At 45.9% G+C, this 107,128-nt stretch overlaps 1 protein-coding gene and 4 long non-coding RNA genes across 5 annotated transcripts; 2 read left to right on the top strand and 3 right to left on the bottom strand.

Annotated features, from left to right (window-relative positions):
* Positions 1-10,986: 10,986 nt before the first annotated feature.
* On the top strand, positions 10,987-18,050 carry LOC143745565 (uncharacterized). Its single transcript, XR_013206021.1, has 4 exons — positions 10,987-11,010; positions 17,290-17,325; positions 17,620-17,743; positions 17,981-18,050. It is a non-coding gene; the product is annotated as an uncharacterized LOC143745565 (long non-coding RNA).
* A 25,620-nt stretch (positions 18,051-43,670) lies between these two features.
* LOC143745564 (uncharacterized) lies at positions 43,671-44,372 on the bottom strand. The gene is made up of 3 exons (XR_013206020.1): positions 44,287-44,372; positions 44,088-44,170; positions 43,671-43,966 (listed from the first exon to the last, which is right to left on the bottom strand). It is a non-coding gene; the product is annotated as an uncharacterized LOC143745564 (long non-coding RNA).
* Positions 44,373-44,806: 434 nt separating this feature from the next.
* Positions 44,807-60,247, bottom strand: LOC143745582 (uncharacterized). The gene is made up of 8 exons (XM_077237701.1): positions 60,234-60,247; positions 60,065-60,142; positions 59,815-59,904; positions 46,176-46,278; positions 45,935-46,051; positions 45,686-45,777; positions 45,445-45,603; positions 44,807-44,891 (listed from the first exon to the last, which is right to left on the bottom strand). The coding sequence occupies exons 1-8, from the start codon at positions 60,245-60,247 to the stop codon at positions 44,807-44,809; spliced, it is 738 nt and encodes a 245-aa protein (XP_077093816.1).
* Positions 60,248-60,284: 37 nt separating this feature from the next.
* On the bottom strand, positions 60,285-60,858 carry LOC143745563 (uncharacterized). Its single transcript, XR_013206019.1, has 3 exons — positions 60,731-60,858; positions 60,514-60,558; positions 60,285-60,333 (listed from the first exon to the last, which is right to left on the bottom strand). It is a non-coding gene; the product is annotated as an uncharacterized LOC143745563 (long non-coding RNA).
* A 5,202-nt stretch (positions 60,859-66,060) lies between these two features.
* Positions 66,061-66,602, top strand: LOC143745562 (uncharacterized). The gene is made up of 3 exons (XR_013206018.1): positions 66,061-66,292; positions 66,365-66,419; positions 66,535-66,602. It is a non-coding gene; the product is annotated as an uncharacterized LOC143745562 (long non-coding RNA).
* Positions 66,603-107,128: the final 40,526 nt, after the last annotated feature.

Raw genomic sequence — 107,128 nt, 5'->3', positions numbered from 1 at the left:
AAAACATTGCATAGGCATTTGGTACTCACCCACTCCAATATAACCGCAGTGCCTCGCACACGCCACTGGACATTGAAAGGAGGACGGCCGTCACACTCCACTCCTGTGCTGTGGTTAATGTAGTTGCATTTGGTTATAGGCAGCTGAAGAAAAGTGGCCATTTGCATCAGGTTTTTGGTGTATGTAATACAGGCCTGCTGGTTAATTAGGTCACTCTCAGCAACCACACGCAGAAGGCTTGGAAAGTTGGAGATGCCTGATGCTGAATCCCCTGCATCTTCCTCAAGGTCTACTTCAGGTGTCTCATCCGCTGGCTCATCCCGGTCACAAATATCCATGACAGCTTCTTCAAGGCCAATGATGGGTAGGTCATCAGTCGGTTGCAGCATAGGAACACCAGTGCTGTGCAACTAAAAAATATGCACTTTATTCATGCCTTTACCAGTTAAAGACTGTAGGACTTTACTAGGCATTATGACATAACATACAGCAAAGATATAGGTGGGACATAATCAGAGTCATATGGGTCTGTGTCCAGTTCTTCCTCAAACTCTATCCTGTAGAAAAGATAAAATACAGTCTCTTAGACAACAATATTTGAGAAGAAAAAAAACATAAACTGATGACCCCAAACAAAATAAATATTAGAATAGATAATTTGCAACTTACACACTATTTTCCAAATTGTAGAATTCCTGGTCATTTATGGAGATATCCTGCAGCTCGATAGACTTGAAACTACAGAAAAACACATTAAAAAACTAATGCAAAAGCACTACACGTTACATTTCAAAATAAATGTGCTTACCTTTCTTCCAATAGCCCCAAACCTTCATCTTCTCTCAAAGGTTGTACTCCAGCAACCAGGAAGTCATCCCTGTCTACATAATATTATTACCCAGTATTCATAATGGTTTGTCACATATTATAACTAAATGTACTGAGTTGAACACTACCCATTATACAAGTTTAATTCAACATCAGAAGGAGCAAGGGACATGTTTTATTTCTAAAATAGTCCCTGGAAGCAAACATACCTATCAGACTCTCCTGCTGTGACTGAACTTGGTGGATGTGGTATTCCCAATATATTTGCAGTACTAGTAAATGCCTGATGATAAGGTGTGGATGTAGATGGTGCTACTACGGTCTCCTCATAGCTGAAAACAAGAAAGCCATTGTTACCATACAGAATACAATGAGTACATGTACAGGTAATAATGATTATTACATCAGAGTAATATCTAAAATAGGATTAAATCAGAGCTAAACCAGGTCCAGACCCAGTAAAGTTAGCCTCTGACCCACATGGAAAGAAACTATATGGGGATATATGTGCATATATGAAACCTATATGCAGTTTATATGCACATATATGCTACATATATACAGTATATATGCACATATATGCTAATATATATGCTGCATATATGCGTATATATGGCACATATAGGCAAAACTGAGGTGCATATATGTGCATATACAGGCCATATAGGTATCCTGTATTGCTTCTTTATATCCACATAAGCCCTATATGTGCATACATGTCTCCTAGCTCATAGCAGGATCTGGTCATTTTTTAGCTCATACCTCACTTTGGCAACTGTCATACATGATGCCTAGCTCATATTTTCTATTATCAAGGCAATAAGAACTAACTAAAAAAAGAAATTATGCAAGAACTGTATGTGCAAACATGTGAAATTGGTATCACATGTAATTGGCATGTTATGGAATTTAATTATGGCAATTAAGTGAGAGGAGATGGAAAGCTATGGGAAAGCCATTTACAAGGTCAATTCTTTCTTGTATGAAGAAAGTGGAAAAGAAGGAAATAACAAAATGGTTTGTCGTTTTTTTATTTTGTCAATCAAGCCCTTTTTCCAATTTCAGGTCACTTCCAGATTCACATTACAGCTCATAGGCCTACACATCCACACATTCACCGTTACATCCACCAAATGCAATGCAAAATGCAATGTTTTCTGTATTGTCTTAATGCAGTTTCTAGATGAATATGGCTGAAAGGTCATTACAGTCTAAATGTAGCAACAACAAAAAAAAAAGAACATAGAACATACATTCAAGTAATCATCATCATCATCATCATCATCATCATCATCATCATCATCATCATCATCATCATCCCATCTATCTGAGCATTTCACTGTGGTTAATGAATTTGAAGACACGCATGTATTTTAGTCTGTAAAGTTTTAAAAAAATCGAAAAGCCCAAAGATCTGTATCTCTGCTAAATGAATTTAATATGTTTGCGATGCCATTTATCTTTTCTTTTCTTTTCTTTTCTTTTTGTCCAAATTATTGTTGTTTCAAGTTATACTTATCAAATGTGAAAATGTGTAAAAGAAATGTGTCAAGAACTTGATATCAAACTCTGTAATTTTGAAAATTAAAAAAAAAAAAACTCCACTCTGCTGCTACCATAGCTGCTACAGCGCCGCGTAGTTGATGAGTCATGACGTCACCCGCCTGACGTTTGACGATTCGCGCCGAAAGATATCGGCTGATACCAAGATCAATATGGATGATATGGATAACATTACATGAAGAAAAAAAAATTCTACTTTAGATTTTAATTCAGCTAGGATACTGGTAGCCTAGTTAGCTATCTAGCGATGCAAACTTGGGCTAAACAAGGCTAACGTAACGTTACTTGACACACGAAACACAACTGTTCCTGATCCACAAATAGCCTATATGATGGTGTGCCAGCTGTAAGACACCATAAATCAAAGCCTGGATACTGTATTAACTAGTAGTACGAGTACTAGTAGTAGGCCTAACGTTACAAGTTCCCTTTCGAGGGAACTCGCACTGCGTCGTTGAAAACGACTCTTTGGGGACGCTCCCTAAGCGTGCGCCTCTGAAGTATGAATGAAACTAATCCAATCCTGATTGGTGTTGCGTCGTGACGTAACATGTGACGGCATAAACGGATGTATAAAAACGGCGCTGATGCAAACACATACCAGCTTTCGCTCTTCAGCAAGCGCTATCTGTTGAAAACTGTCTGTCTTATTTGGTGTTGTATTGTCTGTTTGAAAGTGAAAGTATGGCGAGTGAGCAATTCACTAGATGTGTGCACCCCTGTCCTAGATTTATCACGGGTGGGGACACGCATCCACTATGTGTGAATTGTTTGGGAGTGCAGCACGCACAGGCAGCTCTCGAGGGAGCTGCCTGTGATCCCTGTACACATTGTGAAGCACTCCCATTGAGAGTGCTGCGCTCCCGCTTGGCTGTTTTTGATAAAGATGGCCAAGCTCGCGATCCTTGCGGTTCAGGTCCCGCGTCCGTTGAGGCGGCGCGGAGGCTTAGATCGTGGGGATCGCAAAAGGATCTCGCAGATGAGAACGAGACTGCTGAGGCACTTTCTCGTGCATCATCTGTGGATTCTATAACACTCGCTCATGATGCAGAAGCCCGCGCTGCGGCTTCTTCTGCCCGTGACGAGTGCCCGGTGCTTGAACTATCCGCTTCCGAGGAAGTGGATGTGATCAGCATCGGGAGCGGGGAACATGAGTCACACTCGCCGACTCATGTTCCCGCGTATGAGGAGTTAGTGGAGGTTGTGACGCGTGCTGTGGCCAGACTCAATATTAGTTGGCCACAAGATAAGCAGGATGATTCTCGTCAGAGCAAGTTAGACGAGAGATTCCTGCAGCATCGCTCACAGCCTCAGCGCCGGGGCTTGCCTTTTTTCCCGGATCTTCATAAAGAGATCTCGAGATCCTGGGAAAAGCCCCACTCATCTCGTATTTCATCACCTACGTTATGTGATTATAGTAATGTGGTGGGTGCGAGAGAGTCGGGGTATGGCAAGATGCCGCGGGTGGAGGAAGCTTTAGCGAGCTATCTTTCTCCCGAAGCGGCATCTTCGCTTAAAGCCCCGGCGCTGCCCAGCAAACCATGCAGGGACACTTCTGCGATGGTGGGCAGGGCTTATATGGCGGCTGGTCGGGCTGGTGCGTCCCTGCACTCTATGGCAATCTTGCAGGAGTACCAGGCCGATATCCTAAAAGACCTAGATGAGGGTGAGGGCCCAACACCCGAAGATATTGCGGAACTTAGAAGAGCAACTGATTTATCTCTCCGAGCCACTAGGGAGACGGCCCGTGCTATTGGCCGCTCCATGGCAGCTTTGGTGGCCACAGAGAGGCATCTATGGCTTAATCTGTCCGGTATTAAGGATAAGGACAGATCATTTTTGTTGGATGCCCCGTTATCGCCTTCTGGCCTGTTCGGCGACGCAGTAAACACCGTTGTCGACAGGTTTCAGGAGGCGAAAAAACAGTCAGCAGCTTTTCAGCAGTATCTTCCTCGCCGATCTAGATCTAGGTCTAGGAGGGCTGGTCCAAGTGGCCAGCCTCAGCCGTCAGCCAGCTCCTCCCATCGCCTGGAGCAAAAGGAGAGCGTTTCCTCTCGAGCCCCTCCCTCGGGAGCTTGGCAACAGAGGAAACGTTCTCACTCTAAATCCTCTGGCCAGAAGGGCGACTTGAGGGCCGTCATTCAGGCAAAGAGGGCTTCAGGAAAGAGGTCCTAGCCAATCTGGTAGGACCTCTGAGGACTGTCCCCCCCGTGAGGGAGCAACCGAGGTTGTTTTCACAACGGAGCCCTCTGGAAAGAGATGTTGTCCCGCCGTCCTGGACGCTTCGGGTCGTATCGATTTCCAGCGAACGCACACCGTGGCGTTCGCCCCAAAAGCTTGCAAGAGAGCACCGACTATGGTCACAAAATCGTTCTTGTCCGCTTCCTGCCAGTTCGCTGTGTCAGAGGGTCGAGAACAGTGCTTGAGAAACACCCGAGGCCAGTCTCGAGAGGCTGGTTCCCTTAGTAAATTTTGTAGAGGGGTGGCGCCTTCTTCCAAATATTTCTCTATGGGTCCTGAATATAATAGAAAAAGGATACAGACTGCAGTTTGGTCACCGACCTCCCAGGTTTGCAGGGGTGGTGCCGACTACAGTGGTTCCAGAACAGGCTCGGGTCATGGAACAAGAAGTACAGGCTCTCCTGGTCAAAGGGGCTATAGAAATTGTTCCCCCACCAGACAGAGAGTCCGGGTTTTACAGCCGATACTTTATAGTTCCAAAGAAGGATGGCGGGCTAAGGCCGATTTTGGATCTAAGGCAGTTGAATCGGTCTCTGAGGAGATTCAGGTTCAAAATGCTTACGATTCCCATCATTGTGAATCAAATCAGGTCCGAGGACTGGTTTGTCACGATAGACCTAAAAGACGCCTATTTTCATGTCTCCATCCTTCCGTGTCACAGGAGGTTCCTAAGGTTTGCTTTCGGGGGCGAAGCATATCAGTGTCGGGTTCTTCCGTTCGGCCTAGCACTCTCTCCCCGCACGTTCACGAAGTGTATGGATGCAGCTCTGGCTCCATTAAGACTTCAGGGCATCCGTATACTGAATTATATCGACGACTGGCTCATATTGGCCCAGTCTCGGGAAATGGCGGTTCGGCATCGAGATGTCGTCCTTGGCCACATTCAGGAATTGGGGTTGAGACTCAACACGAAAAAAAGCGTGTTGGAACCAGCTCAGAAAACAACGTTTTTGGGCGTGGTATGGAATTCGGTTACGATGCGGGCACACATGTCTCCCGCACGAATCGAGTCCATCCTGACAATGGTTTCTGGGATAAAGCTAGGCCAGCTCATCACTGTGAGGAGGTTTCAAAGGATGCTGGGCCTCATGGCAGCGGCATCCAACATTATACCTTTGGGCCTTCTACATATGAGGCCCCTCCAGTGGTGGCTGAAAGCCAAGGGGTTTTCCCCCAAGGGGAATCCATTTCGTATAATCAGAGTAACGCGCAGATGCCTTCGTTCTCTATTAATATGGAAGAAACCTAGGTTCCTGTCCCAAGGGCCAGTGTTAGGAGCGTCGTGTCGCCGGAAAACCGTTTCGACAGACGCCTCCCTCACTGGCTGGGGCGCGGTCATGGACGGCCGCTTTGCCAGGGGTCTGTGGCAGGACCATCATCATTCTTGGCATATAAATTGCCTGGAGATGTTGGCTGTGTTCAGGGCTCTGAGGAGCTTCCTTCCAGACATCAAGGGTTACCATGTCCTAGTACGATCGGACAATACATCAGTGGTAGCTTATCTGAACCGACAAGGGGGACTCAGATCGCGCCCTCTATCCAGATTGGCGCATCAGATTATTCTTTGGTCCCAGGGGAAAATATTGTAGAAAATAAATATCAGAGCAATATATGTCCCGGGGGTTCAGAATCGGGGAGCAGACATCCTGTCGAGGCAGGGGCTGAGGCCCGGGGAGTGGAGACTTCACCCAGAGGTGGTGAAGCTAATATGGCAGAGGTTCGGACCTATGGAAGTGGATCTATTCGCGTCTCAAGAGACGTCCCACTGTCCCCTTTGGTTTTCCCTCACCCATCCAGCCCCGCTGGGGTTGGATGCCATGGTACAGGCTTGGCCGAGGCTTCGCCTGTATGCTTTTCCCCCCGTTGCTCTGCTTCCGGGAGTCCTAGAGAGGGTCCGTCAGGAGGGCATCAGTCTTCTTCTGGTAGCCCCGTTGTGGCCGGCCCGAGTATGGTTTTCAGACATCGTATCACTCCTGATAGACTCGCCGTGGCAGATTCCTCTGAGGAGGGATCTGTTGTCTCAGGCGGAGGGCACAGTTTTCCACCCTCGCCCAGAGTTGTGGAAGCTGTGGGTCTGGCCCCTGAGGGGGTCCAGTACTTAAATGCTGGGTTATCAGAGGGGGTGGTTGATACCATACTTAACTCTAGGGCTCCGTCTACTAGGAGATTGTATGGCCTCAAGTGGAATGTTTTTGCCACTTGGTGTAGAGAACATGAGCTAGATCCAGTTAACTGCCCGGTGGCTTCAGTTCTGGAGTTTCTCCAAAATCGCTTCTCTGCGGGTCTCTCCCCATCCACGCTTAAAGTGTACGTAGCTGCCATTGCGGCTTTCCATGCACCACTGGGCGATGGGCCTTTGGGGAGGCACCAACTGGTTGTACGTTTTCTCCGTGGTACATGGAGGATGAGACCGACAACCAGGTCCAGGGTTCCCTCCTGGGACCTGGCAGTGGTTCTCGAGGGGTTATCCCTTGCCCCCTTCGAACCTCTTCAGTCGGCGCCACCCAAGGATCTGACTTTCAAGATGGCATTCCTCTTAGCCATTACTTCCCTTAAGAGGGTGGGAGATCTCCAAGCCCTGGCAGTAACGCCAGCTTGCTTGGAGTTTGCCCCTGGCGGAGTTAAGGTCATTTTGAACCCAAGACCGGGCTATGTGCCTAAGGTGCCTTCTAATGTGGCACGGTCTACAGTCCTTCAGGCTTTTCATCCTCCACCTCATGTGTCGGCAGAGGAAGAGAGGCTCCATTTGCTCTGTCCTGTCAGAGCGTTGAGCATTTACCTTGAGAGGTCCTCTTCCTGGAGGAGGTCGGACCAGCTATTGGTGTGTTTTGGGTCACCTAAAAAGGGGCTCCCTGCGTCCAAACTAACTATTAGTAATTGGATTGTTCAGGCTATTACCGAGGCCTACAAGGTGCGCAATATGCCTTCACCTTTGGCCGTTAGGGCTCACTCGACTAGAGGCATGGCTTCCTCTAGGGCTCTCCAACTGGGCGTGCCTCTTCAGCAGATCTGTGAGGCAGCCGGTTGGGCTACCCCGCACACCTTTATCAGGTTTTATGGTCTGCATCTCCCTAGTACGCCTGGTGCGCGAGTGCTCTCGTCCTAGTTTTGTGCCTGTTTCAGTTTCACTTTAGGGCGGGCCTTGTTCCGGTGCGTGGCATAGTGGGCATTCGTTCCCCAAAGAGTCGTTTTCAACGACGCAGTGCGAGTTCCCTCGAAAGGGAACGTCTCGGGTTATGGCTATAACCCTTGTTCCCTGAGAAGGGAACGAGACACTGCGTCGTCCTGCCACGCCCCTAGAGGCCGTAGAGCGTCTTGCTTCATCGCGAGGCTGGTATGTGTTTGCATCAGCGCCGTTTTTATACATCCGGTTATGCCGTCACATGTTACGTCACGACGCAACACCAATCAGGATTGGATTAGTTTCATTCATACTTCAGAGGCGCATGCTTAGGGAGCGTCCCCAAAGAGTCGTTTTCAACGACGCAGTGTCTCGTTCCCTTCTCAGGGAACAAGGGTTATAGCCATAACCCGAGACGTTTTCTCGTGCCATACAAGCTTGCTAGCTGCCTGCCAATCTGACACTCACTGACAGAAAACAACGCGAGTGGGTTGGGGACGCCTCACGATCAGTGTTGGGGGTAACTTATTACAAGTAACTTGAGTTACGTAATCAGATTACTTTTTCAAGTAACTAGTAAAGTAACGCATTACTTTTTCAATTTACAACAAAATATCTGAGTTACTTTTTCAAATAAGTAACGCTAGTTACTTTTTCACATTTATTGACTGACAGCTCTCCTGTCCCCATGTTGAGAGAAATAAAGTGAGGTGTTGTGTGCATTTGCATTGAGCATGCATTTACTCATCTCACTTGCACAAAAACATTCAGTATTCCTCAAAATGAATAAAAACAGTCAAATGCAATCTCAGAATTTTGTGCAAAAGTTTTATAATTAACTATGTTAAATTACACAAATATACTTTATGTATTTAATCTCACTTTATTAACCAATGTCTTTGCTGCTGACCTACAATGATCTAATTCAACCATACTAATAAGCAAAAATGACTTTAGATTAGGTTTAGAAATAAGAGTGTTGAACTTCCTTCTCCTGTATCCTATTGTTATTTAATCAAGAACAGCAGCAGCTGAAAGGTTTGTTTGAGCGGCGCCCTCTACTGTACAGTAGTAAATATGCATTTCCTTCAGCCTTAGGCTTATTCATTTAACTTTTGATGTGGAAGGGCCTTAACAATTGGCAAAAATAGATTGTTTTAGTTGTTATTAAAAAACAAACAAACAAGCCCATGCAGGTGAGAAAAAGTAACGCAAAAGTAATGTAACGCATTACGTTCCATAAAAAGTAACTAAGTAACGTACTTAGTTACTTTTTTGGGGAGTAACGCAATATTGTAATGCATTACTTTTAAAAGTAACTTTCCCCAACACTGCTCACGATACGCTCACGACACACCTCCCCTGGCGAGGAGAAAACATAACCGCGCACACAAACCAACCCAGCAAATATAACTTAGATCGCAGCTTACCTTTTTATTTTAAACATGGTCATAATCAATGGAAAACAACATCCATTGAGAAGACAAATCCATTGTTTAAATCCATCATGTGCCGGCTGGTTAGCCTAAAGTGCAAAGTTGTCCGGAGGTTGACATTCAATTTGAAGTGTCGCACCACGTCCGGTTTACACCAACCACTATGAAATTGTCCCGGTTAAACAGATTACTTTCCTACCTCTTAAAATGTTATTTTACTTAAATTAAGTACAACGATAAAGTTTTAAAATCATCCAGTACAGATAATAGCCTTCATTTTATTTTTTATTTTTTAATATTCTATTGATGAAATATTAAGCCTAAGACTACTAGACAGAACTCACTAAATGTTGTTTTAAGGCTATCATTTTTATCATAGAAATGTTTGTATAGAGTGATAAAAGTCAAACCGTACAAAATGGTCAAAAAATTAGAAGTTAAGGTATTTTACCTTTGTATGACCCATGATTGTTTGCAGATAATGCAAAGGCAGAATACAGTAACTTCCGAATAAAGGTCAAATGTAAAGTTTGAGCTATTTTTTTTTATGTAGATAAATATATTCATTATGACAACTACTTAGCAAATTTTCAGTGTCCTACCTATCATACAATTGGCTGGACAACAAAAAAAACTTTAAACTCATTTTTCTCAGTTTCACACTCTGGTGAGTTAAGGTCTTTTGCCTTTGTAGGGCAGATCTGCTATGTCCTACTTAAGTAAGTATTCCTAATTTTAATATTTATTAGCAGGGTTTTTTCTGGAGATGGATATTGCGGTGGCAGAAAAGTATAAACTTAGAAATTGTATGGGCTGAAAGTTTAACACGTGTTTGGCAAAATAAATGCTATGTTGTTAGCTGGTAGTGTGGGTGCTCATATAGCCGTTGATAAGATTCAAATTAGAATTATATTTATTTGTCTCTTTCTGGAGGAATTCGTAGAGGGTTCACAAAAGTCATGGCCTAGAGAATACAGTTCATGAGTACAAACACTTCTCTGCCTTCAACGGCGCAAGAAGGCAATCGGCTCTAGAAAAAACCCCTGGGGAATTTGAATTTGGGAGAAATATATATATGTTTTAATTGCGTTCACAAAAAGGTTTCCTCTGCAGAGCCTTATGAATGGGCTTTGGAGGGTTGTAGCTTGCGTTCACAGCTGCAGGAAATGTCTTTCGAAGAGTAACGTTAGAGTTGCTGGGTGCTATTTTGATTTAGTGATTGTAATTGTTTTTTTTTTTTTATATATAACCTCTTTCTAGAAATCCCTCAAATGAAAAGTGACCTCGCCATTATTGTTCAAAAGGTAAGTTCCTCTGATTTCCATTGCTTTTTAAAATTGTTTCTCAAGCAGATCTGTAGAGACTTGTGATGTCGGGCTGATTGATAGTGTTAATTATTTGATGTATTTGCACTTTAATTTATTGAAGAGAATAACTATATTTTTCTTCTATGAACAAGACTGGAAGGAGTCCTGTGGAGGATCTAGATTCCCCCTTCTCGACTTTTGGAGAAGTGCAACCGGTGAGTAACCCCCTTTAATTTGTATTTATTTAGTTTACTTGTTACTCAAACAGAGCTATATGGATTTTTATGATGTTTGGCTGATTACTTTTGCATGTAACTTTAATTTATTGACATGTTTGATGTTTTCTAAGCCCCCCCTGTAAATAAGAATCTATAGTGGCTTGCTTGGATGAATAAAAATTTTGGTGGGAGTTTTACTAAGTTTCTTTCTTCTCTAAGACTCCAGAGAGGAGACCGAGCCATTTAAAGAGAGTCCCATGGTGACTGATCTCGAGTGCTTTCGAGAGACACCACAGGTGTGTGTAACCCTTTTATACCTCAGATTTTTCTGTACTTATTTTACTTAAGGCTCCAACTGAGCTATAGGGATTTTTATGTTGGGATAGTTAGTGGTAATATGTAATTTACTTGCCCCATATGCATAAAATTGTTGAAGTTTCACAATTGTTGAGTTTAACAATGTTCCCTTTTGTTGTCACTCCGAGTTACGTCGGATGGGGTTTCGCTTAGAACACCTATCGACTTCGAGTATTACAAAACGAGCCAATGGCAAAGAAATGCCATGGGTCTGCGGAATTTGCATAGCGTAAATCCGCCTTACCTCGTGGGTATAAAAGGAGGACGCCGGCAACAGGCAGATATGTTTTCTCTTCGGAGCCAAGAGTATTTCTTCACTCCACAGTCATCTCTGACTTCGCTCTACGAGACGAGCTTCTCTCTCCGGTGTTGGTGTGACGGCGATCTGCAGCGAGCTCACAGTGCCTGCTGATCTGTGCAGTAATCTGCCAGTGTGTGTGTGTCTCCCTGTGCGCTTCAACATCGCAGAGTTTTTTTCTCTCCTCTCATAAAAGAGCTCGCACGCGGCACGTCTTTTTAAAGACGGCTCGCCCGTGTATTTCTGGTTGCAGCGGACTGGTATCGGACTCTGATGGGCACGAGCGCTGTCTAGTGTGTTTGATCATGCTTGAACAGCGCTCGTGGGTGACTCATGTTCTCGCAAGGGAACGTGATCATCGCGTCATATATAGGTCGAGACTCGGTGAACTCGCAAGAGTGAGAGTCCCCTCATCCACCCCCCGATCTTCGGCTGGTGGCCAGGGTGACCTGAGGGTTACGGTCTGGAACAAGGCGCCGACTACGTGTCCGTGACCCCAGCCCCCCTCTTCAATGACGGTGCCCGCTAGTGAACTGCTGATTTCCGCGAGTCTACCCTCTGGTGGCCCGCGTGTTTCAGTTGAAGCTACAGAGGAAGATGCCATGTCTGTTGCAGCATCACTAGGTGGGCTTGAGTCTTCTGGAAGTGAGGGCTCGTCACAGCTGCCACCTTCCGGTGTGCATACGGCTGTGCCTGAGTCTGATCCGGAGATGACGGCCATGCTTTCCTGGGACGATTGGTTTTGGGTAAGGCCGCCGACCCTCGTCCGTGGCAAACCCCAATACCTCTCTTCCCGGACGTGCATGATGAGATCTCGAAGTCCTAGAAGACCCCCTTGTCTTCTCAGGACCGCTCGCTGATCTCATCCGCCTTTCCTCCCCTCGATGGGGCCGCTGCCCTTGGGTACACTGGGGTTCCCCCGGCTGAACGCTCTGTTGCGATGCTATGTGTCCTCAGAGTGCTTCTTCTCGGCGCAATCCTAAGCACCCGCCCGTGGCCTGTAGTTTTTCGTCTACGCTTGTGGCGAGATCCTGTAGTGCCACGGGACTGGCAGCCGCCTCTCTGCATGCCATGGCTGACCCAGATGCTCATGGACCTGCACGAGGGCGGGACTGACCCAGGGCTCTTCACTGAGCTGCGCGCCGTCGCTGACCTTGCTCTCCGAGCGACGAAAGTGGCCGTACGCTCCCTGGGTCAGGTGATGCTCACCATTCTGTGGCTGAACCTGTCTGATGTGCTGGATGTCACACGGACCCGTCTGTCCGACATTCCCATATCCCAGGTCGGCCTCTCCGGCGGTGCGGTTGAGGGCTTGACCAACAGCTCTCAGCCGCTCATGAGCAGACTGACGTTGATTCTGTCCCGACGGCCCCGCCGTCCGCCCAGGTCCCTCGGTCTGCCCACCGCCGAAGGCGCCCCCCCGCGGCTCCCACCCCGCCCGTTCACCGGGCTGGCTCTGGGGGCCGCGGGCGGACGCCACAGCCCCTCTCCAGCCCCGCCCCCCGCTACACGCCGGGTTAAGCGGCGCTCCTGAGACGGGCTCCTCGGGGATGGAGCAGACTGAGGTTGACTCTGTCCCGACGGCCCTGCCGTCCGCTCAGGTCCCTCGGTCTGCCCACCGCCGTGGGCGCTCCCCCGCGGCTCCCACCCCGCCCGCTCAGCCGGGCCGGCTCTGGAGGCCGCGGTCGGACGCCAAAACAGTCCTCTCCAGCCCCGCCCCCCGCTACACGCCGGGTTAAGCGGCGCTCTTGGGATGGGCTCCTCAGAGATGGGACTCAGTTCTTTCCAGGAGCTGGTAGCAGGACCACTCCTTTCCCCGGGTGAGGGCCGGGGAAGAATCCTTATTCTCCAAAGAACTGACTCTCCTGTCTCTGAGCACAGAGAGTTCGGACGACACAGAGCGCCGCCCACATGCCGTGCTCTCCTCGTCCCCCTCTGTCCCGGAGGTGGTTGACACGGCGTGCCGTCCACGACCGCTTCGCCCCTGTCCCCCTCTGTCGCCAGACCCTTGACAGAGCAGGCCCCTGTGGAACGCTGGTCCTTCCCTGGCCTCCTCTGTCAGGGTGCGGTTTTGACCTTACCCCCACACCGGGCCGCTATGCCGTCCACGTCTGGGCCGGTCATTCCGCTTCGCTGCACCACCGGAGGGACGTCTGTGGTTCTCGACGCCGCTGGCACAGTTGGGAGCCTGCCTAGAGCTTACCTTCTGTTCCGCGCGAACCATCGGCTCGGCTATGCGATTCAGTTCGCACGGTCTCCTCCCCACTTCAGGGGAGTCCGCTCCACTTTGGTCGATGGCTATGCCCTATCATGAGAGCGGAGGTTGCTACCCTACTGGCGAAGGGTGCGATTGAGACTGTCCCTCCAGCCGAAAGGAGGTCCAGGGGTACAGCCCCTACCTCCTTGTCCCGAAGAAGTCTGGTGGGTTACGGCCAATCCTGGTCCGAACCGCTCCCTTCACAGGCTGCCGTTCAAGATGCTCCTGGCCAAACGCATTTCTGGATGTGTGCGGCCACAGGATTGGTTTGCAGCGATCGACCTGAAGGACGCCTACTTTTATGTCTCCGTTCTCCCTCGACTCAGGCCATACCTACAGTTTGCTGTCAGGGCGCGCGCATATCAGTACGCTGTTTTCCCATTCGGGCTAGCCCTGTCTCTTCGCGCCTTCACAAGGTTGTTGAGGCTGCCTTTGTTCCTCCAAGGGAACACGGGGTTCGCATCCTGAACTATCTCGGTGACTGGCTGTCTTAAGCTCACTCCTGAGACCAGGTTTGCGAATACAGGGACCCAGTGCTTCGGCACCTAGCTCGTCTGGGCCTTCGGGTCAACCGGGGAAGGAGTAAACTTTGCCCCGTGCAGAGGAGCTCTTTTCTCGGTATGGACTTGGTCGCCTTCTCCACTCAGCCATTGCTGACTTGCCTGAGACTATCAAGCGCAAGAGTGCGGTTCCACTGAAGTTTCTTCAGAGGCTCCTGGGGCATATGGCATCTGCAGCCGTGGTTCGCCGCTCAGATTGCTTCATATGAGACCGCTTCAGCTTTGGCTCCGCGACCGAGTCCCGAGGTGGGCATGGCAACACGGCACCCTCCGAGTACCAGTTACTCCGACCTGCCGTCAGACCTTCACCCCGTGGTCTAACCTCAGTTTTCTACGGGCCGAGTACCCCTGGAACAAGCTTCGCGGCATGTTGTTGTAACGACAGATGCCTCCTCCACGGGCTGGGGTGCCATGTGCAATGGACGTGCTGCCGCGGGCTCCTGGACAGGACCCCGACGCCTCTGGCACGTCAATTGTCTCGAGTTGCTGGCCGTACGTCTTGCTTTGCGCCGCTTCCGGGCCGTGCTCAAGAACCAACACGTACTAGTCCGTTCAGACTATACCGCCTCTGTAGCGTACATCAACCATCAAGGTGGTCTACGCTCCCGCCGTATGTCGCAACTCGCCCGCCACCTCCTCATATGGAGTCAGAAGCATCTGAGGTCGCTTCATGCCATTTATATCCCCGGAGCCCTGAACTGTGCAGCCGACGAGCTCTCACGGCTTCAGCCCCTCCCGGGAGATTGGCGACTCCATCCCCAGTCGGTTCAGCTGATTTGGGACCAGTTCGGGGACGCACAGATAGATCTGTTTGCCTCCCACGACTCGACCCATTGCGCCCAGCTTTATTCCCTGACCGAGGGCACGCTCGGCACGGATGCTCTGGCGCACAGTTGGCCGCAGGGCCGCAAGTATGCGTTTCCCCCAGTGAGCCTTCTTGCGCAGACCTTGCGCAAGGTCAGGGAGGACGCGGAGCAGGTCATTCTGGTCGCGCCATACTGGCCTGCCCAGACCTGGTTCTCCGAACTAGTACTCCTCGCGACAGCACCTCCCTGGCCGATCCCTCTGAGGAAGAACCTTCTTCCTCAGGGACGGGGCCACCTATGGCACCCTCGTCCCGATCTCTGGAACCTCCACGTGTGGCTCCTCGATGGGACGAGGCAGGTTTGAGTACCCTACCACCAGCGGTGGTGGCTACCATCACTTCCGCTAGGGCGTCGTCCACGTGACACGTCTATGCGTTGAAGTGGAACCTCTTCGTCAGCTGGTGCTCTTCTCACCGAGAAGACCCCCGGAGATGCTCGATCAGCGTTGTGCCTTCCTTCCTTCAACAGGGGCTGGAGCGAAGGCTGTCTCCCTCCACCCTGAAGGTCTACGTTGCCGCTATTGCCGCACACCATGACCTCATTGAAGGTAAGTCGGTGGGGAAGCACGACCTGGTTATCAGGTTCCTGAGAGGAGCGAGGAGACTAAATCCGCCCCCCTCCTCTCGTTCCCTCTTCGGACCTCTCAGTGGTTCTAACTGCCCTATAGAGTGCTCCATCTGAGCCCCTGCAATCAGTCGAGCTTAAATTCCTGTCTATGAAGAAAGCGCTCCTGGTTGCACTGGCCTCCATCAAGATGGTAGGGGACCTGCACGCATTCTCCGTTGACGAAGCGTGCCTGGAGTCCGGGCCGGCTTACTCTCACGTGATCCTGAGACCCCGGCCTGGATACGTGCCCAAGGTTCCTACCACTCCCTTCCGGGACCAGGTGGTGAACCTGCAAGCGCTGCCCCTGGAGGAGGCAGACCCAGCCTTGCACTGCTCTGTCCAGTACGCGCTCTCCGCGCCTATGTAGACAGGACGCAGTGTTTCAGGACCTCAGACCAGCTCTTTGTCTGTTATGGTGGGAAGCTGAAGGGAAAGGCTCTCTCAAAGCAAAGGTTGTCTCACTGGATAGTGGACGCCATTGCTTTGGCATACCAGCAGCAAGGTCGACCGTGCCCCCTTGGTGTGACTGCCCACTCCACCCGGAGTGTGGCATCCTCTTGGGCTCTAGTGCATGGCGCCTCGCTAACAGACATCGGCAGAGCTGCAGGCTGGGCGACACCTAACACATTCGCCAGATTCTTTAATCTCCGAGTGGAGCCAGTGTCCTCTCGTGTACTCGCTTCAACCAGCTAGTACCGGACCCGCTCAGGTGTCTTCGCTTGCTCGCCATTCCACTCCACGGACTGGATACGTTCGATATTCTCCTCAGGTGAGCTTCCCCGGAAGCCCTGAGCTCCTCCAGCACTCCTGACGTCGGCGCCAGTGTCTATTGCCTGCGTGTCGGCTAGGTGCCTCCCGTGTGCATGGTCCCTCCTCTGAGCGACCCCCACATGTGTATTTCCACTGTAAGCCTCTTTGAGCATGTGTCTTTCCCTTGGCAAGCCACCTTGCCACCCCTGGGGTTGAAATATTCCACCTGCGGCTGGACACCCCAGTGTTCTCCATATGTCTCCTTCGGGTCATATGTGTATTCTCTAAATCCCCCCCCTCTGGGTTGGCAGTAATTGCATATTTCCCCTAAACTTTGGGATATGCTCCCCAGTGTACCTTGGTATTCCTGTGCTAAATAGGAGTCCTTCGTCCGTGCCAGTCTCACGACAGGGATCTCAGATTTACGCAGGGCACTGGAAGACAGCTGAGAAGGTGGCGTGATTAGACTGGTAACCCCATTCGTCGTCATCCGACGTAACTCGGAGTGACAACGAAAGGGAACGTCTCGGTTACGTATGTAACCCTCGTTCCCTGAGTAGGGAACGGAGACGTTACGTCTTCCTGCCACTTTCCGCTGTACCGCGGGGATCGCCTGAGCTCAGTCTTGGCTCCTCAGCGAAGAAACATATCTGCCTGTTGCCGGCGTCCTCCTTTTATACCCATGAGGTAAGGCGGAGATACGCTATGCAAATTCCGCAGACCCATGGCATTTCTTTGCCATTGGCTCGTTTTGTAATACTCGAAGTCGATAGGTGTTCTAAGCGAAACCCCATTCGTCGTCATCCGACGTAACGTCTCCGTTCCCTACTCAGGGAACGAGGGTTACATACGTAACCGAGGCGTTTTTCTTCTCTAACAAGACTGCAGCAACAGCTGAGACATCAGCGAAAACACAGGTGAGTAACATTATTTAGTAAGGATGGGTATAAACTGTGTGTTTGTAGGAGCCAATTAGTGTTATACGAGACAATCATCCTTTCCTCCTGCACCCATTCGCTCCTCTCCACCCACTGTCTTCTCCTTCCCTACTCTCCATCCAACCTCCTCCTCCTCCAACCTCCTCCTCTCTATTATTATATTATTATTATTATTAACTATTGGGAAGCTAAAAATAAGAATCAATATGAAACATAAAAACCTTTCTAAAAGTTGCCAATAAATTAATATTGTGATGTGAAATTATTTTTCAGATTGAAGTTATAAAGGGCTCTGGGGTGTTTTGCCAGGCCTTGCCACCTCTGCTACTGCCATGGTATGGAATCTGCTGCTGGGCACCTTTTGATTTGGAGACTTTGCTAAAAAGCAACCTGAATGGTACAAAACAACATGTTCCTAATCTCTTCTGTCCTTGAAAAAAAAAAAAAAACAAGTCAGTCATATTCTGTGGAATAAATTATGTTTGTGTGCGGGCATACCATTGCTTTTTTACTTGCCATTTTTGTATTTCCTTGCACCTCAAATAACAGTGATGTGTATATAAAAAATAATCTCTTGTTTTCACCACATTCATTTTACCCTCCTTTCATAATAATTTTGAAATATTACTTTAAGGTGGGAAGCCAACCAGAGGGGATGGGGAGCAGCTGGTCGCCCTTGACCAAATTAAAAAGGCAGCCATTATTGTTGAGTAAATGCATAATGCGTTGAGAAGGGAAAACAAAACTTTTAAGACTTTATAAGTTCACTACTTTAACCATAGCCTACTTGTATCAATGTTTATTAGGTATCAATGGAGACTGTATTAGATAGGGCACCCATTATTGTTACTGTATCTGCTTGTAACCTATAATACTAATTCATTGCTTGCTCTTTTCTTGATCCTTCCTTTCCTTTTCTAAAGCCACATTTCTGAATTTTTCCTATCCATGAATTTTCTCTGCTTTGGAAGCACATGATTGACCGTGTGACTGTTAACAATGCAGTCCCCATGACGGACGTGCATATGAAAGAACACAGTGTTTTCACACATACTCCGTGTGCAGTGTGTATGCGGTGCGTGTTGCGGTGTGTATACGGTACAGGAGCAGCACGCGCTACAGTGTTTTCACACATACTCCGTGTGCAGTGTGTATGCGGTGCGTGTTGCGTTGCGTATACGGTACAGGAGCAGCGCCCGCTACAGTGTTTTCACACATACTCCGTGTGCAGTGTGTATGCGGTGTGTGTTGCGGTGCGTATACGGTACAGGAACAGCACGCGCTACAGTGTTTTCACACATACTCCGTGTGCAGTGTGTATGCGGTGCGTATACGGTACAGGAGCAGCGCCCGCTACAGTGTTTTCACACATACTCCGTGTGCAGTGTGTATGCGGTGTGTGTTGCGGTGTGTATACGGTACAGGAGCAGCACGCGCTACAGTGTTTTCACACATACTCCGTGTGCAGTGTGTATGCGGTGTGTGTTGCGTTGCGTATACGGTACAGGAGCAGCGCCCGCTACAGTGTTTTCACACATACTCCGTGTGCAGTGTGTATGCGGTGTGTGTTGCGGTGCGTATACGGTACAGGAACAGCACGCGCTAAAGTGTTTTCACACATACTCCGTTTGCAGTGTGTATGCGGTGCGTGTTGCGGTGTGTATACGGTACAGGAGCAGCACGCGCTACAGTGTTTTCACACATACTCCGTGTGCAGTGTGTATGCGGTGTGTGTTGCGGTGTGTATACGGTACAGGAGCAGCACGCGCTACAGTCTTTTCACACATACTCCGTGTGCAGTGTGTATGCGGTGTGTTGCAGTGTGTATACGGTACAGGAGCAGCGCGCGCTACAGTGTTTTCACACATACTCCGTGTGCAGTGTGTATGCGGTGCGTATACGGTACAGGAGCAGCACACACTACAGTGTTTTCACACATACTCCGTGTGCAGTGTGTATACGGTGCGTATACGGTACAGGAGCAGCACACACTACAGTGTTTTCACACATACTCCGTGTGCAGTGTGTATGCGGTGCGTGTTGCGGTGCGTATACGGTACAGGAGCAGCACGCGCAACAGTGTTTTCACACATACTCCGTGTGCAGTGTGTATGCGGTGCGTATACGGTACAGGAGCAGCACGCGCTACAGTGTTTTCACACATACTCCGTGTGCAGAGTGTATACGGTGCGTATACGGTACAGGAGCAGCACACACTACAGTGTTTTCACACATACTCCGTGTGCAGTGTGTATACGGTGCGTATACGGTACAGGAGCAGCACACACTACAGTGTTTTCACACATACTCCGTGTGCAGTGTGTATGCGGTGCGTGTTGCGGTGTGTATACGGTACAGGAGCAGCACGCGCAACAGTGTTTTCACACATACTCCGTGTGCAGTGTGTATGCGGTGCGTATACGGTACAGGAGCAGCACACACTACAGTGTTTTCACACATACTCCGTGTGCAGTGTGTATACGGTGCGTATACGGTACAGGAGCAGCACACACTACAGTGTTTTCACACATACTCCGTGTGCAGTGTGTATGCGGTGCGTGTTGCGGTGTGTATACGGTACAGGAGCAGCACGCGCAACAGTGTTTTCACACATACTCCGTGTGCAGTGTGTATGCGGTGCGTATACGGTACAGGAGCAGCACACACTACAGTGTTTTCACACATACTCCGTGTGCAGTGTGTATACGGTGCGTATACGGTACAGGAGCAGCACACACTACAGTGTTTTCACACATACTCCGTGTGCAGTGTGTATGCGGTGCGTGTTGCGGTGCGTATACGGTACAGGAGCAGCACGCGCTACAGTGTTTTCACACATACTCCATGTGCAGTGTGTATGCGGTGTGTGTTGCGGTGTGTATACGGTACAGGAGCAGCACGCGCTACAGTCTTTTCACACATACTCCGTGTGCAGTGTGTATGCGGTGTGTTGCAGTGTGTATACGGTACAGGAGCAGCGCGCGCTACAGTGTTTTCACACATACTCCGTGTGCAGTGTGTATGCGGTGCGTATACGGTACAGGAGCAGCACACACTACAGTGTTTTCACACATACTCCGTGTGCAGTGTGTATACGGTGCGTATACGGTACAGGAGCAGCACACACTACAGTGTTTTCACACATACTCCGTGTGCAGTGTGTATGCGGTGCGTGTTGCGGTTCGTATACGGTACAGGAGCAGCACGCGCAACAGTGTTTTCACACATACTCCGTGTGCAGTGTGTATGCGGTGCGTATACGGTACAGGAGCAGCACGCGCTACAGTGTTTTCACACATACTCCGTGTGCAGAGTGTATACGGTGCGTATACGGTACAGGAGCAGCACACACTACAGTGTTTTCACACATACTCCGTGTGCAGTGTGTATACGGTGCGTATACGGTACAGGAGCAGCACACACTACAGTGTTTTCACACATACTCCGTGTGCAGTGTGTATGCGGTGCGTGTTGCGGTGTGTATACGGTACAGGAGCAGCACGCGCAACAGTGTTTTCACACATACTCCGTGTGCAGTGTGTATGCGGTGCGTATACGGTACAGGAGCAGCACACACTACAGTGTTTTCACACATACTCCGTGTGCAGTGTGTATACGGTGCGTATACGGTACAGGAGCAGCACACACTACAGTGTTTTCACACTACTCCGTGTGCAGTGTGTATACGGTGCGTATACGGTACAGGAGCAGCACACACTACAGTGTTTTCACACATACTCCGTGTGCAGTGTGTATGCGGTGCGTGTTGCGGTGCGTATACGGTACAGGAGCAGCACGCGCTACAGTGTTTTCACACATACTCCGCATACACACTGCACACTGAGTATGTGTGAAAACACTGTAGCGCGTGCTGCTCCTGTACCGCATACACACTGCACACGGAGAATGTGTGAAAACACTGTAGCGCTTGCTGCTCCTGTACCGTATACACAACGCAACACACACCGCATACACACTGCACACTGAGTATGTGTGAAAACACTGTAGTGCGTGCTGCTCCTGTACCGTATACACACTGCAACACACACCGTATACACACTGCACACGGAGTATGTGTGTAAACACTGTAGCGCGTGCTGCTCCTGTACCGTATACGCACTGCAACACGGACCGCATACACACTGCACACGGAGTATGTGTGAAAACACTGTACCCCGTGCTGCTCCTGTACCGTATACGCACTGCATACACACTGCACACGGAGTATGTTTGAAAACACTGTACCCCGTGCTGCTCCTGTACCGTATACACACCGCAACACGCACTGCATACACACTGCACACGGAGTATGTGTGAAAACACTGTACCGCGTGCTGCTCCTGTACCGTATACACACTGCACACGGAGTATGTGTGAAAACACTGTACCGCGTGCTGCTCCTGTACCGTATACACACCGCAACACGCACTGCATACACACTGCACACGGAGTATGTGTGAAAACACTGTACCGCGTGCTGCTCCTGTACCGTATACACACTGCACACGGAGTATGTGTGAAAACACTGTAGCGCGTGCTGCTCCTGTACTGTATACGCACCGCAACACACACCGCATACACACTGCACACGGAGTATGTGTGAAAACACTGTAGCGCGTGCTGCTCCTGTACCGTATACACACTGCACACGGAGTATGTGTGAAAACACTGTAGCGCGTGCTGCTCCTGTACCGTATACGCACCGCAACACGGACCGCATACACACTGCACAGGGAGTATGTGTGAAAACACTGTGGCGCGTGCTGCTCCTGTACCGTATACACACTGCACACGGAGTATGTGTGAAAACACTCTAGCACGCGCTGCTCCTCTCCCGTATACGCACCGCATACACACTGCACACGGAGTATGTGTGAAAACACTGTGGCGCGTGCTAGTCCTGTACCGTATACACACCGCAACACGCACCGCATACACACTGCACACGGAGTATGTGTGAAAACACTGTAGCGCGTGCTGCTCCTGTACCGTCGACACACCGCAACACACACCGCATACACACTGCACACGGAGTATGTGTGAAAACACTGTAGCGCGTGCTGCTCCTGTACCGTATACGCACCGCAACACACACCGCATACGCACTGCACACGGAGTATGTGTGAAAACACTGTAGCACGTGCTGCTCCTGTACCGTATACACACTGCACACGGAGTATGTGTGAAAGCACTGTAGCGCGTGCTGCTCCTGTACCGTGTACACACCGCAAAACACACCGCATACACACTGCACACGGAGTATGTGTGAAAACACTGTAGCGCGTGCTGCTCCTGTACCGTATACGCACCCCATACACACACCGCATACTCACTGCACACGGAGTATGTGTGAAAACACTGTAGCGCGTGCTGCTCCTGTACCGTATACGCACCGCATACACACACCGCATACACACTGCACAAGGAGTATGTGTGAAAACACTGTAGCGCGTGCTGCTCCTGTACCGTACACACACCGCAACACGCACCGTATACACACTGCACGCGGAGTATGTGTGAAAACACTGTAATGCGTGCTGCTACTGTACCGTGTACACACCGCAACACACACCGCATACACACTGCACACGGAGTATGTGTGAAAACACCGTAGCGCGTGCTGCTCCTGTACTGTATACGCACCGCAACACACACCGCATACACACTGCACACGGAGTATGTGTGAAAACACTGTAGCGCGTGCTGCTCCTGTACCGTATACGCACCGCAACACACACCGCATAAGCACTGCACACGGAGTATGTGTGAAAACACTGTAGCACGTGCTGCTCCTGTACCGTATACACACTGCACACGGAGTATGTGTAAAAGCACTGTAGCGCGTGCTGCTCCTGTACCGTGTACACACCGCAAAACACACCGCATACACACTGCACACGGAGTATGTGTGAAAACACTGTAGCGCGTGCTGCTCCTGTACCGTATACGCACCCCATACACACACCGCATACTCACTGCACACGGAGTATGTGTGAAAACACTGTAGCGCGTGCTGCTCCTGTACCGTATACGCACCGCATAAACATACCGCATACACACTGCACAAGGAGTATGTGTGAAAACACTGTAGCGCGTGCTGCTCCTGTACCGTACACACACCGCAACACGCACCGTATACACACTGCACACGGAGTATGTGTGAAAACACTGTAATGCGTGCTGCTCCTGTACCGTGTACACACCGCAACACACACCGCATACACACTGCACACGGAGTATGTGTGAAAACACCGTAGCGCGTGCTGCTCCTCTACTGTATACGCACCGCAACACACACCGCATACACACTGCACACGGAGTATGTGTGAAAACACTGTAGTGCGTGCTGCTCCTGTACCGTATACACACTGCACACGGAGTATGTGTGAAAACACTGTAGCGCGTGCTGCTCCTGTACCGTATACACACCGCAACACGCACCGCATACACACTGCACACGGAGTATGTGTTAAAACATTGTAGCGCGTGCTGCTCCTGTACCGTATACACACCGCAACACACATCGCATACACACTGCACACGGAGTATGTGTGAAAACACTGTAGCGCGCGCTGCTCCTGTACCGTATACGCACCGCAACACACACCGCATACACACTGCACACAGAGTATGTGTGAAAACACCGTAGCGCGTGCTGCTCCTGTACCGTATACGCACCGCAACACACACCGCATACACACTGCACACGGAGTATGTGTGAAAACACCGTCGCGCGTGCAGCTCCTGTACCGTAAACGCACCGCAACACACACCGCATACACACTGCACACGGAGTATGTGTGAAAACACCGTCGCGCGTGCAGCTCCTGTACCGTATACGCACCGCAACACACACCGCATACACACTGCACACGGAGTATGTGTGAAAACACTGTAGTGCGTGCTGCTCCTGTACCGTATACGCACCGCAACACACACCGCATACACACTGCACACGGAGTATGTGTGAAAACACTGTAGCGCGTGCTGCTCCTGTACCGTATACACACCGCAACACGCACTGCATACACACTGCACACGGAGTATGTGTGAAAACACTGTGGCGCGTGCTGCTCCTGTACCGTATACACACTGCACATGGAGTATGTGTGAAAACACTCTAGCGCGCGCTGCTCCTGTACCGCATACACACTGCACACTGAGTATGTGTGAAAACACTGTAGCGCGTGCTGCTCTTGTACCGCATACACACTGCACACGGAGAATGTGTGAAAACACTGTAGCGCGTGCTGCTCCTGTACCGTATACACACCGCAACACACACCGCATACACACTGCACACGGAGTATGTGTGAAAACACTGTAGCGCGTGCTGCTCCTGTACCGTATACGCACCGCAACACACACCGCATACACACTGCACACGGAGTATGTGTGAAAACACTGTAGCGCGTGCTGCTCCTGTACCGTATACACACCGCAACACGCACTGCATACACACTGCACACGGAGTATGTGTGAAAACACTGTGGCGCGTGCTGCTCCTGTACCGTATACACACTGCACATGGAGTATGTGTGAAAACACTCTAGCGCGCGCTGCTCCTGTACCGCATACACACTGCACACTGAGTATGTGTGAAAACACTGTAGCGCGTGCTGCTCTTGTACCGCATACACACTGCACACGGAGAATGTGTGAAAACACTGTAGCGCGTGCTGCTCCTGTACCGTATACACACCGCAACACACACCGCATACACACTGCACACGGAGTATGTGTGAAAACACTGTAGTGCGTGCTGCTCCTGTACCGTATACACACCGCAACACACACCGCATACACACTGCACACGGAGTATGTGTGTAAACACTGTAGCGCGCGCTGCTACTGTACCGTATACACACCGCAACACACACCGTATACACACTGCACACGGAGTATGTGTGTAAACACTGTAGCGCGTGTTGCTCCTGTACCGTATACGCACTGCAACACGGAGTATGTGTGTAAACACTGTAGCGCGCGCTGCTCCTGTACCGTATACACACCGCAACACACACCGCATACACACTGCACACGGAGTATGTGTATAAACACTGCAGCGCGCGCTGCTCCTGTACCGTATACACACCGCAACACACACCGCATACACACTGCACACGGAGTATGTGTGAAAACACCGTAGCGCGTGCTGCTCCTCTACTGTATACGCACCGCAACACACACCGCATACACACTGCACACGGAGTATGTGTGAAAACACTGTAGTGCGTGCTGCTCCTGTACCGTATACACACTGCACACGGAGTATGTGTGAAAACACTGTAGCGCGTGCTGCTCCTGTACCGTATACACACCGCAACACGCACCGCATACACACTGCACACGGAGTATGTGTTAAAACATTGTAGCGCGTGCTGCTCCTGTACCGTATACACACCGCAACACACATCGCATACACACTGCACACGGAGTATGTGTGAAAACACTGTAGCGCGCGCTGCTCCTGTACCGTATACGCACCGCAACACACACCGCATACACACTGCACACAGAGTATGTGTGAAAACACCGTAGCGCGTGCTGCTCCTGTACCGTATACGCACCGCAACACACACCGCATACACACTGCACACGGAGTATGTGTGAAAACACCGTCGCGCGTGCAGCTCCTGTACCGTAAACGCACCGCAACACACACCGCATACACACTGCACACGGAGTATGTGTGAAAACACCGTCGCGCGTGCAGCTCCTGTACCGTATACGCACCGCAACAAACACCGCATACACACTGCACACGGAGTATGTGTGAAAACACTGTAGTGCGTGCTGCTCCTGTACCGTATACGCACCGCAACACACACCGCATACACACTGCACACGGAGTATGTGTGAAAACACTGTAGCGCGTGCTGCTCCTGTACCGTATACACACCGCAACACGCACTGCATACACACTGCACACGGAGTATGTGTGAAAACACTGTGGCGCGTGCTGCTCCTGTACCGTATACACACTGCACATGGAGTATGTGTGAAAACACTCTAGCGCGCGCTGCTCCTGTACCGCATACACACTGCACACTGAGTATGTGTGAAAACACTGTAGCGCGTGCTGCTCCTGTACCGCATACACACTGCACACGGAGAATGTGTGAAAACACTGTAGCGCGTGCTGCTCCTGTACCGTATACACACCGCAACACACACCGCATACACACTGCACACGGAGTATGTGTGAAAACACTGTAGCGCGTGCTGCTCCTGTACCGTATACACACCGCAACTACCACCGCATACACACTGCACACGGAGTATGTGTGAAAACACTGTAGTGCGTGCTGCTCCTGTACCGTATACACACCGCAACACACACCGCATACACACTGCACACGGAGTATGTGTGTAAACACTGTAGCGCGCGCTGCTACTGTACAGTATACACACCGCAACACACACCGTATACACACTGCACACGGAGTATGTGTGTAAACACTGTAGCGCGTGTTGCTCCTGTACCGTATACGCACTGCAACACGGAGTATGTGTGTAAACACTGTAGCGCGCGCTGCTCCTGTACCGTATACACACCGCAACACACACCGCATACACACTGCACACGGAGTATGTGTATAAACACTGCAGCGCGCGCTGCTCCTGTACCGTATACACACCGCAACACACACCGCATACACACTGCACACGGAGTATGTGTGTAAACACTGTAGCGCGCGCTGCTCCTGTACCGTATACACACCGCAACACACACCGCATACACACTGCACACGGAGTATGTGTGTAAACACTGTAGCGCGCGCTGCTCCTGTACCGTATACACACCGCAACACACACCGTATACACACTGCACACGGAGTATGTGTGAAAACACTGTACCCCGTGCTGCTCCTGTACCGTATACGCACTGCATACACACTGCACAGGGAGTATGTGTGAAAACACTGTGGCGCGTGCTGCTCCTGTACCGTATACACACCGCAACACACACCGCATACACACTGCACACGGAGTATGTGTGAAAACACTGTACCGCGTGCTGCTTCTGTACCGTATACGCACCGCAACACACACCGCATACACACTGCACACGTAGTATGTGTGAAAACACTGTATCGCGTGCTGCTCTTGTACCGTATACACACCGCAACACACACCGCATACACACTGCACACGGAGTATGTGTGAAAACACTGTAGCGCGTGCTGCTCCTGTACCGTATACGCACCGCAACACACACCGCATACACACTACACACGGAGTATGTGTGAAAACACTGTAGCGCGTGCTGCTCCTGTACCGTATACACACCGCAACACACACCGCATACACACTGCACACGTAGTATGTGTGAAAACACTGTATCGCGTGCTGCTCCTGTACCGTATATACACTGCACACGGAGTATGTGTGAAAACAATGTAGCGCGTGCTGCTCCTGTACCGTATACACATCGCAACACACACCGCATACACACTGCACACGGAGTGTGTGTGAAAACACTGTAGCGCGTGCTGCTCCTGTACCGTATACGCACCGCAACACACACCGCATACACACTGCACACGGAGTATGTGTGAAAACACTGTAGCGCGTGCTGCTCCTGTACCGTATACACACTGCACACGGAGTATGTGTGAAAACAATGTAGCGCGTGCTGCTCCTGTACCGTATACACACCGCAACACACACCGCATACACACTGCACACTGAGTATGTGTGAAAACACTGTAGCGCGTGCTGCTCCTGTACCGTATACACACTGCACACGGAGTATGTGTGAAAACACTGTAGCGCGTGCTGCTCCTGTACCGTATACACACTGCACACGGAGTATGTGTGAAAGCACTGTAGCGCGTGCTGCTCCTGTACCGTATACACACCGCAACACACACCGCATACACACTGCACACTGAGTATGTGTGAAAACACTGTAGCGCGTGCTGCTCCTGTACCGTATACACACTGCACACGGAGTATGTGTGAAAGCACTGTAGCGCGTGCTGCTCCTGTACCGTGTACAAACGGCAACACTCACCGCATACACACTGCACACGGAGTATGTGTGAAAACACTGTAGCGCGTGCTGCTCCTGTACCGTATACACACCGCAACACACACCGCATACACACTGCACACGGAGTATGTGTGAAAACACTGTAGTGCGTGCTGCTCCTGTACCGTATACACACCGCAACACACACCGCATACACACTGCACACGGAGTATGTGTGTAAACACTGTAGCGCGGGCTGCTCCTGTACCGTATACACACCGCAACACACACCGCATACACACTGCACACGGAGTATGTGTGAAAACACTGTGGCGCGTGCTGCTCCTGTACCGTATACACACCGCAACACACACCGCATACACACTGCACACGGAGTATGTGTGTAAACACTGTAGCGCGTGCTGCTCCTGTACCGTATACGCACTGCAACACGGACCGCATACACACTGCACACGGAGTATGTGTGAAAACACTGTACCGCGTGCTGCTCCTGTACCGTATACGCACCGCATACACACTGCACACGGAGTATGTGTGAAAACACTGTGGCGCGTGCTGCTCCTGTACCGTATACACACCGCAACACACACCGCATACACACTGCACACGGAGTATGTGTGAAAACACTGTAGCGCGTGCTGCTCCTGTACCGTATACACACCGCAACACGCACCGTATACACACTGCACACGGAGTATGTGTGAAAACACTGTAGCGCGTGCTGCTCCTGTACCGTATACACACCGCAACACGCACCGTATACACACTGCACACGGAGTATGTGTGTAAACACTGTAGCGCGTGCTGCTCCTGTACCGTATACGCACTGCAACACGGAGTATGTGTGTAAACACTGTAGCGCGCGCTGCTCCTGTACCGTATACACACCGCAACACACACCGCATACACACTGCACACGGAGTATGTGTATAAACACTGTAGCGCGCGCTGCTCCTGTACCGTATACACACCGCAACACACACCGCATACACACTGCACACGGAGTATGTGTGTAAACACTGTAGCGCGCGCTGCTCCTGTACCGTATACACACCGCAACACACACCGCATACACACTCCACACGGAGTATGTGTGTAAACACTGTAGCGCGCGCTGCTCCTGTACCGTATACACACCGCAACACACACCGTATAGACACTGCACACGGAGTATGTGTGAAAACACTGTGGCGCGTGCTGCTCCTGTACCGTATACACACTGCACACGGAGTATGTGTGAAAGCACTGTAGCGCGTGCTGCTCCTGTACCGTGTACAAACGGCAACACTCACCGCATACACACTGCACACGGAGTATGTGTGAAAACACTGTAGCGCGTGCTGCTCCTGTACCGTATACACACCGCAACACACACCGCATACACACTGCACACGGAGTATGTGTGAAAACACTGTAGTGCGTGCTGCTCCTGTACCGTATACACACCGCAACACACACCGCATACACACTGCACACGGAGTATGTGTGTAAACACTGTAGCGCGGGCTGCTCCTGTACCGTATACACACCGCAACACACACCGCATACACACTGCACACGGAGTATGTGTGAAAACACTGTGGCGCGTGCTGCTCCTGTACCGTATACACACCGCAACACACACCGCATACACACTGCACACGGAGTATGTGTGTAAACACTGTAGCGCGTGCTGCTCCTGTACCGTATACGCACTGCAACACGGACCGCATACACACTGCACACGGAGTATGTGTGAAAACACTGTACCGCGTGCTGCTCCTGTACCGTATACGCACCGCATACACACTGCACACGGAGTATGTGTGAAAACACTGTGGCGCGTGCTGCTCCTGTACCGTATACACACCGCAACACACACCGCATACACACTGCACACGGAGTATGTGTGAAAACACTGTAGCGCGTGCTGCTCCTGTACCGTATACACACCGCAACACGCACCGTATACACACTGCACACGGAGTATGTGTGAAAACACTGTAGCGCGTGCTGCTCCTGTACCGTGTACACACCGCAACACACACCGTATACACACTGCACACGGAGTATGTGTGTAAACACTGTAGCGCGTGCTGCTCCTGTACCGTATACGCACTGCAACACGGAGTATGTGTGTAAACACTGTAGCGCGCGCTGCTCCTGTACCGTATACACACCGCAACACACACCGCATACACACTGCACACGGAGTATGTGTATAAACACTGTAGCGCGCGCTGCTCCTGTACCGTATACACACCGCAACACACACCGCATACACACTGCTCACGGAGTATGTGTGTAAACACTGTAGCGCGCGCTGCTCCTGTACCGTATACACACCGCAACACACACCGCATACACACTGCACACGGAGTATGTGTGTAAACACTGTAGCGCGCGCTACTCCTGTACCGTATACACACCGCAACACACACCGTATACACACTGCACACGGAGTATGTGTGAAAACACTGTGGCGCGTGCTGCTCCTGTACCGTATACACACCGCAACACACACCGCATACACACTGCACACGGAGTATGTGTGAAAACACTGTACCGCGTGCTGCTTCTGTACCGTATACGCACCGCAACACACACCGCATACACACTGCACACGTAGTATGTGTGAAAACACTGTATCGCGTGCTGCTCTTTTACCGTATACACACCGCAACACACACCGCATACACACTGCACACGGAGTATGTGTGAAAACACTGTACCGCGTGCTGCTTCTGTACCGTATACGCACCGCAACACACACCGCATACACACTGCACACGTAGTATGTGTGAAAACACTGTACCGCGTGCTGCTTCTGTACCGTATACGCACCGCAACACACACCGCATACACACTGCACACGTAGTATGTGTGAAAACACTGTAGCGCGTGCTGCTCCTGTACCGTATACGCACCGCAACACACACCGCATACACACTACACACGGAGTATGTGTGAAAACACTGTAGCGCGTGCTGCTCCTGTACCGTATACACACCGCAACACACACCGCATACACACTGCACACGTAGTATGTGTGAAAACACTGTATCGCGTGCTGCTCCTGTACCGTATACACACCGCAACACACACTGCATACACACTGCACACGGAGTATGTGTGAAAACAATGTAGCGCGTGCTGCTCCTGTACCGTATACACATCACAACACACACCGCATACACACTGCACACGGAGTGTGTGTGAAAACACTGTAGCGCGTGCTGCTCCTGTACCGTATACGCACCGCAACACACACCGCATACACACTGCACACGGAGTATGTGTGAAAACAATGTAGCGCGTGCTGCTCCTGTACCGTATACACATCGCAACACACACCGCATACACACTGCACACGGAGTATGTGTGAAAACAATGTAGCGCGTGCTGCTCCTGTACCGTATACGCACCGCAACACACACCGCATACACACTGCACACGGAGTATGTGTGAAAACACTGTAGCGCGTGCTGCTCCTGTACCGTATACACACCGCAACACACACCGCATACACACTGCACACGGAGTATGTGTGAAAACAATGTAGCGCGTGCTGCTCCTGTACCGTATACACATCGCAACACACACCGCATACACACTGCACACGGAGTGTGTGTGAAAACACTGTAGCGCGTGCTGCTCCTGTACCGTATACGCACCGCAACACACACCGCATACACACTGCACACGGAGTATGTGTGAAAACACTGTAGCGCGTGCTGCTCCTGTACCGTATACACACTGCACACGGAGTATGTGTGAAAACAATGTAGCGCGTGCTGCTCCTGTACCGTATACACACCGCAACACACACCGCATACACACTGCACACTGAGTATGTGTGAAAACACTGTAGCGCGTGCTGCTCCTGTACCGTATACACACTGCACACGGAGTATGTGTGAAAACACTGTAGCGCGTGCTGCTCCTGTACCGTATACACACTGCACACGGAGTATGTGTGAAACCACTGTAGCGCGTGCTGCTCCTGTACCGTATACACACCGCAACACACACCGCATACACACTGCACACTGAGTATGTGTGAAAACACTGTAGCGCGTGCTGCTCCTGTACCGTATACACACTGCACACGGAGTATGTGTGAAAGCACTGTAGCGCGTGCTGCTCCTGTACCGTGTACAAACGGCAACACTCACCGCATACACACTGCACACGGAGTATGTGTGAAAACACTGTAGCGCGTGCTGCTCCTGTACCGTATACACACCGCAACACACACCGCATACACACTGCACACGGAGTATGTGTGAAAACACTGTAGTACGTGCTGCTCCTGTACCGTATACACACCGCAACACACACCGCATACACACTGCACACGGAGTATGTGTGTAAACACTGTAGCGCGGGCTGCTCCTGTACCGTATACACACCGCAACACACACCGCATACACACTGCACACGGAGTATGTGTGAAAACACTGTGGCGCGTGCTGCTCCTGTACCGTATACACACCGCAACACACACCGCATACACACTGCACACGGAGTATGTGTGTAAACACTGTAGCGCGTGCTGCTCCTGTACCGTATACGCACTGCAACACGGACCGCATACACACTGCACACGGAGTATGTGTGAAAACACTGTACCGCGTGCTGCTCCTGTACCGTATACGCACCGCATACACACTGCACACGGAGTATGTGTGAAAACACTGTGGCGCGTGCTGCTCCTGTACCGTATACACACCGCAACACACACCGCATACACACTGCACACGGAGTATGTGTGAAAACACTGTAGCGCGTGCTGCTCCTGTACCGTATACACACAGCAACACGCACCGTATACACACTGCACACGGAGTATGTGTGAAAACACTGTAGCGCGTGCTGCTCCTGTACCGTGTACACACCGCAACACACACCGCATACACACTGCACACGGAGTATGTGTGAAAACACTGTAGTGCGTGCTGCTCCTGTACCGTATACGCACCGCAACACACACCGCATACACACTGCACACGGAGTATGTGTGAAAACACTGTAGCGCGTGCTGCTCCTGTACCGTATACACACCGCAACACGGAGTATGTGTGAAAACACTGTAGCGCGTGCTGCTCCTGTACCGTATACACACCGCAACACGCTCCGCATACACACTGCACACGGAGTATGTGTGAAAACACTGTACCGCGTGCTGCTCCTGTACCGTATACACACCGCAACACGCACTGCATACACACTGCACACGGAGTATGTGTGAAAACACTTTACCGCGTGCTGCTCCTGTACCGTATACACACTGCACACGGAGTATGTGTGAAAACACTGTAGCGCGTGCTGCTCCTGTACCGTATACGCACCGCAACACACACCGCATACACACTGCACACGGAGTATGTGTGAAAACACTGTAGCGCGTGCTGCTCCTGTACCGTATACACAATGCACAAGGAGTATGTGTGAAAACAATGTAGCGCGTGCTGCTCCTGTACCGTATACACACCGCAACACACACCTTATACTCACTGCACACGGAGTATGTGTGTAAACACTGTAGCGCGCGCTGCTAATGTACCGTATACGCACCGCAACACGGACCGCATACACACTACACACGGAGTATGTGTGAAAACACTGTGGCGCGTGCTGCTCCTGTACCGTATACACACTGCACACGGAGTATGTGTGAAAACACTGTAGCGCGTGCTGCTCCTGTACCGTATACGCACCGCAACACGGACCGCATACACACTGCACAGGGAGTATGTGTGAAAACACAGTGGCGCGTGCTGCTCCTGTACCGTATACACACTGCACACGGAGTATGTGTGAAAACACTGTGGCGCGTGCTAGTCCTGTACCGTATACACACCGCAACACGCACCGCATACACACTGCACACGGAGTATGTGTGAAAACACTGTAGCGCGTGCTGCTCCTGTACCGTCGACACAACGCAACACACACCGCATACACACTGCACACGGAGTATGTGTGAAAACACTGTAGCGCGTGCTGCTCCTGTACCGTATACGCACCGCAACACACACCGCATACGCACTGCACACGGAGTATGTGTGAAAACACTGTAGCGCGTGCTGCTCCTGTACCGTATACGCACCGCAACACACACCGCATACGCACTGCACACGGAGTATGTGTGAAAACACTGTAGCGCGTGCTGCTCCTGTACCGTACACACACCGCAACACGCACCGTATACACACTGCACACGGAGTATGTGTGAAAACACTGTAATGCGTGCTGCTCCTGTACCGTGTACACACCGCAACACACACCGCATACACACTGCACACGGAGTATGTGTGAAAACACTGTAGTACGTGCTGCTCCTGTACCGTATACACACTGCACACGGAGTATGTGTGAAAACACCGTAGCGCGTGCTGCTCCTGTACCGTATACGCACCGCAACACACACCGCATACACACTGCACACGGAGTATGTGTGAAAACACTGTAGTGCGTGCTGCTCCTGTACCGTATACACACTGCACACGGAGTATGTGTGAAAACACTGTAGTGCGTGCTGCTCCTGTACCGTATACGCACCGCAACACACACCGCATACACACTGCACACGGAGTATGTGTGAAAACACTGTAGCGCGTGCTGCTCCTGTACCGTATACACACCGCAACACGCACCGCATACACACTGCACACGGAGTATGTGTTAAAACACTGTAGCGCGTGCTGCTCCTGTACCGTATACACACCGCAACACACACCGCATACACACTGCACACGGAGTATGTGTGAAAACACTGTAGCGCGCGCTGCTCCTGTACCGTATACGCACCGCAACACACACCGCATACACACTGCACACAGAGTATGTGTGAAAACACCGTAGCGCGTGCTGCTCCTGTACCGTATACGCAATGCAACACACACCGCATACACACTGCACACGGAGTATGTGTGAAAACACCGTCGCGCGTGCAGCTCCTGTACCGTATACGCACCGCAACACACACCGCATACACACTGCACACGGAGTATGTGTGAAAACACTGTAGTGCGTGCTGCTCCTGTACCGTATACGCACCGCAACACACACCGCATACACACTGTACACGGAGTATGTGTGAAAACACTGTAGCGCGTGCTGCTCCTGTACCGTATACACACCGCAACACGCACTGCATACACACTGCACACGGAGTATGTGTGAAAACACTGTACCGCGTGCTGCTCCTGTACCGTATACACACTGCACACGGAGTATGTGTGAAAACACTGTACCGCGTGGTGCTCCTGTACCGTATACACACTGCACAAGGAGTATGTGTGAAAACAATGTAGCGCGTGCTGCTCCTGTACCGTATACACACCGCAACACACACCTTATACTCACTGCACACGGAGTATGTGTGTAAACACTGTAGCGCGCGCTGCTAATGTACCGTATACGCACCGCAACACGGACCGCATACACACTGCACACGGAGTATGTGTGAAAACACTGTGGCGCGTGCTGCTCCTGTACCGTATACGCACCGCATACACACCGCATACACACTGCACACGGAGTATGTGTGAAAACACTGTACCGCGTGCTGCTCCTGTACCGTATACACACCGCAACACACACCGCATACACACTGCACAAGGAGTATGTGTAAAAACAATGTAGCGCGTGCTGCTCCTGTACCGTATACATACCGCAACACACACCTTATACTCACTGCACACGGAGTATGTGTGTAAACACTGTAGCGCGCGCTGCTAATGTACCGTATACGCACCGCAACACGGACCGCATACACACTGCACACGGAGTATGTGTGAAAACACTGTGGCGCGTGCTGCTCCTGTACCGCATACACACTGCACATGGAGTATGTGTGAAAACACTCTAGCGCGCGCTGCTCCTCTCCCGTATACGCACCGCATACACACTGCACACGGAGTATGTGTGAAAACACTGTGGCGCGTGCTAGTCCCGTACCGTATACACACCGCAACACGCACCGCATACACACTGCACACGGAGTATGTGTGAAAACACTGTAGCGCGTGCTGCTCCTGTACCGTATACGCACCGCAACACACACCGCATACACACTGCAGTTTCCACCTTTTTAAACAGTGATATACACTTTAATATATGTAGATTTAGTATTAATTTTTTTATAAATTTTTTTAAGTATTTAGTTGATTTTTAGAGCCCCCCACAGGTGTATGATTTTACTGCTTTCATGGGAGATCATCCTCTCTCTATGGGAGCTCAGCTCCCACTGGCTCCCACGTCATTCCCACCATGGCCATGAAATTGTTTTTTTTTTTTATTATTCAATATTTAAATATTATATGATTTCTAATTTGGATGTTTTAAGTAAAGGGTACTTCAGATATGAAACTAAAACTGCCAGTGCATGGCAGCAAGTCACTGTCTTAATAATTGAATTGAGGGATTCATTCATTCAACCGATTCGTTCAAACGGCTGATTCATTCGGGAAAGAAGCAAGTGATTCGTTCATTGAATCATTAAACTGATTCGTTCAAAACGCGGATTTCATTAAAAAAAAATCATCGCTGTCTAGGAGTGTAAATATAATCGATTTGTATCGATGCATCGATTATACAGCCGATGATTTGATGCGTCCGCTAGAGTATCGATTAATGTGTTTGTTTTGCCGCCTGTCTATTTTCAGCATCCGCTCATATGCGTACAAACGATTGTTGTTATGCACTGGGCTAACGTTAGTTAGTTACTGAACTAAACTGCTAGTGTGAAAGCACCCTCAGTCACTTAGTCTGGAAATTCCTAGCTAGCAGTTACTAGCGTAAACACATAGGCGCTAACGTGCACAGTAAGGTACTTCAGTTGGCTTACTTGAAACTCTAGGGTTCTTTCACACTGGCAGTTTATTTCGGAATGGGACACGGTTCACATGAAAAACCGCTAATGTGAACGCTGTCATGCGGACCCGGGTGCGCACTGGGGTCCCGAACCCGGGACTGCCTGGAGGAGGTGCGCTGAGTTCGGTTGCACTCGAACCGTGCCGCGGCTCGCGTGTGAATGTGAAAGCATCACGGACTCGGGTGCGCACTTGTTCAGGAAGTAAGTGACCTGCGCATACTTTTTAGCTGATTATGATGTATTTAGTTAAATAAAACACATGTAAGGGATGATAGTGTTGATAATTTACCTTGGATAAGAGCGAGAGTGAGTCTGCAGTGTATTCACACACACATAGCGCGTGGACTCAGGGCAACAAATTAATGGAAATCCACTGTCTCCTGCGTTTGTAATCAGCAGAAAGCCAAATGCGGCACACAGTAAACCGGTGTTGTTCACTCAGCTGTGCATAATAGCACCAAATTAATAGAAAACACAATATATTGCCCCCCATTATGTTTTCTAATTTGTCACGGTCGTTACTGTGTATTCATGTTCATCACATTATAGTGCAGTGTGCCCTTTAAGAGAGATGGTTACGTCACTCATGACGTGTACTATGTGTGATAACGTAGTTGGAGATGAGAGCATTGTAGATGCTAGATGTGCTCTACCCTATTCCTGTATACTTTATTTGTTAACTACGTTTTGTGACGCTAAGAAAGAGTAGCTCTCATGTATGAGAGGATTGCATTCCCTGTGCACTTATCATTAAATGTGCGTGATTCAGCCTTTTCAGCCTTCAAGCTCTTTCTTCCCTTGATTTCTCTCGAGTTATCCGGTCCAAGCATTACAAATTAGGAAGAACAACTCAACTCTACAGAATAACCTCTGTTTGCACATATATGTTAAACAGCGAGTAAACATACCATATACAACCTCGAACAGTTTGAGCCCCCGAAACTCTCGCTTTCCACGGTGGCCAACAAAATTGTACTTTCTTGATAGGGCGTGGTCTAAAAGGAAGGCCATCTTTCTTCTTATGGCTTCATCCACAATTCTCCCTTCAATATCTGCCACCACGCCATCCTAAGGAAAAACAAAATTATCATTATGGGGGAGACAACACAAAAAATGAACCTGAATAATCGCAAATACACTTCCTCCCAAATCGTGCGCCATAGGTTTATCGATGGCTATTTTACACCAGAAGTAGTAATCTATTGTGTGTATTGAGTCATACACTAGATACACAATACATACATACAATATACAACACATATACAGTACATACACTGACATTATGGATTCGGACGGCAATAAAATCTCGACTTACCCCTGTAAATGTTTAAAATACTGTAAATGTGCGTACAGTGTTACCAAATCCATCAAAAGGAATTACTAATTATTTGAAAAAGTATTTTAAAGTGTAACTATATTAGATATATTTTGTGCAGTTGTTTTTGAATTGGCACTAAATAAAGGAAAAAATAGCACAGGAATCCAAAGGGTTGCCGAGATGGTGTTAAAGCTTCTCAGATCTCATAATTCAGTGGAAACTAGTTGTTCTGTGACGAAATAGACATTTATTAAAGATTTATTTAAAATTAAACATCAAGAATGTAAATATTTGATTGAATGTGCACACTTTTAGAATAAAAGCTAAAATGGTCGCTGTATGGCGCTGTTCTGTGATCACAATATAAGTTAGACGGTAGCAGACACGATTAAACAGGCTTGTCTGATAATTAAACTCGAAAAAATTAATAAGTCCTGCTTTCATTTTGGGTGTTTAATGTGCACATCTTATAAAAAAATAAGAAATTGCTGCCATTGTGGGAGTTATATTGCAAAACAGTAGTACAATTTTTAAGCTGGAATCTCCAATCAACTTGTTATATAATACACACTTTGTGTATTATTTCGACTATTTTTGACTGACAAGAAGCCGGCGGCCGGAAACAACAACAGCCAAAATACGGTAAATCTTAAAACTGGCGTTTCCATCCTAATTATGCTTTTAAACAAAAGTTTGCCACGGGTAGATTCACAAAAAGGTTGCATTTTGGGAGAGTTACCCTTTAACAATTATAAGAAACTAAGAATGTTACTATAATCGTGTGCAGAGCGCCAGAATAAAACTTAGGTAAAGTTGGTTTTATCTTTGCATATTCGCACATTCACAGACTTCCGCATTCAATAACTCGTGAACTAAACGTTGTTGCTACACACAACCAGGTCCGGATTAAGAGGACTTTGGGCCCTGGGGCTATAGCAACAACAAGGGCCCCCTTTCATCTGATTGCCACGCCACAGTCTTCTACCGCAATAAATATTTTTTTATTGTTATTAAAGCTGCAGTCCGTAGCTTTACCTCTTTGTTGCCATCTCTGTTTGAAAACTGCAATTGCATCAACTTTACATGGGTTGTACATCGGCATGAAACAGCACGGATGAATCCAATGTTTTGAGGTGAGTGTGCGGCTGTTAATCACCGCTCCGGTGTGGATACGGGAATTCAGAATCACACATTATACTTTTTGGAAGTATGACCAATATTAGAATTTTCAACGGAAAATAACGCCTGAACAAGTAACATCCACTTTTGTTCTGATCAACTAAGGGGGGAAAAGGAGAGAGGGTAAAATCTTTGCGTGGCAGGGGGAGCTGTCACTCGACCTGTCACGGATATATGCGCCTGCCACTGCGTTATATGCGCCCGCCACTCGACAAGTCACAGATATATGTGACTGCCACTCTGTTATATGCGTCTGCCATTCGACCAGTCACAGATATATGCACCTGCCACTGCGTTATATGCGCCTGCCACTCGACCAGTCACAGATATATGCACCTGCTACTGCGTTATATGCGCCTGCCACTCGACCAGTCACAGATATATGCGCCTGCCACTCGACCAGTCACAGATATATGCGCCTGCCACTGCATTATATGCGCCCGCCACTCGACCAGTCACAGATATATGCGCCTGCCACTGCATTATATGCGCCTGCCACTCGACCAGTCAGATATATGCGCCTGCCACTCGACCAGTCACAGATATATGCGCCTGCCACTGCATTATATGCGACCGCCACTCGACCAGTCACAGATATATGCGCCTGCCACTGCATTTTATGCGCCTGCCACTCGACCAGTCACGGATATATGCGCCTGCCACTGCGTTATACGCGCCCGCCACTCGACCAGTCACAGATATATGCGCCTGCCACTGCATTATATGCGCCCGCCACTCGACCAGTCACAGATATATGCGCGTGCCACTGCGTTCTATGCGCCTGCCACTCGACCAGTCACAGATATATGTGCCTGCCACTGCATTATATGCGCCCGCCATTCGACCAGTCACAGATATATGCGCCTGCCACTCAATCAGACATGGATATATTTTGCCTGCCACTGCATTATATGCGCCCGCCACTCGACCAGTCACAGATATATGCGCCTGCCACTGCATTATATGCGCACGCCACTCGAACAGTCATAGATATATGCGCGTGCCACTGCGTTCTATGCGCCTGCCACTCGACCAGTCACAGATATGCGCCTGCCACTGCATTATATGCGCCCGCCATTCGACCAGTCACAGATATATGCGCCTGCCACTCGACCAGTCACGGATATATTTTGCCTGCCACTGCATTATATGCGCCCGCCACTCGACCAGTCACAGATATATGCGCCTGCCACTGCGTTATATGCGCCCGCCTCTCGACCAGTCACAGATATGCGCCTGCCACTTCATTATATGCGCCCGTCACTCGACCAGTCACAGATATATGCGCCTGCCACTGCATTATATAGGCCTGCCACTCGACCAGTCACAGATATATGCGCCTGCCACTGCATTATATGCGCCTGCCACTCGACCAGTCACAGATATATGCGCCTGCCACTGCGTTATATGCGCCCGCCTCTCGACCAGTCACAGATATGCGCCTGCCACTTCATTATATGCGCCCGCCACTCGACCAGTCACAGATATATGCGCCTGCCACTGCATTATATAGGCCTGCCACTCGACCAGTCACAGATATATGCGCCTGCCACTCGACCAGTCACAGATATATGCGCGTGCCACTGCGTTCTATGCGCCTGCCACTCGACCAGTCACAGATATGCGCCTGCCACTGCATTATATGCGCCCGCCATTCGACCAGTCACAGATATATGCGCCTGCCACTCGACCAGTCACGGATATATTTTGCCTGCCACTGCATTATATGCGCCCGCCACTCGACCAGTCACAGATATATGCGCCTGCCACTGCATTATATGCGCCCGCCACTCGACCAGCGACAGATATATGCGCCTGCCACTGCGTTATATGCGCCCGCCTCTCGACCAGTCACAGATATGCGCCTGCCACTTCATTATATGCGCCCGCCACTCGACCAGTCACAGATATATGCGCCTGCCACTGCATTATATAGGCCTGCCACTCGACCAGTCACAGATATATGCGCCTGCAACTCGACCAGTCACAGATATATGCGCCTGCCACTGCGTTATATGCGCCTGCCACTCGACCAGTCACAGATATGCGCCTGCCACTGGATTATATGCGCCCGCCACTCCACAAGTCACAGATATATGCGCCTGCCACTGCATTATATAGGCCTGCCACTCGACAAGTCACAGATATATGCGCCTGCCACTCGACCAGTCACAGATATATGCGCCTGCCACTGCATTATATGCGCCCGCCACTCGACCAGTCACAGATATATGCGCCTGCCACTGCATTATATGCGCCTGCCACTCGACCAGTCAGATATATGCGCCTGCCACTCGACCAGTCACAGATATATGCGCCTGCCACTGCGTTATATGCGCCCGCCTCTCGACCAGTCACAGATATGCGCCTGCCACTTCATTATATGCGCCCGCCACTCGACCAGTCACAGATATATAGGCCTGCCACTCGACCAGTCACAGATATATGCGCCTGCAACTCGACCAGTCACAGATATATGCGCCTGCCACTGCGTTATATGCGCCTGCCACTCGACTAGTCACAGATATGCGCCTGCCACTGGATTATATGCGCCCGCCACTCCACAAGTCACAGATATATGCGCCTGCCACTGCATTATATAGGCCTGCCACTCGACAAGTCACAGATATATGCGCCTGCCACTCGACCAGTCACAGATATATGCGCCTGCCACTGCGTTATATGCGCCTGCCACTCGACCAGTCACAGATATATGCGCCTGCCACTCGACCAGTCACAGATATATGCGCCTGCCACTGCGTTATATGCGCCTGCCACTCGACCAGTCACAGATATGCGCCTGCCACTGCATTATATGCGCCCGCCACTCGACCAGTCACAGATATGCGCCTGCCACTGCATTATATGCGCCCGCCACTCGACCAGTCACAGATATATGCGCCTGCCACTGCATTATATGCGCCCGCCACTCGACCAGTCACAAATATATGTGCCTGCCACTGCATTATATGCGCCTGCCACTCGACCAGTCACAGATATATGCGCCTGCCACTCGACCAGTCACGGATATATGGGCCTGCCACTCGACCAGTCACAGATATATGCGCCTGCCACTGCATTATATGCGCCCGCCACTCGACCAGTCACAAATATATGTGCCTGCCACTGCATTATATGCGCCTGCCACTCGACCAGTCACAGATATATGCGCCTGCCACTCGACCAGTCACGGATATATGGGCCTGCCACTGCGTTATATGCACCCGCCACTCGACCAGTCACAGATATATGCGCCTGCCACTGCATTATATGCACCTGCCACTCGACCAGTCACAGATATATGCGCCTGCCACTCGACCCGTAACGGATATATGTGCCTGCCACTGCGTTATATGCGCCTGCCACTCGACCAGTCACAGATATATGCGCCTGCCACTGCATTATATGCGCCCGCCTCTCGACCAGTCACAGATATGCGCCTGCCACTTCATTATATGCGCCCGCCACTCGACCAGTCACAGATATATGCGCCTGCCACTGCATTATATAGGCCTGCCACTCGACCAGTCACAGATATATGCGCCTGCCACTCGACCAGTCACAGATATATGCTCCAGCCACAAGATCTCTCACTGTTTATACCTGTATTTCTCATCTGATCTTATATTTCATTCGCTTTACCCGTATCGGAGCACGCTCGTGGATCTATCCGCCTGGGCTACTAGCGTCGCGCCAGCCACAATATCTCTTACTGTTTTAGCAGCTGTCATCCATTTTTTGGTGCAGGAGAACAAACTCCTTGTTACAGAACATGCCACAGTCAAGGTGAGCAAATTTAATATTTAAAAATCACATTGTTTTATGAAATATGGTTTAAAAACCTTTTTAAGTACTCGTTTGGTGAACCATTTATAAAGCTTTATAAACCATTTCTTTAAAAGTTTGTGTTATTCGAAAACATTAAAATAGCATTAGTAATTATTATTTGTATTCATTTATTGTATACAGGGCTCAGGTGCTTTTGGCAAAGAAAAAACACAGCACATCCAGCAAAAATATGACTGAAAGGTAGGTATTGAAAGTTGTAAAATAGTTATAAAATTCACCTCACATTGTGACATTGAACCAAACTCAAAAGGCTTGCTGTATTAAATAAGTAACTAATATTTAACAAACGTGACAAAGATAACAAGGAAGGGTGACAGAGAAAAGAAGTCCTGACAGTAGCACAATGTGTGTGGCACAGTCACATGAGGCATCCCGTTGTCCTCAAAACTAGTCAGGATCAAAATCTTTGGATATTCTGTAAAAATGATAAGAGTTTAATAATTTAAGGGTTTATAAAACATAGAATAGACAAAGCTATAGAGCAAATACTAAAATCAGGAAAAAGGGTACTAAAAATGCCTTTTTTACACACTTACGCCAACTGTCCCTTTGTTTGCAAAACCTTTTCTGCCTGGAACCTGTGGAAGCCCTCTGTTTTATTTAGGATTAATAGGATTACCTTTGAAAGACCAAGAAAGGAAAGAGAGGATGACCATTTACAATGCATTTCATTTGAATTACGATTAGGAATGACCCATGAAGCGAGTCATAGGTGAACAAAATTATCAAATTTACCTCAGGAGTTAATACTTCCAAAATGTTGGATGTATTGATTAACTCTTTCATGTCAATCTTTGTGACTTGTTGAGTTCTATCAATGACATTAGGCATTGCATTCAACGTTGTTACAGTATATTTGTTATATCTGAAGTGTAGCTTATTTCCAAATGCTAGTAAATAATTGTTTATACTTGCTGTTTTTCCTACAAAAATTACTTGATTGTTTATTATAAAATTGTTTTACCTGTTGTTCATCAAAAAAAGAAATCCTTTCATTAAGTTTTATCTTCAGCTTAGGGGCAAATGTTGGATGTTTATGCAAAATCATCCCGTTTGATCTTATAGTGCCACTTGTCAAGCCCCTGTGTAGTTCCTACAATGTGAAGAAATGGTTAATTCATTTCAAACAGTAATGAAATAACTGTATGGGGGTTCAGACAGTATCTCTAGTACAAGTGAAACAAATATATATTATATATTTTTCTGATTGTCTCAAAGCTTCACCTTACTAAAAAGGAAAGTCACATTTATTCAGTTATTGGTGTGATGAAGTATTCATGTTGTTTACCATTATGTCCACTATGTTTACCACCAATCCCTGCTTCAACATTGATAGAGTTCTGTAAAAAGAAATGGGATGGTTCAGACTGATCTCATGAAATGGCGTATGTATGACACGCCAATTCGTATTTCCATTTTTGGCGTGCTATCAACACGCATAATCGCTTTTCAGCGTGTTTATCAACGCCTTTGACTTAACGTTATATTACTGTATTATGTATATATAGATATATGACCTACCCCAACCCCGTCCCTAAACCTACCCGTCACTGGGGTTAATACCATTTATGAGTGTTCTCCTACCATCCTAGGAAAAAATATATCGCTCCACAGATGTAGATATAGATTTTGCTTTGTTTCGCTCGGACATTTAACGGCGTACACATACACGCGGAATCACTCGGACATTTAATGGCGTAGACATACACGCAAAAGATTTCAGCGTGGACATACACGCGGATAGCTCAAAATGCGTATAGATAACACGCCACTTGACTTGAAAGTGGCGTGTATGTTTACGCAAAGTCATGATGTCATGTTGGATGGTTAGAAAAATATTAAATGGATTTTAATGTAGTGAGTGAAGTTTGTTTGGAAATGTCAACTGCATACTTCTCATACGGATAAGACTTTTCAATGTCACCTCCACAGCTGAATGCCATGTCCTTTGTGACCGTTGCTTGATTTATGCCAGCACAGTCATAGTGCAGCCACTCATTACAAATGTCACACTGAATCCATTGCAGTGTCTTCAAATCTGGATGCATGGTTCTGCAGAAGAAACAAGATGCACATTTAAATAACTATTCACTCTATATAGTATAACATGGTAAAATGCAGTATGGTCACTTACTTGTTCCGGGTTTTTTGAAAAACGCAAACACCAATCTCCTGGGCCAAACATCTGTTTTCAGCCTCAGAAGTTGTCAGCTTTGGTGTAAAGTCCTAAGAACAGAAGAGGTGCAAACTAGTTTACGATTTTAAGCAAAATAGTAATTATAATATTTATTTTATAATTTACTAAAGGAAACTATAAAGGTCATGTATCCATTTTATAAAAAAAGAAGCATGATTCAATTTAGAAATTGAGACTCTGCTTTACCTCAGTTTGTGTATTTTCAACCAACCACGAAGCATGGTAAACTCTAAGGTGAATCAACTGTTCAGTGTGGAGCAACTCAGATGACATGTTGAGACCTTTTGCTTCCATCTCTGCAGCCTATGAAAATGTAAAGCGCTTTGTATGTAGTGTACTAGTAAACTATTTTTGATTGAAGACTCATTGTATTTATTATATAAATGTTAATGTACACATTAGTGAAAATAAATCTCCATCCACTTACTGTGCAAACAAAAACACCACTGTTGCTTCCATCATTTCTCTGCCATTGCTGCGGATTGCACACAGTCCACCCTTCCAGGGAGTCTAGATTTCTAAACGCATCTCTGGGAAATAGAATTAATGTAAAGTAGGTAACCAAGGCCCTGTCCACACGGAGACGCGTTTAGCTGTAGGCCTATACGTACACATTTTTTATCGGATCTGCGTTTCGTCCAGACGGATCCGGCGTTTAGGGAGACTGAAAACGCTATTTTTTGAAACCGGGTCCCAGGGTGGATAAATCTGAAAACGACACCCTTGCGTTTTCGTGTGTACGGCCAATCCGTATATTTTGTGAAACGATGGGTAACACTTTAGAATACGGTTCATTCGTTAATGAATAACTACACAAGAACCAATGAGCAACACAATATTAACAATCTAGTTACTATTAATAACTAACAAGAAACGTCTCAGGTTACGTATGTAACCCTGGTTCCCTGAGAGGGAACGAGACGCTGCGTTGAGACGCGGTGGGAACGCTCTGCGTGATTGCGTCGTGAAGCACGTGTATAATCAGTCCAATGGAGGAGCGAGACGTCATAGGCGGTAACGTCATAGACCAGGAAGCTATAAAGCACACCAGAAAACAGACCGCAACAGCTTCTGAAAAGGCCTGAAGCAAGTCGATCAGGGCATGCAGGAAGTATGGCAGGAGAACGCAGCGTCTCGTTCCCTCTCAGGGAACCAGGGTTACATACGTAACCTGAGACGTTCCCTTTCAAGGGAACTCGAGCTGCGTTGAGACGCGGTGGGAACCCCATATCCACTACGCCATAACGAGAAATGCCCGTTCTGTGTGGAGTCCTTGCGCACACTAAGAAACAAGCAGCCTAGCCCCGGGAGTGGAGAGTTCTAGGTCGTAGAATCTGACAAATGTATGCGGTGAGGACCAGCCTGCTGCATTACAAACGTCCTGAAGGGAAACCCCTGAAATTAAAGCCTTAGAGGCAGCCATACTCCTAGTAGAATGGGCGCGGACAGCCATAGGTGAGGGCTGTCTGGCCGCTTCATAAGCAAGTGAGATAGCCTCAACTACCCACTTGCTCATTACCTGTCTCGATGCAGGGCAACCTTTCTTGGTTGAACCGAAGCAGACAAATAACTGCTCTGATCTACGCCACAGGGCAGCTCTGTGAACGTAGGCATCCAAAGCCCTAACGGGACATAACAGATTGAGACTTTCCTGATCTGGGGTAACGAAAGGTGGAGGGCAAAAAGCCTGCAGCACAATAGGGCCCGCCACATTAGTGGGGACCTTAGGAATGTAACCCGACCTAGGGTGTAAAAATGCTTTCACCATACCAGGTGCAAATTCCAAACATGAAGGAGCCACCGACAGGGCTTGCAGATCTCCAATTCTCTTGATAGAAGAAATAGCGAGAAGAAATAGAGTTTTTAGTGTAAGGAACCTCTCTGAAACCTCTTCAATAGGCTCGAAGGGAGCCAGGGCCAGACCCTCAAGTACAATGGCCAAATCCCAAATCGGTGCTCTAGAGTGCAATGCAGGCCTCAGCCTCAATGTACCACGGAGAAAACGAGTAATAAGAGGATCTCTCCCAAGAGAAGAAGCCCCCAAAGGGGAGCGATAAGCAGATATAGCCGCTACGTACACCTTTAAGGTGGAGGGAGATAATCCAGCAGCGAAACGGTCTTGTAGGAAATCGAGAACTGTTCCAACCGGGCAGTTAGCAGGATTTAAAAAACGTTCTCCACACCATGTAGAGAACAATTTCCATTTCAAAGAATATAGTTTCCTCGTGGAAGGAGCTCTGGATTGAAGGATGGTCTCAACGACCTCAGTCGAGAGACCGGATTCTAAGAGCTGGGCCCCCTCAGAGGCCAAGCCCACAGTTTCCACAACTCCGGGCGAGGGTGAAATATCGTGCCCCCTGCTTGAGATAACAAGTCCCCTCTGACAGGAATCTCCATGGGAGAGCCGTGCAGAAGGGACACTAGGTCCGAGAACCACACTCGGGTCGGCCAGTGTGGGGCTACTAATAATAGATGAGCCCCCTCTCGGCGAACCCTCTCCAGAACTCCCGGAAGCAATGATATCGGGGGGAATGCGTACAGGTGCAGCCTCGGCCACTCCTGTACCATAGCGTCCAGTCCGAGAGGAGCTGGATATGTGAGGGAGAACCAAAGCGGACAATGGGTTGTATCGTAAGATGCGAAAAGATCTATCTGAGCTTGACCATAGTTCTCCCATAGGAGCTCCACCACCTTGGGGTGAAGTCTCCACTCCCCGGGCCTCAGCCCCTGTCTTGACAGGATATCTGCTCCCACATTCAAACACCCTGGAATATAAACTGCCCTGAGTGACAGTAATTTCCCCTGGGCCCATAGGAGGATCTGATGAGCCAGTTTGCATAATAATCGGGACCTCAGACCCCCCTGATGGTTGATGTAAGAGACCACCGATGTGTTGTCTGTGCGGACGAGCACATGATGGCCTCTCAGGTCTGGCAGGAAGTATTTGAGAGCCTGAAATACCGCCATCATCTCTAGTCGGTTTATATGCCACGAAAGCTGATGGTCCTGCCAGACACCTGTCGCCGAGCGGCCACTCATGACCGCCCCCCAGCCTGTGAGGGAAGCATCCGTCGATAGCATTACGCTTCGACAAGAAGCCCCCAATACTGGGCCTTGGGCGAGGAACCAAGGTTTCTTCCACATGACCAAGGCACGTAGGCATAGCCGCGTGACCTTGATCGTGCGAAACGGATTTCCCCTCGGAGAAAACCCCTTGGTCCTGAGCCACCACTGCAGGGGTCTCATGTGCAGAAGGCCAAAAGTAATTATGTTGGACGCAGCTGCCATGAGACCCACCAGTCTCTGGAACTGTTTCACAGTGAGTGACTGGCCTAGTTTTACCATATTTACGGCTGTGAGAATCGCAGAAATACATGCTGGAGACAATCGTGCTTGCATAGTTGTCGAATCCCACATCACCCCTAAAAAAGTGGTCCTCTGGGCTGGGAGGAGCAGACTCTTCTTGGTGTTTAGCCGCAACCCCAACCTCTTTAAGTGAGACAGAACGACATCTCGATGCCGAACTGCCAACTGCTCGGAACGAGCCAGGATCAACCAGTCGTCGATATAGTTTAATACACGAATGCCCTGGAGTCTCAGAGGAGCCAGCGCTGCATCCACGCATTTCGTAAAGGTGCGGGGTGATAAACCTAGGCCGAATGGAAGGACCCGATATTGGTATGGTTCACCCCCGAAAGCAAACCTCAGGAACTTCCTGTGATGAGGATGAATGGATACATGAAAGTAAGCGTCCTTCAAGTCTATTGTGACAAACCAGTCCTCGGACTGAATCTGTGATACAATCTGTTTGAGTGTAAGCATCTTGAACTTGAGTTTGTGAACTCTGCTGTTTAACTGACGCAGATCTAGAATAGGACGCAACCCCCCATCCTTCTTGGGAACGATGAAGTAACGGCTGTAAAACCCTGACTCTCTGCTGGGAGGAGAAACCCTTTCTATAGCCCCTTTTTGCAGAAGCGTCAGTACTTCTAGCTCCATGACCCGAGCCTGCCTTGGGTCCACCACTGTGGGAAGGACCCCTTGAAGTCTGGGCGGACGAGAACCGAACTGAATTCTGTAACCCTTTTCTATTATATGCAGGACCCACTGAGAAACATTTGGCAGTAGTTTCCACGCTGCCAGAAATTCTACTAAGGGGACCAGTCTCTCGAGACTGGCCTCGGGATTCGGTTGTACGGACATTTCGGTGCCCTGAAGCGGCGAACCGGCAGGGAACAACCGAACTGAGCGTTCTACGATCCTCTTCGGAGAATCGTATGGGGACGCTGACACCTCGGTGCCCTGAAGCGGCGAACCGGCAGGGAACAACCGATGTGGCAGCGCTGCGACTCTCCTCAGAGAATCGCCCCCCAGAGGGTGCCGAGGATGAACGATTTCTCGAAATCGTCCCTCCTCGGAGGGGACCACCCTCAGAAGCCTGACGCCTTGGGCGTCAGGACTTCTTCTTAGCCCAAGCCTTCTTAGAGATGACAGTCCTCAGATCTTGCCTACCCCTAGCTGGCCTGGACTGCGACCGCCACCCAGATTCCCCAGATTGTGGAGGAGCCAGAGTGGCGACGCTCTGTTTTTGATGCACTCTGTGCTGTGAGGAGCTTGTACTCGGACGAGACTGCTCTGATTTAATAATCATTTTTCGCCCAGCAGTCTCGGGGACATCGAAACGTCGAGGAAGAAACCTCTGGAACGCAGCCGATAGTTTTTTCGTTTCTTGAAACCTATCGAGGACACAGTTGATAGCGTCGCCGAACAAACTTGAAGGTGACAGTGGCGCGTCCAGAAGAACAGACCTATCTTTATCCTTTATATCAGACAGATTTAACCAAAGATGCCGCTCCGTGGCCACCAGGGCTGCCATAGAACGGCCCACTGATTTGGCCGTCTCCTTGGTGGCCCGGAGAGACAGGTCTGTTGCGCGACGCAATTCTCGAATTGCGTCAGCGCTGACTTCCTCACGTTCATCGATATCCTTCAGCAGATCAGCCTGGTATGCCTGCAGTATAGACATAGTTTGCAGACATGACGCAGCCTGACCTGCTGCCGAATAAGCTTTACCCACCAGCGAAGATGTAGATTTTAATGGCTTGGTGGGTAACGTCGGGGTTTTTAATGATGACGATGACTCGGGAGAGAGATAGCTCGCGAGCGTCTCTTCAGCCCGAGGCACCGTCACATAACCATAATCAGATGCACCCAAAACATTACTGTAACAGGACGTTTGTGGGTTAAATACTCTGAATGACGCCGGTTTATTCCACGATCTCGAAACCTCATTGTGGAGATCGGGAAAAAACGGGAGTCCCCGACGTGGAGGCTGTGTTTTAGATGGTAAAAATCTTTCATCTAATAAACTTTTCTTAGTAACACTCAGAGAATCATCGGCTGGCCATTCAATATTTAATCTAGCTACAGCACGAGATAAAACCTCCATAAGCTCCTCATCATTACCGGAGGCATGAGCTGGCGAAGACTCAACATCCCCCATATCAACACTGACGACATCCAGATCCTCAGAACTGGATAGCCGCAACAATGGTGCCCCAACCTGGGAAGGAGAAGCCGCAGCGCGGGCTCCTTCCTGGGCAGAGGCACCGGATCCAGCAGGTAAGGGTTGAGAAAGGGCTGGGCCCGTCTCAAGCCCCGCTACTAGATCCATATGCGAACCCCAAGATGAAAGCCTTCGCTGTGCCTCGGCAGCAGCGGGACCCGCACCTCGGGGAGCGCGAACCGAACCGTCCTCCTCAAAGAACGCCCGGCGAGAGCGGAGCGTTCTCACGGACAGCTTCTCGCAATGCTCACAGTCAGCTCCCTCGAGAACTGACTGGGCATGCTCCACTCCCAGACAAGCAACACAAAGCTGATGTGTGTCCCCACCCGTGATGAAACGAGGGCAAGGGACAACACAACGCTTGAATTCTTGTTTCGCCATAATATATATATATATATATATATATATATATATATATATAGATAGATAGATAGATAATGTGCTTGTGACAGACAACAGTAAATAGACAAGGACAGTATACAGAGAGCGCTTGCTGATGGCAACAGAAGCTGTCGCGGTCTGTTTTCTGGTGTGCTTTATAGCTTCCTGGTCTATGACGTCACCGCCTATGACGTCTCGCTCTTCCATTGGACTGATTATACACGTGCTTCACGACGCAATCACGCAGAGCGTTCCCACCGCGTCTCAACGCAGCTCGAGTTCCCTTGAAAGGGAACTCTGATTAACGAACTAGTAAGTAATAGCGCACAGATGAAAGTGGTAGTTCACTATTAACTAATCAATAACTACTATTTTTTAATGCTTCCCACAGAACTACTGAAAAAGTTTATTAACAATCTAGTAACTACTATTAACTAAAAAGAAACTCTGATTAACGAATTAGGAAGTAATAGTGCACATATGAAAGGGGTACTTCAATAACTACTATATTTTTTATGCTTCCCAGAGAACTACTGAAAAATTTCATAATTCATACAAAACTAATCAACAACCAATGCAAGATAAATGACTAGCACTACATTAACATTTGAACTGATACTGTAAACGAATACACAAGGTTGTTTACATTATCAATATGTAATAGCACAGCAGACTGTTAATAATTGGCCTATGCTGTCTATTTATCAACTGAATAATTTTAAAGAAATGGATTTTTAAATGCAGTTGTCGGGACTCGGGACCTTACTTGTCCTGTGGCCAATTTTCCAGCATTCCTTTGGAATGGCATTGAATCACTGGAGTCACGGTGACGACTGGAACATATTGAGTCATCAGCCACACAAATACCATATAGAGTGAATTTATTATTTAACTTACCTCACAAAAAAATATGTTTTTATGTATGTCTCCTAGCATATATATATGTGTGTGTGTGTGTGGGTGTGTGTGTGTGTGTGTGTGTGTATCTTGTGAGTGAGAAGATTCTACACTTTATTGGCTTTTCATTAGTAACTATTCCCATAGAAGTATGAAGTATGACTTTCATCTTTGCACTATTACTTCCTAATTTGTTAATCAGAGTTCTTTTTAGTTAATAGTAGTTATTAGATTGTTAATAAACTTTTTCAGTAGTTCTGTGGGAAGCATTAAAAAAATAGTAGTTATTGATTAGTTAATAGTGAACTACCACTTTCATCTGTGCGCTATTACTTACTAGTTTGTTAATCAGAGTTTCTTGTTAGTTAATAATAGTTACTAGATTGTTAATATTGTGTTACTCATTGGTTCTTGTGTAGTTATTCATTAACGAAGGAACCGTATTCTAAAGTGTTAACAAACGATGATGTCATCACCCCACGTGTGGACTAGTCAGACACGCTAAGTCAGTAGCCTAACAGCAACAACAACTGCGACTACTTGCTTGAGTTCATGCTTCAGAAGCTACTGAGCCTCTTTTATTTCTTTATTTATTATTTAGGCCTACTTTCATGTATTTTTATTTTATTTCTTTATTTTACTTCTTTATTTATTTACATTTCTTTCTAATGCTATGATGCTTGTATTTTGTCTGATTAAGACATTTCGTATTTTGTAGGTATGGGCATTTCAAGCAAAAATAATATTCGACGATCGCTGGGAATTATTTGATTATTCGCTCCGGCATTACATTTCTCTGTACTGTAGGCCTACATGTTGTAGCCATTAAAGAAAAGTTAGTTTCATATTTGTTTAAATATTATGTTATTTTTTTCCATTTCATATGTTGATTATATGAAAAGTGAACAGTGTGAGTAGCCTAATCATAAGATGCGCAATATCGAGACACCATTTTGACCACTTCATTAAGTTTTGTTCCCTTTCGAGGGAACTCGAACTGCGTCGGTGACGACACTAGGGGAACGCCCTTCAGCGTAGCATGTCTGAATTTATGAATGAAAACGAATCCAATCCTATTGGCGTTGCGTGATGACGTAGCGTGTGACGGCATAAGCGGATGTGTACAAAAGCACGCCGGCACACAGAAAATGTCAGCTTTTTGCTATTCAGCAAGAGCTCTGTGTTGTGAAATCAGTTTGTCCTATTTGGTGTTGTTTGTCTCAGTTCTGATTTATTGTGAGAATGAGTGAGCAGTTTAAAAATTGTGTGTTCCCGTGCCCTCGCTTTATCACGGCTGGGGACACACACGAGATGTGTGTGGCTTGTTTAGGAATGCAGCACGCCCAAGCAGCTCTCGAGGGGGCTGCTTGTGGCCACTGTGATTCTCTTTCTATGAGAGTGCTGCGTTCCCGTCTGGCTTTATTTTCTGAGGATGGCCAGATGCGCGCTCCCCGCGGTTCAGGTCCCGCATCTGCTGAGGCGATGCGGCGGCTTAGATCGTGGGGTTCGCAAAGGGAGCTTTCAGAGGGGATCGGGACTGCCGAGGCACTTTCCCAATCCTCATCTGAAAGCTCAGATTCCCCTATCCCCCGTTCGGGAGCCCGCTCCGCGGCTTCTCCCGTTCGGGATGCAGACCCAGTGCTGCAGCTGTCTAATTCTGAGGAATTAGATGTGCTCAGCGTCGTGGAGGGGGATCTGCATGAAGCACACACACACACACAAACTGCGCCCAGTTATAATGAGCTTTTGGAGGTGGTGACACGGGCTGTGACTAAACTGCATATTAGTTGGCCACAGGAGAGGCAGGAAGAGCGAGTCAGAAGTAAACTCGACGAGCGCTTCCTGCAGCACCGCGCACATCCTCCACGCCGGTCTCTACCGTTCTTCCCGGATTTACACAATGAGTTGTGTAAATCCTGGAACAGGCCCTTTTCAGCGCGCCTGTCTAACCCCCCGATGTTGATCTATAGTGACATTATGGGGGTTAGAGAGAACGGTTATGGGACGATGCCTCGGGTTGAGGAAGCTCTAGCCAGTTACCTTTCACCCGATCTTGCATCGTCCCTTAAGACACCGGCGCTGCCCTCCAAGCCATGTCGCACTAAATCTGCGTTGGTGGGCAGGGCCTATATGGCGGCAGGTCGGGCTGGTGCGAGCCTGCACACGATGGCCATTCTGCAGGCGTACCAGGCCGACCTCTTAAAAGACATGGACCAGGGCGAGGGTCCTACTATGGAGGATATTGCCGAGCTTCGTAAGGCCACAGACTTGTCTCTCCGGGTTACCAAGGAGACGGCCCGCGCCATCGGCCGCTCCATGTCAGCTCTGGTGACCACGGAAAAGCATCTGTGGGTTAATCTCTCTGGCATCAAGGAGAAGGACAGGGCTTTTCTTCTTGATGCACCCATTTGTACCTCTGGTCTGTTCGGCGAGGCGGTTAATGCTGTCGTCGACAGATTTCAGGACACTAAGAAGCAGAGTGAAGCGTTTAGGCAATATCTCCCTCGCCGGTCGAGGTCTAGGAAGTCGGCTGCTAGAGGGTCAAAACAGCCACAGCCGTCATCCAGCTCCTATCGCCAAGGCCAAAGAGGGAGTGTCGCTTCTAGAGGTCCCCCTCAAGCAGCTTGGGACCCTAGGCAGCGCTCTCACCCACAGCCTTCTGGAAGGACGGATCTGAGGACCGTCATCCAGTCCAGGAAGGCGAAGGGAAAGAGGTCCTAACTCCTGTGGGACCTCTAAGGGCCGCCCCCCCCGAGAGAGAGCGACCGAGGTCCCCTCTCTCGTCGGGCCCTCAGGAAGCTGGCGTCAGTATCCCGCCGTCTCTGACGCATCGGGACGCGCCAGCTTCCAGCGAGCACACGCTGTCTTCTCTGCCCCAAAGGCTTGCAGTCAGACAGCGTTCGCGCTCGCACACTGTGGGTCGTTGTCGGTTTTCCCCTGCCGGTCTTCCGCTTCAGGGTGCCGCCAAGGGCTTACACAAAACACTGGACACCAGCCCCGAGGGGCTGGTTCCCTTGGTGAATTTCGCAGAGGCATGGCAAAACCTCACGAATATTTCTCCATGGGTCCTGCGCACTGTGGAAATTGGGTACAGACTACAGTTCCAGGTCCGCCCACCAAAATTCAACGGGGTGGTCTGGACGTTAGTGCGGCCAGAGCAGGGTCTGGTGTTGGGACAGGAAGTCAACTCGCTGCTAGAAAAAGGGGCCATAGAGCGTGTTCCCCCACTAGTCAGAGAGTCCGGGTTCTACAGCCGGTACTTCATAGTTCCAAAGAAGGATGGAGGGTTGCGTCCAATTTTAGATCTGAGGCATCTGAATCGGTCTCTAAGGAGATTCAGGTTCAAAATGCTCACTATTCCCATTATCGTGAGTCAAATCCAATCCGAGGATTGGTTTGTCACGATAGATCTAAAAGACGCCTACTTCCACATCTCCATCCTTCCATCTCACAGGAGGTTCCTAAGGTTTGCTTTCGGGGGCGAAGCTTACCAATATCGGGTTCTTCCGTTCGGCCTAGCACTCTCCCCTCGCACCTTTACCAAGTGTATGGATGCAGCTCTAGCACCCCTGAGGCTCGAGGGCATCAGGGTGCTCAATTACATCGACGACTGGTTAATACTGGCACAGTCGAGAGAGTTGGCGATTCGGCATCGAGATGTCGTCCTCGCCCACATCCAGAGCCTGGGGTTGAGACTCAACACGGAGAAGAGCGTGTTGACACCAGCCCAGAGAACCACGTTCCTGGGAGTGGTGTGGGACTCAGTCACGATGCAGGCACAATTGTCTCCTGCTCGGATCGAGTCTATCCTGACCTCAGTGTCCAGGATAAAGCTAGGCCAGGCCGTCACTGTCAAACACTTTCAGAGAGTGTTGGGTCTAATGGCAGCAGCGTCCAGCGTGATACCTTCTGGCCTGCTGCACATGAGAGCCCTGCAGTGGTGGTTAAGAGCCAAGGGGTTTTCCCCGAGGGGAAATCCATTCCGCTTAATAAGGGTTACGCGCAGATGCCTTCGTTCCCTATCAATTTGGAAGAAGCCTTGGTTCTTGTCCCAGGGTCCCAGGCTGGGAGCGTTGTGTCACCGGATATCTATTTCGACAGACGCCTCCCTCACGGGCTGGGGCGCGGTCATGGACGGCCGTTTTACGAGAGGTCTCTGGCAGGACCAACATTCCTCTTGGCACATAAATTGCCTAGAAATGTTGGCGGTGTTCCGGGCTCTGAGGAGCTTTCTGCCAGACCTCCATGGTCGCCATGTCCTAGTAAGATCCGACAATATGTCGGTGGTATCTTACTTAAATCATCAGGGGGGTCTGAGGTCGCGCCCTCTGTGCAGACTGGCGCATCAGATCCTCCTGTGGTCCCAGCGGAGACTGTCGTCTCTCAGGGCGATGTATGTCCCGGGGGACCAGAACCAGGGAGCAGACATGCTGTCGAGGCAGGGGCTGAGGCCCGGGGATTGGAGACTCCACCCCGAGGTGGTGGAGTTAATATGCGAGAGGTTTGGCCCAGTGGAAGTGGACCTATTTGCGTCTCGAGAGACGACACACTGTCCACTGTGGTTCTCCCTCACACATCCAGCCCCGCTGGGTTTGGATGCCATTGTGCAGACGTGGCCGAGGCTGCGTCTGTACGCCTTTCCCCCAATCGCTCTGCTCCCAGCAGTTCTGGAGAGGGTCCGTCAGGACGGAGTCAGCCTACTATTAGTAGCCCCGTTTTGGCCGGCCCGAGTATGGTTCTCGGACATCATCTTGCTTCTGGCAGGCCCGCCATGGCAGATCCCTCTGAGGAGGGACCTGTTGTCTCAGGCGGGGGGCTCAGTTCTCCACCCTCGGCCCGAGCTGTGGAAACTGTGGGTCTGGCCCCTGAGGGGGCACAGTACCTAGAAGCCGGCCTGTCAGCAGAGGTGGTTGAAACTATACTCACTTCCAGAGCTCCCTCCACGAGGAAATTATACGGCCTTAAGTGGAATGTATTTTCCATTTGGTGCAGAGAGCGGGATTTGGACCCAGTTAACTGCCCAGTGGCTTCTGTACTGGAGTTTCTCCAAGACCGCTTTTCTGCCGGGCTTACCCCGTCCACACTCAAGGTTTATGTGGCTGCCATTGCGGCTTTCCACGCTCCTCTGAGTGATGGTCCTCTGGGGAGGCATCACCTGGTCGTACGTTTCCTCCGTGGAGCCTGGAGGATGAGACCTGCGACTCGCACCAGGGTTCCCTCTTGGGACCTGGCAGTGGTGCTCGAAGGGCTGGCCGAGGCCCCTTTCGAACCATTGGAGTCGGCTGAGGCCAAGAACCTTTCATTTAAGGTGGTCTTTTTGTTGGCTATTACTTCTCTGAGGAGGGTAGGAGATCTCCAGGCGCTCTCTATTTCCAATGAGTGCTTGGAGTTTGCTCCCGGCAACATTAAGGCCATCCTTCACCCCAGGCCTGGCTATTTGCCCAAGGTGCCATCTAATGTGGCACGGCCTTTGGTTCTGCAGGCATTTCATCCTCCGCCTCATGGGACGGCGGATGAGGAGAGACTTCATCTGCTCTGCCCTGTCAGAGCACTTCAGTATTACATCCAGAAGTCCTCCTCATGGCGGAAGTCGGACCAGTTGCTGGTGTGTTTTGGGTCTCCCAAGAAGGGACTTCCCGCCACTAAGCAGACCATCAGCAACTGGATCGTTCAGACTATTTCCCTGGCCTATCAGGTGCGCAATTTGCCTTCACCTATGGCCGTGAGGGCTCACTCCACCAGAGGCATGGCGTCCTCTAGAGCCCTCCTTTCAGGGGTTTCCATACATGACATATGTGAGGCGGCTGGCTGGGCCACTCCGCACACATTCATGAGGTTTTACAGTCTGGACCTTCCCTCTACACCCGGTGCACGAGTGCTTTTGTCCTAAGTTGTGCCTGAAGACAGCTTCACACTAGGATGAGCGGGGTTCGTTGTGGCATAGTGGGTATCTCGTTCCCCTAGTGTCGTCACCGACGCAGTTCGAGTTCCCTCGAAAGGGAACGTCTCGGGTTACGTATGTAACCCTTGTTCCCTGAGAAAGGGAACGAGACACTGCGTCGGTTCGCCACACCTCACCCTGCTTGGAGCACTTGCTTCATAGCAAAAGCTGACATTTTCTGTGTGCCGGCGTGCTTTTGTACACATCCGCTTATGCCGTCACACGCTACGTCATCACGCAACGCCAATAGGATTGGATTCGTTTTCATTCATAAATTCAGACATGCTACGCTGAAGGGCGTTCCCCTAGTGTCGTCACCGACGCAGTGTCTCGTTCCCTTTCTCAGGGAACAAGGGTTACATACGTAACCCGAGACGTTTTGTATAAAGCCGTTCTTTAAAGTGAATTTCGTTTTTTATAAATTGTATCTTAATTTTAATCAATGTTTCATCAACCATTTTCCTGGATATAATATATAAGAACTATATAGCAGACAATAGCCTATAATCAGGACACGGAGGCGCCGACACAATATAACTGGCATACGTGAAATTGAGCTTTTCTCATAAATGATATCATAGAAATATATCTATGCTTGAAATGTCTACTTTCAAACAAAACAATTCCTAACGAAAAGAAACAGACAACTCTCTTATAATCCGTATGAAGTGTGCATTTCCCTCTATAAGCACCTTCACAACAGTGCGAAGGTGGCGAGTCAGCATCGTCACAGAAAACACTAGTTTATTAATAAACAATTAAAATGTCTCCTTGCTATATTTGACACATTCATAATGATTAGAATATATGCTGGTTCTTTGTGGCAAGCTTTATGCGTCTGCTTTAGCTAACTAATCGAATATCGTGACTCATCCCTATTTTGTACCAGGCCATTTATGGTTTTTCATATTGTTCAATAAAGTTCTTGGTAAAAAAGAAAATAAGCTACTGTGCCTAATATTACATAGGCTACTATATTATTGTAGGCTATACAGCGCGAAAGGTTTATGCGCAAGTCTTCTTCTTTGTTTTTGTGTATCTGTGTCAGAATTACAGAGCCTCATACTGGTGTGGCATGTATACTACATCGGGTTGAGTCGGTTTCAGTGGTTTCGTGTGTACGCAGATGTTTCTTGAGATGGCGCCGCGTTTACGGAGTTTTTTTTTTAGAACGAGGAAAAAAAAGATCGGATAGGGACAGCTCTGGCTTCGTGTGGACATGGCCCAAGTCATTAAATATTTTTAAATGTATACAAATATTAAATAAATTATGTATCGTACTTCAGCATGTCCATGTCTGTTGCTGAAATGTTAATTTTGTGCTGTGTGTTGTCATAAATTCTTATTTTTTTTTGCTGTGTTGTCAAAAACCTGTAGAAGAAATTCAATAGAGATCAAATTTATAATGCTTACAAATGCTAAATTGAATTATTTACAGAATTATTTACAGAAAGTACAGAACTTCTCTGTACAGTCTCTTTATTATCTAATTTCTTCATCGTTTGATTAACACTCCTCGAGTTGAACTAACCCAAAGAATGAAGTGGCATCCTCTCTCTGGTGTCTGGCCACCAATAATTCTTGGAAACAAAATTTTCTGTGCATCATTCTGTAATAAAAGAAATAGGAAACACATACGGTGTCATTACATGTAGAAACATGCAGGAGAGCTTAATATATATTTATTTTACAAATTGTACAGTACCTCAATCATTTTCAAATGAGAATCTGAAACTGTTTTTTTGAAACAAGCCAGTCTCTATACCACAAAATGAACGTGTCAGTCGTCAAGGCTATACACTGAGGATAGAACAAAATTACATGTAAATTGTATAAAGGAATTACACTACATCAGTCACATAACGTGTATGTTGAATAAATCGCACAATAGGAATACTTGTTTACGTTTATGAAAATGACCAAAAAAACTTTTATGAAAAGTAGTGTGAAAAAAGTATATGTTCTGAAATAATTACTTACATCCTGGGTCTCTGCTGCAATTTGTGCAACCCGACAATTTACTGCCTTTAAAGCACAATATGAAAATACATTGTAGGAAAATTATGATGTGAGTTTCAATATCTACTGTACATGTCTTAATAGTTAAACATCACATTTTAGATAAGTAACAGTTCACTAAAAAGTTTATCAAGAATATTAAATTAAACTAATATTAGTCAGAATAATTGGTCCTCACATTATCAGTTAGCCATGGCATCAAAATACTGGTGTCTTTCAAGAGATGAGATGGGCAAATGCTTTTCAGGTCACGTAGTTCCAATGAGGTGTAGTGAGAGATTTTAGCAATGACAGTGGAGTCCCTCTTCTCGACAGAATAGAGATGTGAGATTTTGTCCTAAGGTTGGAAAAGTTATGTTAATATTTTTACTTTCCTGTTGAAAGTGTGTATATATATATATATATATATATATATATATATATATATATATATATATATATATATATATATATATATATATATATATATGTATATAATTACTGTTCTGCTTTGAAAACCAGCACACTTGTTACCTTATTTCTTTTATTAATCGGAAACATTGACACTAAAAACTGGTAACAATCAACGGTAGAACGGTCTCCTTTTGCTGGACCCTGAGGACTTCTGGAGTCTTGGTCAGTTTTTCTTGTGTATGTTTCTAGAATTAATTTTGAATACCGTATTTTCCGCACTATAAGGCGCACATGCAATGAATGACCTATTTTAGAACATTTTCCATGTATAGGGCGCACTAGATTATAAGGTGCATAAGATACTGAAGTCAAATGTTTGACTGGGTTTGCGTTATGCATCCACTAGATGTGCTAAAAGGAATGTCAACAAAACAGTCAGATAAAGTCAAACTTTATTTAGCATTCTGACTACTCCGTTCACTCCCATGGTAACGTTGTTCAAACGTTAATGTGCATTTTAACAATATCTCCCAGCCTTGCTCACTCTTCTCCCAAACGTGGAGGGGAACTTTTCCCTAATTCAGTAAACACGTAGTAAAAAAAACAGTCTGATACCACTAAATCAAACGTTAGTGCATAACTCAGGGGAACTTTTCCCTAATTCAGTAAACACGTACCGTAGTAAAAGAAACAGTCTGATACCACTAAATCAAACGTTAGTGCATACTTAACATTGTTCAGTTACGTATAACACGTTAAGCTCACTTTTTTCAGTTCATTCCCCGTCCACGAATCCCTCGAATTCTTCTTCCTTAGTGTACAGTTGGGCGACTACGGCATCCAACCTGCCCCGCTCCCTCTCGTCATTATCCGAGTCAGTGTCGCTGCTGTTGCCTGGCAGTTCAGAGATTATTCCTGCCTTCGTGAAAGCTCGGATCACAGATGAGACTGATATATCAGCCCAGGCATCCACGATCCATTGGCAGATAGTGGCGTAAGTCGCCCGGCGCTGTCTCCCCGTCTTGGTAAACGTGTGTTCACCTTTTGCCATCCACTGCTCCCATGCAGCTCACAGTCTAGCTTTGAACGCCCTGTTGACACCAATATCTAGCGGCTGGAGTTCTTTAGTTAATCCACCCGGAATGACGGCAAGCTCCGAATTAGTTTGCTTAACTTGTTTTTTGACCGCATCGGTGATATGGGCGCTCATGGGGTCGTAGATCAATAGGGACGGAGCTGTGTGGAAAAAGCCACCCAGTCTCTTGACGGTAAATTTCTCTCAGCCACTCACTCATCTTTTCCTCATCCATCCATCCCTTCGGGTTAGCTTTGATGACGACGCCGGCTGGAAAGTTTTCTTTTGGCAAGGTCTTCCTCTTGAAAATAACCATGGGTGGAAGTTTCTGGCCGTTAGCCTGGCAGGCGAGAACTACAGTAAAGGATGACTTCTCATTCCCTGTGGTCCGTACGGACACCGTACTGGTCCCTGTTTTCTCCACAGTGCGGTTCACGGGAATATCAAAGGTGAGTGGAACCTCGTCCATGTTGGTGATGTGCCCTGGCCGGATCTTCTTTTCAGTGATCTTCTTTTTGCAGTATGCGCGGAAAGTGACCAGCTTTTCTTGGTAATCTTTTGGGAGTTGCTGCGAGACGGTAGTTCGTGTGCGGAAGGAGAGATTACGTTGTAACACTCAGCTTAATTAAGGCAGGATACACAAAAAAAACTACGGTTTATACCCTCTATATGATTTTCTTTGAATAGAAATGTTCTATTTGTTCACAACATAAACACAACAAACAAGATGGAATAATACTTTAAAGTGTATTCAATAGAAGCACCAAAAATAAATATATACAGAATAGGCAATAAGTCCGGTGAGTGTGTGTGTATGTTCCAGTTCAGTGTAAGTGTGTGCGTTGAATCGGCCTCACCGGTAAGCCTTTCAAAGTCCGTGCACAGGAAGAGGAACAGCGCTGTCCTGTGAAGCGATCTCCAAGGTGAAATAATCCACTGGTGTATTTCCGCAAAGAGAGTCCAACAATCACAGTCAATGACGAGCAAAAAAACAAAAGGTGTGGTGCGATCGATCGCTAGTCCCAAACGAGCAAATAGTAGCGTTGCTCTCGAACGCCGACTTTCCGGCTCTTTTAAACGGAAGTGAAAGTCATAACTCCAGCTGATCAGACTGACGTCACGGGGATTCCCTGAAGCTCCGCGAACAAACTCTCGCGTGAGAGAACAGGAACACAACCACATGGCCGGGCAATCAAACGAGGAAGAATAATTATAAAAGAACAGCTGTCTGGTAAGAATTATACAAATACTTCACAGCAATATAAAATATTCTTTCCTTATGTGGCCTAGCTACATATTCCCCCCCCCCCCCCCCCCCCCAGCCAGCGGCATCGGAGGAGAGCGTCCATAATAGCGCTTCAGGTTTACCACATTCAATATATCGACTCTAGGTGGGTTGCCCCAGCACACAGTGTAATTTATTGGCCCTGTTTTACTTTTAATTTCAGCTGGACCCTCCCACTTGGGCGCTAGCTTGGCAGAGAATTTGTTTGCTGAATTAGAGAGAGGATGGGTTTTAATCCAAACCAGGTCACCCGTATGAAACTGCGCATTTTTTCTACGGTAATTATAATACCTAGCTTGTTTGGCTTGGCTCATCCTCATTCTATTCCTCACTTCTTCCATCATGATGTTTTGTCGTTCTACCAGGGAATATGCAGCTTGATCAGGTGAAGGCGGTCGGTGGATAAGACGTTCCAGTGGTCCTAGAATTTGTCTACCCAGCATGAGCACAGTTGGTGTTTTTCCGGTGGTTTCTTGCTGGGCAGTGTTAATGGCATAGCGGAATTCTGGTAGCCACTGGTCCCAGGTCTGATGATGTTGACCCACGTATGCAGCAATCATAGTTTTTACTGTCCGGTTGATTCTTTCTGTTAGGTTTGACTGTGGGTGATAACTCGTTGTGAGTTTCTGAACACAACCCCATGTTTTGCACAGATCGCTCAGAAGACTGGACGTAAATTGGGGACCCCTATCGGACACCAGGTATTTGGGTACCCCCCATCGTGTAAAGATCTCCTCTCGTAGAATTTTCACTACTTTCTGGGTCTTGCTGTCTCTCAGAGGGAACATTTCCACCCACTTCGTGAAATAATCAACAATGACAAGGAGGTATGTGTTCTGTCGTTTACTGGCGGGGAAGGGTCCCATTAGATCCACCCCCAACGTGTGTCCAGGTTCAGTGATCTGTGTACTCTGCATCAATCCAGAAGGTTTTGTATTGCTAGGTTTGTATTTCTGACAGATCTCACAGCTTTTGACGTATTGGCACACGTCCTTCCTAACGGACGGCCACCATGCCACGTCTAAGATTTTCAGCAGAGACTTTAACTGTCCGAGATGACCTCCAAGCGGATTATCATGGTAGTAGTGCATGAAGTCAGCGGTTAATGATAGTGGTACTACCAACTGATACTTCTCTCCTTTATCCTTCATAGGAACTTTGCGGTACCACACCCCTTGGAGGTTTTCAAAGGTGATGGCTTGATCCTTGACTGATCGAGGGGGAATGTTAGATTGCAGGTCAGTGATGGTATTGTCCAATTGTTGAGCTTTAGTAATCTCCTCCAGAGAGTGCGGTAATGTAGACGCATGGTGTGATATGGATAGACAAGGGGCAACATCAGCATCAGGCGTACCCTGGACCCGGGATAAAGCGTCAGGTCCCATGTTGAGGCACCCTTTTCTGTGATGGACCTGGAAGTTGAACTGTTGCAGGCGGAGTGTCCAGCGAGTTAGGCGTGAGGAGGTTTTAGGGCAGTTGAATGCCCAGGCTAGGGCCGCATGGTCAGTGAAGACGTTGAAGGCTCTTCCCTCCAAGTAATGTCTCCACTTTTCAACCGCCCAAACCACTGCTAGACATTCCTTTTCTGAAGTGCTGTAATTCTTCTCTGCTCCAGTTAAGGTCCGTGATGCATATGCCACCACCTTTTCTCCCTCCTCTGACTGTTGAGTGAGGATTGCGCCCAGTCCTACCTCACTAGCATCCGTGTGAACTTGGAAGTCTTTGGAGGTGTCGGGTTGTATTAACACCGGTGAGTTTTGTAAAGCTAGCTTCAGTGCATCCATACTTGCTTGACATTCTGTGGTCCACTCCCACTTGACTCCTTTCTTTTTCAAGTTGTTCAATGGTGCAGAAATGTCCGCGAAGTGTGCTATAAATTTATGATACCACCCCGCCAATCCTAGAAATCTTTGCAAGGCTTTGAGATCGTGCGGGATTGGGAACTCTGCAACAGCGCTGGTCTTCTCTCGGTCAATCTCCACTCCCCTCTCAGAGACTATATGGCCGAGGAATTTGAGCTGTCGCTTGAAGAAGTGGCTTTTCTTCATGTTCAACGTCAGGTTGGCTTGGGTAAGTCTATGTAGAACCATGTTGAGATGTTGAACGTGTTGATCTAGTGACTTTGAATAGATGATGATGTCGTCAATATAAACAAAACAAATCTTTCCCCTCAAATCAGACAAAACTCTCTCCATCAGACGCTGGAAGGTAGCAGCGGCATTTCTGAGCCCAAAAGGCATTGACTTGAATTGAAATAGCCCCTTGGTGGAGATAAAAGCAGTTTTTTCCTTACTCTGGTCCTCCATCTCCACCTGCCAGTATCCAGACTTCAGGTCCAAGGAACTAAACCAAGAGGCTCCTTCCAAGGATTCAAGGATGTCGTGAATTAACGGCATTGGATAAGCGTCAGCCACTGTCTTGCTGTTCAGCCTCCTATAATCCACGCAGAACCTGTGAGAGCCATCACGTTTGGGGACAAGCACCACAGGTGAAGACCACGGCGAGAAAGAAGGTTCAATGATATTGTCTCGCAACATCTGATCTACTTGTTCCTCTATAATCTGCTTCTTAAGAGGAGAAACTCTGTATGCCCGGGATTTTAGGGGTATGTCATCAGATAATGTGATTTTGTGTCGTACTATTGAGGTTTTACCCAGGTTGTTGGAGGTGGTGCGTGGCCAGGCGGAGCTCAATTTCAACAACTCCTCCTGATTGTCAGAGTCCCACGTAGTGCTCTCGGGGGAAATGGACAAGAGTTCTGGAAGTCTACCAGTGGATGGTAGGGCATAGTATAAATTCAGCTTTGCAGCCCTATGAGGAAGATCTTGACCAGCCGGGATCACAGGACCTGTTGGAATCTGCGATGGCAAGAAAGGGTAATAGTTGTTTCCTTTTTCAGATCTTAACCCATATCGGCCTCTTCCCACTTCTAGGACCGCTCCAGTGTCCCTCAGGAAATCCAGACCAGCAATAAGAGGAAATGCGAGGTGAGTGTCTTTTAGGATATAAGTATCCAAACTGCAATCTTGGTCATGCCATTGAATCTTAATCCTTTGCAGATCTCTGGACTGGTGAATCGTGCCGTCCGCCATTATGAACCTCTGTGGACTGGAGGTAACAACTGAGGGAATCTCACCTTTCAACTGTTTCCACAGGCTTTCTTGCATTAAAGTGTAAGTGCTACCTGTGTCTAATACAGCCTTCACTTCTTTGCCATTCACCCTTACAGGCACCATCAGGAGAGAGGACATGGGATGGGGTTGTGCTAGTGTTACTCCAGCCAGGTTTTTTGGAAAGGTACGTTCAGCAGATTTTTTGTTGGTCTTTTCTTTGCTGCTCTGAGTACTGACTTTTTGCCAGTAGTCTTTGGCTCCCATGTGATCCTTTTCCACCATAGATCCAACCTTCACCAGCTGCTCAACCGAGTTGACGGTTCCCCTCATACATCCCGCAACCCTGGGGTTGATGTTGTTAAGTATTCGATTTACTAAGTCCTCCTCAGATATCTCTGGCTTCCATTTCAGACATAGGGCCCGGTAGTCATATGCAAAGTCCCTCAGGCGCTGTTGTGGCTGCTGAACCATTGTCCTCAGCTTTTCCTCCACTTCTGAGAGGTAATCATCTGAAAGAAAAGCAGCCATAAATGCCTTTTTGAAGGATTTCCAATCCATTACCTTGACCTTCTCCGCTTTCCACCAGCTCAGAGCAGGTCCCTTCAGCACCGTGCCCAAGGTTCCTAGGAGTTCAGTACTGGGAAGGGGCCGGATCTCCAGGAAGTTCTCACATTGTTCGATAAAGTTGAGCACCTCCGCCGTATCACAGGAGTCACCAAAAGAGGGGAATTCGATGCGGATAGGAGGTCGGGCACAGAATGAGGATGAACCTGCCACTACTGAGGAGGTAAGCACATTAGAGTGTCTATCATACATCGGATGTTGAACGTCATAAGTATCATTGAGGGGTTTATGAGTGGTAATTTTCTCTCTAGATACTAGAGTTGGGGTAAGTGGTTGAGGGACAGTGGAAAATCGGGAGGAATCTGGAGAATAGGCCTGTAATCTGGTGAGTGTGGGGGTGCTAGTGAGCCTCATTTTTCTCATTTGACTTTCCCATTTCGCATCTCTCCTCAGAAAACAATTTGTCACAGCCTTTTCTAATTTTTCCAGCGCATCTGCAAAATAATCCTCCAACCTTGCCAAGCAAGTATCTACAGCCTGTCTGAAACTGGTTTCCCGATTCAATGTACTGTCCATTGACTGTTTGAAATCTTGTTCTAAAGTATGTACTTTGTTATCAAGGGCCAATAAATCAACTTTACATTGAGTCAGTTCTGATTGCAATGATTGTACCCTCTCAACATTTTGTGTACAACTCTCATCATCATCATCATCATCATCAGATTGTTCAGCATCAGAAATGTACAATGAACTAAGCATTGAAGTTATTTCAGCAGTAGGATTACGTCTAGTCACAAAAGACCTGGGAATCTCTTGAACATTTGTTAGTTCCATATCATTCTGGCCATCTTCAAAAGTAACTAGGTCATCAGCAGTATTAACAACTTCTGTCACTGTATCAGTATTCCTTACATCCATCTTAAAAAAAAACACACAAAGAACAATAATAAAGGGTCCCCGTACGGGCCACCAATATGTAACACTCAGCTTAATTAAGGCAGGATATACAAAAAAACAACTACGGTTTATACCATCTATATGATTTTCTTTGAATAGAAATGTTCTATTTGTTCACAACATAAACACAACAAACAAGATGGAATAATACCTTAAAGTGTATTCAATAGAAGCACCAAAAATAAATATATACAGAATAGGCAATAAGTCCGGTGAGTGTGAGTGTATGTTCCAGTTCAGTGTAAGTGTGTGCGTTGAATCGGCCTCACCGGTAAGCCTTTCAAAGTCCGTGCACAGGAAGAGGAACAGCGCTGTCCTGTGAAGCGATCTCCAAGGTGAAATAATCCACTGGTGTATTTCCGCAAAGAGAGTCCAACAATCACAGTCAATGACGAGCAAAAACAAAAGGTGTGGTGCGATCGATCGCTAGTCCCAAACGAGCAAATAGTAGCGTTGCTCTCGAACGCCGACTTTCCGGCTCTTTTAAACGGAAGTGAAAGTCATAACTCCAGCTGATCAGACTGACGTCACGGGGATTCCCTGAAGCTCCGCGAACAAACTCTCGCGTGAGAGAACAGGAACACAACCACATGGCCGGGCAATCAAACGAGGAAGAATAATTATAAAAGAACAGCTGTCTGGTAAGAATTATACAAATACTTCACAGCAATATAAAATATTCTTTCCTTATGTGGCCTAGCTACAACGTCTTTTCATAAAACGAAAGCACCAAGAAGGACCGCCTCGAAATTCATCAATGTTCATGTCCCATGCCAGCGCTGTTGCCTTCATTCGAATAGTGACTGTAGAGACGCTTCTACTTGCTGCTCTCTGTTCAACAACCCACTGTTCGAGTTCGTCCTCTAACTGTGGCCATCTCGCTTTGTTCCCTCGGAAACTCTGTTTAGTCTTTTTTACTTGGAGCAGGTCATTTTCTTGCTTCCTCCACTTCCGTACCATTGATTCATTAATATTGAATTCTCTCGCTGCTGCTCTATTCCCATATAGTACTGCGTGACCGACAGCCTTGAGCTGGAACTCTGCGTCGTAAGCGTGGCTGGGTCCGAAACCGCATACTCAATGAGTAGGTACTTAATTTCAATGAATACTTACTCAATGAGCGCTAAAAGAGTAGGTACTTTATAGACAGATCTTGTTGAGTATGAATGCGAACCGGACATCTGCCATGTTGATGTTATCATGTGACCTACGACGCGTTATCACACGCTCAACAACTTAAAAGATTTGAACGACACGTTTAATTCATCTATCTGTAAATATCTTGATATTGATTAAACTTGCTCATTTTGTGGTCTTTTTGAAGAAACTGCTGCCCATTTATTTTGTAAATATATTTAGGGTTGATTTAAGTTCTTATATTTAACCCTACTAATGTGACCCACCGTTTTATACTTAACGATATTATTTATTTTTATTACGAAATCCCAAAATTGTCATCTCTTGAATATGTTATTAATTTCTTTATTTTATATCCAAACATTTTCATCCACAAGCAAAAGTGTTTACTGCTTTGTTTTGCTCTTTTTCTTGTTGAATTTATCTCTCGTTTCATCCCTAGGCCTATAAATTACAAAAAATGCATTTTTAAATGTATTATAATTATTTAAGAAAATATATTTTAAGATATTCAACCCTGTAGGTTATTTTTTCCTGTCTATAAAATCTTATGATGTATGCAAACCCATGATATATATATATATACCTCACAAGTTATAACATCAGTAATTCGACAGCCCTACCTAGAACGGGTTTCCTCAGCGATTGTAATGTCTGCACAAAGGGCAGCTGTGTGAAGATTCACCTTTAGAGAAAACTGTGGATTTTATACTCGAAAAATTTAAGTATCAAAAATTAATATTACCCCAGAAGGAATTGCATTACTATCCCAGCCCCAAAACATACAATAATAACAACGATAAATGCTGACCAATACTTAATTATATTACTTTTTACTGAAAATATAATTCAATAAAACAAACAGAATTTAATGTCATATGACATAGCTATGGTTGAATACACTCTAGATGTGTATATAGTGAACATATGTACATTTTCATTCAAACAATTAAATAAAGCATTAATTAAATAATTATATTTTATTTACTGAAAACAATGAGAAATATTAATAAATTAGTAAAAGAATGAATGAAAGTAACCATCACACAATAAACAAATGCATTAGTCAACACATGAAACAAAGCTTTATTCAAACTACAATCATGTATGTAGGCTACAGGCACTGAACCCCATCCTTCTGCCGTCTCAACACAGCGGATCCCATTCTGCGGTTTTATTCTGATGAATCAGCTGACCGCCAGAGGTAAGCGTGCCTTCGTGCCTGAGGTTGTTGCGTGATGTGTTGTGCTTCACAATCTGAGGCAATAAGAGTAGGTGGAGTGATGGAGGGACTCGTAAGGGCCGGTGGAGTGATGGAGGGCCTTGTAAGGGCAGGTGGAGTGATGGAGGGACTCGTAAGGGCCGGTGGAGTGATGGAGGGACTCGTAAGGGCAGGTGGAGTGATGGAGGGACTCGTAAGGGCCGGTGGAGTGATGGAGGGACTCGTAAGGGCCGGTGGAGTGATGGAGGGACTCGTAAGGGCCGGTGGAGTGATGGAGGGACTCGTAAGGGCAGGTGGAGTGATGGAGGGACTCGTAAGGGCAGGTGGAGTGATGGAGGATCTCGTAAGGGCAGGTGGAGTGATGGAGGGACTCGTAAGGGCCGGTGGAGTGATGGAGGGACTCGTAAGGGCAGGTGGAGTGATGGAGGGACTCGTAAGGGCCGGTGGAGTGATGGAGGGTCTCGTAAGGGCAGGTGGAGTGATGGAGGGACTCGTAAGGGCCGGTGGAGTGATGGAGGATCTCGTAAAGGCCGGTGGAGTGATGGAGGGACTCGTAAGGGCCGGTGGAGTGATGGAGGGACTCGTAAGGGCCGATGGAGTGATGGAGGGTCTCATCCATGGCACCATCTCCAGGATTCAGCTCTGGACTCCTCATCCTCAGTGCTGCTCACACCAGCCTGCTGACATTTCAGATCCTACAAAAATGTACAAACATAACACAAAAGCAGTCATTTTAACCGCACAATGTCATTTGATTTCAGTATTATTTAGAAGACAAAAACGCTTTTTTTCACAAATGCCGCCATCATCTTTCCTTGCAGGTCCTGCTCCACCATAAAAGATCTGCAGCAAATGCACAGAAATCAAGAATCAGAAAAGTGCTGTAATAGCTCTGTTTGAAGTTACAATAATTAAAATAAACTGCAACTTAATATTGAAATAGTTGTTGTTATTCATTTAAGTAGTGTCACTCAAAGCCTTTGATGGCAGCATTCAGCTTCATGATCTCTGCACCGGATACTGTGATCAGTCCCTGTAACATCCAGACAAGATTCACATTACCTCTGTGATTTATGAGCTCAACAACACTACATTTACATGTTGAGGTTGTTTTAACTTTTTATCCAACATAAATGTTCCTCAATTTATCAACAGTAATGGACAAATAAAACAGATAACTTATGTTTAGTTACTTTACAGATTTGTTCTACATAATAGCACACATACATCACTCAGAAGTCTATTTCATGTTGTGATGTGCTCTTCTGCAATACTTACTTAAGATTTTCTTCTCAGATGTAAATAGCAGTGTTATAGTCGAGACCAGCTCACTCGAGTCCGAGTCGAGACCGAGACCATAGAGGGTCGAGTCCGAGTCGAGACCGAGACCAAAGAGAGTCGAGTCCGAGTTGAGACCGAGACCATAGAGGGTCGAGTCCGAGTCGAGTCCGAGTCGAGACCGAGACCAAAGAGAGTCGAGTTCGAGTCGAGATCGAGACCAGAGAGAGTCGAGTCCGAGTCGAGACCGAGACCAAAGAGAGTCGAGTCCGAGTTGAGACCGAGACCATAGAGGGTCGAGTCCGAGTCGAGTCTGAGTCGAGACCGAGACCAAAGAGAGTCGAGTTCGAGTCGAGACCGAGACCAGAGAGGGTTGAGTCCGAGTCGAGACCGAGACCATAGAGGGTTGAGTCCGAGTCGAGACCGAGACCAAAGAGAGTCGAGTCCGAGTAAAGACCGAGACCATAGAGGGTCGAGTCCGGGTCGAGACCGAGACCATATAGGGTCGAGTCCGAGTCGATACCAAGACCAAAGAGAGTCGAGTCCGAGTCGAGACCGAGACCAGAGAGGTTGAATAACCGAGGTTGGGTCTGAAACCAGACCTAAAGATATCTTCAAGAATATGTAAAATATTTGTTGGTAACAATAAAGTTGGCACCATACTCAAACAGTAAATCAAATATACCATGGAATCATACACTGTAATGGTAAAAAGGCCACATAGCAGTGTAAAGGTAATTCTATTAAAATTATGACTTAATTATTACAATCAGTTAGTGCTCTTACACATAAACACTGCACACGAATTCTGTGTGGCTCTTATATGCAAACTGAATTATGGATGATAAGGCAGACATTTTCAATACATAGTTGAGCTAGAGGTCACATCATCTGACCTGGGTCCTGCTGCATTTGCGCGCCGCGAACGTAGTCTCAAGTCATGCGCAGTTGCGCACAAGAAAGTCAGCAAGACGTTTCAATCAAACAACAATTTAAAGAAATATTAACATACAGTAATAATCATGACATATTTTGAATGGGTCTCGAGTGGACTCGGCAATAAGTCCGAGTCCTAATATGTTCGAGTACGAGTCAATTACGAGTCAAAATGCACACGAGTCCATGACAAGACCGAGACCATTAAAATATGGTCTCGAGACCGAGTCCGAGTCTCGAGTACACAACACTGGTAAATAGACATTTAAAATAAAAGTCTTTAAGATGTATATGGTTTATGTAAATCCGTGTTAGAGACGTAACGTACGTGTCCTTACTGAAGTTCCCCTGTTAGCTAACGTTATACATAATAAAACGTGTTTTTACAGCAAAATCACAACTATACTATGTAACGTCTTTACACCTTCAACAATTCAACAGTTTACTCTACAGTAGTTCAACACATGCAATTTTAACACAAGGAACCGTGTTTACTCACATTTGAAAGCACCCGCGTTGCCGATCTCTACGATGTTTGATAATGACGTATCCTCTCGCGTGGCCTCCTGGGATAGAAGAGTATCCATCGGTTGAGCACTCGAAAATCTGTCCGGAAGCAGTAGCCATCCGGGAACTTCTCGCCTACTCTTTTATGAATTCTGATGTTTCGAACGTACTGCTTCCTTCACTTACAGTTTTCGCCTACTATATGGTAGGAAAGTAGGCATGTTCGAACGCACTTAAGTCCGAATCTCGCGATAATTAGTACGTCACCCAGGTAATTCTCGCCTACTCTTTTGGATTCGTACATACTTTTTCGCTCGCCTACTCTTTTTCCCATACTAAATAGTAGGGAAGTATGCGGTTTCGGATGCAGCCCGTGTCTCTTGACAGGTGCCATTTTATACACACACAAGTGGTGTGGGACTGTTAGTAAGCACAGTAGGCCTACCGGTGTTTACTGACTACGGTAGCCGTAATGCTGCAAGCGGTGCGGCTTTGTAGTTTACCAGTCGTACTGAAACATTTTATTATTAAATATTTATTATTATTATTGGTTTTTCATACTGAAACATTTTGACAGAGCGCCTTGAGCGCCGTGTACAACCAGTATGGATCAACCAATTAACCAATTGATCCATATATAAGGCGCTCCGGATTATAAGGTGCACTGTCGTTTTTTGAGAAAATTAAAGGCTTTTAAGTGCGCCTTATAGTGCGGAAAATACGGTAGTTGCATTATTTTAATACATAATGGCCCAGTTTCACAGACATGGCTTAGCTTAAGTCTGGAGGACATCTTAGATAAGTATGGAACTTTTTTTTTAATCAAAATACCATAGAAGACGAAAATGTCCTAGAATACAACATAATTAGTGTGCATCTTGTGACAAAACAATGACACTGACAGATTTTAAATGTCAGTTCACGACAGCTCAAACATGCATTTAAGTCTGAGACTTGACTTAAGTCTCGTCTGTGAAACCAGGGGTAAGTGTCAAACCTGTAAATGTCAAGAAAAAGTCATTTTTAATTTTCACAATCTTACCTGTTCTGCCACATACCAGTTTGCCATTTAATCCGATGCATATGGCCTCTGATAAGTTTTTTTTTTTTTCCATTTCCTTCATGGAGGAGCTATTGAGTTTTTCATTGTGGAGGTGAAAATAGAGACGCAGTGAGAACATGTAATGGGTGTCCTTCATTTGGCACAGTGAGCGCTCTGGCGCTCAAGGCGCTTAAAGCGCTCAAGGCGCTCTGTCAAAATGTTTCAGTATGAAAAACCAATAATAATAAATATTTAATAATAATTGAGGAAAGCTCTCTGTTTATTTGTTCTGCTGCTGCAGAATTAATCAGAGCAGCCAAGTCTGGGATCACTTTAAGGCTGCGTAGTCTCTCTTCAGGGCGCTTCTGTTTTTTTGATGAAAATGTCATACAATGAATACTGGTCTGATGTCCCAGTCTCAGGGTGTGGATATGAGAACATGTCCATTTCTTTGGCTTTTCCTGCAAATCTTGGTTTCCTTCTGATGTTCTTCATCCACTCAAGATTTACAGTTAACTTTCCTTCAGCTGCAAGTGATATGTTGGCTTCTGTTGGTGCACATACCCGTCCATCATTTGGCTGGAAGAATCTCTGCTGTGTTCGATTGTTCACATGTCTGGCAACACGTTCAGCAATGTCAGAGATGTACACAGTGGGTGGATATTTAAAACTTAGGAGAGCATCTCCGTGGTCCCGTGCAGATTCCTGCCACCATAATGGTGATGCATAATATACAACAGCATGGGTGCAGCCCATATGTCATCTTGAAAAAGACGCAAACTATCTGTGTAAGCTCTTTTAGGGACTACTCTCACTGGTGCTGAAGCACGCAGGGGAACAGCCACAGCGATCACAGACGGGAATGTGCACCCGTCTGTGCGCTGGATCTCTCTCGCTGGAGGTCTTACCAGCTGTTACAACAGCTTTTGAGCGCTTGCCAGGCGCACCTTACCAGCTGTTATAACAGTTTTTGAGCGTTCTGAAGCGAACCTCACCAGCTGTTAAAACAGCTTTTTTCTTGCTCAGTTTTAAAACAAAAAAGAAAGAGAGATAAAGCAAACTGTTCGCACTGCCGTGCTGTCGCTCCCAGCACCGGAAAGGAGAGGTCCAGAAGGCTCGTAGATCAGTTTCAACTGACTAAGCAGAGGCATCGAAGTGTTTGGCTCCGAAGCAAAAAGCTAGTGTGCAATCGCACCAGCTGCTTGTTAAATACCCACGCTGCGAGGCTGCACAGCTGTTGCAAATGATTGCACGCCAATGTGTATTGGCTTGTTTTAGGTTTACTCGAAGTAGATTGGCCTCTCTAGCGAGATTCCTATTGGTCAGTCATGACATACGTTGTAATGACTGACCGATAGGGAACTCAACAGCAAAAGAGTACACTGACAGATTCGCTTAAATAGGCGAATATTTTACACAAAATATTCTATCATCATCTTTTCAGTCAGCTCTTTACTCTTGTGATTAATGAAATTTGATTAATCAAATCGACAGTGGGGGTTAAACAAAACACTAAACCGCCTTTAGGTGTCGCCAGGCAACCGTCTTCATGAGCGATTCATTGATTCATTTGTTCAAATGATTCTTTCGAACAACTAAGTCATTCATGAATCAGACGGATTGATCATTGAATCTTTGAGTCAACCGATTCATTCAATATGCTGAATCATTCAGAAATGAGAAAACACGTTGCTGTGAGATGCGCGATGGTTCTGCTGTGATCTTTAACAATTTTCACTGCTGAAACAGAACAAAAACAGTCAAAATTGCATCTAAAATGCAAGTGACTTAATTGCAATTGTTTATTGAACAGTTGTATCAAATAAATGTCACAGTTTCAATCGTGATGGTATTCAGGAAAGAGCACTCGTCATGTGAGGTTGCTGTATCTAACTAACTATCATATGTTAAAAATATAAAAACTCCATATTTTTAATTTTTATAGGCATTATATTGTTAACTAGTTTCTTTTTTGTGTGCTGTGCAAATATTAATATATTTGTTTTCCTTAAAATTTTAACTAACACTAACTTTATTCTCATCTGAATTATAAATAATTTATTTCTGTATGAAATAATTCTACCACTAAAAACACATTTGATTTTTCTTTTTTAATCAATGTAGCATGTGTAACATAAACAGATTAGTGCTCTGTTTGAGGACAAGAAATGAAAACCAATGCAATATGATGAATGTCCAAAAGATGGCACTCACAGACTGCTTTTAAATGAGGTTGCTTTTAAACAGTGTGTGTGTGTGTGTGTGTGTGTGTGTGTGTGTGTGTGTGTGTGTGTGTGTGTGTGTGTGTGTACACATACACATTTATAGATATATATATGTATGTATATATATATTAGAGGTGGGCATAGATTAATTTTTTTAATCTAGATTAAATTCACTGTAATCTTGAAATTAATCTAGATTAATCTAGATTAAAATGGCTCATTTGAATTCTGCCGAAGGCATTCAGAACATGTGTGCTACCCAAATAATGACTAAAAGTAAGTCTTTGAGAATAGTTCGCCTCGCGTAGTGAATTTCTGCCCAAAATGCCATTCGACAATAGATTAGCAAAAGTCGAATATCGTTCGGAAAAAAACAAAGCTGCACACTCACAATGACAGAAAGAGAGTCCAATTTCATCTTTAGCGAGTTGTCATTTTGTTATGTTTTTTTAACATAGTGGGCTAATTGGAAGAAGAAAAAAAACAATAAGCACGACGTAGATGTGTAGACGTACAGTCCGTTTTTGCATCGCCAAACCAGCTCGTTAGATCAAAAAATAATGTCATATGTCATAAAGATTTTATGTGAACCTGCCTTTACCGGCAATAGCCTCCTCGTTTTTAAACAAATTAGTTTTCAATCAATGTAAGCAATGTAAACTATTCCTGTGACTATGCCCCTGCGCAATACACACACATTACTGCGGTATGGCGGGTGTTCATTTCATAAACTGCACACAATGGTAGCTTATTTAACCTGTTAACCTTTGCCATTGCGCCGACGCTCTGAAGCGTTTTTTGTAGTCTATAAATTAGTGTATATGTTCAAAAAATGGATAATGTCATACTTTTTAGTAGTGCTATCGTGGCGTAATAATCTGTTTGTAAAATGTATTACCTGAATGAAATGAAATCGAATGGATCGTCCTGTGGAATCATTCATTCACAGACAGCTTACCAAGACGTTCAACTAATAAAGATCTTCATCGCTGGCAAAAATATGATGCATTTGCAGATTTGCTTTCTCTAGACTAAACTGTAGATCCACGGTCACTTGATGTTATTAAATCCTCCTGTTACGAATCCGAGTCGAGTGTGATTGAACGCGCTTCAGACGATTCAGTGCGTGAGGAACTAAACAGAACATTCAAACTGATTCGCGAACCGATTTAGACAGATCTGCCAACTTGTTTGATGAAGTCTTTGAACAGAATCGACCCAAAAGAGTGATTAATTTGTGAATTGAGCAGCGTCAGTTATGTCAAATATACTAGGCTACACATGGAATTGCGCGAAAATATAACGATATTCGAAAAAGCTATTTTATGATCCTAACCAAACTTTGAGAATAGATTAACGGCGATATTTTTTTTATCGCCCGATAAGAGTCTCAGGTTAACGCAGCACGTTAACGCCGATAACGGTCCACCACTAATATATATATATATATATACATATATATACACACACACACACACACATATATATATATATATATATATATATATATATATTAGGGGTGTCGCAATATACCGGTATTTACGATAATCGTGATATTCAAAGCATGAAATATCGACATCGTGTTAATATACCGAGTGTGACAATATATCGGTATTGGCGATAACCACAATGTTTAAAATGAATAGGACTCTTATGATAACATGACACGTAAATACTCCAGCGCAAGAACCTGGTTGACCTGTCAGGTGGCTGTATTGCACCCGCTGACACCTATCAAATAAGAAGAAGATGCAGCGTGAGCGCGCGCAGCCACTCTGAGAAGAATATCGTCTGAGCGAGAGAGTGAAACACTGTCCACACCAGAGAAAAGTAAGCTCGCCAGTATGGGAATTCTTCGGCTTCAAAGAAAACAGCACCTTAAAGGGGGTCGCACACCGGACGAGAAGCACGCGCGCCACGTCTTTAAAATTCGAACACATTGTTTTTAATGAGTTTACACACACCTACGGATGAATTTACACACACCGACGGACGAGTTTACACACACCGACGGCACCATTCAGCGTCTGTGCGCGGCGCCCAGCAACGGCTCGGATTTTCAGGTGAGATTCTCAATTCATTCAGTTAACGGATGCGCTCTGACTGAGGTAAAGTGTTCAGACTGCAGACTTAGCAATTATTGTATTTAATTGTACAGTATAATCATAACATAGTACAGACATTATCTTAATTTCATAATGCCCTTAAACATAACAATATTGCTGGCCATAAACTGAGAAAGTGCGTGTCCGGTGTGCTACACGCAGCGCGGAGCTACGCTTCTCGTCCGGTGTGCGACCCCCTTAAACCCAATCTGCAACATTTTTACCCATCTCCGTGTCCATCCCCCTGCGGATTACGCTATTTTACAGAGTAAATTGCGATTATTTTACTAGTCATGGAATGGGAAATGTGACATCAGCGGGTTTCTGTGTTCATCTATATTAAATAAAGGGTAATTATTAAATACCCCATTTTCTTTACTCGTGTTATTTTTCTATTTGCACTTTTTTTTTTTTTTTTTTTTTAATCTGCATGACTTGCACCGGCGCAATGATAGGTTTAAGAGCTTTTCAGTTCTTCAGGAAACATTCAGACAGTGTTTCGCTCCAGTTTGAAACCAGATATACTTCACATGCTTCTCTTACTTCACAAAAAATTGCATTAAAATATTGAGAAAGGAAGAAGTAAATATGCATGTGCCTTGTGTTTATCAGTATCTTTATGTTTGTTGGGTAAAAAAGAAAAAGTAAATAAAGTAAAAATAAATTTGACAAGGCTTCTATAGATATCACGATATATCAATATCGTGGATTATTTTGTTACTGCAATTAAATAGGAGTTTGCTGTAACTCAGGCATGGAATATCAAATATTCCCCAAACTTCACACGTTTGATAAGAGTCATGGCCTGAACACATCTACATGAGAATATTCAGTTATAGTAATAGTGCCACCTGCTGGCAACAGGAAGTGACATGTTTAACACTGTGATGCAGTACTAGTAACATAGTAAATATGCCATTGAATTATAAACATGTTAAAACATGCTAGCAATTCTTAGCTAAGTGCTAAAGCATGCTAATGCAATGAAGCAGGAAGTTGTTGTTACTTAAGAAGGCAATGTCCAATCTGCCCCAAACTTCACACGTTTGATAAGAGTCATGGCCTGAACACACCTACATGAGAATATTCAGTCATAGTAATAGCGCCACCTACTGGCAACAGGAAGTGACATGTTTACCAGTGTGATGCAGTACTAGCAACATATTAAATATGCCATTGAATTATAAACATGTTATAAACATGTTAAAACATGCTAGCAATGCTTAGCTAAGTGCTAAAGCATGCTAATGCAATGAAACAGGAATTTGTTGTTACTTAAGAAGGCAATGTCCAATCTGCCCCAAACGTCACACGTTTGATAAGAATTCTGCCCTGAACAAATCTACATGACAATTTTCAGTTAAAGTAATAGCGCCACCTACTGGCAACAGGAAGTGACATGTTTAACAGTGTGATGCAGTACTAGTAACATAGTAAATATGCCATTGAATTATAAACATGTTAAAACATGCTAGCAATTCTTAGCTAAGTGCTAAAGCATGCTAATGCAATGAAGCAGGAAGTTGTTGTTACTTAAGAAGGCAATGTCTAATCTGCCCCAAACTTCACACGTTTGATAAGAGTCATGGCCTGAACACACCTACATGAGAATATTCAGTCATAGTAATAGCGCCACCTACTGGCAACAGGAAGTGACATGTTTACCAGTGTGATGCAGTACTAGCAACATATTAAATATGCCATTGAGTTATAAACATGTTAAAACATGCTAGCGATTTTTAGCTAAGTGCTAAAGCATGCTAATGCAATGAAACAGGAAGTTGTTGTTACTTAAGAAGGCAATGTCCAATCTGCCCCAAACTTCACACGTTTGATAAGAGTCCTGCCCTGAACACATCTACATTACAATTTTAAGTTAAAGTAATAGCGCCATCTACTGTCGACAGGAAGTGACATGTTTTACACTGTGATGCAGTAGGCTACTAGCAACATATTAAATATGCCATTGAGTTCTAAACATGCTAGAAACATGCTAAAACATGCTAGCAACACTTATCTGAGTGATAATGCATGCTATTATCCCCATAATAAAGGACATTTTTGTAACTGACTTTGACATACTCCTCCTATATTTACCTACTTAATTGCACATTGCCCACCTTGCTCTGTCTTCTTAAAGCCACCGGGTGGCGGTGGCACGGGTGCGAGGGCCCTTTCAATGCTGCTTGCAGCTTTAACTATTATTATTAGGGCCCAAGCCTTGAAAATGCGAAGGCCCTATTGTTTTCCTTAGGATTATTTATTAGGGCCCAAGCCTTGGAAAGGCGAAGGCTCTATTGTTTTCCTTTGGATTATTAGGGCCCAAGCCTTGAAAAGGCGAAGGCCCTATTGTTTTCCTTAGGATTATTTATTAGGGCCCAAGCCCTGAAAGGGCGAAGGCCCTATTGTTTTCCTAAGGATTATTTATTCTTCTTCTTCTTTTTATTATTTAACTACCTTTTGGGCACTTTTGGGGGCCTTAACGTGCTCAAAAACTCTTGAAACTTTGCACACGCGTCAGAACCCGCGGCCATCAGGGCCGGGCTGAAGATGGTACCCGGGCGTGGCAGGGGGGCTCGACAGCGCCCCCTGGAACGGGGTTTGAACACTTGTCCACATATCAAACACGCTTGCATGTAATAATCTGAAACTCGGTACACTTATAGATCTCATCGGGCCAAACAACTTTCGTGCTCTAAGTTTTACGTCAGCCCAACAGGAAGTCGGTTATTATGGGTTGTTTGGAAACTCATTTTCTATATTTTTCTTACGACTATTCGGGCACTTTTGGGGCCCTTAACGTGCTCGAAAACTCTTGAAACTTTGCACACGGGTCAGAACCCGCGGCCATCAGGGCCGGGCTGAAGCTGGTACCCGGGCGTGGCAGGGGGGCTCCACAGCGCCCCCTGGAACGGTGTCCGAAAACTTGGTCCATAAATCAAACACGCTTGCATGTAATAATATGAAACTCGGTACACATATAGATCTCATCGGTTCATATATACTTCATGCTCTTACTTTTTACCCCAGCCCAGAAGGAAGTCGGCTATTTAGGGTTGTTTGTAAAACGCATGCAATGGAATTTAAAGTACTTCTCCTAGAGAATTCAAAGAAATGCCACAAAACTCGGTCAGCATGAAGTCAAGAAATTTAGGATGAAAAATTGCCAGGGGATTTTTGATATCTCGAACGGTTTGGCCGTGGCGAGGAAACAAATTTATGGCGAGAAACGTGAAACATGAAGTGTGTTATAACTTCAGAAAACATTAGCTGATCTTAATGAAACTTCAGCAGTGTGTTCGTTGTAAGAGGCCGATCACATGGATGTGACTATTGTGAGTCAAAGTTATAGCGCCACCAACTGGCAGCAGGAAGTGTGTCACTTTCAAAATGCTTTGAAATCACCCTCTTATTTTAACCCGATTTGCTTCAAACTTCATCTGTATAATGTAAATACACGGCAGATGTAGACCTGTGAAAGGATTATTGATATCTTTGATACTGTTGCCGTGGCAACGCATCAAACTTTAAAATTCTTTTTGGATGCTTTTGAGACTCTTAGCATGCCTGAAATTGCTTGAAATTGCATGAAACTCGACAGACAGATCACATTTATTAGCCAGTAGACATGTGCAAAGTTTCAGAAACGGGCGTGGTGCAGGGACTCAGTAGCGCCACCTTTTGACAAAAGTGGGGGGGTTAGTTTTATAGTTTTACCTACAATCATAAAACTCGGTACGCATATTGTTCAGATCAAGCCGGACAACTTTCTAATTAACTGTCATTAGCTCAGGCCAAGAGGAAGTCAGATATTTTGGTTTGAATATGGTCATTTTCTCTCTCTCTCTCTCTCTGAGCCAATATGGCAAGCCGTTTTAACATTTAATCATTTTAACCTACTAGTCTCTATTTTCATGCTTCTAGTACTTATTTTTAGATACTAGTATCTATTCCATTAAGTACTAGTACTTATTCATTAGCGACTAGTGCTTATTCTTTAGTACTAGTGCCTATTCTTTAGATACTAGTGCTTATTCTTTAGATATTCTTTTGAATACGTATTAGTAGCTAATGAATAAGTACTGGTATCTATTTAATAGGTACTAGTATCTAATGACTTAGTACTAGTATTTATTGAATAAATACTAGTATCTATTAATAGGTACTAGTATCTAAAAGGTCATTTTCTCTCTCTCTCTCTCTGAGCCAATATGGCAAGCCGTTTTAACATTTTATCATTTTAACCTACTAGTCTCTATTTTCATGCTACTAGTACTTATTTTTTAGATACTAGTATCTATTCCATTAAGTACTAGTACTTATTCATTAGCGACTAGTGCTTATTCTGTTTAGAATATTAAAAGTGCTTATTAAATTTTTATGCTTATTTATATTTTCAGAGCAGAAAATCCGAATTTTCTGCTTATTCAATATTGCATCTAAAATGGAAGTGACTTGACGTGTGTGTGTGTGTGTGTGTGTGTGTGTGTGTGTGTGTGTGTGTGTGTGTGTGTGTGTGTGTGTGTGTGTGTGTGTGAGAGAGAGAGAGATTGTGTCTGTTACAGTGACAAGAGTTTAACCCTTTAAGGCCTTGTTTTTTGGATATATATCTTTTTTTATTAAAAAATAAGTGCATACAACCCATATCTTTTAAATGTATTGTTTGCTTTAAATTAAATTAAGATTGTATGTTTGGTAATTGAACCTAAATAAATTTATATAATTAATTATATAATTTATATAAATAAATATATTTGTTTTCCTTCATTTTAATCAACACTAACTTTATTCTCATCTGAATTATAAATAACTTATTTCTGTATAAAATAAAAAATCCCGAATAATCCAGACCAACCAGAGCGCACTATTTCTACAACATCATCAGTGCTGAAGCGGAACTACCAATGCCGTTCGGCAGATAGCCAGCAGATAGTTTGTGTCACGTCGTGCACAATAACCCTAAAGGCACCAGGGTGGCGGTGCCACCGGCTTTTTATATATATATATATATATATATATATATAAATATAGCTGCAAGCAGCGATGAAGGGCCAAAGCCGGCGGTACCGCCACCCCGGTGCCTTTAGGTAACTAAAGGCACCGGGGTTGCGGTGCCACCGGCTTGGGCCCGTAATCGCTGCTCGCACCTATATTTATGATTATTATTATTATTATTATTATTATTATTATTATTATTTTACTACATTTTGGGCACTTTTGGGGGCCTTAACGTGCTCAAAAACTCTTGAAACTTTGCACACGGGTCAGAACCCGCGGCCATCAGGGCCGAACGGAAGATATTACCCGGGCGTGGCAGGGGGGCTCGACAGCGCCCCCTGGAACGGGATTCGAAAACATGTCCATATATCAAACACGCTTGCATGAATTAATATGAAAATAGATACACATATCGATCTCATTGGTTCATATATCCTTCGTACTCTTACTTTTTACGCCAGCCCAACAGGAAGTCAGCTATTATGAGTTGTTTGGAAACTCATGCTCAGGAATTTGAAACACTTCTCCTAGGGAATTCACCCGATCGTCGCCAAACTCGGTGTGCATGAAGTCAAGACATTGAGGATGAAAAATTGCCAGGGGATTTTTGATATCTCGAACGGTTTGGCCGTGGCGAGGAAACGAATTTATGGCGAATAATGGAAACAGGAAGTGTGTTATAACTTCTGCATACATTGACTGATCTTGATGAAACTTCAGCAGTGTGTTCGCTGTAAGAGGCCGATCACATGGATGTGACTATTGTGAGTCTAAGTTATAGCGCCACCAACTGGCAGCAGGAAGTGTGTCACTTTCAAAATGCTTTTAAATCACCCTCTTATTTTTACCCGATTTGCTTAAAACTTTATGTGTATAATGTAAACACACGGCAGATGTAGACCTGTGAAAGGATTATTGATATCTTAGATACTGTTGCCGTGGTAACGCATCAAACTTTAAGATTATTTTTTGATGCTTTTGAGACTCTTAGCATACTTGAAATTGCATGAAACTCGACAGACACATCACATTTATTAGCCAGTAGACATGTGCAAAGTTTCAGAAACGGGTGTGGTGCAGGGGCTCAGTAGCGCCACCTTTTGACAAAAGAGGGGGAGTTAGGTCTATACTTTTATCTACAATCTTAAAACTCAGTATGTATGTTGTTCATATCGAGTTGGACAACTTTCTAATTTACAGTTATTAGCTCAAACCAACAGGAAGTCAGATATTTTGGTTTGAATGTGGATGTTTTGGAGAATTTTCTCTTCCTCTCTCTCTGACCCTACGTCTCTCCGTGTGTTTGGGGGGAGGGGGATTTGTCTGCTGAGTGAGAATGCTTTTATTTTTGTTTTTCAAGGTTTTGGGGCCCTTAACGTGCTCGAAAACTCTTGAAACTTTGCACACAGGTCAGAACCCGCGGCCATCAGGGCCGGGCTGAAGCTGGTACCCAGGCGTGGCAGGGGGGCTCGACAGCGCCCCCTGGAATGTGATTCGAACACTTGTCCATATATCAAACATGCTTGCATGTAATAATATGAAACTCGGTACATATTTAGATCTCATCGGGCCGAACAACTTTCGTGCTCTAAGTTTAACGACAGCTCAATAGGAAGTCAGCTATTATGGGTTGTTTGGAAAATGCATGCTTTTATTTTTTATATACTTCTCCTAGAGAATTAATCCAAACACCACGAAACTCGGTCAGCATGAAGTCAAGACATTGAGGATGATAAATTGCCACCGGATTTTTGATATCTCGAACGGTTTGGCCGTGGAGAGGAAATGAATTTATGACTAAAAAAGGACACATAAAGTGTGTTATAACTCAGTTAGTTTTACCTACAGTTACAAAACTTGGCGTGTATATTGTTCTCTTCAAGCCGAACAACTTTCTAATTTACAGTTATTAGTTCCGACCAACAGAAAGTCAGATATTGGGGTTTGAATGTGGATTCTGATAATTTTCTCTCCCTCTCTCTGACAGAGAGAGTGTTCCCTGCCATTCTCTGTGTGTGTGTGTGTGTCTGTGTAGGGAGGGTGATAAGGAAGGGGGGGGGGGGGGGGGTGGTCTCTTCCAGTGATAGTTTAAACACAAAATCATAAATAGGGCTATACTGCCCTCTTGTGTCCAAAATTATATTTATACGAAATTTTATTTATTTATTACATGTATTACGCACACACACAGTTCGATCGCGCCCGCGCCTCTCTCTTTCTCTCTCACACACACACAGTTCGATTGCGCCCGCGCCTCTCTCTCTCTCACACACACACACACACACACACAGAGTTCGATCGCGCCCGCGCCTCTCTCTTTCTCTCTCACACACACACACACACACACACAGTTCGATTGCGTCCGCGCCTCTCTCTCTCTCACACACGCACACACACACACACACAGTTCGATCGCGCCCGCGTCTCTCTCTCTCTCTCTCTCTCTCTCTCTCTCTCTCTCTCTCTCACACACACACACACACACAGTTCGATCGCACCCGCGCCTCTCTCTCTGTCTCACGCACACACACAGTTCGATCGCGCCCGCTCCTCTCTTTCTCTCTCACACAAATACACACACACACACAGTACGATCGCGCCCGCGTCTCTCTCTCTCTCTCTCTCTCTCTCTCTCTCTCTCTCACACACACACACACACAGTTCGATCGCACCCGCGCATCTCTCTCTCTCTCACTCACGCACACACACACACACACACACACACACAGGGCCGGCCCGAGGCATAAGCGAACTAAGCGGCTGCCCAATCGAGTATAATTTTTGTTTTTTTTAGATGACTTAAACCACAAGTGATATAAAGAATGAATGAATATGAATGAATGAATAATTCAAGACAAGAAAATTCTGATTTCATGATCAATATACCTGCCAACAACTGCTGCTGTGACTGCCAGTGTTTAAGTGATGCGCATTAGTAGTGGGAAGTTCGGATCATTTTACTGACTCGAATCTTTGAGTCTCGTTCAGCAAAAAGAACGAATCTTTTTTCGAGTCATTTCGTTCATTTCGTTCATTTCAGCATAATATAATTAAAATGGCATGTTAAATATCCCAACACATCTAGTACTTACGAAAATATTGATTACATTTGTAAAAAGAATAAAAATAAACTATAGGGTAATGCAGCCAAAGCCAAATTATAAGAAACCGAAATGTTTTATTAATTGATTAGTTGTTGGGTCTTAAGTTCAGGCTATTGCAGTCTGATTCTGTTAGTTCACCTCACCTCCTGATCCGAGACCTTCTTTCCTTTGCAACTTCATATTTATCAGGTTAGTTTTCCTCTCGTGTCTCGAGACATTAGCTGTCGACTCGCCAGTGTCTGACTCGTATCTGTCTGGGCCGACCGTGCCGTGTGTGATACAGCAGGGCCAGAAAGAGAAATGATTAGTTCATCTTTCGAGTCTCGAGTTCGGGTTCGACCGGGTCCGAGTCTTTCGTTCTTCCTGTCAGTCCATAGAGACTATGCTGTCAGTAGCGGAAAGAGAAATGATTAGTTCATCTCTCGAGTCTCGAGTTCGGGTTCGAGTCTTTCGTTCTTTCTGTCAGTCCATAGAGACTATGCTGTCAGTAGCGGAAAGAGAAATGATTAGTTCATCTCTCGAGTCTCGAGTTCGGGTTCGAGTCTTTCGTTCTTCCTGTCAGTCCATAGAGACTATGCTGTCAGTACCGGACAGAGAAAGGATTAGTTCATTTTCTTCGAGTCTCGAGTTCGGGTTTTAAATCCTTCGTTCTTTTGTCACGTGACCGCTGTTATCTCGCATCAAATACAACATTATATTCGTATTATTGACAGCGTCTGAATGTATATTGTTTTATATTTAAGAATTAAAATACAAAATATGTGCAAAACATTATCTGTAAAATAAAAGTTCCATCTTATATTGTCCCTGTCCTTCTCTTTTCTAAATGTTTCTTGTGCATCTGTGGTATGTTTTATTATATATTATACATTAATTAAGTACTATTATATTTAATACCTCAACTATGTGCTTGTTTGTAAAAAGGTTGTAAATTAGTAGGCTATTCAATACGGTGACAAGTCACGTGACAAAAGAACGAAGGACTCAAACCCGAAGACTCGAAAAAATGAACTAATCATTTCTCTTTCCGGTACTGACAGCATAGCCTCTATTGGACTGACAGGAAGAACGAAAGACTCGGACCCGTCCGAACCCGAACTCGAGACTCGAAAGATGAACTAATCATTTCTCTTTCCGGTACTGACAGCATAGCCTCTATTGGACTGACAGGAAGAACGAAAGACTCGGACCCGGCCGAACCCGAACTCGAGACTCGAAAGATGAACTAATCAATTATCTTTCCGGTACTGACAGCATAGTCTCTATGGACTGACAGGAAGAACGAAAGACTCGGACCCGTCCCGAACCAGAAGACTCGAGAGAGATGAACTAATCATTTCTGTTTCCAGTAAAGATTCAGAACCCATATGTTGCGCAATGCGCATGCGCGGTCGACACAAAATGAACGAATCACTCTCTGAGACAACTCGGTAGTCCCGAGTCATATTAAAGATTTGTTCAAAATGAACGAATCGTTCATGAACGACACATCACTAATGCGCATAATCTAGACACCTCGCGAGTGCATAGACAATTCGTGCGTTTAAGTTGGAGAAAATAGCCGCAGGGGAACTTAACCTTCTAGGTGTAAGGGTAGCAGTTTGAATAAATAATAAACATAGCAGTTTGAACTCTTCTCCACTTTATTATACCACACATCAGATCACTAACTCCAAAAACCCGCGACACTCCGGTACCAAGTGCGCACGACCCATTCCTATCTACGGCAAGCCCCGAAGGGAAAAATAGATCGCATACACACATACAACGAGCGCCAGTACATCATTACCAGTATAATAGTAACATAGGCTACTTTGTTGGATTCTGTCTTTTACAATCCAACAAAGTATGTTACAATAATAATAATAAAAAAGATTTTGAGGACAGTTACACTGTACTGAGACAGTTGAGAAATAATAATAATATTTGTACAGTTTTCAACAATAATTGTCATTGTTGAACCCTTGCTCTTATTATGTTTCTGATTTCTCAGTTGTGTCATTATTTTTTGCAAATAATTTATTTGATATGTTTTGAGACAGTTTGTTTTAAGAAGTTTCAAAGAGTTAGTAAAAGAGTAAAGTAAAAGTTAAACTTTTTTATTTAAGTAGGCATCTATTTTTTATTAAGTATTTATTTTGTATTAATACATAACCTCACTGTATTCATTTATAATGTATCATTATTGCGTGACATTTGTGTCAATAATTGTCAAGCACAGGTGACTTCGCGTAGTGGGAGGGGGCCCCCAAATCAAATTCTGCTTAGGGCCCCCAAAAGGCTCGGGCCAGCTCTGCACACACACAGTTCGATCGCGCCCGCACCTCTCTCTCTCTCACAAGCACACACACACACACAGTTCGATCGTGCCCGCGCCTCTCTCTCTCCCACACATGTAAAAACACACACACAGTTCGATCGCGCCCACGCCTCTCTCTCTCCCACACACGCACACACACACAGTTCGATCGCGCCCGCGCCTCTCTCTCTCACACACACACACACACACACACACACACACACACACACACACACACACACACACACACACACACACACACACACACGCACACACACAGTTCGATCGCGCCCGCGCCTCTCTCTTTCTCTCTCACACACACACACACACACAAACACACACACACACACACACACACACACACACACACACACACTGCGTCAAAAGGGGTATATACGGGAGAATTCGGACAATGAATACGCCCGCTAAATGTGCTGTTTGGCAGGGATCTTTGGAACTTTGTTACGCGTACCTGTAAATGCCCGCAAAGGCCCGAAAACAGGAACTTGTCTGACCACATGCTGTTAGTTGATGGCTTGCTTTGTAAATGCTAATTTGTGTTGGGACTGGCAGCTCAAGATTGCCCCTATTCCCCTGCCCCCCTCATTAGTATTCAGGAAAGGTGGGCTGATAAGTGCTTTACATTGTGTCAATCTACAACAAAGACTGTAGACCCTGAAAAGCAGTTTGTATCTGGGTGTCCTCTGCTCTTCAAGATGGCTTGCAAAAGATCGCTGGAGTTTTACGGAGAGCAGAGTAGAGATGGTAATCCTTTACGTCGGGACAATGTGGCTATTCAAACTCCGAGTCCGAACAAAAACAGACTGGTGTATATGGTAAATGCAAGTTTGAAGAGGATATTTGAAAAGCTGGAGACAATGGACAAGAGGTTGGATAAGATGGAGGCTGACATCAATGAGCTCAAAGAGGCAAAAGAGAAGCCTGCTTCAAAGAAATTAAAGAGAGCTGAGAATAATTCTGTTGCGGTAAGTTATTTTCTGACCGTCACAAACATTTGGCGGTGTCCGCTTAACTTCGTGTGCTTTATTTATTAATGTATTTGAATTGAGCCCCCATACTATGTCGGATACAGAAAGCTGTAAGGAGATTGCACAATGGGGAAAACAACATACACAAATATGACCCACAGACAAGGTATATCTTTAAAACTATTGTTTCATAACAGTCCTTTCTTCTAAATTATATTTTTAATCAACCTTCTTTAATTACTGCTCCACAGTATATCCTCCCCCCACAACCTCGAGGTCACAACCTATCTTTATAATGGCGTCTCCATGGCTGTACTGGACGTAGATCCTGCTGTTGTTAAAGGTAAGTCACAAGAGAATGTCCCAAGGCTACAACTATTTATCTGTATAGATTAGTTAGTAAATAAACACATTCTACCCCCTCACTATCTTCCTCTCTCTAGCATCCTGAAGACGTATTTTGAAACTGTTAGAAGGGGTTTCAGGATGGCCCAAGATGAGAACAAAGACAAGATGGAGGACAGCAGGATCATTGTGTGCATGAGACAAAGAAAAAGAAGAGTAAGTGTAAATAAATATAAATCTCAGTAAAAGACTCAGCCTGGGAGAGGCTCCCATCCCAACCAATTTGATATTTTCAGTGGTTTAATTACTTTTTTCCCTCCTATTTTGCAGCTGCTGAGGAGCAGGACTGGCGTTCTCCAGACAGAGGAAGAGGCAGCTATCTGGAAGACTACAACAGTTGACCACATGTCTGAAGAGGAGGATGCTATCTTGGATGGAAAGTCGGTGTGGGTTGTTCGGCCTCCAACCCGCAGTACAGTTTTGTCTGCGCTGTGTGGGGTGCTACAAAAAAGACTGGAAGCAGACCAGAAGTACTTGGGAACTCATCATGCACGAGTTGGTGCAGATTGAGTCGCGGTGGAGACCACAGAAGCTGGCCTGTGAATTATTTTAGTATTACGCATCTAAATATTATTCTATAGTATAATTTGAACATTCTGTTGTTTTTTTATATGTAGTATTATTTATATTATAAAGTATTATTTATAGATTGTATTATATATAATTCTATATAGTTTTCTATATATATACTGCATTTATATATTCTATACAATTCCATATTGTTATCTATTTATAAATTGTATTATTTATATATTGTACTATTTATATATTCTAAAGTATTTATATTATATTGTTTTCTATATATTGTACACAGGCCTTATATATTATATGGGGTTATATATTGTATGACTAATAGTAAAGTGTATTCTGTGCTAATGTATTTTTATTTATAGAATTTTGACTGTGTGTATATATGTCATGTGCCCAGTGTCATTTACAAATAATAAAAATAACAAACTCAACTTTGTCTATCTGATTGTCTTGACATTATAACCATGAACACCAATGATAATAAATATTAATAATGAGTAATAATAAACCCAAATGAGGCCATAAACTGGACCAATAGTGTGGAGGTTTAGAGGAGGGACAAAGCATTGAGCAGCCAATCCTATGTAAGACCTCTGACCAATTGAAGGAGGCCACTGCCTTGTGTCCCAAAGGTGTGAAATGCTAATGTTCCCTTGCATTGACCCCGACCGGGGGATTATTCACCATGGTAACTAATGGCCCTAAGTGGCTCCCTGCTGTGCCCCAAACTTGGTACATATCCAGGAGTATTCGGGATTGTGTGACGGGACAGCAAACTCCCCTACACACACGTTTATTTGTGGAGTACACAGGAGTACTCAGGAGTTTTACATGCCCGATTACAGCTCTTTTCACGCAGTTACACACACATATATTGGAACGTGAGTGAAGTACAAAGCCTATAATAAAGAATAGTTTAGCATCCAAATACATCGCAAATGTTGAAACAGTTTGATTCTAATGAGAGAGTTACATGATACCAACACCACTTACTTTCACTTTTGCGTCACATTATTTCGGTTACTTCTTGTTTATAGTTTTTTAAAATTCTTGTTCTGTTCTGTATATCATTAAATTTAAAGGATTGCTTGTGTAATATTTTGAGTGTATCATCAAATCCGAATAATTCTCTTGGTTTAGTGATTCCCTAGTTATTTTTTATTTTATTTTTTCATTGTTCTAATCAGGTAAGGCAAGTAATATTCTCTGTGTCTGTATATATATATATATATAATCTGAATTATAAATAACTTATTTCTGTATAAAATAAAAATTCTAGAATAATCCAGACCAACCAGAGCGCACTATTCCTACAACATCATCAGTGCTGAAGCGGAACTACCAGAGCCGATCGGCAGATAGCGAGCAGATTCAGCATATGTGTTGTATCGAGGCAGGGTCAGGCCAGGGGAATCCATTTGCAGCTTTTTTATTAAGAATGGTCAAGACAGGCAGGGTGAACAATGGCAAACAGGGCAGAACAGAAAAGGCAGAGACAAACCAGGTTGACAGGCAAAGGACAAAGACCTCCAGATAATACTGGGCTTCTGAATTTACACATTTAAGTGCTGCAAAACATGTTGACCTAAAAATTACTGTAAATTTAAATGATCTCATATATGTGGCTATTGTGGTTCACGATCATAGGCCCTGTCCCCAAATGGCACACTTCATATGAATTTTCGGTCTTGTGTACTTATTTCATGTGTCCGTTAAATCCATGAGACCGTAGGCTGTCTCATTTTTCATTTTAGGTTTCAGAAGGTTGCTCACGCATACTTTGTGGTTGATATGTGCCCTCGATGCGCACTTTTGCAGAGCCCACACTGATGCAAGCTCTACAGCACACTTCTTTTCAACAGTCAAAGCGGGGGTTACGTATTAGCACGTCGTGCACAATAACCCTAAAGGCACCGGGGTGGCGGCTTGTTTTTAATATATATATAAATATAGCTGCAAGCAGCGATGAAGGGCCAAAGCTGGCGGCACCGCCACCCCGGTGCCTTTAGGTAAAGGCACCGGGGTGGCGGTGCCACCGGCTTGGGCCCGCAATCGCTGCTCGCAGCTATATTTTGGTTTTGATTTACTTACAATATATATTATATATATGTTATACATAAGTACAGAGTCTCTCTCACCGCTCTCTGAATCCCAAGACAATTATCATCAAAAGGCCCCTTGAATGTGAACACAACCCAAGGGCACACACTGGAATGCACCTAAAAGAAAATGAATATGTGGTCCTGAAGGTCCTATATGATCAAGTCTGCAACTTGGGTACAGTTGCTTTTTATATTTGCTTCGCATATTTGCGGAGTTCCGCGTTCAATATCTCGTGAGCTGAATATTGTTACTACACAAATAACATTGTTTTTTAATCTCCTCAAAACGAGTTTTCCTTCGGGTTTGCACTTTGCAGATGGTCCCTTCTTAGCAGCCTGCGCATAGAGATCAATGTATTTTGTCCAGTGCGAAGGAAAGATCGTTTTGAGGAAATGTATGTTGTAGCTTCTGGTGTTATATCTGTAGTTGTTATATGTGATAGGTGTTGTGTGTAGCAACAACGTTTAGTTCACGAGTTATTGAATGCGGAAGTCCGCGAATGTGCGAATATAAAACCAACTTTACCTAAGTCTATTTGGGTAAGTCAATTTGGGATGACGAATAGGGAAGAAGGATCTTCACTAATATAATATAATAAAATATTTTATTTTTACCCATGGACCAGGAGATTAATATTATAAAGATATCATTATTTTCTTAAACGCACAGTATGTAACTTTTGGCCACCAGGGGTCACTCAATCAAAATAATAACAAAAGACGTACTTTGATGACGTCGGGAAAGTGCGTGGGCTCATGGGAGTTGTTGTCATTGTCACTGTCAAGCAGCGAATCTGGCATCTCCAGCAGAAAACATGTTCACTGACGAGGTAATGTGTTATATTACATCTCTATTGTTGTTACGTTTAGTTACGGCTTTTCACTTTATATAATGTCAATCTAATGAAATAGCCGCGAGCTACAGTTAGTTAACAAACTTATCAGTAACGTTAGCTAATGTGTGAGACAGAATGTTGTGCGTGTGGTCGCTATGTCAACATACCTATAAGTTGAGTGACTTATATGCATTTTATGTGACCATAATGGTGTGTTCACACCCAAGGCGAATAGAGCGTCAAATACGCGTCTATCGCGTCTAGTTAGACGCTTGAACATTCGCTCGAGTTCAAATTTTTCAACTTGCGCTGATGACATTCGCGGCACACGCGACGCCCAGCGCGAATGATGCATCTATTCGCGTCTTTACACTGACTTTGTATGTAATCTACTCGCGCAAATAATTAAATTCACGTTCGGTGTGAACCTCCTTTTTCATAACGGTTCAAAAAGGAAATAAATTTCAATTTAGTTTATCACTACCAACACATAATACATAGTGAGTGAGAGAACCAGCAATACGCTGTTCATTGGAACGCGCTCTGTCGCTCCCCACGTTCATCAGTCATTCTAATCTAGTATTCTAATAAACATGTATTTTGGAACTCAGAGATATATGAATTACCAGACCATTATTAAAACAATATTGTATTATATTTAGCTCGTATTAACAGGTGATAAAAGTGACGGTCACCTTACATTAATTGAACAACAGACATGTTACCATGAAGCTAACGTTACTTTCTCCAGCTAGATATAAAACCAATCCATCTGCGTTTTACACATCATCGTGTCACCAAATATACGGATAGAAATATACTTTTAAATCAGTTTTTAAAAAATAGTTTCAGTCCCCCAAAACAAATGGATCCGCCTGTTTGAAACGCCCATACAATACAAAATGTATACGTATTCAGCTAAACGCGTCTCAATGTGGTCAAGATCGCTATGCAATATGCAAACATACAGCATGCTATGATTATACGATTATCATGTTAGCTGAATGGTTACTTAACTTACCTGTTTATTAAAACGCAAGCGAGATCAGCATCTCTCTGCAGTGCGAGCTTGTCACGAAGCTTTCGCCATCTTTCAAAGGATTCTCCAACGTTTACACGTCTCTTGCTTCTTCTATGGTCCCAAAATCTTCTCTGGTCATTTTTTTCACCCGTAGGTTTGCGCTTTGTTGAGCTGGCAGAACGTACAGCCAAAGAGTAGTCATGATCCATTATCATACAGACTTTTTTATACGGGTGTTCCCCTTATACTGTCAGTGTTCCTCTTTGAGTTTGGCGGTTCCGCCGAGTTCCGCAGGAAGGAAGACGCAAACGCGGATATGACGTGATAGACGGGCGACATAACGGAAATAAAGACACGGTCCGTGTCTTCGAATTAAAATATTAATTTCTCTGAATTTAGAAGTTGATTGGAACTGTCGGGATAATGTAAATACAAAACTTTAAAAAATATATAACATAGATATAGTGATTTCTTATATTTTTAAAGCAAAAAAATTACATATTGTGCCTTTAAGTTCTATGCTGATATCACATCTAACATCATCAAAACAGAGTTTAAGAGATTAATATTATAAGAAAACAATATTTTCTTATAAATTATATGCTGATATCAGATCTAACATCATCAATACAGAGTTTAGGATTAAAAAGCTGTCAGTATATATAATATATTATATGGGGTTTTGACCCTTTTGGAATTTATCCAATTCCACATACACAGAAATATATCCACAATCACATCTACATCATCATAACAGGGTTAAAAACGAGTATATATGATATATTATATAAGTTTACTGACCCTTTTGGAATTTATCCAATTCCACAGACACAGAAATATATCAGCAAAGTTGATAAAATATCACTTAACTTTACATATTTCCCATGAACGGGATAGTCACTGTTAAAACGATGTCGTCCCTGGAAAAACGATGTCGTCGATGAAATTATTTTTTACTCATAGTTCCAGTCACTTTTTCTCCAAATTCGTTTTTTAGAAGTGTTGTAGGCCTACTAAATTATTTAGTCACACAATTTCATTTTCGGAATTTTTGATCATGTTTAAGACTATTTTAAACAGTTTTGCAGTTGATTCCGGTATACTGGCGATGAAGTCATCCGAGATCGACTCGCACTCATATACAAGATTTAAATTAATTTCTCACCTTAGATGGAAACTATTGTAACTACGGGACTTCTTACCCCAGCATATGGATACATACTTACCTTAAACATCCAGTTTGAGTGCCATTCCATCCGGAAGACCTATTGATTGACCATTTTACAAATGTTTTTTTTTTCTAGAGTGTGACTATATAACGGCGCGCGCATTCAGGCTCGCCCCCATTCTATGCTGTTCACCATAGACATCATATAGATAGACGCCCATAGGCCGCTACTGCCTATTGGCGCGGACGAGCCGTGGGGCCACCATCTTAAACCGGTCACCCGCTCCGCTCAGTGTAATCTGTTTGGCAGGTGCAATGAGCTGCCAGCGCATTTAATTAATCATATCTCACTGAATACCGAACTGATTTTCACGCGGGGTTTTTTGCTGCAAAGGTCATACACGTAGATACGATACAGGATACATTTAATATTTTGTTCACAAAATCATGGGCGTCAGTTTGGTTTGAAATGTTGGGGGGACAGAGACGCATTCAGAAGTGCATTTTTAGAAGTGCTGGGTACAAACTTGTCACTGACGTGCGGTGATGTCTTAAAGAGGCTAGGCACTGAGTTGAAAGCCAGATTACCTGATTTATTGTTCAGCCTAATAATACGTAATAACAGTAAACGTTACGCACAAGCACGTCATATCAAATGTACAAATCAGGATGTATATCGCGTACTCACAGTCTCTCTCTCTCTCTCGCACGCACACACACACACACACACACACATACACGCACACGCACACACACACACACACACACACACGCACGCACGCACGCACGCACACACACACACACACACGCACACACACACACACACACACACGCACACACGCACACACGCACACACACACACACACACACAAGCGCGGCACAGGCACAGTAGTTATGTCCACTCCAGCATCAGAATGCAACTATTCTTAATCCTTAATTGTTGCACAGCGGCCAATTATGTTTGTCAGTCAGCAAAAGTAAAATCACACACTGCTCAATTGAATATGAATTGGTGCTGTCATTTTGACTTTGAATTTGGCGGGGATTAGGCATGTAGCTGTGGTGTAATGACGTTAGCTGCGCAAATGTCCATTAATATCTCGATTTTAATTGGTCCATGTCTGATTCGTAATGGAGATGATTACTGGCATAACATATGTACGTCCAAAGGCACAGCAGATTTGTGCCTTTTGCCGTACATGTTGAAGAATACAGGATCGACGTGCGCATGCGCAACATACAGTAAACAAATGCTAGTAAAAGAAAAATGCTAGTAGACAGTAAAAGCACTGCTTATTCTACCATTTGTTTTTTATTTGATTATGCGTAACTGCTACATTTGTCATCATAACGTCTAAACAATTGGAATAACACACATATTGCATATATAGAAAACAAGAATAAACAGTAAAAAACTATTTTGGCAGGATAGTGCCTAGTTTGCCTACCCAGACCGCACGTCACTGAAACTTGTCAAACTGTGCAGCCTCTCTCTGCTCAACCCGTAAATAAATCCATCAATCTGCAAACTTTGTTTGAGTTCTTTAATGGTCTAGTGGTAGCTCTTTTGCCAAGCGTGTCAGAGGTTATGAGTTCTAATCCGCATTCGTATAGGTTTTTTTTCTCTCATTAAAACTGAATATGTTCATCAGTGGTTACAGTCTATATATCAAGCAGGGACACGTTTGTGTGCATTTTATTTTGAGATTTCACCGGAATGAATAGGGAGTCTCCAGAACGGCGATAGATTGAAGAGTGCGTCGGAGTGAAGACTGCGCGAGCCTGTATCCATGACACTGATCGCCGCGGCAACGAGCGCTCAGCTTGAGTTCAAAAACAACACATTTTAGCGCTAGATCTCTTATTTAATAGCGAATTAAATGAATGCTCTGCTAGTTAACTGAATGTGTTTTATTTAGTTGTATTAGGTACATCCGTGGCGCCTCACCTTAATGTTTCAAAAAGTGAAGGGTACAAAATGACTCATGACGAAATCTGGTGGGGACGCGTAGCGACGCGAAATCGACGCCTATGCACAAAATACAACCAATAGTACGGTAATGTTAAATGTTAAATCTTACTCGTGAAAAGTAATCCCCGAGTGATGGTCCGCCGATGTGAGCACGAATATGCTGCACAGTGCTCCGCAAATAGGAGTATGACCGGTTTAAGATGGCGGACACATTTCTTGCGCCACAGCAGCCAATAGGGCATCTAGTCTCTATATGATATCTATGCTCTTCACAGCTTACAACCGGTCGCAGCCTTATCACTCTTCCATTTCAAAACAAAGAGTTAAATGTACCTTGTTTAATATTGGAGATTATTATATGCACATATATACATAGATATAAACATATATTGTATTCTATACATATTATAGTTTGTTTGTATATGTTTTGTGTATGTTATATATGGTATATGCTCTCATAAATCCTTTGATATTTTTTCATTACATTCAGTTCAAGTCAGCCTGAAGAAGGTGTTATTTTACACCGAAATGTCGCGAACGACTTGAACTATCCATTTTGGCCATTTTTGTTTGAAATATTGTTTATTTATTTTAAAAAAAATTTAAAAATGTACACCCCCATCCACTTTCACGTTCTGTGTTGCCTTAAATCACATAAAAATTACAAAAAAATCATAAAATTCATAATAAAATACAAAAAATACAAAATTGTTTATACCATCATGGAGGGTCTTCGTGGCAGATCCAGACAGAGGATTGCACCACATCGTAAAATCAGACATACCAGGGGTACACCAGATCACAGGAATTTTAATTATGTACCCATAAACAACGCTTCAGCACGTCCTCATGCAAAGGAGCGTGGTCTCCCATACAGGAGACAAAATTATTCAGCTCCAGATTTTCAACCTACATATAGTAGAAACTTCAAGACCACAAGAGGAGTGCGTGATAGGGAGTTTATTGATTCTAGACATTATGTAGATTTTACCAGAAACACACGCAAGGAGGAGTCCAGGCCTGGGCCCTCCAGACATTCCACTGCTGCACGGGATGGTGAATATGATGAGGTAGTAGACCCATACAGGTCTCCCCATCAGTTTAATCGTCCAGAAACGGTTGCAGGCCCATACAGGCCTCCTGTTCATAGCAGCAAAAAGAAACAAAGTAAGGGAAGAGTTAGGGAAGCACGCCCTTATGATACTTCTAGGACACAATACATTAATGATAGGCAGGATTTTTTCCACAAAGCCCCTGAGACACGTGAGCAGGAGGTTTCTTCTCACCAACATTTCACTTATCGCCAATACACTGGGCCAACACAGGTCTCCTACAATAGGAACAATAAATGCACTCCTCTCAAACATAGACCCAATAGAGTGGCCTTTTTTGAACAGAGTATTAAGCAAGACATTGTTACACCTTGAGACCTTACTCACCCACATGGCAGGAACCAACCTAGAAAGGTAAGGGAGCCACAATTTGCTACAAACAGGAGAAACAGGGATAAACAGAGGAAATTCAGGTTTTATTCCAGCACCACCCCAACTCAAAGCCACCATTAAGTTATTTTATGAGCTTATCAGGCTGGTACACCACCATGAAAGAGTCAATACAACTGTTCAGAATAACCAACCGGTCACTTTCAAGAGACTCACAGACATTCTGATAGAAACAGTGAGACCGGCCTTTCCGAACGAACGAGTCACGCAGCTCTTACAGGATAATGCGAAAAACTGGGCCTTGACCACCCAATCAATTTTAGAACAGCACTACGAGGAACAGATTGAGGCCACCATCCAGACTATCCGCATACAGACTAATCAAGCTGACTGGCCTGAGGCATTTGAGGTGGCCTCTCATTGGGCTGACAAAATTACAGGGGTAAAGTCAGCACGGAAGCCATCGAGCAAGAGGAGGCCCTCATTGTGGCGGAGGTTCCAGTGTCAAATAACACTACTACACGGAATGCTCCAATGGTGGTCGAAGGGATGGTTCCTTCACGCACCTATGCTGCAGTAGTGGCTTCGACCAATGCGGTGACCACACATTCCCCTACATCCAGGTCTATCGAGCCTGTTGCTGGCATTTCTGTAATAAAAGGGGTTAATAAGAAACACGTAGAAATACAAACCTCTCCAGTACTCGTTGTGCCACCCAAGGTGAGCTCACCCCCTCCATATAGAGGGGACTGGTCCTTCGAGGAGGAGCTACCCACACAGGGTCTTCCGGAGGCCCTTCAGCCTATACAGGCTGAGGCACCCCCACCCTGCGAACAAAGAAAGAAGAGCCGCCACTTAGGGAGGGTGGTGGAACACTCTAATACAGTCTCAGTGAAACCCCAGAGCCGGCATGAGACACTGTTGCCGGAACTCTCTGGTTTAGTCCCTGTGCCCCAGGAGGAGGAGCCTCAGGGTCTGCACTGCTCAGAGCAGAATGTGCTGGCCCCCTCCCCTGTAGGGGAGACTTCACCTGCACCATTTCTGGCCCCACTTAGCTCTCCTGGGGAGGTATCAGAGCCAGCTTCGGTCCCCTGTTCACAAATGTCCACAACGATTGCGCATTCAGACCATTCTCAGCACAGCGTCCTCCTTTTCTCAGAAGGCTCACTATCCCCACAAAAGCCACCTTCACCACTTTCTGAATTCCTTAAAGAACTGGACCAATTACCTGGTCCGGTTCAACAGTCCAGGGTAGATGTCGGGGTGGAGCAGGGTGAACCCAGCGTCCTGCAACAGGCATCTCCTCCGGATTCGCCTATACCTAGGGACGAGACAAACATAAGCCCTTCTATACCGATCATTAACGTGAAGGGGACCCATACACCAGAACATACAAGTCTTTCCCCTAGCCCGCTTGACTGCCCAGTACGCCACATCAACACCACAAGTAAAATGCTTGATTGGAACCTCACCTTAACCCTCTGGGGTCCAAAGTTTTTTGGGGTTCTGGAGGTGTTCTGACATGCTCTAACATTTGTGCTTTTTTCAGTTATTTATAAACATGTTAATGGCAAAGGTGTAAATTCACTCTATATAGCACAAACAGGGCTACCATAATATGTTAGCAAGATGTATGTACATGTTTGTATTTTTGAGAGAATATTGTTTATGCATGGTTATTGAAAAAACTAAAACTTAAAGTCTCTGAAATAAGGTCACAAAATACATACTAAATATGTGTCCACAAGACTTTTGACTAATGGATGTTCTCGCCTAGGATTTTTGCTTCAAAATGATCTGAAAATCATCCTTCCAAATCATTCACATAAAACAATACATTGATTTAAATTTAGTAAAACACTTTTTGTTTGGAAAGGCAATATGCGAAAAGGGCGTGACTCATGTATAATGGTCTGATTCACACCTGTGAAGACAAAAGACCTGCTTAATTAGCCTGCATAATGAGCTTTTCACAGGTGTGTCACTGAGCCACAAGAAAGAATACAAGGACACAAGAAAAGAAATGTGTATATATACTACAAAATTGGTTCACAGTTGGAAACATCTATAAAAAAATAGTATTTTTCCACTTGTATTTTTGCTTGCAAATTGTATAATATCCAATGTGAACATTTCTAGTAATTGTGTAGTTAATTCTCATACTGTATTTTCAGAAAGTTTTGGATATGTATCCTCTCCCCAAATTTGTTACTAATAAAACACAATACAAATAATTTGAAGAGAAGGCTTATATTGACCTTTTAAGATTTTGTTTACATCTACCTTGTAAATATATTATTTGCTATTTTATTAAAAAGGTTACAATTACAGCAACAATTAAAATAACAATATTTCAAGTGTAATATTTCTTTGTAAAAACTAAAGTGTACATTTTATCATACATATTTCAAATTGAAGGATTCATTAGTTTGAATAAAGCCTACATTGGAACAAACACTATAATAGCATCCTAGTTGATGACTTTATTTTTGACAAAACAAACATAGCCTAATATATTTAACATTTGAGCAGAAATTGGTGAACAAAAGCTTATTCAATGTGGCAGTAGTCTATAGTTTAGGCTACAGTAAACAGTTAATAATCTATCCAAAACTAGTCAACGAAATGTTGTCTTTCATATTTCTTCTGTAACATAGGCATATCGTTTGTTGTTTTTATGATAGCCTATATTAGGGCATATAAATATTAATTTGCAGTTTAATACGTTGCTAATACAAAGACATTTTAACGTTATTTCAACCTACTTCAGTCGATTTTCACTCATCTCAGTATAGCAATAGGGTTTGGTAAAAACTGTTCAGTTCATTCATTCACACACGCGATTCATATTTAAACAGTCTTTTTGCGGTTTACATACACTATGATATCGCGATTAGAACAATAATAAAAAAACTTACTTCTCAGATGGATATTTCATATTTCTTTGTAAAAACTAAAGTATACATTTTATCATACATATTTCAAAGTTAAGGATTCATTAGTTTGAATAAAGCCTACATTGGAACAAACACTATAATAGCATCCTAGTTGATGACTTTATTTTTGACAAAACAAACATAGCCTAATATATTTAACATTTGAGCAGAAATTGGTGAACAAAAGCTTATTCAATGTGGCAGTAGCATATTTTACATTAAACAGTTAATAATCTATCCAAAACTAGTCAACAAAATGTTGTCTTTCATATTTCGTCTGTAACATAGGCATATCGTTTGTTGTTTTTATGATAGCCTATATTAGGGCATAAATATTAATTTGCAGTTTAATACGTTGCTAATACAAAGACATTTTAACGTTATTTCAACATATTTCAGTCGATTTTCACTCATCTCAGTATAGCAATAGGGTTTGGTAAAAACTGTTCAGTTCATTCATCCACACACAGACGCGATTCATATTTAAACAGTCTTTTTGCGGTTTACATATACTATGATATCGCGATTAGAACAATAATAATAAAGAACTTACTTATCAGATGGATCCGTTGCTCCTCGGAATGAAAAAAAACAGCACATGTTCTGAGGTAAATGTCCCAGGATTATTCCTCACACAGCCTCGCAAGAAGAAATAGTAGGCTACATTAATCTGATGATTACATTTGTTGTGTTATCGCGTTTATGAGGGGCGTTGACACTTTGCATGTGTTGCTTCAGATCATTTGCGTTTGAATACCGCGCGCTCTCCGTGGGCGTGTCAGATTAGCAGAATAATGAGCTGAGAGAACGATAATGAGATCGGCTGACACCTCTCTCTTTTTTAATAGATTACATAAACAGAGAATATTTATTTTAGTTTTTAATTAGATATTTTAAAAGTACAAACTTAAATTATTATAAAGATATATTTCTCGTGCTTGTGTGAATAGTATTCGCTGAGCTTTGTTTAAGTTTAGAGACGTGCACCAGAAATTTTTTTTACGGAGACAGAGAGGCAGAAAGCACACCCTGTTTATTTTCTTCATTTTACAAAAGCACACGGTTTTGATGTTAATGTGAGTGTACACAAAAAAAAGAAGACCCTCTATAGTTTATAATCATGTATTGATTTTATTTATATGACCAAAAATGACGGAGTATTTTAAGTCTATGTTGCTGCTATGTGGAAAAAAAACAGCAAAACGCGCCGGCGCGTTTCTCGACCCCAGAGAGTTAAAAAGGAAACTCGTGATTATTGGGGATTCTAACCTCTCTAGGTTCCCCTATTATGATGAGCCCTTGCTCCAGATCGACAGTTTCCCTGGGGCTAAATTCCAGCACGCTAGCTATCTGCTGGACAAGGCCACATTAACCACAGTGCCGGATAAAGTCATTTTGGCGTTTGGGATCAACAACCGGAGTCAGAGATACAGGATGACGGCCATCACGGAAATTCAGAAAGCTTACACAGCGGCGCAAAAAGTTCTGCCACAAACAGAGATCTTGGTCCCATTAATTAATTTCTCCAGAACATTACCACAAATTGAGCAGGACATGATAGAACACATGAATGTTTTTATTAAAAAACACTGCAACTCCATAGCTCTCTTGGCTGCCACAAATTTTCACGTGGAAAAAGATTGCATCCATTGGAGACCGGCAACAGCTAAAGCACTGCTCACACACTGGGCAAAACATTTAAACTAGCTAGCCCAGACAGCCCAAAATGTGGTAGCCATAAACTTATCGTGAATCTAGCAAAGTCCCTAACGTTGACAGACGTACAAATCTCTGTCCTTAAGAAAGGTCTCTCGTATATCCCCACTCCATCAAGCTGTAAGAAAAAGAGCTATTAGCAGACATGCAGGCCTATCATCGCAGGTTGAATATGAGGTTTTCTTTGAGGGTAAGAAAAACTGCAAAACGTCTCGGTTACGTATGTAACCCTCGTTCCCTGAGTAGGGAACGGAGACGTTACGTCGGATGACGACGAATGGGGTTTCGCTTAGAACACCTATCGACTTCGAGTATTACAAAACGAGCCAATGGCAAAGAAATGCCATGGGTCTGCGGAATTTGCATAGCGTATCTCCGCCTTACCTCGTGGGTATAAAAGGAGGACGCCGGCAACAGGCAGATATGTTTCTTCGCTGAGGAGCCAAGACTGAGCTCAGGCGATCCCCGCGGTACAGCGGAAAGTGGCAGGCAGACGTAACGTCTCCGTTCCCTACTCAGGGAACGAGGGTTACATACGTAACCGAGACGTTCCCTTTCGTTGTCACTCCGAGTTACGTCGGATGACGACGAATGGGGTTACCAGTCTAATCACGCCACCTTCTCAGCTGTCTTCCAGTGCCCTGCGTAAATCTGAGATCCCTGTCGTGAGACTGGCACGGACGAAGGACTCCTATTTAGCACAGGAATACCAAGGTACACTGGGGGCATATCCCAAAGTTTAGGGGAAATATGCAATTACTGCCAACCCAGAGGGGGGGGACTTAGAGAATACACATATGACCCGAAGGAGACATATGGAGAACACTGGGGTGTCCAGCCGCAGGTGGAATATTTCAACCCCAGGGGTGGCAAGGTGGCTTGCCAAGGGAAAGACACACGCTCAGAGAGGCTTACAGTGGAAATACACATGTGGGGGTCGCTCAGAGGAGGGGCCATGCACACGGGAGGCACCTAGCCGACGCACAGGCAATAGACACTGGCGCCAACGTCAGGAGTGCTGGAGGAACTCAGGGCTTTTTGGGGAAGCTCACCTGAGGAGAATATCGCACGTATCCAGTCCGTGGAGTGGAATGGCGAGCAAGCGAAGACACCTGAGCGGGTCCAGTACTAGCTGGTTGAAGCGAGTACATGAGAGGACACTGGCTCCACTCGGAGATTGTAGAATCTGGCGAATGTGTTAGGTGTCGCCCAGCCTGCAGCTCTGCAGATGTCTGTTAGCGAGGCGCCATGCGCTAGAGCCCAAGAGGATGCCACACTCCGGGTGGAGTGGCCGGTCACACCAAGGGGGCACGGTCGACCTTGCTGCTGATATGCCAAGGCAATGGCGTCCACTATCCAGTGAGACAGCCTTTGCTTGGAGAGAGCCTTTCCCTTCAGCTTCCCACCATAACAGACAAAGAGCTGGTCTGAAGTCCTGAAACACTGCGTCCTGTCTACATAGGCGCGGAGGGCGAGTACTGGACAGAGCAGTGCCAAGGCTGGGTCTGCCTCCTCCGGGGGCAGCGCTTGCAGGTTCACCACCTGGTCCCGGAAGGGAGTGGTAGGAACCTTGGGCACATATCCAGGCCGGGGTCTCAGGATCACGTGAGAGTAAGCCGGCCCAAATTCCAGGCACGCTTCGTCAACGGAGAATGCATGCAAGTCCCCCACCCTCTTGATGGAGGCCAATGCAACCAGGAGCGCTGTCTTCATAGACAGGAACTTAAGCTCCACTGATTGCAAAGGCTCAAAGGGAGCACTCCGCAGGGCAGTTAGAACCACTGAGAGGTCCCAAGAGGGAACGAGAGGAGGACGAGGAGGATTCAGTCTCCTCGCTCCTCTCAGGAACCTGATGATCAGGTCGTGCCTTCCAACAGACTTACCTTCGACTGGGTCATGGTGTGCGGCAATAGCGGCAACATAGACTTTCAGGGTGGAGGGAGACAGCCTTCGCTCCAGCCTATCTTGAAGGAAGGAAAGCACGACACTAATCGAACATCTCCGGGGGTCTTCTTGAAGAGAAGAGCACCAGTTGACGAAGAGGTTCCACTTCAACGCGTAGACGTGTCTCGTGGACGACGCTCTAGCGGAAGTGATGGTAGCCGCCACCGTAGGTGGAAGGGTACTCAAACCTGCTTCGTCCCGTCCAGGAGCCACACGTGGAGGTTCCAAAGATCGGGACGAGGGTGCCATAGGGTGCCCCGTCCCTGAGAAGGAGGTCCTTCCTCAGGGGAATCGGCCAGGGAGGTGCTGTCGCGAGGAGTACTAGTTCGGAGAACCAGGTCCGGGCGGGCCAGTATGGCGCGACCAGAATGACCTGCTCCTCGTCCTCCCTGACCTTGCGCAGGGTCTGCGCAAGAAGGCTCACTGGGGGAAACGCATATTTGCGGCCCCGCGGCCAGCTGTGCGCCAGTGCATCCGTGCCGAGCGTGCCCTCGGTCAGGGAATAGTACAGGGCGCAATGGGTCGAGTCGTGAGAGGCAAACAGATCTATCTGTGCGTCCCCGAACTGGTCCCAAATCAGCTGAACCGACTGGGGATGGAGTCGCCAATCTCCCGGGAGGGGCTGAAGCAGTGCGCTGCACAGTTCAGGGCTCCGGGGATGTAAATGGCATGAAGCGACCTCAGATGCTTCTGACTCCATATGAGGAGGTGGCGGGCGAGTTGCGACATACGGCGGGAGCGTAGACCACCTTGATGGTTGATGTACGCTACAGTGGCGGTATTGTCTGAGCGGACTAGTACGTGTTGGTTCTTGAGCACGGCCCGGAAGCGGCGCAAAGCAAGACGTACGGCCAGCAACTCGAGGCAATTGACATGCCAGAGGCGACGGGGTCCTGTCCAGGAGCCCGCGGCAGCACGTCCATTGCACATGGCACCCCAGCCCGTGGAGGAGGCATCTGTCGTTACAACAACATGCCGCGAAGCTCGTTCCAGGGGCACTCCGGCCCGTAGAAAACTGAGGTTCGACCACGGGGTGAAGGTCTGACGGCAGGTCGGAGTAACTGTTACTCGGAGGGTGCCGTGTTGCCATGCCCACCTCGGGACTCGGTCGCGAAGCCAAAGCTGAAGCGGTCTCATATGAAGCAATCCGAGCGGCGTTGCCGCGGCTGCAGAAGCCATATGCCCAGGAGCCTCTGAAAAAGTTTCAGTGGAACCGCACTCTTGCCCTCGAACTGTCTCAGGCAAGTCAGCAGTGACTGCGCGCGCGCTAGCTC

This window comes from Siphateles boraxobius, unplaced genomic scaffold, assembly GCF_051911475.1.
Source record: "Siphateles boraxobius isolate OS27281-9 unplaced genomic scaffold, OSU_SipBor_1 207, whole genome shotgun sequence".
Lineage (NCBI taxonomy): Eukaryota > Metazoa > Chordata > Actinopteri > Cypriniformes > Leuciscidae > Siphateles > Siphateles boraxobius.
The sequence above is the reverse complement of the archived record's forward strand: the minus strand, read 5'-3'. Positions and strand labels throughout refer to the sequence as shown.

Excerpts from the sequence above, each read along its gene's own strand:
- LOC143745582 (XM_077237701.1), bottom strand. Across the intron at positions 59,905-60,064 it reads GATGCCACTTCATTCTTTGG|GTTTTTGACAACACAGCAAA; the intron begins GTTAGTTCAACT and ends TTTCTTCTACAG. Across the intron at positions 46,052-46,175 it reads GTGGTGTTTTTGTTTGCACA|GCTGCAGAGATGGAAGCAAA; the intron begins GTAAGTGGATGG and ends ACATTTTCATAG.